The sequence below is a fragment of the Pangasianodon hypophthalmus genome, chromosome 4 (assembly GCF_027358585.1).
Source record: "Pangasianodon hypophthalmus isolate fPanHyp1 chromosome 4, fPanHyp1.pri, whole genome shotgun sequence".
Taxonomy (NCBI): Eukaryota; Metazoa; Chordata; class Actinopteri; order Siluriformes; family Pangasiidae; genus Pangasianodon; species Pangasianodon hypophthalmus.
Genome location: NC_069713.1, coordinates 4,149,256 through 4,293,434, shown reverse-complemented (window position 1 = coordinate 4,293,434; position 144,179 = coordinate 4,149,256). Strand labels below are relative to the sequence as shown.

The following is a 144,179-nucleotide window of genomic DNA, read 5'->3' as shown; positions in this document are numbered from 1 at the left end:
AACAGGAACAATGGTAGAGAATTTTTAATGCTGGGACATTTAATGTATTTATTAAAAAAACAAAATCAGCAAATAATATTTGAAATCTTAATAAATCTTAATCTCAATAACTTGTCACATTAACAATCTGCATCCAAGTATCTGAGGTCATAAGCTGCAATATTCCTCCAGATCAGCGAGTCAGTTCCGTCACAGTCTCCATTAAAAAGTCGGTGATGTGTTCTGCATAGCATTAATCATAAACTTATCACACATTCGAACAGATGCCTCATGCTGATGATAGAAGAAGCTGAAGAAAGTAACCTCTAGAGTTTAAAGATCTACTCTAAAAAAGCAGCTAGAGTTCAGTGAGGTTTTGGCAGGAGACTGATAATGACTTATGTTTATGTTTATGAGTTATGACTGATGTATTACAAGGCTAAAGATCATTGGGATGGTTTTGTTCTCTGCTACTGCAGGTGCTGATGCTGAAGCTGGTGTTAGTGATGTGATTTATGCTAATCTTGAACTAAAACCAATGAAAAATGAAAACAGAATAAAAGGTAAAGCAAAATGAAGACATTTTATTTTGTGTCATAGATCACCTGCACCCTACTCTTATTTTACATAAATAATAAAACACACTGTTGTGCTGTTATAGGAAAATAATCAATGATAGTGTGGTGTGATGAAGCAGAGTTACTGCTTCAGAGTTCCTACCCTGAAGGTGATTATTTTCCTATTACAGCACATCCCAAAGTGTTTTACCACAGCAACTTCCCTTTTTAATTCATTACAGAAAGACACATCATACTTTTCATTCATTTATTGTTGTGAGATTTCTGCAAAAGTTAGTTCCTTTTATCACTTGTGTTTCATCACGTATAAACAGTCGTTCCTTTATCAGCTTCTCTTTTTTCTCTTAAAGTGATAAAGCTTAGAGTCCTCTGTCTTGAAGACTTTCCCATGTCAGAAAATTTCCTGACTGTTACACAGCACTCACACTGGAGACTCCTTCCTAAATGTTAAATAAACTTCTAACAGAAAAATCCATATTAACACTTACATTTTTTTTTTGTTAAACAACATCCCTTAATCTGTTTATTCACATAATCTATCACTTTATTTATGTAATCTGTTACTTTATTTGTGTAATCTGTTACTATAGAAGTGATATCATATTAGAACAATTGGCATTAATATAAACGTGTGATTTGCAGCTGCACTACTGTCAGAGCTGCTGTTGTAGAAAATTAATCAACACCTTCTGACCAATCAGAATCCAGAATTCAACACTGCTGTGGCCTAATGTATTTTACTTGTGAATTATTTAATATCCAGATCATTTTCTATTTAATACTTTCGATGATTTGTAATTTTTCAGGAGATTAATTCAGGATATCTTGATTCCCACTAGAAAAGGCCAGTGTTTTAAAGGTGCATTGGGGTGAACTTGGCATCTAGCAGTTACAGTATCCATGTACACAAAACCTCACCTCACAGAATCTGAAAGAGTTCATCCATGTTAGATTGGTAGCTGTCTAGATAACTTTCCATCATCTCATTCTACTTGGACAGTTATGACATAGTTAGCTATGAACATGCAAAATACTGACACGTCAAATAACTAACTGATTTCTTGCTTTGGTAACTGATTCAAAAAGTTAATTAGTTTGTAACATCAGTGATAGCAATGTGAGGAGAAATGTATTTCTAAACATATTTATTGCAATCACTTTCTTTCTCTCTGCAGTGAGCCGTGTGTCTGTGTCCACTGATGAAGCTACAGTTCTCAAACAGATCGCTGGAAAACTGTGAATTGTGATTGTCTTCTGTTTTTCCTAAAATGCTCAGAGTAGTAAAGTCTGCTCATCCCCTTCCTGTACCCAAGGAACATCACTTATTATTTTTTAATGCTTTTTACTGCTTTTCCTTTTCTACTTATTCTGTACACTTATTATTAAGGGAAGAAATATACAAGTAAAAGAAAAATAAAAAAAAAACACTGTATGGACAAAAGTATTGGGACACCTGACCATTATACCAACAGGGATTTTAATGACATCGCATTCTAAATACATTAATATAGAGTTGGTCCCCCCTTTGCAGCTCTAACAGCTTCCACTCTTCTGGGCAGGCTTTCCACAAGATTTGCGTGTTTCTGTGGGAATTTTTGCCCATTCATCCAGTAGAGCATTTGTGAGATCAGGCACTGCTTTTGGACCAGAAGGCCTGGCTCGCAATGTATTCCAGTTCATCCCAAAGGTGTTGATTGGCATTGTGGTCAGGGTTCTTTGCAGGCCAGTCAAGTTCTTCCACACCAAACTCATCCAATCATGTCTTTATGGACCTTGCTTTGTGCACTGGGGCACAGTCACACTGGAATAGAAAAGGGCTTTCCTCAAACTGTTCCCACAAAGTTGGAAGCATAGCATTGTCCAAAATGTCTTGTTATGCTGAAGCATTAACATTTCCCTTCACTGGAAGTAAGGGGCCTAGCCCAACCCTGAAAAACAGCCCCATACCATTATCCCTCCTGCACCAAACTTTACAGTTGGCACAATGTAGTCAGGCAGGTAATGTTCTCCTGGCATCCACCAAACCCAGACTCACCCATAAGACAAACAGAGAAGCGTGATTCTTCACTCCACAGAGCATATTTCCACTATACATATTACTATTACTCATATGCTAATTCCATTGAACATACATTAATACAAATAATTTAATATGCATATGGTTCATTATACTTATTTTTATTTTACTAATATACTTGCACTTCAGTGCTTTTGGTTGTTTTTCGGTTGGATACGAACACTTGGTATCTGGTACTGCACACACCAAAGAAGAAGAAACATGAGTGAAGTATGTAAGTCTGTCACTGCTTTCTTACAAAAAGTGAGTTATTCTTGTTGATGTACAAATTTCACTGATGAAATAATGAATTAACATGAAAGTACAGTTGGCTGGGGTGAACATTTATATTTTTGGTTCTGCAACGTGCTGTCCTGGATCATTGCTGCCGTCATCTGATCTGTTGATCCACACACACACACACACACACACACACACACACACACACACACACACCTTTTAAATAATGTTGTTTTTGAAAATTTTCTCTTTATAATTTACATTTTTCTAAACATTTTCTATGCCTTTACACATGACCTGATGCTTTGGTAGTCATCTCACCACATTCAATAGAGGAGGCTTACGTTAGAGAACTCGTTTTGTACTTCAGCAATGTTTAGATAAAATATGAATAAAGATGTACAACTCTGAATGAAATGTAGGTTATCCTTGCCATATATACAAATAATATTTTCCTTAAAACATATATATTTTATATCTTTTCATTCTGTTTGTTGTTAATTTTAGACAGGTTAAGCAGTGATGTTGATGGTAGTCAAAAATCAGCAGCTTTCCACAGGTAGTCTACATTTAAAGCCAAGTTATTAGTAAATATGTTTGTGTGGAATTACAGTGTTCAGTTGGGTGTTTTATAAATGAACAGTGTCATAAACAGAGCTGTGGTGTTTTTTCTACTGTGATAAAAGCAGTAAGTGTCTTCTGAGCTGCAGTCACTTACTGCTTTTATCACTGGAGAATCAACACTACAGCTCTGTTTATGGCCCTGTTCACTGTTCAATTCCATATTTGGACAAAATCTATTCATGCATACCAAATGTACATCTGAACCAACATGATAGATGACAAGGACAAGGTCCACTGTCTTCCAAAGTTTAGCTCCAACCCTAATCAAACACACCTGAACAAACTAACCAAGGTCTTCAGGATTACTAGAAAATTACAGGCAGGTAAGTTTGGAGGTTGGAGCTAAACTCTGCAGATTTGAAGAACCCTGTGATAGTTTCATTGTTATCACTATAGACTTCATTGAGAAGCATAAGCTATTGTATGTCAATCAAAAACACAATTACTGTAAAATATTGTTCATTTTTTTATTTGTTATAATTATTACATCTGTTCATTTCTCAAAATGTATGAATAAAGTAGGCTTTTCCCCAAAGTTCTACTCGCCCTTTTTCTGTAACCAGTGGAATTTCAAACTAAAAAAATTGTATAGCAGAATGCTATTATAGAGGACTTATTTCTGTGAAAATTTCCTGTTTGTATCTGGTCCCCCACCAGTGATATTCAACTTGAAAGTGAGGAGAATTAAAAAAAAAATTGCACTTTCTCCCCCCAATAAAAAAATAAATAAATAAGAGAAGTCTCAAACCTGAAATGTTCTGCATGCACACTATAATTACCTAGGTACCCCCAAAAATTAAGACTGGGACTCGAACATCTCCCATTATAAATTGACCCTAAAAGATTACAATTGGACTGAAGTTCTAAGTTCTAAGAATTTGCAAAATGTTTATATGTGTACATATACCTTGTAAAGTGCTCTAGAGATCAGTTTTGGTTCCAAGGAGCTAGCAGCATCCTGAGACAAGATACTGAGGTTTCTGTAAAGAGCTGTATAACCAAAATTTGTTGTGTGCCATGACACAAAGATGGCCTTGTTAAACTAAGTTAAAAAAAAATATAAAAAAAAAACACTGGTGGTTTAGTAATGCCAATACATAGAGGTAATCACTCAAAAAAACTCAGGAAAATTAAAAATGGTCAAGTAACCTGCATTGGACCAGTTGAGATGGAATGAAGCAATGGCCAGTTTGGGTGAGCCTGTGCCCACTCTAGACTCAGATTCCTTTTCTTGGCTGACAGGAGTGATCTTCAGCTGCTGTGGCCCATCTGCCTCAAGGTTCAACATATTGTGTGTTCTGAGATGTGTTTCTGCTCAAAGAGTGGCTATTTGAGAGATTCTGCATTTGACTTAGATCATAACTTGTAATTTCAAACCTCTGACCGGAAAAAACAATAGAAAACGCCCCCTCAACTCGAAATTCCTACTTGTGAACTCAGGGTAGTCTTCTCAATTAATAAAGTGTTCTCTTAAATGCAGAAACTCGATCCTGCAGTATTATTCAGTGTAAGTAGAGGATCTCAGTGCAGTAAAGTTCAGGAGTAAATGAGGAATCAAATAGAAATGTTGTTGCTCTTACTGCATGTCTACACACTGGTACACTGATGTACAGGACTAACATAACACTGAAAATGTCCAAAACACATCACTGGAAATTAACATTACAGCAGTGGCAGTGATTCAGAATGAAAAGCTACTAACTGCATTTCTTCCCAGTCCTGGCAGAGGGATTAAGATAGTCAGGATTAGAGGTTTGTAAATCAAGCTTGTATCTAAAGCATTGTTGTATATGAGCACTAACACAGTCTACACAATTGGGGATAATTTTTGGTAGGTGTCTGCAGTCAGGAACATCACACACTTCTTCCAACGGAAAATTGTAGCAGAAAAATAGTTTCATGCATATTTTACTGTATAAATAAACATTTATTCCCTTTTGTTACTTCAAGAGGCCGCGCTACACCTCCAGCAGCCAGCAGAGGGCAGCAGTGGAGCACAGTGAGAGCAGCCATTAAGGAGAACTCAGTTACCCAGAATTCTCCAGGCTGATTAACCTGCCAGGCAGGATACTTAAGGCCAGTCTTTGAGACAGCCCTTTGTCACACCTTTGTAGAGGAGTGACTGGTATTGTATTGTCAGGGCTTTATCTGAGGTAAGGGAAGGAAAGGAAAGAAAGGAAAATGAGAATTTAAAAGAATTAGAAAAGAAAGAAAGCAGAGGAAAGAAGTGACTAGAGAGATTGCACCAATCACACCCCAACCCTTCCCTTACCCTTTATTTCACCAATATATAAACCCTGCTTGCCCAGTTATTTATAAGCAAGCAGGGGTTTTCACTCTGCAATTGGGTCCACACTGAACCGTCCTGTAACAGTTACCATATCATTTGTGTATGAGATTTTAAAACTCGGGTCTCTTGTAAAGAACAGCTGGCTGTTAGATGTCATAAGCTTGTGTTATGAAGGCAACTGAAGTGATATTCAGTGAGAAAACTCTCTCTGGACTCAACTAAAGCTCCACATGCTCCATCCCCAACTCAGCTCCTGCTCCTCTGCACTTACATTTATCATGTCAGCAGTAACAAAAATGAATTCAGTAACATAGCTTCATACTGACAGTTACTGACAAAGTGTCACGAGTCCCTTTTGGACCCCTTCCTTAGACAGTGTGTGCTATAGCGGGCATTACACACAATGTGCTTTTTATGTGCTTTTACTTTGCTGTGCAGATTACACACATGGATTATAACTAGAAACACAAAAATATTACATTCAAACCTTATTGTGCAATCTAGGCCCTTTTTATTCCTTGTTCACCATTAGGCATGCACACTGTAAATCAGCAGCAGAAAAAAAGAAAACATTTACCACACATTATTTATTTAGATGCAATTTTGGAAAAAAAAAAAAAAAATAGCCAGATCCATAAATATTTGGACATTGACCAAGTTGTGTGATGCTGTGAGTAAAATTTCTCTGTGTGTCTTCAGCAACATGGACAGTTGAAGACTGGAAAAAGAGCAGGTGATTTTTTTTAAATCTTCAGCTGTCCTGTGTCGGTGAGTCTGTGCCCATGATAGCCTCAGATTGCTGTTGTTGGCTGAGAGGAGTGGAACCTGATGTGGTCTTCTGCTGTTGTAGCCCATTGTGACGGCGGACCGACAGCCCGCGCACGTAAAACATCAAACGCTCCTCGCGCGACTGACGGCGTGCTGCTGAAAAGTCAGCGTCCTTTCAGCACCGCGTTTGTGTTGGACAGCCGGAGTGCGCGTGGCTGTGGGGCGGAGCGACCTAACTCAGCACGGCTGGCGGCCAATGAGTGGCGCGGCTCCTCTTCACCCTCCCGGAGAAGACGAGGAGCTATAAAAGGAGCTCGCGGCCACTGTAGTGAGGGAGAAGGAAGGGAAAATGATTATATTATTATTCTCTGTTTTTGTGTATTTCTTAGATACAGACGCAGATGTAAACGAAAGTGAGGAAGACGAGTTTCTGTCGCTTGATGACTTCTCCGCTGCTTCAGCCGGTCTGTTGTATTCTTACAGACTCACGTCTCACACTGTTTTCCTCTACCGTAAGTTTCACTTTCACTTTTAAGGATAATAAAGAGCACATGTCCCCACCCCCGCAATTACTGCCTCTGTGTGTGTGTGTGTGTGTGTGTGTGTGCGCGTGTGCGCGTGCAGCCTTCTACGGTCCCGCAGTGTCACACCCATCCACATAAGGTTCGATATTTTGTGCTTGTTGAGATGCTTTTCTGCTCACCACAGTTGTAAAGAGTGCTTATTTGAGTTACTAGATCCTTCATAGCAGCTCGAACCAATCTGGCCATTTTCCTCTGACCTCTTATCAACAGAACTGCTGCTTACTCAGTGGTTTTTGTTTTTCTCACCATTCTGTGTAAACTCTAGAGACTGTTGTGTGTGAAATTCCCAGGAGATCAGCAGTTTCTGAAATACTCAAACCAGCCCTTCTGGTACCAATATCCATGCCATGATCAAAGTCACAGAGATCCCACTTTTTCTTCATTCTGCTGTTTGATGTGAACATTAACTGAAGCTCTTGACCTGTAGCTGCATGATTCTTTTGCATTGTGCTGCTGCCACATGATTGGCTGATTAGATACCTGCATGAATGTGCAGTTTTACAGGTGTTCCTAATAAAATAGACAGTGAGTGTATGTAGCTGTTTCGCCTCCAGATAAGTGAGATAACTCAGAGATTATCGCTATTGTGTTCATTAGTAAATGCAACTTAAACACACTAGCTAGCTAGCTAGCTAGCTAAGGGTGGAAAATGTAGCGAGTCATTAACTGCTTACCTTGATCTGGAATATACCATTAATAGACAGTTCAGATTCACTGTCACTCATGCATTTCAGCACCTACACAATGTTCATAGTGACAACAGGAACACTACTGTTCATTAATGACGACACATGCGAAAAGTCTCTGTACCTACCTGCAATTAATAATGTAAATAAAATGAACATTAGCATTTAATATGAAGAATACATTAATTTTCATCTCTCACCTCACACAAGGACAAATTTTAATTTCATTAAATAACTTGATGTTTAACAAAACTGTTAAATATCATCTCCATAGCACACTGCATTTTTAACTCAATAACAGAAAAGCCTCTCGTTATGGAGTTAGATGTCATTTTAAAAGATTAAAACTTGAATGAGATAATTCAAAACGCAGGTGCGTACAGACTGTTCTCAATGTACATGAGCAGACTGAACAGTGATAAGATATATTTTAATCAGTTCTGTTTAAATCTATTACAGTGTGGATGAAGTCAGGATTAAAATTATACTGCAGTTACCACTAGAGGGAGTCAAAGGCATTTTAGTTTCACTTTTCAATCACTGGCCACCACATGTTGAGCTACTGCAGCCTTCCTGTCAGCTATAACCAGTCTGGCCATTCTCCTCTGACCTCTCTCATCAACAAGCTGTTTCTTTCTGTCTTTTTGTTTGTGTAATCTATATAGACTGTTGTGTGAGAAAATCCCAGGAGATTTCTGAAATTCAATTTACTGCATGAGGTTGTGAATTGTGCTGCTGCCACATGATTGGCTGATTGGATAATTGTATGAATGAGCAGGTGTAAAAGTGTTCCTAATAAAGTGGACAATGAGAATATAATGTACATTTAGATATTTTGCCTATTTGCAGCCCTGTTACTCAGTGTGTTATTCTTTAATACAAATGATTTTAATCCTAGTAAAGTGAAACATTATAGGTTTTACAGTGTGAGTCTTAAAACATTTTTAATGTAAAAAAAGGGAACAGGAGCAACCACATCTGTGTCAACTAAAATGTAGAAGTGACACATACATTCTCACTCTCACTCTCTCTCTCTCTCTCTGTGACACAGGAAGCTTCTGTGCCTGTGACCACTAAAATAGAAGCATGCATTCACCCCATGCCACAATCCCCCCCTTAAAAGCGAAAACAGGAAATGTAAAAGTGACATATAGGCACACTCTTTCTCTCTCTCTCTCTCCCTTCCTCTCTCTCTCTCTCTCTCTCTCTCTCACTCTGTCTCTGTCTGTGAGAGAACACAGGAAGTGGTAAAGCTTTAACACACACCTCTGCTCTGTCAGTCAGTCAGTCAGTCATTAGAGAGACAGGATGGAGCTCAGTCCACTCCCTGTGATGCTCTGTGAGTAAATGTTCTATTTGTGTCTTCATTAGCGTGAGTGGTGGGGTATAAAGTTGTTCATCTGCAGTCTGAATGTCCTGAGTGATGAGCTTATTGTGTGATTAGGACATTGTGTGTACTTCAGCATGACTGCTCAGGTGGATCAGTGTATCCATATCTGTTAGGAGAAGGGTTTAGTTTGATGTGTAACTACTCTCAGTAACTACAGTTCAACAGGTAAGAGTACAAGTAGAGCAAGTTTAAAACACAGGGTTTAAATAATCTAATGAGTGTAAACGAGTCTGTATTGTTGGAATCTGTAGCTGATCTTCTGTGTCCTGCTGTCATCTGCTGCTCAGTGACAACCTCTCATGATCATCTGATCTGCTAAAAGAAAATGACTGGATGGTGTTTGTACTTTCACCAGTGGAAGTCATAGTTGTGACTAACTGAAATGTCTTTAGCTGCTGTGGTGAGACTCTGGTGGTCTTTCCTGAGCACAGAAAGGTTTTAACAAAAACACATTAGCATTAACTAGACTTACTGAGAAAATGCCTTATAACGTAACCTAATCTCAGTACAGCAAGTTCACTCTAATACCAAACTAATATACAGCGTTTTTTTGTTTGTTTCTTTGTTTTTTTATAATCACTAATCATTGTTTACCGGTCTGTGTTAAAAATAAGAGCAATAATTTTGCAGTAACAAACACTTCTCATTAGTCCTGTACACACACAGAGCAGTGACAGTGTTAGAGGCCTGAGAGCAGAGACCAGGTCACGGATGTGGTTTATTTTCTATTTTAAGGTGGTGGTGCAAATTCAGCAGTAAAGAATGGGAGGAGGTGTGAAGGTAGATGTGTGAAAGCAGTAACTAACACTTAACTTTTTAACTGTTGATGTGGTGGGCAAATTTAACTCCACTGACACTCACTGAGCTCTTTTAAAGCCAAAAGTTGGCCAAGCTGAAAATCACCATTTGAAGCCAGAGTCTCCACAGCAGGGCCAGTTGGAGACAAAATGACTATTCAGAGTGATAAGATTTCTGAACATACCCTCACTGGCCACTTTATTAGGAACACTATACTACTACTGGAACACTATACTATTGCTATACTATTACTATACCATGCACCACACCCCCACTCCCTTACCAAAGTTGTTGTAAAAAATCCTTTGACACTCTGGTCCGTGCTCACATGATTGCATCATATAATTGCTGCAGATTTTTTCAGCTGCACGTTCATGCTGAGAAATTCCCATTCTACCACATCCCAAAGGTGCTTAATGGGATTTAGATCTGGTAACGGAGAAGGCCACCGAAGTCCGCTGAACTTATTGTCTTATTCATGGGACAAGTTTGATGTGACTTCTGCTTTGTGATATGGTGCATTATAATGCTGGAAACTTTACAGCGATTTAACTTCATCAAAATAAAAGACATGAGCAGAATAAAAGGTGATGAGAGGTATTTAAACAGTTCAGTTTAAATCTATTACAATGTGGACAAGGTCAGGATTAAAAATCTTCTGCAGTTACCAGTAGAGGGAGTCAAAATCATTGTAGATTCACCTTTCAACTGCAGGCTGCCACCAGTCTGGCCACACTTCTCTGCCCTCTCTTTCCACACTGCAGAAAATGTCATGCATGACAATCACGATAAAATACAAGTTATATCTTTCCATCCTCTCTCTCTCCCTCTCTCACTCAATTTCTCTGTAAGAACACTACAGTGTTGGTTTTATTTCCCAGAGCTAAGATTATCACACTTCCATAATATCTGCTGCACATTTCATCAAATCACTCCACAAGCTCCACTTCCCAGAACACACCTTGACCTAAAATCATGGCCGGCCTGGACTACACATCCCAGAATCCACTACTATTAACCTGATCCCAATCACTTTTGATCACACGCACGTGTTCCCCACCTCTCTCTCTCTCTCTCTCTCTCTCTCTCTCACTTTTAAAGAGACTTTCACTCACAAAGACGTGGCAAAGTAAATGCTCAGTTTGTTTAGTGCATCTGAATTTTCCAAGCCTGTTTTTGACCTTGAGCTTGCCTAATGTTTTTGGATTTGTCTGGCTCTCATTAAAAGAACATCTCAGATTTCTGTTCCATGACAGTTGCTTTGTGCAATAAAGTGAAATAAATTGAAACAAACACCTTAATGAGCAGAACAGTGACTGTTCTATAAGTTATTGCAGTTTTTGTTTATTAAGAGAGTTTAAAATGGATTTCTTACAGATGGTAGTTTAGATTTCCTGAATAAGATTTAATCTTGTGGGTTCGGTCTGTCTAAAATGTGCTGTTTTAATTAATAGACTGAATATTATCCATATTTACGTAGTGTTTTTTTTTCTGTTTTCTTTTTAGTGCTCAATTCACTTAAACCAGTGGCCCCTGCTCAAGGTGATTTATATATGGTTTATACTTTATATTGTGTGCATATATGATTTGTTTTGAGGCTGATAAGTTTGTGCACTATTTGTCAGTATGTTACTAGTTTATTAATGCAGATTTTATAGCTCTAAACAAAGGAAATTTGTTGTTGTACCATCTCATGTGTAGATTCACTTTGTGCTCTTGGTAAATTCACCCACACTGTGTGGCTCTTCATTTACTGTTTCCTTTTTTACAAGAACTACTTTCACGTAAGATAAATAGTGTTATAATATAAGAAAAGGATGATCAACAAAAGTTTAGATGTGAATAAATAGTTTTAAAATTAAATAGTTTTACGTTGCTTAAATGTCTTAACATATTAATTATAAAACAGCACAAGTTTAATAACAGCAGTACTTGGGAACAACTGACATAAATAGTGCTAAATAAAATGTTCCATGATGCCCCTGATTTCTTAATAGTACGTAGCGTAGCGTATTTCACTCAGCACCACAAATGAACCACTGACTCCAGGCACTCACACACACCCTCAGATCAACGGTCTGTCAGCTGAGGGATACATGAGAGGAAAATTAATCCCTGTTCCCCATTAACACAATAATCTGCATCTCAAATATGGTTAAATACATACAATTTATGGTCAAAATAAAAACTACACACATTTGATGCATGTTTGTTTCACAGACTAACACTTTCACAGAGTCAATCCACCAAAATTATATGTATAAACTTACATTAACTCTAAATTGGCGCGCAGGCGGTAACATCAAACACACACTGTTCACTAATAAAACTCTAAATATCCGCTTTGCTATTAACTGAAAAGTACATACTTGAACTCATTCCAGCTTTATAACACTTCTGTATTTAGTCATATTTTCGCTCAATGTAACACATTTTTACTCGATATCACGGAGAGATGGAAAAAAACATACCTGACTCTCTCTAGTCACATGCTGAACTGAGAGAGCCTGATGCAACTGGGCGACTAGGAATGAGGTCACACAAAGGTCAAACTTTAATTACATATTTTTTCTCTTCTGTATCATGTAAAGAAAATAAAGAATCTGCATTATATATATATATGTGTGTGTGTGTGTGTATGTGTGGGTATGTAATATATATATATATATATATATATATATATATATATATATATATATATATATATACATACAAAATGAAATACAACTAAAATTTGCAGGAATAGCCATACAGAACTCACAACACTACAGCAGGTTACACATATCAGTATCAACAAAAAACATGTTCTCATACTCAGTCTAAAAAACTATATTAGGAGTGTACACTAGTTACTAGTTACATTATATTAGTAGAGTAAGGTTTATTAACAATAGAATGTTTTACAGGGAGTCCTAAAGTCGTGGTGTCCATAAAGCCTGATACACATGTGTTCATTGGAGAGCGTGTTACTCTCAGATGTGATGTAGAGAGAGGAGGAAGCAGTCACTGGACATACAGCTGGTATAAAAATAATAACAGACTCACAGGACATACAATGCAGGAGTTCATAATCCAGTCTGTTGGATACTCTGACAGTGGTGACTACACCTGCACAAGACAACACGTGAGTAACTTTCAGAGCTCAGTGATCAGTGATGCTGTTACACTGACTGTATCAGGTGAGTCTGTGGGTGTTTATTTCTTATTTAATATGATAACATTATTTTTAGGGTTCAGATTTTGAGCTGTCAGTAACTGATTCCCTGTTTGTTTAATGCTGACTTTCACTTCCCTGTCTAGTAGACACCGATTTCTTTCACAGGAATCATCATCATGTGTTTTGCAGTAGCATTTGGGTTTTATATTAAGTTTGCAGTAGAATTGTGGTGAGTCAGTCTGATTAATAGTACACAGTGATCATTAAGAAAGAAGGCAGTAAATCTCACCTTGTGTTGGCTCTGCCATTATCTGATTTATTAGAAGATCATTTGAGGCATTGCAATTATAAGGTTTTATCTGAGAATTCTGTAATTTTGAGAGATTTTGATTATCAGCATCATCCACATCAGTCTCTGTCTCATCACCTGAGGTAGAAGTCACTCACAGCATTTAAATACAAGCCTCATTATCTTCTCTTCACTTGACTGATGTCTGTTCACACTAACACCGCTGGGGAAATAATCCCTGATTCACTTCTGTTCTGTTGACTATATTTCTAGTTATTAATGTCTTTGTTTTAGGTCATTTAAATATTTTATAACTTTGTCTGCTGTCTTCTGTACAAAATGTGTAAACACTCCTCCCTGTTTTAATGATGATGTGATGTCACAGGAGAATCGCAGATATATTTGACTATCTGACTGCATCATATATCAGGCAGTCTGAATACAAACTGAATTAATTAGACTCATGTCTGTTTCTATGTAACTAAATTAAAAGTTTCTATACAGCTAAAATTTTTTATCTGAGCCTTAGTCAAATACATTTAGCTAGAGAGGTTTGGAACATGTTTGGATGTTACCAGAAGCCAACTGTAGCAATGTCTAATGAATTTTTCCAGACTGCCTCACATATATTCAATAAAGTCCATATTAAAAAATAGACAAAAGTGATTGAACCTTATAATTTCAAGTACTTATATAGACATGCATACAAAACATGTTTCTTCTTCACTAAAAAGACAAACTGATGTTACTTTCATTGTTGGACTGAAATGAAAACGATAATTAATGTTTCTCAACTAGATGATTACGTTTAGCTACAGAATGCCTGTAGATATTTTGGAAAAAAGTCCTGAGTCATGGCTTTACTACAGGAAGTCATGCTCTTGATTTTTATGAAAATGCAGATATGTTCAGATGGAGGTGCAGGATTTGTGCAGGATCCATAAAATAACAAATAATCTAAAATAATCAAATACAGAGTTTTACGCTTCAATCCAATCATGAATTTTGTTACATAGAAAATATACTGAATAGCAGCCGTGTAAGAAAACATACAATTATAACATCTTGTATCAAATGTTAAATCTAAATCTTTGTCTTAGACACAAAGCATATGTTAAAGCACAGTGAATCTAATGCTTATGTTGTAAAGTGAAAAGCAGCTCTGACACCTTCATCATTTCATACCAACAGGAAACCCCAAACCGACTGTGAGAGTGAATCCTCAGAGCTCCGTCTACACTGGAGACACCATCACTCTGAGCTGTGAGCTGCAGCAGTCGACTGGATGGGAGTTTCTCTGGTACAAAAATTATCAGCTGTTACAGCTTCTGAACAGTGAACAAGCACACACACAAGTGACAGTCGATAATGCAAGAGAAATAGTGTACAAGTGTCAGGCATGCAGGAGAAGCTACTTCTACTACTACAACTACTACAGCAACGGCTACTACTACACAGAGCTCAGTGATTCTGTGAGGATTACAGTGAGAGGTATGTCATGATTTTTTCCCGTTTTCACGACAGGTTTGTTAGAAGGAGAAAGAAAAAATATTGCTTAACTATTGTAATTCCTTGTTATTCCAGAATGTTTAAAATAATCTTGAAACATGTTTTAAAGGTATTTTTCATTTGTGGCTGCTGAGATCCAATGCAAAAGTTTAAAAACATCTTATTTAACAAAGAAAAATAAGAAAAGAGGTAAAGCTATAACTTTAAGTTTTCCATCATGGAAAAGTCTTCAGGACAGAGGAGTTTATGATTTGCTGTTTCCCTGTAACATGACAAGCTGCAATTTTTTATTCATTAAAAAAGTGAGAAAAATGCGAAGCTGGTGAGGAAATGACTGTTTATAGCTGTTATAATGTAAGTGAGAACAGGAACTAACTTGTTTTGCAGACATTCCACAACTATAAATGTAACTATAAATGGATGAAAAGTACAATGTGTCATTCATTAATAAATTAAAAATTGTAATCATTGGTAAATTGCTGTGCTTTAAAAGGAATAAATCACATGAGGACACGCTGTTATAGGAAAATAATCTGTACTTTGGGGTGGAAACAGTAATTCACTTTATACCACGACCACATCATTCAGTGTTTTTCTATAAAATTGTGAGACAGAGTGTTTTATTACTTTTTTAAACTTTGCTAAAAGAAGGAAAATTACACAGTGTACAGTACGTCTGAAACCAGAAGTCTCCAATGTGTGAGAAATGTAAGAAATTATCTTCACTTCCTTACAGTCTAAACTCAACATACTATATTGAATAGAATAATAAGTAGTTACAAATACTATTTATGGAAATATGTTGTAAATACTGATAACATGGTTACATGTGTGTAACTAAACAACTGAACTCCACAAACTGTTGTAAAGTCATTAGGCTTAAGCACAAATTTACTGTAATTAAAAAAGTACACAAAACCTGCCCCATGCTGTAATCTTAATTATACATTTTCATTTCAGTTAAACTTTGAAAATGTGTGTAAATTATTGTGGGTGTGAGTCACACTGAAACTGTTTTACTAATGAAGACTGTGTTTTTGTGGGAAAAAATATATTTCTAAATATGAATAGTAAAGATCACTGTAATTTAGACATACAGATAAACTCATTTAACTACACATTATTAATGTTTTATCCAAAGTTACTTTTTGTAACTATTACTCAGTCCTTAGTTGGAACAGTTTAACTGGATCTAGATGTGAATCAGAGTTTTCAGATTTCAGAGTTAATATTAACAGATCTCGCAGTTTATTAAAGATAAAAAAGTATATTTGTAAATTAGCTGAGAGTTGATAAAAGCAAAGTGTTGCCTTCATTATTCCACTATTCCCATATTATCATTATACACCCATGATGATAAATTGACAGTTTAGATGCTCTATTATTTTTCTACAGCAAGACCTAAGCCAGATGCATCCATAAATCCTGATAAACAGGTGTTCAGTGGAGACGCCGTCACTCTGAGATGTGACATACAGGATGAAGGTGTCTCTAGCTGGCAGTACAGCTGGTATAAAGATGCTTCACACAGTCCTGTCAGTAGTGAACAGGTGTACAGGATCAGTGGTGTTGAAGTGACCCACACAGGTAAATACACCTGTAGGGGAGAAGAGAGAAGAGGCTCACGCTCCTCACACCTCAGTGATGCTGTTACACTGACTGTATCAGGTGAGTGTGTGAGGGTTTATAGGGACACGTCAAAATGTACAATTAGACTTTCATTCAAAAGCTTCTTACTGTGTATTAAATAAATCTACAAATGAATCATTTTGTATTTCCTGTGTAACAGAGAGACCATGGGCAGTACTGAGTGTATCTCCACAGAGCTGGCTGACTGAAGGAGACTCAGTGACTCTAAGCTGTGAGGTTACAGACTCCTCTACAGACTGGACATTCAGCTGGTACACAACTGTTCCCTACAGAGACGGCTTAACTCAAGTAAAACATAATCGTGGCTATATCATGTATGTGGAGCTCCTCTCAGACAGCAGCAGAGGATCTGGAGGCTCCTACACTCTCAGTCCTGCTGCTCTTCATCACACAGGAGTTTATATGTGCAGAGGAGAGAGAGGAGAACCAGCCTTTCACACACAGTACAGCAATCCACAGCCACTATGGATCACTGGTGAGGAAAATTAACTGTTGTGTTGAAGTGTAGAAATAAAAGTGTGAATGTAAGATCAGATTAATGCAACATTTATTTATTAATATGTATAAGGCAGTTAAAGAGCCCTAAGTGCTGGTAGAGGCTTATTGTCACAATTTCCCTTGTGTTCCTCTGTATTTTGTGATGTTTCTGCCCCTTGTCATTGGGTAATTTTTCTGGGTAACATACAGGACTGAGGAGATGGTTGAGGATCTATGTGCAGGAAGATTTTATTTTAAAAGCCAGAATGGTAGAGCAGGTAAACATTACGGATGTAACCAAGTACAAATACATTATTCAGAGTGAACAGAAAACGTGTTCTAAACAGATACAGATACGAGTAGCAGGTGCACAGATGTCATTTTTTTTTTTCAATCTTAGAAAGCTTGCCAAAAAGGGAAGAACATGCCCACATCAGGTTTAAATCCAAATACAGATATGGCTATTTAGAGCAAAAACAGATGCAGGTACAGATGATGTCATTATGTTACACTGTTAGTAAACACAATGCAAATAACAGTGTTGTAAAGCAGGCAAGAGTCAAACACGCTGAAGCACCGTACAAGAAATCAGAGAACAAATCCAAAAGACTAATCAAAAGACAAGGCAAAGAGTCTAAACAGGGCAATGACAATCACAAACTAAACACTGCTCTGTACTTGCACAAACCCTGGGATTGGCAAAACTTTACGTCATGTATAAGACCATGTGCTGGCCTAATATACTCTACAATGAGGAAGTGCCCTTGTAGGTGGTGTGATAGAGCTAGACTAATACTCAGGTGACAGTGACATCTGGTGGTGAAGAGGCGTAATGTCCCCCGCTGATGTGATTCCTTGATTGTGTGCACCTGTTCCTCACTGTAAAACATTTACTGTAATATTTACAGTAAATCACTGGTAGTAAAGAACAAATGGCAGTAAATAACCGTAAACATATTTACTGTAAAGTATTCTAATATCTTTACAGATAATTCCTGTTATTATTCCTGTATGTTTCCAGTAATATACTGTAAATTCTGGAAGCAAAATACTTGTAAATATATTTTAGTATAAAATAAAACATAATCCAGTACATTGGCTCATTAGTCTCCTCAATCTTGTACAAGTTACAGCAATTTACTTGGGTTCTGTCACATTATATTACATGATTGCTGTTCTTTTTTTTTAATTAAAATTTCTCTTTTCTGTGTTTAAGGTGAATCTCCTCCAGTCTCTCTGATCATCAATCCCAGCAGAACTCAACACTTTACTAATGACTCTCTCTCACTCAGCTGTGAGGACCAGAGTAACTCTACTGGATGGACAGTGAGACGATACACACACAGTGAGAGAGTGTTAGATTGTTCACGGTGGGGATCAGTTACAGGATCTACATGTAAAATCAGCTTCCCTTCCACATCACACACTGGAGTTTACTGGTGTGAGTCTGAATCTGGAGAAAACAGTAATCCTGTCAACATCACAGTGCATGGTGAGTCTTCATGTAGTGTGTTTACTGTTAAAGGAAAAGGGAAATGATTTACAGAATATTCAGAGCTCTGATATTGTTCCGGAAGAAAAAAGATAACTATTTTTTTTCCCTCAGTACATTACCTGTACATTTCTATAATTCTGAGTATGGAGACATGTATGCTAGTAGTAGAACTTTTATTTATATTGTCTACACAAACATCGTAGTGTGTGGATTTCCTTGTTTGTGATTTTCTGTGTTCTAGATGGTGATGTGATCCTGGAGAGTCCTGTCCATCCTGTGTGTGAGGGACATCTTCTGACTCTACACTGTTTATATCGCAACACAAATTCTTCAAACCTCCGAGCTGATTTCTATGAAGATGGAGCAGTTCTACAGACACAGACTACAGGAGATATGATCATCTATAACCTCTCAAAGTCAGATGAAGGTTTCTACCACTGTAAACACCCAGAGAGAGGAGAGTCACTGAAAAGCTGGCTCTCAGTCAGACGTGAGAAATCATTTAAATATTCATCTAAATACAACTGTGACTTGAACTCTGTAGCTTTACATAATGTAATCTATAGTCCTTAATTTATGTAACTCTGTGTACAATATCCTATGTTATGCTTGTGCACACAAGTGTAAAAGAATTTATTTGTACATAGATTGAGCTAAAACTTACAAACACCTCCGCATTAATAAAGTGTTATTATAATGATTATTTTATTCAGCATCAGGTCCATCATGTGTAGAACCGTCGGGTCCATCATGTGTAGAAGCTCCATTCTCAGTGCTCATGCTGATCAGTAGTGTAGTGACGGCCTCTCCGTATCTGCTGGTGACCATCATTCTGCTGGTCAAATGTTACAGAGCTCGAGGTAAGAACTCTTTCACTACGTTTCACATAATGAGCACAATAACTTTACTTAATGCAAGAAAAACATTTTCACCTTAGAAGAAGTAGTAAGTATGTGATTCACTATTCTCATTTTAAAAGCAAAAATCCACACTTGAGTGTTAAAGCACTTGTTCTAAAATGCACTTACAGTAAGATTTAAATGTAAGTAGGATATGATATAAAACACAACATCTGTTTCTGTTGAGGTCTGAGGGTGAATTTACATGTGACAGACACTTCAAGTGGAGTTACATTTTAACTTCACTAATAATGTACATTATTAAGTAAAAATACTAAAAATAGTGCAGAAATGTATTTCATAAGTAGATGTGCTGACTTATCCATCATAGTAACAGGCGTTAGATAATCTGTATAATTTAGGTTTTAAAAGGAAGAGGTAGCATTTTAATAACACAAAAGGACGTTAATAAATTGTTTGTAATAATTGATAAAGAATCTCTGACCTACATTTTGCAGTTACTGAAGATGACTGAATGAATGATCTTCATTTTCTAACACATCTTTTCCTGAAGCTCTGTCACTTGTCACTTCACTGTCATTCATAAGCCTTAAAACAAACACCCTTTAAACTGTGTTTAGGATGAGATCAAATGCAGGTTTGTTGCTTTTCTGCCATAAACACCTGGAATAAACTTTGAAATGAAACAAATGACACTTTAATTTCTTTAACAGCTCACACTGATGAAGAGAGAATTGAGAATGCAGTCATAGAGGAGTCAGCGAAGTTCATTTAACAAAAGAGGATGCATTTACTGTAAAAATAATTTCATAATTTCTTGTTTTTTAGGACTTTGTGAGGATTTTAAATAATACCGATTTTTCATTTTAATGTCATGCTGTTATTTGCTCAGCATCTTATAGACGCCCTCATTGTTCTGACTGGATTTGTTTAACTAAAGCCTACAAACCTCCTCATGAGGTGAAAGTTACCATTCGTGTAGTTTCTAATAACACTTATATCCTGCTAATGCAAAACAGAGTAAAAATGAACAAATATTCTTTAAAAATATTTATTGGTCAAGAGAAGTTTTTGATGCATTGTCTGAGGGTTGAGCTGTGCTTCTGCAAAATAACACCTGGCATGTGGGAAATAAATGTGTCTGCTATTGGAGTGAGTTTAATCCCAACATGGTGACCTACACATTAAAACCTCAAAACTTTTGATCTAACTGTAATGAGGTTTAAGCAAGCACAGTAATCTGTGCAAAATGGTTGCATTAAGTCCAGAAAATATAGAATGATACTCTACTCTGTCAGTTGCTGGACCTCTGTTAACACAATCGTTGTTTTCAAAGTGTGGGGCGCGTCCCCTGAGGGAGTGCACAGGTACTGCAGGGGGGGCACCGGATATCAAAAAAAAAAAAAAAAAAAAAAAAAAAAAAACACAGCCAACAGACGTAGCATGGAAGATGGATCGGTTTGTGAAAGGGAAGAGAAAAGCCGTAGATGAGGTCACACAGACATCCCAGTCAGGTGCTGGTCATGTGGTCATTGATAAGCTAAATGCAGAAAATATTATGAGGCATATCTTACTCTCGGCTTCACTGTTAATGTGGTTGGTGAGGAGGAGAGACCTATGTGTGTCCTATGTCTTAAAAATTAAGACGATACGTCCTAATTATGTTCAAAAGCCTCTGTTTTAAAAGAAAACCTGATCAATATTGTGGGCAGCATAGGCATTTTGTAAAAGCCACTTCAGCAACAACTTCTGGCTTCGTACATAATTGTGTATCGCGTTGCACAATGCAAGAAATCACACACGACTGCAGAAGAGTTGATTCTTCCTGCTGCCATAGATATGGTGTCAGTTATGCTTGATGAGGCGAGTGTCACGAAATTAAAGACTATCCCCGTGTCTAATGACACCATATCAAGACTAATTTTTGATAATGCAAATGACTTGGAGGAACAGTTTATTGAGAAAATAAAAGGGAAAAGCTTTGTGCTTCAAGTTAACGAGGCCACTGACAGTACCAAGGACAGTTTGTTAACAGCGTATGTGTGTTTCATGCACTATGTGCACCTGATCTTGTTCTGTTCAATGATTGAACGGCAACACAATTGTAATTTCAAAAATGTTAAAATTTGTAATTTCAGTTAAAAAATTATTCAATTTTCGTGACTTTTAGTGAAATTAATTGGAGGGGGGATTATAGGTTTAAAGGGGGGCAGGACCAAAAAAGTTTGAGAAGCACTGGTATATGGTATAAACTGCATTATTTCAGAATGAAAATGTGCAGTGTAATATTTTCCAGTGTAGGCTGTATTTTCTGTATAGATGACTACAGTCAGAGTGTTTGGTGAAAAGCCAATATCAGCATTTTTAGCATTTTGTATTTTTATACAATGATGTACTGGAGATAAAACATTTATTGAGCCAATATAATAATAAAAATAATAAAAAAATGTAACCAAGACAATGTTAACTTTATTTCTCATGCTTTTAATTTATATTTTAAACCCCCTTCTGCTGCTATATTGTTGTCTTTTCATTGTCTTATATTGTCTCTTGTCTCCTGCTGTAACACTGGAAATTCCCACATGGGAATAATAAAGTGTTCTCTTAAAAGCAGAAACTCGATCCTGCAGTATTATTCAGTGTAAGTAGAGGATCTCAGTGCAGTAAAGTTCAGGAGTAAATGAAGAATCAAACAGAAGTGTTATTACTCTTACTGCATGTCTACACACTGGTACACTGATATACAGGACTAACATAACACCGAAAAATGTCCAAAACACAACACAGGAAATTAACATTACAGCAGTGGCAGTGATTCAGACAATCAGAAGCTACTTATAAAGTGAAATACAAGGTTTCACTGTTAAACCCTGCTAGATAACTTCCTCATAAGTGCATTTCTTCCCAGTCCTGGCAGAGGGATTAAGATAGTCAGGATTAGAGGTTTGTAAATCAAGCTTGTATCTAAATCATTGTTGTATATGAGCACTAACACAGTCTACACAACTGAGGTGTCTGAAGTGAGGAACATCACACACTTCTTCCAAGGGAAAATTGTAGCAGAAAAATAGTTTCATGCATATTTTACTGTATAAATAAACATTTATTCCCTTTTGTTACTGTAAGAGGCTGCGCTACACCACCAGCAGCCAGCAGAGGGCAGCAGTGGAGCACAGTGAGAGCAGCCATTCAGGAGACCTCAGTTACCCAGAATTCTCCAGGCTGATTAACCTGGATTAACTGCACCTGCCAGGCAGGATACTTAAGGCCAGGCTTTGACATAATCTTTTGTCACGCCTTTGTAGAGGAGTGACTGGTATTGTATGTCAGAGCTTTATCAGAGGTAAGGTTAAAAGAATAAAAGAAAAGGAAAATGAGAATTTCAGCAAATCAGAAAAGAAAGAAAGCAGAGGAAAGAAGTGACTAGAGAGACTGCACCAATCACACCCCAACCCTTTCCCTTAACCTTTATTTCACCAATATATAAACTCTGCTTGCCCAGTTATTTATAAACAAGCAGGGGTTTTCACTCTGCAATTGGGTCCACACTGAACCGTCCTGTAACAGTTACCATATCATTTGTGTATGAGATTTTAAATCTCAGGTCTCTTGTAAAGAACAGCTGGCTGTTAGATGTCATAAGCTTGTGTTATGAAGGCAACTGAAGTGATATTCAGAAAGAAAACTCGCTCTGGACTCAACTAAAGCTCCACATGCTCCATCCCCAACTCAGCTCCTGCTCCTCTGCGCTTACATTTATCATGTCAGCAGTAACAAAAATGAATTCAGTAACATAGCTTCATACTGACAGTTACTGACAAAGTGTCACGAGTCCCTTTTGGACCCCTTCCTTAGACAGTGTGTGCTATAGCGGGCATTACAGACAGTGTGCTTTTTATGTGCTTTTGCTTTGCTGTGTAGATTACACACATGGATTATAACTAGAAACAAAAATATTACATTCAAACCTTATTGTGCAATCTAGGCCCTTTTTATTCCTTGTTCACCATTAGGCATGCACACTGTAAATCAGCAGCAGAAAAAATAAAACATTTACCATACATTATTTATTTAGATGCAATTTTGGGGAAAGAAGAAAAAAAAACAGCCAGATCCATAAATATTTGGACATTGACCAATTTGTGTGATGCTGTGAGTAAAATTTCTCTGTGTGTCTTCAGCAACATGGACAGTTGAAAACTGGAAAAAGAGCAGGTGATTTTTTTTAAATCTTCAGCTGTCCTGTGTCGGTGAGTCTGTGCCCATGATAGCCTCAGATTGCTGTTGTTGGCTGAGAGGAGTGGAACCTGATGTGGTCTTCTGCTGTTGTAGCCCAGCGTCCTTTCAGCACCGCGTTTGTGTTGGACAGCCGGAGTGCGCGTGGCTGTGGGGCGGAGCGACCTAACTCAGCACGGCTGGCGGCCAATGAGTGGCGCGGCTCCTCTTCACCCTCCCGGAGAAGACGAGGAGCTATAAAAGGAGCTCGCGGCCACTCTAGCGCTGGAAACGTAAGTGAAAAATCATTACCTCAATAATCTTTGTTTCTGTGTGTTCACTTCCCACATTGTCCTCCTAAACGCAGATACAAATGTTAGCCAAAGCGAGAAAGTCTGAGCCGATTTAATGTATTCTCACAGTTTCACTTCCCCCATCCTCTTCCTGCACCGTAAGTTTCACTTTCACTTTTAAGGATAATAAAGAGCATGAGAACACTCTCCGCACTTACTGCCTCTGGGTGTGTGTGTGTGTGTGTGTGTGTGTGCAGCCTTCTACGGTCCCGCAGTGTCACACCCATCCACATAAGGTTCGATATTTTGTGCTTGTTGAGATGCTTTTCTGCTCACCACAGTTGTAAAGAGTGCTTATTTGAGTTACTAGATCCTTCATAGCAGCTCGAACAAATCAGGCCATTTTCCTCTGACCTCTAATCAACAGAACTGCTGCTTACTCAGTGGTTTTTGTTTTTCTCACCATTCTGTGTAAACTCTAGAGACTGTTGTGTGTGAAATTCCCAGGAGATCAGCAGTTTCTGAAATACTCAAACCAGCCCTTCTGGTACCAATATCCATGCCATGATCAAAGTCACAGAGATCCCACTTTTTCTTCATCCTGCTGTTTGATGTGAACATTAACTGAAGCTCTTGACCTGTAGCTGCATGATTCTTTTGCATTGTGCTGCTGCCACATGATTGGCTGATTAGATACCTGCATGAATGTGTTTATCGCTATTGTGTTCATTAACAAATGCAACTTAACACACTAGCTAGCTAGCTAAGGGTGGAAAATGTAAATAACTTGATGTTTATCAAAACCGTGTTAAATATCATCTCGATAACACACTGCATTTTTTACTCTATAATGGGAAAAGCCTCTGGTTATGGAGTTAGATGTCATTTTAAAAGATTAAAACTTGAATGAGAGAATTCAAAATACAGGTGTGTACAGACTGTTCTCAATGTACATGATAAGATATAATGTACGGTGATAAGATATATTTTAATCAGTTCTGTTTAAATCTATAACAATGTGGAGAAGGTCAGGATTAAAATTATACTGCAGTTACCACTAGAGGGAGTCAAAGGCATTTTAGTTTCACTTTTCAATCACTGGCCACCACATGTTGAGTTACTGCAGCCTTCCTGTCAGCTCCAACCAGTCTGGCCATTCTCCTCTGACCTCTCTCATCAGCAAGCTGTTTCTTTTTGTCTTTTTGTTTGTGTAATCTATATAGACTGTTGTGTGTGAAAATTCCAGGAGATTTCTGAAATTCAACTTGCTGCATGAGGTTATGAATTGTGCTGCTGCCACATGATTGGCTGATTGGATAATTGCATGAATGAGCAGATGTATAGGTGTTCCTAATAAAGTGGACACTGAGAATATAACGTATCTATAGATATTTTGCCTATTTGCAGCCCTGTTACTCAGTGTGTTATTTTTTAATACAAATGATTTTAATCCTAGTAAAGTGAAACATTATAGGTTTTACAGTGTGAGTCTTAAAACAGTCTTAATGTGAAAAAAAGGGGAACAGGAGCAACCACATCTGTTTTATACATTAAAATGTATAAGTGACAAATACATACATCCTCTCTCTCTCTCTCTCTCTCTCTCTCTCTCTCTGTGAGAGAACACAGGAAGTGGTAAGGCTTTAACACACATCTCTGCTCTGTCAGTCAGTCAGTCATTAGAGAGACAGGATGGAGCTGAGTCCACTCCCTGTGAGTAAATGTTCTCTTTGTGTCTTCATTAGAGTGAGTGGTGGGGTATAAAGTTGTTCATCTGCAGTCTGAATGTCCTGAGTGATGAGCTTATTGTGTGATTAGGACATTGTGTGTACTTCAGCATGACTGCTCAGGTGGATCAGTGTATCCATATCTGTTATGAGAAGGGTTTAGTTTGATGTGTAACTACTCTCAGTAACTATGATAGTTCAACAGGTAAGAGTACAAGTAGAGCAAGTTTAAAACACAGGGTTTAAATAATCTAATGAGTGTAAACGAGTCTGTATTGTTGGACTCTGTACCTGATCTTCTGTGTCCTGCTGTCATCTGCTGCTCAGTGACAACCTCTGTGATGAGCTTCTGGTGGTCTTTCCTGTGAATAGTATTAAAAAAAACAAGTTAGTATTAACTAGACCTACTGAGAAACTAGACCTACTGCCTTGTAATCTACATTTCTATCTTTGTTACTATTATGGTCTGTGCAGGGAAATATCTCGGGACAGCAAGTTCAATCTAATACACACTAATAACAAACTAATGTACAGCACTTCTTTTTTTTAAAATAATCACTAATCATTATTTACCTTTTTTCCTCAAAAATAAGAGCAATAACTGTGCAGAAACACACACTTCTCATTAGTCCTGTACACACACAGAGCAGTGACAGTGTTAGAGGCCTGAGAGCAGAGACCAGTTTGTGGATGTGGTTTATTTTCTATGTTAATGTAGTGGTGCAAAGTCAGCAGTGAAGAAGGGGAGGAGGTGTGAAGGTGAACGTGTGAAAGCAGTAACTAACACTTAACTTTTTAACTGTTGATATGGTGGGCAAATTTAACTCCACTGACACTCACTGAGCTCTTTTAAAGCCAAAAGTTGACCAAGCTGAAAATCACCATTTGAAGCCAGAGTCTCCACAGCAGGGGCAGTTTGTAACAAATGACTATTCAGAGTGATAAGATTTCTGAACATACCCTCACTGGCCACTTTATTAGGAACACTATACTACTATTATTGGATCACTCTTCTATTACTATTACTGGGTATATTATTACTACATTATTACTATAATAGGATTACAAATGTACTGCAGTTACAGTAGCGTGCATCAAAGACATTTTAGTTTCTCTTTTCAACTGCAGGCTGCCACCAATCTGGCCACACTTCTCTGCCCTCTCTTTCCACACTGCAGAAAATGTCATGCATGAAAAATCACACTAAACTAGAAGTTACACATATCCATCCCCTCCAGCTTTAAAACACAGGGTTTAAATAATCTAGCGAGTGTAAACGCGTCTGTATTGTTGGAATCTATAGCTGATCTTCTGTGTCCTGCTGTCATCTGCTGCTCAGTGACAACCTCTCATGATCATGTGATCTGCTAAAAGAAAATGACTGAATGGTCTCTGTACTTTCACCAGTGGAAGTTATGGTTGTGATAAACCAAAATGTCTTTAGCTGCTCTGTGTCACATAATGAAGGCATAGAGGGAGGCAAGTGCAGATTCAAGTTTAATAAAGACGAAAACAAAAAACAAAACAAGAACTAAGAACTCGCGGAAAAATACAAGTACGAAGAAACATAACCATGAGACATGAAAGCATAACGAGACAAAGAAAGACAAATGTGAGAAAAAAGTGCTGTGCCAAACAGGATTTAAATACCAGCGCTAATTAAGCAAAAACATGAATCAAGTGTAACCAGTCATGTGACATGATCATGTGCAGTGCCCTAGCTCATGGGAATTGTAGTCTAATGCTAGTTTCAGCATATCCATGACAGAATCCCCATAATGCGCAGCTCCTGGAGGATGAAAAAAGTTCAGGTGGAGGTCCTGGACACCCAGACCAGATGTTGCTTAGCTGATCAAAGTTATTTTGAGCACTACCACTCATGGGGCCGGAAGGAAGTGTGATGTTCTCCCTCTGGTACAGAGGTGAGGAGGTCTCCTCCGCACAGCTGAGGGGTGGTGCAATGTCCCAGGACGAGCATGATCGTGGAGCGTCAGCCACTGCTCAGCCAGTGGGGGGAGCTACATTCTCTGTGAGACCAGAGGAGGGAATCAAAGTTCTCCGCAAGGCCAGGAGGGAGCGACGTTCTCTGCGAGGACAAGGAGGGGAGTGACATTCTCCGCGAGGCCTGGGGGGAGGGGGCGGGCGATGTCCTCATCTGAGTATGGAGGCGGAACGACGTCCTCAGCAGAGGAGGATGGTGGAGCAACATCCTCAGCCAAGCAAGGGAGCAGGGCGATGTCCTCAGTTGGGCAGGCAGACTGAGCAAGTCAAGTCAAGTGGAGTTTATTGTCATTTCAACCATATACAGCCAGTTAGAACATAGTGAAACAAAACAATGTTTCTCCAGGACCAAGGTGATACATAAGACAAACACAGAACAACACAGAACTGCAAGAGACTACATAAATTTATACATAAAGTGCACAAGTGCAAGCATGTGCAGACAGCACAAGACAGTACAATGACTACTGGGATAGACAATGGACACAGTAAGTCGCTAGTGCAGCGCTGACCAGTACGCAGTTCTGTTTAAAAGTCAATCCAGTGAGAATAATGCAAAGAGTACAATATAAGTTGCTGAAATAGTGTAAACATAAGAAGTAGCAGTCTATGTACAGTATAATAAATATCGTAGCAGCATAATGTAACATCCGAGCAACGTCCGAAGTGGGGCAGGGAGGGTGGGAGATGGTTTTGATTGAGTCAGGAATCCCCAGTTCGAAAAAATGTTCTGAAGGGGCGTATGGCGTTGAGCCATTCCTGAGTGGCCTTTACCCTCGTACCTTTCCCCTGGTGCTCGCACAGCAGACGGGTCCTCTCCAAGAACTCTTCCTGAACAGTGAAAAAAATCCACTGCATCGATTTGTAGGTCTTGTGTTGTCTTGTAATGAAGGCTTAGACAGATCAAATGCAAATTCACATTTAATAAAAACAAAAACAAAGCACAAAACAAAGAAACATAACCATGAGACATGAAAGCATGACAAGACAAAGAAAGACAAACACAAGACAAAAGTGCTGTGCTAAACATGACTTAAATACCAGTGCTAATTAACCAAAAATGTGAATCAGATGCAACCAGTCATGTGATGTGATAATGTGCAGTGCCGTGGCTGATGGGAATCGTAGTCTAATGCTAGTTCTGGCATTTTCATGACACTGTGGTGAGCCTCTGGTGGTCTTTTCTGTGCACCGAAAGGTTTCAAAAAACCATGTTAACATTAACTAGACTGAGAAAAGGACTAATAACCTACATTTCCATTTTTAGTAGTATTATGGTCTGTGCAGGGAAACATTTCAGTACATTAAGTTCACTCTAATACATATTAATACCAAACTAATGCCCATGGCTGTTTTTTTTAAATAATGAGTAATCATTATTTACCTTTATTGTCAAAAACAAGAGCAGAAATTGTGCAGAAACAAACACTTCTCATTAGTCCTGTACGCACACAGAGAAGTGACAGTGTTAGAGGCCTGAGAGCAGAGGCCAGGTCGCGGATATGGTTTATTTTCTATTTTAATGTAGTGGTGCAAATTCAGCAGTGAAGAAGGGGAGGAGGTGTGAAGGTGAACGTGTGAAAGCAGTAACTAACACTTAACTTTTTAACTGTTGATATGGTGGGCAAATTTAACTCCACTGACACTCAATGAGCTCTTTTAAAGCCAAAAGTTGGCCAAGCTGAAATTATTTAGGAAATTTCTCCTTCGTGGTCCTGGCTTCAGATGGACAGGACTGTACCAAAAGAGGAGAGAAATGGGGGAGGGGAACCACTTCTAAATGAGAAAATGGACCAAATAAATCTTACCCCAACAAGAGTGTACAGAACTTTAATAAAATTAAATGCTTTACACAAAATAGCCTGGTCAGTGAACAAATGAAAAGGTACGATAAATAAATCTCTGCCTCTTTTAAATTCTATTAAGTGAAAGTTCACTGCTTTAACATCATCAAAATAAAACAGATGTATACAGACTGTTCTCAGTGTACACTAGCAGACTGAAAAGTGATAAGAGTATACACTTTACATATGAAGATACATATGTCCATCCTCCCTCTCTCTCTCTCTCTCTCTCTCTCTCTCTCTCTCTCTCTGTCTGTCTGTAAGAACACAGGAAGTGGTAAGGCTTTAACACACTCCTCTGCACTGTCAGTCAGTCAGTCATTAGAGTGACAGGATGGAGCTCAGTCCACTCCCTGTGATGCTTTGTGAGTAAATGTTCTCTTTGTGTCTTCATTAGAGTGAGTGGTGGGGTATAAAGTTGTTCATCTGCAGTCTGAATGTCCTGAGTGATGAGCTTATTGTGTGATTAGGACATTGTGTGTACTTCAGCATGACTGCTCAGGTGGATCAGTGTATCCATATCTGTTATGAGAAGAGTTTAAAACACAGGGATTAATTAATCTAATGAGTGTAAACGAGTCTGTATTGTTGGAATCTGTAGCTGATCTTCTGTGTCCTGCTGTCATCTGCTGCTCAGAGACAACCTCTCATGATCATTTGATCTGCTAAGAAAATGACTGGATGGTGTTTGTACTTTCACTAATGGAAGTCATGGTTGTGACAAACTGAAATGTCTTTAGCTGCTGTGGTGAGACTCTGGTGGTCTTTTCTGAGCACAGAAAGGTTTTAACAAAACCATGTTAGCATTAACTAGACTTACTGAGAAAATGCCTTATAACCTACATTTCCATTTTTGTTACTATTATGATCTGTGCAGAGAAACATCTCAGTACAGCAAGTTCACTCTAATACACACTGATAACAAACTAATGCACAGCGCTTTTTTAAAAAATAATCACTAATCATTACTTACTGACCTGTGTTAAAAATAAGAGCAATAACTGTGCAGAAACAAACACTTCTCATTAGTCCTGTACACACACAGAGCAGTGACAGTGTTAGAGGCCTGAGAGCAGAGACCAGGTCGCGGACGTGGTTTATTTTCTATTTAATATTGTGGTGCAAATTCAGCAGTGAAGAAGGGGAGGAGGTCTGAATTTGGACATGTGTAAGCAGTACTTAACTTTTAAAATTTTAAATGTTGATGTGGTGGGCAAATTTAACTCCACTGACACTCATTGAGCTCTTTTAAAGCCAAAAGTTGGCCAAGCTGAAAATCACAGTTTGAAGCCAGAGTCTCCACAGCAGGGCCAGTTGGAGACAAAATGACTATTCAGAGTGATAAGATTTCTGAACATACCCTCACTGACCACTTTATTAGGAATAATATACTTTTACTGGAACACTCTTCTAATACTTTTACTGAGTATATTATACCATTGCTATACTATTACTATACCATCCCCCACCCCATTTCGAGAGGTGTTGGAAGCGGTATATAAACAGTTCTGTTTAAATCTATTACAATGTGGATAAGGTCAGGATTTAAAATGTTCTGCAGTTACCAGTAGACTGTGTCAAAGTCATTTTATAATAATAATATCTGCTGCGTATTTGGTTACTCTGTGCAGTAAAGTGAAACTAACACCTTAATCAGCAGAACAGTGACCTTTGTATAAGTTACTTTGGTTTTTATTTATTTATTATTAAGAAAGCTTAAAATGTACTACTTACAGATGGTTGTTTAGATTTCCTGAATAAGATTTAATCTTAATCCCATATTTATATCTTTTTCTGCTTCTGTTTCCTTTTAGTGGTGATTTCACTCATACCAGTGGCCCATGCTCAAGGTGAATTATGTATAATTTATCCTTTATATTGTGTGCATATTTGATTTGTTTTGGGGCTAAGAAGTTTGTGCACTCTTTGTCAGTTTGTTCCTAGTTTATTAATGCAGTTTTTATAGTTCTAAACAAAGAACGTAACATTAATTCAGTTATTTTCATTCTTTGTTCTTGTACCATTTCTTGGTAAATTCACCCACACTGTGTGGCTCTTCATTTACTGTTTCCCTTTTTACAAGAACTACTTCCACTTAAGATAAATAGTGTTATAATATAAGAGGAGGATGACCAACAAAGGATTTGATGTGAACAAATAGTTTTATGCTTAAATAGTTTAATGCTCAGACTAACCAATATCTGTGAAACTGCTCCGGGACTTATAGAAGTAGAGTCTTGAACTGACTTGGGCTTATGATGCATATTTGAATGCTTTCCAGCATTCTGCCTCTTGCTTCTGCGTGGTGCAGCAACAGGAAGATCTACCACGCTAGGAGCTACATACAACATCTCCTCAGTTTCCAAGGACCTAGATATACCATTGACATTGTCAGAATCTACAGATTCTTTACTCAGTTCAACCTCAGTCATTGAGCCTAGGTCTTGTGGACAGGCAGATCTAGTGCCTGTGCCCAGAATTGCATTCCTATCAGACCTCTCTTCCAACAAAACGACACCCTCATCTGAATCCTCTGGCTCTACTTCACCAGAGGGTATGGATTTTTCCTCTGAGGTTTTGTGCATTCTCTTGGGTGCAGGAGTAGGAGGATTCACACAAAGTCTCATGTGAACCCTGTTAACCCAATACACTTGGCAGTCTTTTGTTCAGAATACTCCTTCGCTCTGGCATGCGCATCACTTAGACTTTGTTTGTGGACTTCTAACCAGTCAACCTTTGGTCCACTGAACCACATCCTGGTGCATACCCACCCAAAAGCATCTGTCCCTCAACAAGTGCAAGGTACGTTCAAATTCCTTGATGACCCACGGAATTATGTACACACTACAGAACTGTCTTCTTTAAGCAGGATGCTAACAAGAGCTGATAGAATTCCCTGTTTCTGACAGTCTCAATCACACGATACAGTAAACCCTTGTGCTTCCGAATACTGCTTTAATAGGGACTGAACAGGGTTTGGCAGAGCTTTCCGTTCCTTGCCAGATGATCTTCTCTTTTGTTTCCACAACCCACCAAAGACACGAAGCACAGGATCTTCTTGTTGAAAGGTACGTAGCTCATCATTTGAATATCTTGGAAAAACAGGTGTGTTCCCCTGACTCAGTTCACTATGGTCACTAGATTCAGACTCCAAAGCCAGTATTTGCCTCATTTTACAAATGTGCAGCCCAGCAGTGACCAGTGCTGGGTCCAGGGCTGTACCACGGTTAATTACATTGCAGATTGGCACAAACCCATCATACTCCGCATCCTCTGAGGCAGGCTCAGGCTCCCCTGAAAATGGCTGCCTAGAGAGTGCATCAGCTACTACATTTCGATACCCTGGACAGTACTGGACATGAAAATCAAAAACAGAAAACTGTGACATCCATCTCTGCTCTACTGCCACAAACCTGGCGGTTTGCAAATGGTACAATGGATTATTGTCAGTTATCACAGTAAACTGGGAACCCAACAAATACCCTTTGAACTTTCCAGTGATTGCCACTTGAGGGCAAGAAGCTCAAGTTTCATGCTGCTATAGTTCCTATCATTCTTTTTCTCTTAGCCGTCTAATTGCAAATGCAATCACATGCTTCATGTCTCTTTGTTGCTGATGTAAAACAACATCTAGCCCCAGGCTGTTGGCATCCATATCTACAATAAAAGGTTTTGTGAAATTTTGCAAAACATAATATAGGCACACTTGTGAGTTTATCTTTGAGTGTGTCAAAACAACTTGACAGTCTTCAGTCCAGAGACATTGCAGCAAGTCATTTGCACTGCTAGGACACCCGGCATTTAGACATGAATTTACCACATCATGCAGCGGGCCGGCTATTTTGGAAAACCCTTGAATAAATCGCCTATAGTACCCACAAAACACAAGGAACGATCGCAAATCCTTCAGATGAGTGGGAACTGGCCACTGTTCTACAACAGCTACTTTTTTAGGGTCTGTGCCGATACCCTTCACCAAGTGTGGGAACAACTACTAGACCTCCTGGCATTGGAGTATTAAAGGGCTCTAACAACATAGTTCGTCCAGTCCCGATGCCTCTATTAAACCCTTTTGCCATGACAGTCACCACTGACCCAGCAGGTATGCGCTCTGACCATTTCCTAGCTACACACGCAACCTGTTTCTTGTCAATATTACATGTCTGTGACCTCTGGAAAACATCCCTCCAATAAGAATCCAATTTTCCCTTTAATGAGGTATCAAATTCTGCATGGACCAGCTGCCAACACGGACTGATTATGTTCATGCCTATGATACATGGCACCATTTTATCCAGGCTAGAAATGTCTTTAACAACTAGGAACACACAATCCAGCATCCTGATTTCCATTGCCTCAACCTCCAGCTCTAGGTAGCCCAGATAGGGTATGTCAAGTCCATTGGCAGCAGTGAGCTTCAGCCAACCAGCTGTAGAGATCATATTGTCATCTTCACCACACAGTTACGGTAAAACTGTTCAGTTATTGTGCTCACCTGACTACCAGTGTCCAACAGACGTGGGGTAGCGACACCACAAACTGTAAGCTCAACCACAGGACAGGTACCAACAGCACGTTGCATCAACTTGTCACAAGATGGTGGTGCACTTTTTGAGTCAGTATGTCTTCCCCAAATCACTCGACTCACAACGACTTGGGGCTCCCTCTTCCCCTGAGAGTCAGAGGGTACTAGCCTGGCTGCTTTAGTGCCTTGCTTCTGAGGACAATTCTTTGCCACATATCCAGCAGTCTGACACCTGAGACATATGGGTAGCCTTTCTTCAGTGAATTTTGGCTGGGACTTAGGCCTAACAGTATTTACCCCTGTGCTACCACTCCATGCAGCAAGATTCCTCACTGCTTGGGTTAGCTCACTAATTTCTCTGCCTTGCTTGGCTACCAACTTAAGGACATCCTGTAAGGTGACATCTTTTTGGTTCTGTGCCTGGAGAGCAGAACAATGTGCTAAGCTACTACTACATTGTTACTTAACTGCTTTCATTCTTGCTGTGGACTCCTCCAGACACCACAGCTGAGCTTCATCCCGCACATCAACCATAGTACACTTAGGGTGGTCTCGTACAAATTTACAAAGTTCCCTCTTAAGGGCGGTATCCCAGACCCCCTGTATGAACTGATCCCTTAATGCCACCCTCTTATCAGCTACAGCATCCGGGGAACATTTCAGAACCAAACTGAGAGCCTGTGCCAGGGAATGGGAAAATTCTCTTATGCTTTCCCCATCTAGTTGTTTGTGACTATAGAAACTATGTAGAAGCTGAGGTATACTACACTTGTCTCTAAATGCTTCCCTGAAGGATGTAAACAGGTCCCTAACCCCATCATCAGTAGTACTGTGCAGACGTACCTCTTCCAGGGCTGCCCCCTTTAACAGAGACATGATGAAATCATGTTGGTCTTGTTTCAGACTGATGCCTAGCACACAGCACTCGTTCGACTTCCTCTATCAAATAATCAACAGATCTGCCATCTCTCTCAATTTCACCACTATATGGCGAGATGTGCCTTTCTCTAGGGACATAAACATAAGACCTCTGATTCAGTGCAGAAATGGCTGCCATCGCTTCATTATGTCTACTTTACAACTCGCTAATATGTGTTTACAAATTACTTTCAGTATGATCTCATCTGGTTCTGACATGGTGGGAACTCAAGTCCTTAAAAGTCTTTGTAGAAACTCTGAAAAGGGTGACGCTTGATGTCCTTTCAAACTGATGTAATGGTTACCATCCAGTCTCTTCTAGTCTCGTTGCTGGTGAAATCTAGCCAGGGCTCTGCGATGATCCACGATGATACACAGCTTTCCCACACAGCACCAAGTCTTCTCTCTGATTCACGTGAACTTCCAGGAGGCTCTTCACCACTACCGTATTATTTTACCCCTTTTTCTTGCACACACAAAAGGAATAACTGAACCTTCCTTTACTCACTCTGAATACCCCACTAATGGTACCAAAATTTGTGGCTGCTGGGAAAATACACACAGGACCGACAAAGACTATTTGGGGTTGTTTTGTTCCTATTTATTAATCAAGATAGTATTCCTATGAAAGGAAGGTCGGTAAAATAAAATACAGAATCAAAATGTACTCTGCTTGGCTAAACATGATCTGACTAAATAAATAAAAGAAAAGATGGTCACAGAATTTAAAGCTATCTTAATGGTGTGCAGTTTTGTTTTTTTTTAAAGAAAACTCAACTGCAAAAACAAGAGAATCAGGAGAAAACAAGTAAATAATACGGAATCGGGGAGGAAATAATACGGCAGTCACCCAATTATATTACATAGAAAATATACTGAATACCAGCTGTGTAAGAAAATATACTATTGTAATCTTTTATCAAATGTTAAATATAAATGTTTGTTTTAGACACAAAGCATATGTTAAAGCACAGTGAATCTACTGTTTATGTTGTAAAGTGAAAAGCAGCTCTGACACCTTCATCATTTCATACCAACAGCAAAACCCAAACCGACTGTGAGAGTGAATCCTCAGAGCTCCGTCTACACTGGAGACACCATCACTCTGAGCTGTGAGCTGCAGCAGTCGACTGGATGGGAGTTTCTCTGGTACAAATATAATCCTACGTTACAGATTCTGAGCAGTGAACAAGCACACACACTTAATGTGACAGTCGATAATGCAGGAGAAACAGTGTACCAGTGTCGCGCACACAGGAGAAACTATGATTACTACACAGAGCTCAGTGATCCTGTCAGGATTACAGCGAGAGGTATGTCATGATTTTTTCCCCCCTTTTCATCAATAGCTTTTCAGAAGGAGTAAGAAAAAATAATGCTTAATTTCTGCAATTCCTTGTAATTCCAGAATGTAAAGAATAATCTTAAAGTACATATGTTTTAAAAGTACTTGTCATTTGCGGCTGGTGAGATCCAATGCAAAAGTTTAAAAACATGTTGAAGTGACTTGTGGCCAAGTATGGTGACCCATACTAGGAATTTGTGCTCTGCATTTAACCCATCCAAGTGCACACACACAGTAGTGAACACACACACACCGTGAACACACACCTGGAGCAGTGGGCAGCCTTTTTCGCTGCAGCGCCCGGGGAGCAGTTTGGGGGTTCGGTGCCTTGCTCAAGGGTCTCACCTCAGTCGTGGTATTGAGGGTGGGAGAGAGCGCTGGTCATTCACTCCCCCCACCTACAATCCCTGCCGGACGCGAGACTCGAGTTATTTAACAAAGAAAAATTAAAAAAAGAAGGAAAAGCTTTACATTTAAGTTTAACACCACATCATTCAGTATTTTTCTATAACAGTCTGAGACAGAGTGTTTTATTATTTACTAAAACTTTGTTAAAAGAAGGAAAAAATACAGTACCTCTGAAACCAGAAGTCTCCAATTTGTGAGAAATGTAAGAGATTATCTTCACTTCTTCACAGTCTAAACTCAACATACTATATGGAATAGAATAATAAGTAGTTACAAATACTATATATGAAAATATCTCGTAAATACTGATAACATGGTTGCATGTGTGTAACTAAACACCTTATTCCACAAACTATTGTAAAGTCATAAGGGTTAAGCACAAATTTACTGTAATTAAAAACATAAAATAGTACACAAACCTGCCCCATGCTGTAATCTTAATTACAATTTTCCATTTCAGTTAACCTTTGAAAATTTGTACAAATTATTGTGTGTGTGAGTCACACTGAAACTGTTTTACTAATGAAGACTGGGTTTTTGTGGGGAAAATTTCATAAATATGAGTAGAAAATGTGCCTATGCAATTTAGACATATAGTTACACTCATCTAACTACACATTATTAGTATTTTATCCCTAGTTAATATTAACTAACTATTACCCACTCCTTAGGTGGTCTTTTGTAGTTAAACAGGGCTGTGTAAAATTGTAAAAGTTTATTTATTTATTTATTTTGCACAATGCTGTTCTGCTTGCTTCTACCAGTGACAGAATCACAAATGAAGAAGTGCAATGATGATCGTCAGTCCCATAAAGACTACAGGCTAGACTGTCCAGTACAGTTTAACTGGATCTAGATGTGGTGTTTTTACATTAAAACAAAACATTTCAGAGTTAATAGTAACAGATCTAAAAAAAAAAAACAGTTTATTTGTAAATTAGCTGATAAAAGCAAACTGTTGCATTCACTATTCTACTATTCTGATATCATCATTATATATCCATGACGACAAAATCATCATGACAGTTTAGATGCTCTATTATTTTTCTACAGCAAGACCTAAACCAGTGGCATCCATAAATCCTGATAATCAGGTGTTCAGTGGAGACGCCGTCACTCTGACATGTAACATACAGGATGAAAGTGTCTCTAGCTGGCAGTACAGCTGGTATAAAGATGATTCACACAGTCCTGTCAGTAGTGAACAGGTGTACAGGAACAGTGGTGTTGAAGTGACCCACACAGGTAAATACACCTGTAGAGGAGCAGAGAGAGGAGGCTCACGCTCCTCACACTTCAGTGATGCTGTTACACTGACTGTATCAGGTGAGTGTGTGAGGTTTTTTGGGGACACATGAAAATGTACAGTTAGACATTCAGGAAAAGCTTCTTACTGTGTATTAAATAAATCTGGAAAAAATATACTCTGTATTTCCTGCGTAACAGAGAGACCACAGGCAGTACTGAGTGTATCTCCACAGAGCTGGCTGACTGAAGGAGACTCAGTGACACTAAGCTGTGAGGTTACAGACTCCTCTACAGACTGGACATTCAGCTGGTACACAACTGTTCCCTACAGAGACAGCTTAACTCAAATAAAAAATAATCGTGGCTATATCATGTATGTGGAGCTCCTCTCAGACAGCAGCAGAGGATCTGGAGGCAACTACACTCTCAGTCCTGCTGCTCTGAATCACACAGGAGTTTATATGTGCAGAGGAGAGAGAGGAGAACCAGCCGTTCATACACAGTACAGCAATCCACAGCCACTATGGATCACTGGTGAGGAAAATAATCTGTTGAGTTGAAGTGTAGTATAGAAAAGTGTGAATGTAAGATCAGATTAATGCAGCATTTATTTATTAATATGTATAAGGCAGTTAAAGAGCCCTAAGTGGTAGAGGCTTATTGTCACAATTTTCCTTGTGTTCCTCTGTATTTTGTGATGTCTCTGCCCCTGGTCATTGGGTAATTTTTCTGGGTAACATACAGGACTCAGGAGATGGTTGAGGATGTATGTGCAAGAGGATTTTATTTTAAAAGCCAGAAAGGTAGAGCAGGTAAACATTACGGATGTAACTAAGTACAAATACGTTATTCAGAGTGAACAGAAAATGTGTTCTAAACAGATACAGATGCGAATAGGAGGTGCACTATTGAGGGTTTGTTTGTTTGTTTGTTTGTTTGTTTGTTTTTAGAAAGTTTTCCAAAAAGGCAAGAATATGCCCACATCTTGTTTAAATCCAAATACATATACAGATATGGCTATTTAGAGTTAAAAACAGATGCAGGTACAGACAGGAACTGACCTGTAGGTGGTGTGATAGAGCTTGACTAATACTCAGGCGACAGTGACATCTGGTGGTGAGGAGGCGTAATGTCCCCCGCTGATTGTGTGCACCTGTTCCTCACTGTAAAACATTTACTGTAATATTTACAGTAATTTACTGGTAGCAAATAGCAGTAAATAACTAAAATATATTTACTGTAAAGTATTCTAATACCTTCACAGATGATTCTTGTTATGTTTATTGTATATTTCCAGTAATATACTGTAAATTGTGCAAGTAAAATACTTGGACATATATTTGAAGTGAAGTGAAGTGAAGTGACGTGTAGCCAAGTATGGTGACCCATACTCAGAATTTGTGCTCTACATTTAACCCATCCAAGTGCACACACAGTAGTGAACACACAGCTGGAGCAGTGGGCAGCCTTTTTTGGCTGCCCCCGGGGAGCCTGGGGTTCGGTGCCATTAGGCTACAACTGCCCCATTTATAGTACAAAATTTAAAAAAAAATCAATTTACTTGTGTTCTTCCTTATTATATCGCACAATTCCTCTTTAATTTTTATTTATGTGGCTTTTTTCTGTGTTTAAGGTGAATCTCCTCCAGTATCTCTGATCATCAATCCCAGCAGAACTCAACACTTTACTAAAGACTCTCTCTCACTGAGCTGTGAGGACCAGAGAAACTCTACTGGATGGACAGTGAGACGATACACACACAGTGAGGGAGTGTTAGATTGTTCACGGTGGGGATCAGTTACAGGATCTACATGTAAAATCAGCTTCCTCTCCACATCCCACACTGGAGTTTACTGGTGTGAGTCTGAATCTGGAGAAAACAGTAATCCTGTCAACATCACAGTGCATGGTGAGTCTTCATGTAGTGTGTTTATTGGGAAAGGAAAGGGGAAATGTTTAATCACAGAATATTCAGAACTCTGAGTTTGTAAATGGGGACAACAGCAATTTTTTTTTCTTAGTACATTACCTGTAATTTCTGTAATTCTGAGTATGGATATGTGTATGCTAGTAATAAATAATGGTTTTATTAGTACCAGTAAATGAGCATGGAATCAAATCAATATTCCATATTCATATATATCTGTACTGCTGTATCCATAATTCAGTTGATTTTTTTTTCTCATGAGCTAGTGTAGGCAGTTTTCTGCAGACTTAAATGAAATACCTGCAGACTCCACAGGTTTAGAGGGTTTTAAGTTATTTACAGATAAAAGCTGGCTCTCAGTCAGAAGTGAGAAACCTTGGAAGGATTTCTCTTTATTTGATTCTCTTTTTAATAACACAGTTTATATGTACAGTGTTTAAATGCTTAAATTCTGCTCTCTTTCTCTCCTCAGTCTCAGGTTCTAGATCCGGTGGTGTAACAGTAGGAGTGGCTGTGGGTTTGGGAATTTTGTTCATCGCTTTACTGATCGTAATGATCCTGCTGTGGTCCTACAAAAGAAAAAAAGGTCTGATAACTGCTTTAGCTATATTATGTAGAATATACTCAGAGATTCTAAAAAACAAAGCAAATTTTGATGTATCACGTAATTGTGGAAAAATAACTAAAGGTTACTTGAATAACTAAGTGTTAAGTGTGAAATATTCCAAACAAGTCATTATTATGGTCTGAGATATCGTCCTGATTACAGTGTAAGAAACAGTTTAAATACAATGTAGATTATAAAATAAATAAAAAGTACCTGCACATACTAAATATAGATATACTAAATGTAATGTGGTAATTAATACATATTCATATTATTCATTAATATTATTATATTATAAACCCAAAACCTGTTGTAAAGTCATATTTCCAGCTAAATAAATCTATTTCCGAAATTATGGTGAAAGATGTTATGAAGGTTAACAACTAATTCAGTGTAAAAAAATATATGTATTTAATTTAAAGATTTTTACTTTTTTTCAGTTAATATTTTTTCAAATTCTCACAAATTATTCTGGGTGTGAGATCTGTCATACTGAACCCGGTTTAATAATGGAATCTGAAATCATTAGGTTTAGGTCAGTAGCTGAAAACTCTGTCAGGACACACACCACTTCAGGCTGGTCAGACACTGTCTCAATGACTTTATTTCTATATTTATTAGAAGAATAGAAACTTCCATCCTTCTTTGAAATTCATTGTAAAATTATCATCTCTTTAATACACAGCATGAACAGCTTTTAATAAATTCAGTTGCTTTATTTGTTTGAAATCTATTTTGTAATCTACAGTAGCATTTATAACAAATTCAGAAATCTTCATTCTGTTTTCTCTGGAAAGTGAACATATTTATGATACTGTGGATCAGGCAGATACGAGTGGAACAGGTAGCTTTATTTCCTCTTTCATTAGGAGACTTAACTATAGATTAACTCTATACAGTAAAGTACAGAAGTGTTCAGTGTTCAGGTGAAGCTGCAGCTGAGTGTGAAGCCACTTATGCACAGGTCACGAAGAAAAAGAAGACAAACAGGAACAATGGTAGAGAATTTTTAATGCTGGGACATTTAATGTATTTATTAAAAAGCAAATAATATTTGAAATCTTAAACATATTCAACAATTTGTCACATTAACTATCTGCATCCAAGTATCTGAGGTCATAAGCTGCAATATTCCTCCAGATCAGACGAGTCAGTTCCATCACAGTCTCCATTAAAAAGCCAGTGATTTGTTCTGCATAGCATTAATCATAAAGTTATCATACATTGAAAAGATGCCTCATGCTGAATGATAAAGGAAGCTGAAGAAAATAAACTCTAGAGTTTAAAAATCTACTTTAAAAAAAGAGCTAGAATTCAGTGAGGTTTTGGCAGGAGACTGATAATGACTTATGTTTATGTTTATGAGTTATGACTTATGACTGATGTATTACAAGGCTAAAGATTATTGGGATGGTTTTGTTCTCTGCTACTGCAGGTGCTGATGCTGAAGCTGGTGTTAGTGATGCAATTTATGCTAATCTTGAACTAAAACCAATGAAAAAATGAAAAGAGAATAAAAGGTAAAGCAAAATGAAGAAATTTTATTTTGTGTCATAGATCACCTGCACCCTACTCTTGTTTTACATAAATAATAAAACACACTGTTGTGCTGTTATAGGAAAATAATCAATGACAGTGTGGTTTGATGAAGCAGAGTTACTGCTTCAGAGTTCCTACCCTGAAGGTGATTATTTTCCTATTACAGCACATCCCAAAGTGTTTTACCACAGCAACTTGCCTATTTAATTCATTACAGAATGACATGTCATACTTTTCATCCGTTTATTGTTGTGAGATTTCTGCAAATGTTAGTTCCTTTTATCACTTGTGTTTCATCACGTGTAAACAGTCGTTCCTTTATCAGCTTCTCTTTTTCTCTTAAAGTGTTAAAGCTTAGAGTCCTCTGTCTTGAAGACTTTCCCATGTCAGAAAATTTCCTGTTACACAGCACTGACACTGGAGACTCCTTCCATAAATATTAAATAAACTTCTTACAGAAAAATCCACATAAACAATTACATTTTTTTTGTTAAACAACATCCCTTAATCTGTTTATTCACATAATCTATCACTTTATTTATGTAATCTGTTACTTTATTTGTGTAATCTGTTACTATAGAAGTGATATCATATTAGAACAATTGGCATTAATATAAACGTGTGATTTGCAGCTGCACTACTGTCAGAGCTGCTGTTATAGAAAATTAATCAACACCTTCTTACCAATCAGAATCCAGAATCCAACACTGCTGTGGCCTAATGTATTTTACTTGTGTATGATTTAATATCCAGATCATTTTCTATTTAATACTTTCGATGATTTGTAATTTTTCAGGAGATTAATTCAGGATATCTTGATTCCCACTAGAAAAGGCCAGTGTTTTAAAGGTGCATTGGCTAGAACTTGGCATCTAGCAGTTACAGTATCCATGTACACAAAACCCCGCCTCACAGAATCTGAAAGAGTTCATCCATGTTAGATTGGTAGCTGTCTAGATAACTTTCCATCATCTCATTCTACTTGGACAGTTATGACATAGTTAGCTATGAACATGTAAAATACTGACATGCCAAATAACTAACTGATTTCTTGCTTTGGTCACTGATTCAAAAAGTTAATTAGTTTGTAACATCAGTGATAGCAATGTGAGGAGAAATGTATTTATAAAGATATTTATTGCAATCTCTTTCTCTCTCTCTGCAGTGAGCTGTGTGTCTGTGTCCACTGATGAAGCTACAGTTATCAAACAGATCGCTGGGAAACTGTGATTTGTGTTTGTCTTCAGTTTTTCCTAAAACGCTCAGAGTAGTAAAGTCTGCTCATCCCCTTCCTGTACCCAAGAAACATTACTTCATCACCTGAAATGACTTTGTTTGTGGCTTAAACAGGTTTTTTTTTGTGCATGCATGAGGTGCAATACAAAGAGGAGGCTTACGTTAGAGAACTCGTTTTGTACTTCGGTAGTGTTTAGATAAAATATGAATAAAGATGTACAACTCTGAATGAAATGTAGGTTATTCTTGCCATATAAACAAATAAAACTTTCTTTAAAACATATGTATTTAATGATTTTCCATTCTGTTTGTTAATTTTAGACAGGTTAAGCAGTGATGTTGATGGCAGTCAGGCAAAACAGCAGATTTTCACAGATAGTCTACATTTAAAACCAAGTTATTTGTAAATATGTTTGTGTGGAATAACAGTGTTCAGTTGGGTGTTTTATAAATGAACAGTGTCATAAACAGAGCTGTGGTGTATTTTCTACTGTTATAAACGCAGTAAGTGTCTTCTGAGCTGCAGTCACTTACTGCTTTTATCACAGGAGAAACAACACCTCAGCTCTGTTTATGGCACTGTTCACTGTTCAATACCATATTTGGACAAAATCTATTCATTCATACCAAATGTACATCTGAACCAGCATGATAGATCAGGCCGGTTCTTCACATCTGGTCCTCGAGGTCCACTGTCCTGCAGAGTTTAGCTCCAACCATAATCAAACACACCTGAACAAGCTAACCAAGGTCTTCAGGATTACTAGAAAATTATAGGCAGGTAAGTTTTGAGGTTGCAGCTAAACTGTTGCACAGTCTGGCTGTGAGGGCCCGAATGCTTTGGTACCGCAGAAGGGTGAAGAGTTTATGTGAGGGGTGCGTGGGGTCATCCACAGTGCTAGTGGCTTTGTGGATGCAGCGTTTTGTGTAAGTGACTGTGATGGAGGGAACATACACCACGATGATCTTCTCAGCTGTCCTCACTATCCGCTGCAGGGTCTTGCGATCCGAGACGGTGCAATTCCTAAACCAGGCAGTGATGCAGCTGCTCAGGATGCTCTCGATAGTTCCTCTGTAGAAATGGTGAGGATGGGGGGTGGTAGATGGGCTTTCCTAAGTCTTCACAGGAAGTAGAGACGCTGCTGGGCTTTCTTTATTATGGAGTTGGTGTTGAGGGACCAGGTGAGGTCCTCCACCAGGTGAACACCAAGAAATTTGGTCCTCCTGACGATCTCCATGGAGGAGCCGCCAATGTTCAGTGGAGAGTGGTCACTCTGTGCTCTCCTGAAGTCAACAACCATCTCTTTAGATTTGTCCATGTTCAGAGACAGGTTGTTGGCTCTGCACCAGTCTGTTAGCCGCCACACTTCCTCTCTGTATGCTGACTCATCGCTCTTGCTGATGAGACCCACCACGGTCATGTCATCGGCAAACTTGATGATGTGATTCGAGCTATGCATTGCTACACATTCTTGAGTCGGCAGAGTGAACAGCAGTGGACTGAGCACACAGCCCCGGGGGGCCCCAGTGCTCAGTGTGGTGGTGTTGGAGGTGCTGTTACAGATCTGGACTGACTGTGGTCTCCCAGTCAAGAAGTCCAGGATCCAGTTGCAGAGGGAGGTGTTCAGCAGGTTCAGCTTGTGGTTGAGCAGGTTCAACTCCAGGTTCGGGTGTCCAGCAGGTTCAGCTTTTTAATCAGGTGCTGAGGAATGATTGTGTTGAATGCTGAACTGAAGTCTATGAACAGCATTCGAACATATGTGTCTTTTTGTCCTGGTGGGTGAGGGCTAGATGGAGTGTGGTGGTGATGGCGTCATCCATTGATTGTTTGGGACGGTATGCGAATTGCAGGGGATCCAGTGAGGGGGGCAGCAGGGTCTTGATGTGCCTCATGAGGAGCCACTTGAAGCACTTCATGATGATGCGTGTGAGTGCCACGGGAGGGTAGTCATTGATGCAGGACACTGGAGACTTCTTCGGCATGGGGACGATGGTGGTGGCCTTGAAGCACGTTGGAAGGCATTGTTGAAATCTCCGGCAACAATAAACAGTCCGTCAGGGTGTGAATTCTGCAGTTCACTAATAGCCCCATACAGGTCACAGAGTGCCTCCTTAGCGTTACCACTGGGGGGAATGTATATTCCGATTATAAGGACAGTGGTGAATTCCCTTGGTAAATAAAATGGTCTGCTTCTAACAGTCACAAACTCCACCAGCGATGAGCAATAGCTAGAAACTACTACCGAGTTTGTGCGCTATTCTGTGTTGATGTAAACACACAAGCCACCGCCGCGAGCCTTACCACACAGAGCTGTGTTTCTGTCGGTGCGAAACGAGGCTAGCCCATCTAGCTGAATGGCGGCGTCCGGAACTCTGTCCCTGAGCCATGTCTCAGTGAAAACAAAGACGCAGCAGTCTCTAAACTCATGCTCGTAATTTGCTGGAGTTGGATGTAGTCCAATTTATTGTCCAGGGAGCAGACATTGGAGAGCAGGATGGACGGCAGTGCCGGCAGGCAAGGGTTTGTTTTTAGCCTAGCACAGACTCCGGCCCTGTTTCCGCACTTCTGCTTTCTCACACACCGCTTACGGTGTCCCCTCCCCTGGCCACCGGCATCAGGCTGGGGGCTGGAGGTCTGGTCCCCGCAGCAAGACGAGATCGCATAGCAGATCATCGTGCAGGTCAGTTGTTGCCTGACTTTTGTAGCTTATTAGTGTCTGGTGATGGTATACACAAACACCGATCACTCCGATGTCCAGGTGCCATTGAAAAGTCAGGCTAAAAACAAAAATATCACCATTTTAGATCCGGGCGGCCGCTGCGTGCTACTGCCACACCGCCATCTTGGATGTATATTTGAGAGATTCTATCGATCATAAATTGTAATTTCCAACCTCTGACCAGGAAAAGCCATAGAAAACACCCCATCAACTTGAAATTACTACTTTTGAACCCGTGGTAGTCTTGTGAAATAATAAAGTGTTGTCTTAAAAGCAGAAACTCGATCCTGCAGTATTATTCAGTGTAAGTAGAGGATCTCACTGCAGTAAAGTTTAGGAGTAAATGAAGAATCAAACTGAAGTGTTATTACTCTTACTGCATGTCTACACACTGGTACACTGATGTACAGGACTAACATAACACTGAAAATGTCTAAAACACAAACACAAGAAATTAACATTACAGCAGTGACAGTGATTCACACAATCAAAAGATACTTATAAAGTGAATTACAAGGTTTCACTCTAAATTCCTGCTAAATAACTTCCTTATAAGTGCATTTCTTCCCAGTCCTGGCAGAGGGATTAAGATAGTCAGGATTAGAAGTTTGTAAATCAAGCTTGTATCTAAATCATTGTTGTATATGAGCACTAACACAGTCTACACAACTGGGGAGACTTTTTGGTAGGTGTCTGCAGTGAGGAACATCACACACTTCTTCCAAGGGAAAATTGTAGCAGAAAAATAGTTTTATGCATATTTTACTGTATAAATAAACATTTATTCCCTTTTATTACTGTAAGAGGCTGCGCTACACCACCAGCAGCCAACAGAGGGCAGCAGTGGAGCACAGTGAGAGCAGCCATTCAGAAGAACTCAGTTACCCAGAATTCTCCAGGCTGATTAACCTGGATTAACTGCACCTGCCAGGCAGGATATTAAGGCCAGCCTTTGACATAGTCCTTTGTCACACCTTTGCAGAGGAGTGACCAGTATAGCATGTCAGTGCTTTACTTAAAGTAAGATTAAAAGGGTAAAATAAAAATAAGAATTTAAAAGAATTTTAAAAAAGAAAGAAAGCAGAGGAAAGAAGTGACTAGAGAGATTGCACCAATCATGCCCCAAACCCTGCCCTTAACCTTTATTTCACCAATATATAAACCCTGCTTGCCCAGTTATTTATAAACAAGCAGGGGTTTTCACTCTGCAATTGGGTCCACACTGAACTGTCCTGTAACAGTTACCATATCATTTGTGTATGAGATTTTAAAACTCGGGTCTCTTGTAAAGAACAGCTGGCTGTTAGATGTCATAAGCTTGTGTTATGAAGGCAACTGTAGTGATATTCAGTGAGAAAACTCGCTCTGGACTCAACTAAAGCTCGACATGCTCCACCCCCAACTCAGCTCCTGCTCCTCTGCACTTACATTTATCATGTCAGCAGTAACAAAAATGAATTCAGTAACATAGCTTCATACTGACAGTTACTGACAAAGTGTCACGAGTCCCTTTTGGACCCCTTCCTTAGACAGTGTGTGCTATAGCGGGCATTACAGACAATGTGCTTTTTATGTGCTTTTGCTTTGCTGTGCAGATTACACACATGGATTATAACTAGAAGCACAAAAATATTACATTCAAACCTTATTGTGCAATCTAGGCCCTTTTTATTCCTTGTTCACCATTAGGCATGCACACTGTAAATCAGCAGCAGAAAAAAGAAAACATTTATCATACATTATTTATTTAGATGCAATTTTGGGGAAAGAAAAAAAAACAGCGAGATCCATAAATATTTGGAAATTGACCAAGTTGTGTGATGCTGTGAGTAAAATTTCTCTGTGTGTCTTCAGCAACATGGACAGTTGAAGACTGGAAAAAGACCAGGTGATTTTTTTTAAATCTTCAGCTGTCCTGTGTCGGTGAGTCTGTGCCCATGATAGCCTCAGATTGCTGTTGTTGGCTGAGAGGAGTGGAACCTGATGTGGTCTTCTGCTGTTGTAGCCCATTGTGACGGCGGACCGACAGCCCGCGCACGTAAAACATCAAACGCTCCTCGCGCGACTGACGGCGTGCTGCTGAAGTTCACTGCCTACACCGAGTCTCACTTTCCACACTCTTCTCCTGCACCATAAGTTTCACTTTCACTTTTAAGGATAATAAAGAGCACTAAGTTTATGAAATACTCAAACCAGCCCTTCTGGTACCAATATCCATGCCATGATCAAAGTCACAGAGATCCCACTTTTTCTTCATTCTGCTGTTTGATGTGAACATTAACTGAAGCTCTTGACCTGTAGCTGCATGATTCTTTTGCATTGTGCTGCTGCCACATGATTGGCTGATTAGATACCTGCATGAATGTGTAGTTTTACAGGTGTTCCTAATAAAATAGACAGTCAGTGTATGTAGCTGTTTCACCTCCACCTCATAGATTAAAATATTATAAAGTGACCATTTTCACTGAGCCCTGAACATGTCCTGATTGATGCTAACACTAGCTATAACTAGTTTATCATTATTGTGTTCATTAGCAAATGCAACTTAAACACACTAGCTAGCTAGCTAAGGCCAGAAAATGTAGCAAGCTATTAACTGCTTACCTTAATCTGGAATATACCATTAATAGTCAGTTCAGATTCACAGTCACTCATGCATTTCAGCACCTACACAATGTTCATAGTGACAACGGGAACACTACTGTTCATTACAGGATATGACGACACGTGCAAAAAGTCACTGTACCTACCTGTAATTAATAATATAAATAAAATGAGCATTAGCATTTAATATAAAGAATACATTAATTTTCATTTCTCACATGACACAAGGACAAATTTTAATTTTCATGAAATCACTTGATGTTTAACAAAACTATATTTATCACCTCCGTAACACACTGCATTTTTTACTCTATAATGGGAAAAGCCTCTGGTTATGGAGTTAGATGTCATTTTAAAAGATTAAAACTTGAATGAGAGAATTCAAAATACAGGTGTGTACAGACTGTTCTCAATGTACATGAGCAGACGGAACTGTGATAAGATATATTTTAATCAGTTGTGTTTAAATCTATTACAGTGTGGAGAAGGTCAGGATTAAAATTATACTGCAGTTGCCACTAGAGGGAGTCAAAGGCATTTTAGTTTCACTTTTCAATCACTGGCCACCACATGCTGAGTTACTGCAGCCTTCCTGTCAGCTCCAACCAGTCTGGCCATTCTCCTCTGACCTCTCTCATCAACAAGCTGTTTCTTTCTCTCTTTTTGTTTGTATAATCTATATAGACTGTTGTGTGAGAGAAGATTTCAGGAGATTTCTGAAATACAAGTTACTGAATGAGGTTATGAATTATGGTGTATAGGTGTTCCTAATAAAGTGGACAGTGAGAATATAATGTACATTTAGATATTTTGCCTATTTGCAGCACTGTCACTCAGTGTGTTATTCTTTAATACAAATGATTTTAATCCTAGTAAAGTGAAATATTATAGGTTTTACAGTGTGAGTCTTAATGTGAACAGTCTTAATGTCTTAATGTGAAAAAAGGGAACAGGAGCGACCACATCCGTGTCAACTAAAAAGAAGAAGTGACATATGTACATTCTTTCTCTCTCTCTCTCTCTTTCTCTTTCTCTCTCGCTCTCTCTCTCTCTGTAAGTACACAGGAAGTTGCCGTGTCTGTGTTCACTAAAATAGAAGCTTGCATCCACCACATGCCACAAACCCCCCATGAGAGAACACAGGAAGTGGAAAGACTTTAACACACACCTCTGCTCTGTCAGTCAGTCAGTCATTAGAGAGACAGGATGGAGCTGAGTCCACTCCCTGTGATGCTCTGTGAGTAAATGTTCTCTTTGTGTCTTCATTAGAGTGAGCGGTGGGGTATAAAGTTGTTCATCTGCAGTCTGAATGTCCTGAGTGATGAGCTTATTGTGTGATTAGGACATTGTGTGTATTTCTGCATGACTGCTCAGGTGGATCAGTGTATCCATATCTGTTAAGGAAGGGTTTAGTTTGATGTGTAACTACTCTCAGTAACTATGATAGTTCAACAGGTAAGAGTACAAGTAGAGCAAGTTTAAAACACAGGGTTTAAATAATCTAATGAGTGTAAACGAGTCACACAGCACAGCACTTTTTTAAAAATAAACTCTACTCATTAATTACCTGTCTGTGTATATAAGATATATATAACAAATGTACAGTGCTTTAAAAAAATCACTAATAATTATTTATCTGTCTGTGCTAAAAAATTAGAGCAATAATTGTGCAGAAACAAACACTTCTCATTAGTCCTGTACACACACAGAGCAGTGAGAGTGTTAGAGGCCTGAGAACAGAGACCAGGTCACGGATGTGGTTTATTTTCTATTTTAGTGTAGTTTTGCAAATTCAGCCATGAAGAAGGGGAGGAGGTGTGAAGGGGAACATGTGAAAGCAGTAACTAACACTTGACTGTTTAACTGTTGATATGGTGGGCAAATTTAACTCCAATGACACTCATGGAGCTCTTTTAAAGCCAAAAGTTGGCTAAGATGAAGATCACCATTTGAAGCCAGAGTCTTCACAGCAGGGCCAATTGGAGACAAAATGACTATTCAGAGTGATAAGACTTCTGAACATACCCTAACTGACCACTTTATTAGGAACACTATTCTATTACTATACTACTACTGTACTACACCCCCCCCCCCCCCCCCCCCCCCATCCCCTTACGAGAAGTGTTGGAAGAGGTATTTCAACAGTTCTGGTTAAATCTATTACAATGTGGATAAGGTCAGGATTTAAAATGTACTGCAGTTACCAGTAGCGTCAAAGTCATTGTAGTTTCACTTTACATCTGCAGGCTGCCACCCGTCTGGTCACACTTCTCTGCCCTCTCTTTCCACACTGCAGAAAATGTCATATATGAAAACTGCACTAAAATATAAATTACATATGTTCATCCTCCCTCTCTCTCTCTCTCTCTCTCTCTTTAAGAACCTTACAGTGTGAGAGTCCATTGGTTTTATGTTCCAGAGATAAGATTATCACACTTCAATAATAATATCTGCTGCATATTTGGTTACTTGTGCAATAAAATTAAATAAAGTGAAACAAACACCTTAATGAGCAGAATAGTGACCTTTGTATAAGTTACTGTAGTTTCTGTTTATTTATTAAGAGAGATTAAAATGTATTTCTTACAGATGGTAGTTTAGATTTCGTGAATAAGATTTTAATCGTGTGGGTTCGTTGTGCCTAAAATGTGATGTTTTCATTAATAGACTGAATATTTTCTATATTCATGTTTCTGTTTCCTTTTTTAGTGCTGATTTCGCTTATACCAGTGGCTGAGGCTCAAGGTGATTTATATATAACTTATCCTTTATATTGTGTGCATATTTGATTTGTTTTTGTTAGGGTTTTGCTGGGAATCGAACGCGGGTCACCAGCGTAGTAATCCAGCAAACCCCCACTAGGCCACCAGGGGAATGACTCAAGTGCAGAGGAGTGAGGCGAGAGTAGAGTAAAGGAAACAGTTTATTAATTAAGATCCAAAATCCAAGGCAAAAAATAACAAAAGTATAATCCAAACACTCAGAAGATACAAGGGAAAAAAATTTTAAAAAAAATCCAAAAGTGCACAGTCCAAGAAACCAAAAATCAGAAAAGAAGAGGCAAAGATCCAACAACGGCAAATTGAAAGTCCAAAAAGTTCACAAGAAAGTAAAGTACCAAAACAACACAAAGACATAGGTAAAGAACACAGACCAGCGCTTACTAGTCTTAAACATCACAGCACAAAGACTCCGCAAATAGAGGCCAAACTGAGGGGGTATAAATACACAAACAAATCAAGGGGGCAAACTGAAAACAGGTGTAAGTAATGAGGACTAGGCGGGGCACAAGGCACATGGAAAAACAAAAGCACATGGCTGTCAAAACAAAACACAAAACACAGAAGCAATAGCGGCCTCTAGAGGCCAAGATAGTCCAAGTCCTAACAGTTTTGGGGCTGAGAAGTTTGTGCACAATTTGTCAATTTATTCCTAGTTTACTATTGCAGGTTTTATAGCTCTAAACAAAAGATGTGACATCAAGTTATTTTCGTTCTTTGTTTTCGTACCATCTCATGTGTAGATTCACTTTGTGATCTTGGTAAATTCACCCACACTGTGTGGCTGTTGATTTACGGTTTCCCTTCACAAGAATTACTTTCACTTAAGATAAACAGTGCTTTAATATAAGAAAAGAATGACCAACAAAAGTTTTGTTGTGAATAAATAGTTTTATGCTGCTTAACATATTAATTATAAAACAGCACAAGTTTAATGACAGCAGCACATGGGAACAACTGACATAAATAGTGCTAAATAAAATGGTCCATGATGCCCCTGACTTCTTAATAGTAAGTAGGTTACACATATCAGTATCAACAAATAACAAAAACATGTACTCATACTCAATCTAAAAAATTATATTAGTAGTGTACACTTGAGAATTACTTTATGTAAGGTTTATTAACAACATAATGTTTTATAGGGAGTCCTAAAGCTGTCGTGTCCATAAGGCCTGATACACATGTGTTCATTGGAGAGCGTGTTACTCTCAGATGTGACGTACAGAAAGGAGGAAGCACTCACTGGACATACAGATGGTATAAAAATAATAACAGACTCACAGACAACACAATGCAGGAGTTCATAATCCAGTCTGTTAGATACTCTGACAGTGGTGATTACACCTGCAAAAGACAACACTGGAGTTTATTTCAGAGGTCAGAGGTCAGTGATGCTGTTACACTGACTGTATCAGGTGAGTCTGTGGGTGTTTATTTCTTATTTAATATGATAACATTATTTTTAGGGTTCAGATTTTGAGCTGTTAGTAACTGAGTCCCTGTTTGTTTAATGCTGACTTTCACTTCCCTGTCTAGTAGACACCGATTTCTTTCACAGGAATCATCATCATGTCTTTTGCAGTAGCATTTGGGTTGTATATTAAGTTTGCAGTAGAATTGTGGTGAGTCAGTCTGATTAATAGTACACAGTGAACATTAAGAAAGAAGGCAGTAAATCCTCACCTTGTGTTGGCTCTGCCATTATCTGATTTATTAGAAGATCATTTGAGGCATTGGAATTATAAGGTTTTATCTGAGAATTCTATAATTTTGAGAGATTTTGATTATCAGCATCATCCACATCAGTCTCTGTCTCATCACCTGAGGTAGAAGTGACTCACAGCATTTAAATACGAGTCTCATTATCTTCTCTTCACTTGACTGATGTCTGTTCACACTAACACCACTGGGGAAATAATCCCTGATTCACTTCTGTTCTGTTGACTATATTTCTAGTTATTAATGTCTTTGTATGAGTACATTTAAATATTGTATAACTTTGTCTGCTGTCGTCTGTACAAAATACGTAAACACTCCTCGCTGTTTTAATGATGTTGTGATGGCACAGGAGCATCGCAGACATTTTGACAGCCACTATCTGATTACAAACTGTTTCTATGTAACTATCCACAATTTATTTATTTATTTATTTATTTATTTATCAGATCCTTAGAAAAACACACTTAGCTATAGAGGTTATTTTTTATTTTTCATCATGTTTGGATGTTACCAGAATCCAGCTGTAGAAACGTCTAATGAATTTTTCCAGACTACCTCACATATATTCAGTAAATTACATATTTATAAGATTACTTCATTTTTTTAAAAGACAAACCTCAGATTGAGCCAATTAATTTCGAGTAATTATATAGACATGCACACAAAACTGATGTATTCTTCACTAAAAAGCCAGGCTGATCCTACTTTCATGGTTGGACTGAACTGAAAATGAATGATTCTCAGCTAGAAGATTATGTTTAGCTACAGAATCACTGTAGATATTTTGGAAAAAAGTCTTCAGTCGTGGCTTTACTATAGGAAGTCATGCTGTTGCTAATTTTTAAGAAAATGCAGGATCCATGAAGTTCCATAAAATAACAATCTAAAATCATCAAATACAGAGTTTTACACTTTAATCCAATCATGAATTTTGTTACATAGAAAATATACTGAATAGCAGCCGTATAAGAAAACATACAATTATAACATCTTGTATCAAATATTAAATCTAAATCTTTGTCTTAGACACAAAGCATATGTTAAAGCACAGTGAATCTACTGCTTATGTTGTGAAGTGAAAAGTAGCTCTGACACCTTCATCATTTCATACCAACAGCAAAACCCAAACCGACTGTGAGAGTGAATCCTCAGAGCTCCGTCTACACTGGAGACACCATCACTCTGAGCTGTGAGCTGCAGCAGTCGACTGGATGGGAGTTTCTCTGGTACAAAAATAATCAGCACTTACACTTACTACAGTGAACAAGCACACACACTTAATGTGACAGTCGATAATGCAGGAGAAACAGTGTACCAGTGTCGCGCACACAAGAGAGACTACTACTACTACTACTACGACTACTACTACACAGAGTTCAGTGATCCTGTCAAGATTACAATGAGAGGTATGTCATGATTTTTTCCCCTTTTCACCACAGGTTTTTTAGAAGGAGTAAGAAAATATTGCTTAATTATTATAATTCCTTGTTATTCCAGTATGTTCAAAATAATCTTGAAATACATTTGTTCTAAAAATATTTGTCGTTTGGGGCTGCTGAGATCCAATGCAAAAGTTTAAAAACATGCTATTTATCAAAGAAAAATGAAGAAGAGATAAACCTGTAACTTTAATTTTTCCAACATGGGAGGAAAAAAAAAGAGTTTTTTTGTGGGAATAATTCTATTTATGAATATGACTAGTATGTGACTATGCAATTTAGACATATAGTTCTCTTAAACTCATCCAACTACACATTATTAGTATTTAATCCATAGTTAATATTTGTAACTATTACTCACTCCTTAGGTGATCTTTTATAGTTAAACAGTGATGTGTAAATTTGTAAAAGTAGTTCTGTAGGAAACTGCTGACGAATCATTTTGGAAATTAGACAGAACATCAGATCATGGTCACCACTTATTGTGGGTGTTTTTTTTTTTTTAATTCAAGAGTTAATATTAACAGATCTCATAGTTTATTAAAAAAAAACAGTTTATTTGTAAAGTAGCTGATTGAGTTGATAAAAGCAAACTGTTGCTTCCACTATTCCTATATCATCATTATATATCCATGACGACAAATTCATCATGACAGTTTAGATGCTCTATTATTTTTCTACAGCAAGACCTAAACCAGTGGCATCCATAAATCCTGATAAACAGGTGTTCAGTGGAGACGCCGTCACTCTGAGATGTGACATACAGGATGAAAGTGTCTCTAGCTGGCAGTACAGCTGGTATAAAGATGCTTCACACAGTCGTGTCAGTAGTGAACAGGTGTACAGGATCAGTGGGGTTGAAGTGACCCACACAGGTAACTACACCTGTAGAGGAGCAGAGAGAAGAGGCTCACGCTCCTCACACTTCAGTGATGCTGTTACACTGACTGTATCAGGTGAGCGTGTGAGGGTTTTTTGGGGACACATCAAAATGTGCAATTAGACTTTCATGGAAAGCTTCTTACTGTGTATTAAATAAATCTAGAAAAAAAAATACTTTGTATTTCCTGTGTAACAGAGAGACCACGGGCAGCACTGAGTGTATCTCCACAGAGCTGGCTGACTGAAGGAAACTCAGTGACTCTAAGCTGTGAGGTTACAGACTCCTCTACAGACTGGACATTCAGCTGGTACACAACTGTTCCCTACAGAGACGGCTTAACTCAAATAAAAAATAATCGTGGCTATATCATGTATGTGGAGCTCCTCTCAGACAGCAGCAGAGGATCTGGAGGCAACTACACTCTCAGTCCTGCTGCTCTGAATCACACAGGAGTTTATATGTGCAGAGGAGAGAGAGGAGAACCAGCCGTTCACACACAGTACAGCAATCCACAGCCACTATGGATCACTGGTGAGGAAAATTAACTGTTGAGTTGAAGTGTAGTATAGAAAAGTGTGAATGTAAGATCAGATTAATGCAGCATTTATTTATTAATATGTATAAGGCAGTTAAAGAGCCCTAAGTGGTAGAGGCTTATTGTCATGATTTCCCTTGTGTTCCTCTGTATTTTGTGATGTCTCTGCCCCTTGTCATTGGGTAACTTTTCTGGGTAACATACAGGACTCACGAGATGGTTGAGGATCTATGTGCAGGAGGATTTTAAGGGCCAGAAAGGTACAGCAGGTAAACATTACGGATGTAACCAAGTACAAATACATTATTAAGAGTGAAGAGAAAACATGTTCTAAACAGATACAGATACGAATAGGAGGTTTGTTGCTTGTCTGCTTGTTTTTTTAGAAAGCTTTCCAAAAGGTTTAAATCCAATTACAGTTACAGATATGGCTATTTAGAGCTAAAAACAGATGCAGGTACAGATGATACCATTATGTTACACTGTTAGTAAACACAATGCAGGCAAGAGTCAAACACACTGAAGCACCGTACAAGAAATCAGAGGACAAATCCAAAAGACTAATCAAAAGACAAGGCAAAGAGTCTAAAGAGGGCAATGGCAATCACAAACTAAACATGGCTCTGAACTTGCACAAACCATGGGATTGGCAAGACTTTACATCATGTATAAGACCATGTGCTGATTTTCTGTGTTTAAGGTGAATCTTCTCCAGTCTCTCTGATCATCAATCCCAGCAGAACTCAACACTTTACTAATTACTCTCTCTCACTGAGCTGTGAGGACCAGAGTAACTCTACTGGATGGACAGTGAGACGATACACACACAGTGAGGGAGTGTTAGATTGTTCACGGTGGGGATCAGTTACAGGATCTACATGTAAAATCAGCTTCCCCTCCACATCCCACACTGGAGTTTACTGGTGTGAGTCTGAATCTGGAGAAAACAGTAATCCTGTCAACATCACAGTGCATGGTGAGTCTTCATGTAGTGTGTTTATTGTTAAAGGAAAAGGGAAATGATTTACAGAATATTCAGAGCTCTGATATTGTTCTGGAAGAAAAAAGATAACTATTTTTTTTTCCTCTCAGTACATTACCTGTACATTTCTATAATTCTGAGTATGGATATGTGTATGCTAGTAGTAGATACTAGTTTTACTAGTAGCAGTAAATGAGCATGGAATCAAATCAGTATTGGATATTCATATATATCTGTACTGATGCATACATAATTCAGTTGAACGTTTTCTCATGAGCTAGTGAATGAAGTTTTCTGCAGACTTTTAATTAAATACCTGCGGACTCCACAGATTTAGAGGGTTTTATGTTATATACAGATAAATTAGAGAACTTTTATTTATATTATATGCACACACATAATAGTGTGTGGATTTCCTTGTTTGTGATTTTCTGTGTTCTAGATGGTGATGTGATCCTGGAGAGTCCTGTCCATCCTGTGACTGAGGGACATCCTCTGACTCTACACTGTTTATATCACAACACAAATTCCTCAAACCTTCGAGCTGATTTCTATAAAGATGGAGCAGTTCTCCAGACACAGACTACAGGAGAGATGATCATCCGAACTGTCTCAAAGTCAGATGAAGGTTTCTACCACTGTAAACACCCAGAGAGAGGAGAGTCACTGAAAAGCTGGCTCTCAGTCAGACGTGAGAAACCTTGTGAGAATTTCTTTTTATTTGATTCTCTTTTTAATAACACAGTTTATATGCACAGTGTTTAAATGCTTAAATTCTGCTCTCTTTCTCTCCTCAGTCTCAGGTTCTAGATCTGGTGGTGGAACAGTAGGAGTGGCTGTGGGTTTGGGATTTTTGTTCATCGCTTTACTGATCTTAATGATCCTGCTGTGGTCCTACAAAAGAAAAAAAGGTCTGATAACTGCTTCAGCTATGTTATGTAGAATATAATCAGGATTTCTAAAGAATAAAACAAATTTTAATGTATCACATAATTGTGGAAAAATAACTAAAGGTTACTTGATGAATAAATAACTAAAAGTGTTGAAAAGATCTTGTTTGCAATATTTCACACTTAAGTCATTATTATGATCTGAGATATTGTCCTGATTACAGTGTAAGAAACAGTTTAAATACAGTGTAGATAATAAAATATGTGAAAAGTACTTGCACATACTAAATATATATATACTAACTGTAATGTGGTTATTAATACATATTCATATTATTCATTAATATTATTATATTATAAACCCAAAACCTGTTGTAAAGTAATTAAATCTATTAAATCTAACTAAATCTATTTCAGAAAATATGGTGAAAGATGTGATGAAGGTTAAGAACTAATTCACAGAAAATATATGTATTTAATTTAAAGTCTTTGACTTTTTTTCAGTTAATATTTTTATCAAATTCTCACAAATTATTCTGGGTGTGAGATCTGTCATACTGAACTCAGTTTAATAATGGAAATCATTCGGTTTAGTTGTAAATATAACTTTACTACAGGTTGTGCAGTTCAGACGTGTAGTTACACTCATCTAACCTACATATTGTTATTAGAATTACATCCATAATTAATAATTGTACCTATTCCTACTGTATTGTAGTCTCTCTGGTTATATTGCTGTAATCAGTTCTGTGTAAAATAAAATGTTTCTGTAACTATTTACACCCTGTTCAGATGTAGAATCTGTTTCCCTCTACAGAAAAGCAGCAGAAAACCAATCAGACATCAGAGCAGAATCAGAGCCGGTCAGGAGCTGAAGACTCTCAGTCAGGATACACAACACTTCAGGCTGGTCAGACACTGTCTCAATCACTTTATTTCTATATTTATTAGAAGAATAGAAACTCACATCTTTCTTTGAAATTCATTGTAAAATTATCATCTCTTTAATACACAACATGAACAGCTTTTAATAAATTGACTTGTTTTATTTGTTTGAAATCCATTTTGTAATCTACAGTAGCATTTATGACAAATTCAGTAAAAAGTGAACACATTTATGATACTGTGGATCAGGCATATATGAGTGGAACAGGTAGCTTTATTTCCTCTTGCATTAGGAGACTTAACTATAGATTAACTCTATACAGTAAAGTACAGAAGTGTCTTGTAGTGATTAACACACTGCACTGTGTTCAGGTGAAGCTGCAGCTGAGAATGAAGCCACTTACGCACAGGTCATGAAGAAAAAGAAGACAAACAGGATCAATGGTAGAGTATTTTTAATACATTTCATGGATTATTTATTAAAACTAAAATGAGCAAAAAACACTTGAAATCTTCAGCACATTCAATCATTTATTACATTAACAATCTGCATCCAAGCATCTGAGTTCATAAGCTACAATTTTCCTCCAGATCAGACGAGTCAGTTCCATCACAGTCTCCATTAAAAAGCCAGTGATTTGTTCTGCATAGCATTAATCATAAAGTTATCATACATTGAAAAGATGCCTCATGCTGAATGATAAAGGAAGCTGAAGAAAATAAACTCTAGAGTTTAAAAATCTACTTTTAAAAAGCAGCTAGAGTTCAGTGAGGTTTTGGCAGGAGACTGATAATGACTTATGTTTATGTTTATGAGTTATGACTGATGTATTACAAGGCTAAAGATCATTGGGATGGTTTTGTTCTCTGCTACTGCAGGTGCTGATGCTGAACCCAATGTTAGTGATGTGACTTATGCTGAGCTTGAACTAAAACCAATGAAAAATGAAAAGAGAATAAAAGGTAGGAGCAATATGAAGAAATTTTATTTTGTGTCATAGATCACTTGCACCCTACTCTTGTTTTATGTAATGAATAAAACACTCTGTTGTGCTGTTATAGGAAAATATTCAGTGACAGTGTGGTGTGATGAAGCAGAGTTACTGCTTCAGAGTTCTTACCCTGAAGGTGATTATTTTCCTATTACAGCACATCCCAAAGTGTTTTACCACAGCAACTTCCCTATTTAATTCATTACAGAATGACACATCATATCTTTCATCCATTTTTTGTGGGATTTCTGCAAATGTTAGTTCCTTTTACCACTTGCGTTTCATCACGTATAAACAATCGTTCCTTTACCAGCTTCTCTTTTTTCTCTTAAAGTGATAAAGCTTAGACTCCTCTGTCTTTAAGACTTTCCCATGTCAGAAAATTTCCTGACTGTTACACGGCACTGACACTGGAGACTCCTTCCATAAATGTTAAATAAACTTCTTAAGAAAAGTCCATAATAACAATTACATGTTTCTTTTTTTGTTAAATAACAACAAATCCCATAATCTGTTTATTTACATAATCTGACTTTATTTACGTAATCTGTTACTATAGAAACGATAACATATTAAAACAATGCCATTAATGTAAACGTGTTATTTGCAGCTGCACTACTGTCAGAGCTGCTGTTATAGAAAATTAATCAACACCTTCTGACCAATCACAATCCAGAATTCAACACTGCTGTAGTCTAATGTATTTTACTTGTGTATGATTTAATATCCAGATCATTTTCTATTTAATACTTTTGATGAGTTGTAATTTTTCAGGAGATTAATTCAGGATATCTTGACTCCCTCTAGAAAAGGCCAGTGTGGGTGATGATACTGTCTACTCAGAGGTGAAGCACAACATGGAGGTAAGACTCATGACATTTACAGTATAAATCTTAAAAGACAAACCAAACACCATGAAGTAAGAAATAGTTTTAAAGGTGCATTGGGTAGAACTTGGCATCTAGCAGTTACGGTATCCATGTACACAAAACCCCGCCTCACAGAATCTGAAAGAGTTCATCCATGTTAGATTGGTAGCTGTCTAGATAACTTTCCATCATCTCATTCTACTTGGACAGTTATGACATAGTTAGCTATGAACATGCAAAATACTGACATGCCAAATAACTGATTTCTTGCTTTGGTAACTGATTCAATTAAGTTGATTCAACTTATTCAATTCAATTAAGTTAATTAGTTTGTAACATCAATGGAAGCAGTATGAGGAGAAATATATTTATAAATGTATTTATTGCAATCTCTTTCTTTCTCTCTGCAGTGAGCCGTGTGTCTGTGTCCACTGATGAAGCTACAGTTATCAAACAGATCGCTGGAAAACTGTGATTTGTGTTTGTCTTCAGTTTTTCCTAAAACGCTCAGAAAGGAAAGTCTGCTCATCCCCTTCCTCTACGTAGGAACATTACTTATTTTTTTCTTCTTTTTACTGCTTTTCTTTTTCTACTTATTCTGTGCACTTATTATTAAGGTCACAAATACAATTATTTTTATATACAGGTGGTTCATTTGCATATTTTGACACATTAAAAAAGAAATTCATAATACGACTAATTTTTTTAATGCACTCCCCCCCCCGCCGACCACACACACACACACACACACACACACACACACACACACACACACACCTTTGATATACATGTTGTTTTTTGAAAATTTTCTCTTTATAGTTTACAATTTTCTAAAAAAAGATTTTATTGTTCATACGTATTTGTGCCTTTACAAATAACCTGGTGCTTTGTAAATCGTCTCACCACGTTCTGAAATGTCACCTGAAATGACTTGTTTGTGGCTTAAACAGTGTTTTATGCATGCACGAGGTGCAAGACAAAGAGGAGGCTTACCTTAGACAACTCGTTTTGTATTTCAGCAATGTTTAGATAAAATATGAATAAAGATGTACAACCCTGAATGAAATGTAGGTTATTCTTGCCATATAAACAAATAAAACTTTCTTTAAAACATGTATTTTATGTCTTTCCATTCTGTTTGTTAATTTTAGACAGGTTAAGCAGTGAGGTTGATGACAGTCAGACAAAACAGCAGCTTTCCACAGGTAGTCTACATTTAAAACCAGGTTATTAGTAAATATGTTTGTGTGGAATTACAGTGTTCATTTGGGTGTTTTATAAATGAACAGTGTCATAAACAGAGCTGTGGTGTTTTTTCTACTGTGATAAAAGTGTCTTCTGATCTGTAGTCACTTACTGCTTTTATCACAGGAGAAACAACACCTCAGCTCTGTTTATGGCCCTGTTGACTGTTCAATTCCATATATGGATAAAATCTTTTCATGCATACCAAATGTACATCTGAACCAGCATGATAGATCAGGCCGGTTCTTCAAATCTGGCCCTCAAGGTCCACTGTCCTGCAGAGTTTAGCTCCAACCCTAATCAAACACACCTGAACAAGCTAACCAAGGTCTTCAGGATTACTAGAAAATTACAGGCAGGTAAGTTTGGAGGTTGGAGCTAAACTCTGCAGATTTGAAGAACCCTGTGATAGATCATGCTTCACTGTTGCCAATATAGACCTCATTGACAAGCATATGCTATTGTATGTCAATCAAAAGCACAATGACTGTAAAATATTGTTCATTTCTATTATGTGTTATACTTATATTACATCTGTTCATTTCTCAAAATGCATGAATAAAGTAAGCTTTTCCCCAAAGTTTTACTCTGCCTTGTTCTGTAACCAGTGGAATTTCAACAAAAATTATACAGCAGACTGCTGCTATAGAGGACTTATTTCTGTTGGTATCTGGTCCCCCACCAGTGATATTCAACTTGAAAAAATATTGCACTTTCTCACCCCCATAAAAAAAATAAATAAATAAGAGAAGTCTCAAACCGGAGATGTTCTGCATGCAGACTATAATTACCTAGATACCACCGAAAAATTAAGACTGAGACTCGAACGCCTCCCATTATAAATTGACCCTAAAAGATTTAGAACTTCAGTCCAATTGTAATGCTAAAGATTGTGAGCAATCTTTGAGGAAGTCTGTGAGGAAGTCTAAGGAACAAGAATTTGCAAAATGTTTATATGTGTACATATACCTTGTAAAGTGCTATAGAGATCAGTTTTGGTTCCAAGGAGCTAGGACCATCCTGAGACAAAATATTGAGGTTTCTGTAAAGAGCTGTATAACCAAAATTTATTGTGTGCCATGACACAAAGATGGCGGTCATAGTTAAACTAAGTAAAATAAAAAAATAAATAAATAAATAAATAACACTGGTGGTTTTGCAATGCCAACACATAGAGGTAATCACTCAAAAAAAAAACTCAGGAAAATTAAAAATGGTCAAGTAACCTGCATTGGACCAGTTGAGATGGAATGGCCAGTTTGGGTGAGCCTGTGCCCGCTCTAGACTCAGATTCCTTTTCTTGGCTGACAGGAGTGATCTTCAGCTGCTGTGGCCCATCTGCCTCAAGGTTCAACATCTTGTGTGTTCTGAGATGCTTTTCTGCTCAAAGAGTGGCTATTTGTGTCAGAGTTTTGGTCCTTTTTTTGTCTTTTTGTTGTGTTACGTTTTCCCCACTAGATGTCGCTCAGCCTTAGTTCTTTGTTGTAATTGGATTCATTGCTTTCCCCTGTGTCTTGTTCCCGTTCTGTGTATTTAAGCCATCCCTTTTGCCTTTGTTCCCCGCTTGGTTATTGTTCTTTCCTAAGCCCCTGTCGTCGTTATAGTTGCGTCTCTCGAGTTAAATTCCTTCTGTGTTTTTTCCTAGCACTCTTGCCTTGTTTTTTTGTCTTTTTTGCTCATTTTTTTTCTCTATTTTAGTTTTGGCTTTTTTTCGGTTTTCCTGCCCGTCTTCGTTTATTGTTATTCATTGCCTTCTCGGATTCCCGTTTTTTCCCTTGAGTCATTTCCTTGTTTTTTTTTACTTAATAAATAGATTCTTGTGCACTACTTCAGCGTTTGCTTCGCGGGTTTACTACCTCCCTGTGGCTCAACGGTATAACGTCCGTTTCTCACGCCGGAGACTGGCTCTCCGGTCGTGACAATTTGAGAGATTTTATAGAGATTTTATGTAATTTCCAGCCTCTGACTAGGAAAAGCCATAGAAAACACCCCATCAACTCGAAATTCCTACATTTGAACTCGGGGTAGTCTTCTCAAATAATGACGTGTTCTCTTAAAAGCAGAAACTCGATCCTGCAGTATTATTCAGTGTAAGTAGAGGATCTCAGTGCTGTAAAGTTCAGGAGTAAATGAGGAAACAAACAGAAGTGTTATTACTCTTACTGCATGTCTACACACTGGTACACTGATGTACAGGACTAACATAACACTGAAAATGTCTAAAACACAACACAAGAAATTAACATTACAGCAGTGGCAGTGATTCAGACAATCAAAAGCTACTTATAAAGTGAAATACAAGGTTTCACTGTTAAACCCTGCTAGATAACTTCCTCATAAGTGCATTTCTTCCCAGTCCTGGCAGAGGGATTAAACAGTCAGGATTAGAAGTTTGTAAATCAAGCTTGTATCTAAATCATCATTGTATATGAGCACTAACACAGTCTACACAATTGGGGAGAATTTTTGGTAGGTGTCTGCAGTCAGGAACATCAGAAAAATAGTCAGAAAAATAATTTCATGCATATTTTACTGTATAAATAAACATGTATTCCCTTTTGTTACTGTAAGAGGCCATGCTACACCTCCAGCAGCCAGCAGAGGGCAGCAGTGGAGCACAGTGAAAGCAGCCATTCAGGAGAACTCAGTTACCTGGATCCAGTAACCTGGATTAACTGCACCTGCCAGGTAGGATACTTAAGACCAGCCTTTGACACAGCCCTTTGTCACACCTTCATAGAGGAGTGCCTGGTATTGTATTGTCAGGGCTTTATCTGAGGTAAGGGTAAAAGAGTAAAAGAAAAGGAAAATGAGAATTTAAAAGAATTAGAAAAAAAAGAAAGCAGAGGAAAGTTATTTATAAGCAAGCAGGGGTTTTCACTATGCAATTGGGTCCACACTGAACCGTCCTGTAACAGTTACCATATCATTTGTGTATGAGAATTTAAAAATAAATAACTGGGCAAGGAGGGTTTATATTTTGGTGAAATAAAGGTTAAGGGCAGGGTTTGGGGTGTGATTGGTGCAATCTCTCTAGTCAGTTCTTTCCTCTGCTTTCTTTCTTTTCTAATTCGATTGTGCGTTGCTTCTGCGGCTCGCCACACTCACGTCAGGAACGAAGACACTGCTTGGCCTGCACTGCTCACTCATCCCTCTCACCTTCCACCTCCCGACTTCACCTGTACTTAAAATAAAGAGCACGTTTCCCCCACACTCTGACTCCATCCATCTGTGCACAATAGGCTGCGTGCAGAGGGGGAGCCTCGTCTTCCTCGCTAATGTCGCATCTGGAAAAAATAGAGAGCGCTTTTAGAAAGCATGTAAGCTTTTCCTACCTCTTCCTGAGCGTGCTCGCTTGCTCCTTTTATATCCCATCTTCTCTGTGAGGGTAGACTGCCGCTGTGGCCTTGATTAGCAACACACATGTTGAGTTACTGCAGCCTTCCTGTCAGCTCCAACCAGTCTGGCCATTCTCCTCTGACCTCTCTCATCAACAAGCTGTTTCTTTCTGTCTTTTTGTTTGTGCAATCTATATAGACTGTTGTGTGTGAAAATCCCAGGAGATTTCTGAAATTCAAGTTACTGTGTGGGGTTATGAATTATGCTGCTGCCACATGATTGGCTGATTGGATAATTGCATGAATGAGCAGGTGCATAGGTGTTCCTAATAAAGTGGACAGCCCTGTTATTCAGTGTGTTATTCTTTAATACAAATGATTTTAATCCTAGTAAAGTGAAACATTATATGTTTTACACTGTGAGTCTTAAAACAGTCTTAATGTGGGGGAAAAAAAGGGAACAGGAGCGACCACATCTGTGTCAACTAAAATGTAATAGTGACATACACTATATTACCAAAAGTATTCGGTCACTTGCCTTGACTCACATATGAACTTAAGTGCCATCCCATTCCTAGCCCATAGGGTTCAATATGATGTCGGTCCACCTTTTGCAGCTATTACAGCTTCAACTCTTCTGGGAAGGCTGTCCACAAGGTTGAGGAGTGTGTTTATAGGAATTTTTGACCATTCTTCCAAAAGCGCATTGGTGAGGTCACACACTGATGTTGGTCGAGAAGGCCTGGCTCTCAGTCTCTGCTCTAATTCATCCCAAAGGTGTTCTATCGGGTTCAGGTCAGGACTCTGTGCAGGCCAGTCAAGTTCATCCACACCAGACTCTGTCATCCATGTCTTTATGGACCTTGCTTTGTGCACTGGTGCACAGTCATGTTGGAAGAGGAAGGGGCCCGCTCCAAACTGTTCCCACAAGGTTGGGAGCATGGAATTGTCCAAAATGTTTTGGTATCCTGAAGCATTCAAAGTTCCTTTCACTGGAACTAAGGGGCCAAGCCCAACTCCTGAAAAACAACCCCACACCATAATTCCTCCTCCGCCAAATTTCACACTCGGCACAATGCAGTCCGAAATGTACAATTCTCCTGGCAACCTCCAAACCCAGACTCGTCCATCAGATTGCCAGATGGAAAAGCGTGATTCATCACTCCAGAGAACGCGTCTCCACTGCTCTAGAGTCCAGTGGCGGAGTGCTTTACACCACTGCATCCGACGCTTTGCATTGCACTTGGTGATGTGTGGCTTGGATGCAGCTGCTCGGCCATGGAAACCCATTCCATGAAGCTCTCTGCGTACTGTACTTGGGCTAATCTGAAGGTCACATGAAGTTTGGAGCTCTGTAGCAATTGACTGTGAAGAAAGTCGACGACCTCTTTGCACTATGCGCTTCAGCATCCGCTGACCCCTCTCCGTCAGTTTACGTGGCCTACCACTTCGTGGCTGAGTTGCTGTTGTTCCCAAACTCTTCCATTTTGTTATGATAAAGCTGACAGTTGACTGTGGAATATTTAGGAGCGAGGAAATTTCACGACTGGATTTGTTGCACAGGTGGCATCCTATGACAGTTCCATGCTGGAATTCACTGAGCTCCTGAGAGCGGCCCATTCTTTCACAAATGTTTGTAAAAACAGTCTACATGCCTAAGTGCTTGATTTTATACACCTGTGGCCAGGCCAAGTGATTAGGACACCTGATTCTAATCATTTGGATGGGTGACCGAATACTTTTGGTAATATAGTGTATATGTACATTCTCCCTTTCTCCCTTTCTCTCTGTCTCTCTCTCTCTCTCTCTCCCTCTCTCTGTCTGTAAGAACACAGGAAGTTGCAGTGTCTGTGACCACTAAAATAGAAGCATGCATGCACCCATGCCACAAACACCCCCCCCCCTTTCCCCATGAGAGAACACAGGAAGTGGTAAGGCTTTAACACACACCTCTGCTCTGTCAGTCAGTCAGTCATTAGAGAGACAGGATGGAGCTCAGTCCACTCCCTGTGATGCTCTGTGAGTAAATGTTCTCTTTGTGTCTTCATTAGAGTGAGTGGTGGGGTATAAAGTTGTTCATCTGCAGTCTGAATGTCCTGAGTGATGAGCTTATTGTGTGATTAGGACATTGTGTGTACTTCAGCATGACTGCTCAGGTGGATCAGTGTATCCATATCTGTTATGAGAAGGATTTAGTTTGATGTGCAACTACTCTCAGTAACTATGATAGCTCATTGGTAGCTCAGGAGTTATGACGTTGCACTACTGATCAGAAGTTCCAGCACTGCCAAGCTGCCACTGCTGGGTCCTTGAACAAGGCCCTTAACCCTCAATTGCTCAGTTGTATAAATGAGATAAATGTAGGTTGCTCTGGATAACGGCGTCTGCCAAATGCCGTAAATGTAATGTATTTATTGTTGGAATCTGTAGCTGATCTTCTGTGTCCTGCTGTCATCTGCTGCTCACTGACAACCTCTCATGATCATCTGATCTGCTAAGGGAAATGACTGGATGGTGTTTGTACTTTCACCAATGGAAGTCAAGGTTGAGACTAACTGAAATGTCTTTAGCTGATGTGTTGAGACTCTGGTGGTCTTTCCTGAGCACAGAAAGGTTTTAACAAAACCATGTTATCATTAACTACACTTACTGAGAAAATGCCTTATAACTTATATTTCCATTTTTGTTACTATTATGATCTGTTCAGAGAAACAGTCCAGTACAGCAAGTGTATAGTCTATAAGTCTAATACACACTGATACCAAACTAATGCACAGTACTTCTTTTTTTTTTAAATAATCACTAATCATTTGTTAGCTATCTGTGTTTAAAATAAGAGCAATAACTGTGCAGAAACAAACACTTCTCATTAGTCCTGAGACTAACACACAGAGCAGTGACAGTGTTAGAGGCCTGAGGGCAGAGGCCTGAGAGCAGAGACCAGGTCACGGATGTGGTTTATTTTCTATTTTAAGGTGGTGGTGCAAATTCAGCAGTAAAGAAGGGGAGGAGGTGTGAAGGTGGACATGTGAAAGCAGTAACTAACACTTAACTTTTTTACCTGTTGATATGGTGGACAAATTTAACTCCACTGACACTCACTGAGCTCTTTTAAAGCCAAAAGTTGACCAAGTTGAAAATCACCATTTGAAGCCAGAGGCCCCACTCACAGCATGAAGAGGATGGAAGGAACCGGCACTCAAAGCCGCCTTCCGCCAAGGCTTAAACCAGGAAGTGCTCACAGAACTGGCCTGCCGAGATCACAAGATGTCCTCCAATTCCCTCATTGATTTAGATATCCATCCGGATCAACTCATCTGCAATCGCCAAGTGCATAAGTGAGTCCAGATCCTGAAACTGACTGCTCTGAGCCTATGCAGCTGGGTCAGCCCAGGTTAAGCACCACAGAGTGTGAGAAACAGAGCAAGGAAAGCTAAAGCTAGTGGCTTAACCCCACCCCCCGACCCTATGACTGTTCCATAGAGCTCCTACCAGGCACCATTCCACAGTACAATCAAATCTATCCTCTCTATCCCCTCTCCTTAGCTGAACAACAGGCAATGGAGGATTATGTCCAAGAGGCATTACAACAGTGGTACATTTGTCTCTCCACCTCTTTTGCATCTGCAGCATTCTTCTTAGTGGAGAAGAACGGATGAGGCCATGCACTGATTATCATGGACTCCACCAGATCAATATCCATATCAATATCTCCTCTCTCTTGTCCCATCTGCCTTGGAACAACTTCATTCAGCTAAGATATTCATCAAGCTTGATTTACGCAGTGCCTACAACCTCGGTTGCACCAGAGAGGGCAGTGAGTGGAAGATGGTCTTTAGCACCACCTCTGGCCACTTCGAGTACTGGCTCGTGCCATATGGGCTCAATCGTGCCCCCTCGGTCTTCCAGTGCCTCATAAACGGTGTCTTAATGGATATGCTTGAACTCATGGCGCAAAGATGGGAAGTTGGAGTACCTCATCGAGTGGGAGACCTACGGATCAGACAAGCAATGCTGCATTCTGGCACAGAATGTTCTTGACCCCTGATCTGCCAAAAATTCCTCACCAAGCATCCCGAGCAACCACGTCCACACCCAAGAGGTAGGCCTAGAAAGAGGTTGGCTTCCAGAGTGAGCTCTTGTGGAGGGAGGGTTCACATCATTGCTGGAATCAACCAGAAGCTCCACTTCCCAGAACACACTGCAGCCTACAAACATGAACCACAATCCACAGCACAATACTGCACCAACACATTCACAGTCACCTGTTCTACCTGTCCAAAGTGAAAGTAAAGTGAAACAAACACCTTAATGAGAATAGTGACCTTTGTATAAGTTACCGTAGTTTTTATTTATTGTTATTAAGAGAGCTTGAAATGTATTTCTTACAGATGGTAGTTTAGATTTCCTGAATAAGATTTAATCTTGTGGGTTCATTGTGTCTAAAATGTGCTGTTTTCATTAATACACTGTATATTTTCTCATATTTATGTCATGTTCTGTTTCTGTATCCTTTTTAGTGCTGATTTCACTTATACCAGTGGCCCATGCTCAAGGTGATTTATATATAGTTTATCCTGTATGTTGTGTGCGTATTTGATTTGTTTTGGTGCTGAGAAGTTTTCGCACAATTTGTCAATTTTTTTCCTAGTTTATTAATGCAGTTTTATAGCTCTAAACAAAGAATGCAACATTAACTCAGTTATTTTTATTCTTTGTTCTCGTACCATCTCGTGTAGATTTACTTTGTTTCCCTTTTTACAAGAATTACTTTCACTTAAGATAAATAGTGTTATAATATATGAAAATATATGAGATGACAAACAAAAGTTTAGATGTGAATAAATAGTTTTTTGCTTACATAGTTTTATACTGCTTAAATGCCTTAACATATTAATTATAAAACAGCACAAGTTTAATGACAGCAGCACATGAGAACAACTGACATAAATAGTGCTAAATAACTTTCACTTCCCTGTCTAGTAGACACCGATTTCTTTCACAGGAATCATCATCATGTGTTTTGCAGTAGCATTTGGGTTTTATATTAAGTTTGCAGTAGAATTGTGGTGAGTCAGTCTGATTAATAGTACACAGTGAACATTAAGAAAGAAGGCAGTAAATCTCACCTTGTGTTGACTCTGCCATTATCTGATTTATTAGAAGATCATTTGAGGCATTGGAATTATAAAATTTTATCTGAGAATTCTGTAATTTTGAGATATTATGATTATCAGCATCATCCACATCAGTCTCTGTCTCATCACCTGAGGTAGAAGTCACTCACAGCATTTAAATACAAGCCTCATTATCTTCTCTTCACTTGACTGATGTCTGTTCACACTAACACCGCTGGGGAAATAATCCCTGATTCATTTCTGTTCTGTTGACTATATTTCTAGTTATTAAAGTCTTTGTATTAGTTCATTTAAATATTTTATAACTTTGTCTGCTGTCTTCTGTTCAAAATGTGTAAACACTCCTCCCTGTTTTAATGATGATGTGATGGCACAGGAGCATCGCAGACATTTTGACAGCCACTATCTGATTACAAATTGAACTGATTAGACTTCTGACTGTTTATATGTAACTATCCAAAGTTTTTATCAAATCCTTAGAAAAGCACACTTAGCTAGAAAGGTTTTAGATGTCTTTAGACATACTGGCTTCATTTCCTGCTGGGTTTGATTAAGTGGCTCGTTACCCTACACGATCCTTGCAGACAGACTCCAAGACAAGACAGCCCCATGCTGTAATCTTAATTATAATTTTCATTTCAGTTAACCTTTGAAAATTTGTACAAATTATTGTGTGTGTCAGTCATACTGAAAATGTTTTAATAATGAAGACTGAGTTTTTGTGGGAAAAAATATATTTCTAAATATGAATAGTAAAGATCACTGTAATTTAGACATATAGATAAACTCATCTAACTACACATTATTAGTGTTTTGTCCATAGTTACTTTTTGTAACTATTACTCAGTCCTTAGTTGGAAAAGTTTAACTGGATCTAGATGTGAATCAGAGTTTTCAGATTTCAGAGTTAATATTAACAGATCTCGCAGTTTATTAAAGATAAAAAAAAGTATATTTGTAAATTAGCTGAGAGTTGATAAAAGCAAAGTGTTGCCTTCATTATTCCACTATTGATGATACCCATGATGATAAATTGACAGTTTAGATGATCTATTATTTTTCTACAGTAAGACCTAAACCAGTGGCATCCATAAATCCTGATAAACAGGTGTTCAGTGGAGACGCCGTCACTCTGAGATGTGACATACAGGATGAAGGTGTCTCTAGCTGGCAGTACAGCTGGTATAAAGATGCTTCACACAGTCCTGTCAGTAGTGAACAGGTGTACAGGATCAGTGGTGTTGAAGTGACCCACGCAGGTAAATACACCTGTAGAGGAGCAGAGAGAAGAGGCTCACGCTCCTCACACTTCAGTGATGCTGTTACACTGACTGTATCAGGTGAGTGTGTGAGGGTTTTTAAGGACACATGAAAATGTGCAATTATTCATTCATGAAAAGCTTCTTACTGTGTATTAAATAAATCTATAAATGAATCATTTTGTATTTCCTGTGTAACAGAGAGACCACGGGCAGCACTGAGTGTATCTCCACAGAGCTGGCTGACTGAAGGAGACTCAGTGACTCTAAGCTGTGAGGTTACAGACTCCTCTACAGACTGGACATTCAGCTGGTACACAACTGTTCCCTACAGAGACGGCTTAACTCAAATAAAACATAATCGTGGCTATAGCATGTATGTGGAGCTCCTCTCAGACAGCAGCAGAGGATCTGGAGGCTCCTACACTCTCAGTCCTGCTGCTCTGAATCACACAGGAGTTTATATGTGCAGAGGAGAGAGAGGAGAACCAGCCTTTCACACACAGTACAGCAATCCACAGCCACTATGGATCACTGGTGAGGAAAATTAACTGTTGTGTTGAAGTGTAGAAATAAAAGTGTGAATGTAAGATCAGATTAATGCAGCATTTATTTATTAATATGTATAAGGCAGTTAAAGAGCCCTAAGTGCTGGTAGAGGCTTATTGTCACAATTTCCCTTGTGTTCCTCTGTATTTTGTGATGTCTCTGCTTTATCATTGGGTAACTTTTCTGGGTAACATACAGGACTCAGGAGATGGTTGAGGATCTATGTGCAGGAGGATTTTATTTTAAAAGCCAGAAAGGTAGAGCAGGTAAACATTACGGATGAAACCAAGTACAAATACATTATTCAGAGTGAACAGAAAACGTGTTCTAAACAGATACAGATACGAGTAGGAGGTGCACAGATGTCATTTTTTTTTCCAATCTTAGAAAGCTTGCCAAAAAGGGAAGAACATGCCCACATCAGGTTTAAATCCAAATACAGATATGGCTATTTAGAGCAAAAACAGATGCAGGTACAGATGATGTCATTATGTTACACTGTTAGTAAACACAATGCAAATAACAGTGTTGTAAAGCAGGCAAGAGTCAAACACGCTGAAGCCCCGTACAAGAAACCAGAGGACAAATCCAAAAGACTAATCAAAAGAAAAGACAAAGAGTCTAAACAGGGCAATGACACTCAGAAATTAAACATGGCTCTGAACTGGCACAAACTCTGGGATTGGCAAGACTTTACATCATGTATAAGACCATGTGCTGGCCTAATATACTCTACAATGAGTAAGTGATCTGGAGGTGGTGTGATAGAGCTAGACTAATACTCAGGCGACAGTGACATCTGGTGGTGAGGAGGCATAATGTCCCCCGCTGATGTGATTCCCTGACTGTCTGCACCTGTTCCTCACTGTAAAACATTTACTGTAATATTTACAGTAAATCACTGGTAGTAAAGAACAAAAGGAAGTAAATAACTGTAAAATATATTCATGTTTCCAGTAATATACTGTAAATTCTGGAAGCATAATACTTGTTTATATATATTTATAGTATAAAATAAAACATAATCCAGTACATTGGCTCATTTGGCTGCTCTAATTGCCTAATCATTTACAATATAAACTTGTAAAATATTAAAACAGTATGTTGCTTTAAATTAAATACTGTAGATTTACAGCAATTTACTTGTGTTCTGTGTCATTATATTGCATGATTCCTCTTTAATTTTTATTTAAATGGCTCTTTTCTGTGTTTAAGGTGAATCTCCTCCAGTCTCTCTGATCATCAATCCCAGCAGAACTCAACACTTTACTAAAGACTCTCTCTCACTGAGCTGTGAGGACCAGAGTAACTCTACTGGATGGACAGTGAGACGATACACACACAGTGAGGGAGTGTTAGATTGTTTATGGTGGGGATTAGTTACAGGATCTACATGCAAAATCAGCTTCCTCTCCACATCCCACACTGGAGTTTACTGGTGTGAGTCTGAATCAGGAGAAAACAGTAATCCTGTCAACATCACAGTGCATGGTGAGTCTTCAGATAATAGTTTTACTAGTACCAGTAAATGAGCATTTAATCGATACCTGCTGCCAGTTTTTGTACTAATTCAGACTCCACAGCTTAAGTAGTTTTTTAAGTCATATACAGATAACTTAGAAAACGGTTTTTAGATTATCTACACATATTATCTGGATTTCCTAGATGGAGTCATATTAAATTGTAAATGTGATTTTCTCTGTACTAGATGGTGATGTGATCCTGGAGAGTCCTGTCCATCCTGTGACTGAGGGACCTCCTCTGACTCTACGCTGTTTATATCGCAACACAAATTCCTCAAACCTCCGAGCTGATTTCTGTAAAGATGGATCAGTTCTCCAGACACAGACTACAGGAGAGATGATCATCCAAACTGTCACAAAGTCAGATGAAGGTTTCTACCACTGCAAACACCCAGAGAGAGGAGAGTCACTGAAAAGCTGGCTCTCAGTCAGACATGAGAAACCTTGTGAGAATTTCTTTTTATTTGATTATCTTTTTAATAACAGTTTATATGCACAGTGTTTAAATGCTTAAATTCTGCTCTCTTTCTCTCCTCAGTCTCAGGTTCTAGATCCGGTGGTGGAACAGTAGGAGTGGCTGTGGGTTTGGGATTTTTGTTCCTCGCTTTACTGATCTTAATGATCCTGCTGTGGTCCTACAAAAGAAAAAAAGGTCTGATAACTGCTTTAGCTATGTTATGTAGAATATAATCAGAACTTCTAAAGAATTAACCAATTTTGGATGTATCACATTACTGTGGAAAAATAACTAAAGGTTACTTGAAGAATGAATAAAAGTGTTGAAAGGATCTTGTTTGGAATATTTCACACTTAAGTCATTATTATGGTCTGAGATATCGTCCTGATTACAGTGTAAAAAACAGACTAAATACAGTGTAGATTATAAAATATATAAAAAGGTACTTGCACATATGAAATATAGAAATACTAACTGTAATGTAGTAGATATGATATTATTATTATTATTATTATTATTATTATTATTATCATTATAAACTCAAAACCTGTTGTAAAGTCATATTTAAAGCTAAATAAAACAATTTCATAAAGTATGGTAGAAGAGGTGATGAAGGTTAAGAACTAATTCACTGAAAAGAAAATATATGTATATTTAATTTAAACACATTTAAAGTTTTTTTTCCAGTTAATTTTACAAATTCTCACAAATTATTCTGGGTGTGAGATCTGTCATACTGAACTCAGTTTAATAATGGAATCTGAGTTTTTGTGAAATCATTAGGTTTAGTTGTAAATATAACTTTACTACAGGTTGTGCAGTTCAGACGTGTAGTTACACTCATCTAACTACATATTGTTATTAGAATTATATCCATAATTAATAATTGTACCTATTCCTACTGTATTGTAGTCTCTCTGGTTATATTGCTGTAATCAGTTCTGTATAAAATAAAATGTTTCTGTAATTATTTACACCCTGTTCAGATGTAGAATCTGTCTCCCTCTACAGAAAAGCAGCAGAAAACCAATCAGACATCAGAGCAGAATCAGAGCAGGTCAGGAGCTGAAGACTATCAGTCAGGATACACACCACTTCAGGCTGGTCAGACACTGTGTCAATCACTTTATTTCTACATTTATTAGAAGAATAGAAACTCACGTCTTTCTTTGAAATTCATTGTAAAATTATCATCTCTTTAATACACAACATGAACAGCTTTTAATAAATTCAGTTGTTTTATTTGTTTGAAATTTATTTTGTAATCTACAGTAGCATTTATAACAAATTCAGAAATTGTAAATCTGTTTTCTCTAGGAAGTGAACACATTTATGCCACTGTGGATCAGGCAGATATGAGTAGAACAGGTAGCTTTATTTCCTCTTGCATTAGGAGACTTAACTATAGATTAACTCTATAGAGTAAAGTACAGAAGTGTCTTGTAGTGATTAACACACTGCACTGTGTTCAGGTGAAGCTGCAGCAGAGAGAGAAGCCACTTACGCACAGGTCATGAAGAAAAAGAAGAGAAACAGGAACAATGGTAGAGAATTTTTAATGCTGGGACATTTCATGTATTTATTAAAAAACAAAATCAGCAAATAATATTTGAAATCTTAATAAATCTTAATCTCAATAATTTGTCACATTAACAGTCTGCATCCAAGTATCTGAGGTCATAAGCTGTAATTTTCCTCGAGATCCGCGAGTCAGTTCCATCAGAGTCTCCATTAAAAAGTCAAAGATCTACGCTAAAAAAATGAGCTAGAGTTCAGTGAGGTTTTGGCAGGAGACTGATAATGACTTATGTGTATGTTTATGAGTTATGACTGATGTATTACAAGGCTAAAGATTATTGGGATGGTTTTGTTCTCTGCTACTGCAGGTGCTGATGCTGAAGCTGGTCTTAGTGATGCGATTTATGCTAATCTTGAAATAAAACCAATGAAAAAAGCAAAGAGAATAAAAGGTAGAGCAAAATGAAGACATTTTATTTTGTGTCATAGATCACCTGCACCCTACTCTTGTTTTATGTAATGAATAAAACACTCTGTTGTGCTGTTATAGGAAAATAATCAATGACAGTGTGGTGTGATGAAGCAGAGTTACTGCTTCAGAGTTCCTACCCTGAAGGTGATTATTTTCCTATTACAGCACATCCCAAAGTGTTTTACCACAGCAACTTCCCTATTTAATTCATTACAGAAAGACACGTCATACTTTTCATCCATTTATTGTTGTGAGATTTCTGCAAAAGTTAGTTCCTTGTGTTTCATCATGTATAAACAGGTGTTCCTTTATCAGCTTCTCTTTTTTCTCTTAAAGTGATAAAGCTTAGAGTCCTCTGTCTTGAAGACTTTTCCATGTCAGAAAATTTCCTGACTGTTACACAGCACTCACACTGGAGACTCCTTCCATAAATGTTAAATAAACTTCTTACAGAAAAGTCCATAATAACAATTACATGTTTCTTTTTTTGTTAAATAACAACAAATCCCATAATCTGTTTATACATAATCTGTCACTTTGTTTTCGTAATCTTTTACTATAGATACAATAACGTATTAGAACAATTGACATTAATATAAACGTGTGATTTGCAGCTGCACTACTGTCAGAGCTGCTGTTATAGAAAATTAATCAACACCTTCTGACCAATCACAATCCAGAATTCAACACTGCTGTGGTCTAATGTATTTTACTTGTGTATGATTTAATATCCAGATCATTTTCTATTAAATAATTTTGATGAGTTATAATTTTTCAGGAGATTAATTCAGGATATCTTGACTCCCTCTAGAAAAGGCCAGTGTGGGTGATGATACTGTCTACTCATAACTGAAGCACAACACGGAGGTAAGACTCATGACATTTACAGTATAAATCTTAAAAGACAAACCAAACGCCATGAAGTAAGAAATAGTTTTAAAGGTGCATTGGGTAGAACTTCTAGCAGTCTAGCATCTAGCAGTTACAGTATCCATGTACACAAAACCCCACCTCACAGAATCTGAAAGAGTTCATCCATGTTAGATTGGTAGCTGTCTAGATAACTTTCCATCATCTCATTCTACTTGCACAGTTATGACAATAGGGCCTTTTGCACCGGTTTAGTTCCAGAACTAAATTTACAGTACTAAAGTACTGGGCGATTTTGCGCGAACTATTTCTCAGTACCGTTTAAAGGGTTGCATTCGCACCAACAGTGGGCACTAGGAAGTGATGTAAGCCAGTCGACAGTGATGTCATTTGTGCGCGGCATTCAACAACGAAAACAAAGAAGAACAACGTAAACAACCGGAGGATGGAGGATGCTGTGATCGGAGCTGTGTTTTTGTTGTGTCTCGCGTCCATCTAGCGCTGTTCTCCATACTTGCGAAATAAGTTGACACTACAGTATGTTTATACGGCGTTTTAAATCATGGCAGGTGAGGGCGTTTTCGCACACGTTTGGCAAATCAACGTCTACTTACGTCACAGATAGTACCAGTTGTGCTGGTTAGACCCTGCTCCATAGTAGGAGCTAATTTGTTCCGGACGTGCGAAAAAGCCAAAAAGTGGGTAGTTCCACATTTAGGTTCGGGTACTATGAAAAGGTTCCCACGGTGCGAAAGGCCCTATAATTAGCTATGAACATGCAAAATACTGACATGCCAAATAACTAACTGATTTCTTGCTGCGGTCACTGATTCAAAAAGTTAATTAGTTTGTAACATCAGTGATAGCAATGTGAGGAGAAATCTATTTATAAACATATTTATTGCAATCACTTTCTTTCTCTCTGTAGTGAGCCGTGTGTCTGTGTCCACTGATGAAGTTACAGTTATCAAACAGATCGCTGGAAAACTGTGATTTGTGTTTGTCTTCTGTTTTTCCTAAAACGCTCAGAGTAGTAAAGTCTGCTCATCCCCTTCCTGTACCCAAGAAACATTTCTTATTATTTTTTAATTCTTTTTACTGCTTTTCCTTTTCTACTTATTCTGTACACTTATTATTAAGGGAAGAAATATAATTAATTTTATATACATGTGGCTCATTTGCACATTTTGACACATTTAAAAAGAAATTTTTAATACGATTACTTTTATTAATTTTTAATATGATTACTTTTATTAATGCACTTTTAACTGGATACATATACAAGTAAAATAAAAAAAAAAAACACTGTATGGACAAAAGTATTAGGACACCTGACACTTACACCAACAGGGACTTTAATGACATCACATTCTAAATACATTAATATGGTCCCCTCTTTGCAGCTCTTACAGCTTCCACTCTTCTGGGCAGGCTTTCCACAAGATTTTGGAGTGTTTCTGTGGGAATTTTTGCCCATTCATCCAGTACAGCAGTTGTGAGGTCAGGCACTGATTTTGGACGAGAAGGCCTGGCTCGCAATGTATTCAAGTTCATCCCAAAGGTGTTGATTGGCATTGAGATCAGGGCTCTCTGAGTCCAGTGGTGGCGTGCTTTACACCACTCCACCCGAAGCTTGGCATTATACTTGGTGACGTGAAGCTTACATGCAGCTGCTCGGCCATGGAAACCCTTTTCATGAAGCTCCAGCCGCACAGATTTTGCACTGATATTAATGCCAGTGGAAGTTTGGAAAACTTCAACTATGGAATCAGCAGAGCACTGGCGACTTTTATGCACCATGCACCTCAGCACTCGGTGACCCCGCTCTGTGACTTTACGTGGTCTTCTGCTTCATGGCTGATTTGCTGATGTTCCTACACGTTTCCACTTTCCAATGATACCACTTACAGTTGACCGTGGAATCTCTAGCAAGGATGAAATTTCACAAACTGACTTATTGCAAAGGTGGCATCCTATCACAGTACCACGCTTGAATTCACTGAGCTCTTCAGAACGACTGTTTGTAAATGCAGACTGCATGGCTATGTGCTTGATTTTATACACCTGTGGCAATGGGTCTGAATGAAACACCTGAATTCAATAATTAAGAGGTGTTTCCCAATACCTTTGTCCATATAGTGTATGTATTTTAGGGTACAAAAATATCTGTATAAAATTACAAAAATGATATCTCCCATTTTTAAAGCATTATTTAAGGTAGACATGATGCTATAAAATACTTATTTTTCTGTTACTCATATACTTGCACTTTTGGTTTTCGGTTGGATACGAACACTTGGTGTCTGGTACTGCACACACCAAAGAAGAAGAAACATGAGTGAAGTATGTAAGTCTGTCACTGTTTTCTTACACAAAGTGAGTTATTCTTGTTGAAACTTCACTGATGAAAGAATGAATTAACATGAAAGTAAAGTTGCCTGGGGTGAATATTTATATTTTTGGTTCTGCAGCATGCTGTCCTGGATCATTGCTGCGGTCATCTGATCTGTTGATCCACACGCACACACACACACACACACACCTTTTAAATAATGTTGTTTTTGAAAATTTTCTCTTTATAATTTACATTTTCTAACCATTTTCTATGCCTTTACACATGACCTGATGCTTTGTTAGTCATCTCACCACATTCAATAATGTCACCTGAAATGACTTTGTTTGTGGCTTAAACAGTGTTCTATGCATGCACGAGGTACAAGACAAAGAGGAGGCTTACGTTAGAGAACTCATTCTGTACTTCAGCACAGTTTAGATAAAATATGAATAAAGATGTACAGCTCTGAATGAAATGTAGGTTATCCTTGTGATATATACAAATAATACTTTCCTTAAAACATATATATTTTATATCTTTTCATTCTGTTTGTTGTTAATTTTAGACAGGTTAAGCAGTGATGTTGATGGTAGTCAAAAATCAGCAGCTTTCCACAGGTAGTCTACATTTAAAACCATGCTTTTTCTACTGTGATAAAAGCAGTAAGTGTCTTCTGAGTTGTAGTCACTTACTGCTTTTATCACTGGAGAAACAACACTACAGCTCTGTCTATGGCCCTGTTCACTGTTCAATTCCATATTTGGACAAAATCTATTCATGCATACCAAATGTACATCTGAACCAACATGATAGATCAGGCCGGTTCTTAAAATCTGGCCCTCGAGGTCCTGCAGAGTTTAGCTCCAACCATAATCAAACACACCTGAATAAGCTAACTAAGGTCTTCAGGATTACTAGAAAATTACAGGCAGGTAAATTTGGAGGTTGGAGCTAAACTCTGCAGATTTGAAGAACCCTGTGATAGATCATGCTTCACTGTTGCCAATATAGACCTCATTGACTAGCATATGCTATTGTATGTCAATCAAAAACACAATTACTGTAAAATATTTTTTATTAGTTATAATTATTACATCTGTTCATTTCTCAAAATGCATGAATAAAGTAGGCTTTTCCCCAAAGTTCTACTCTGCCTTGTTCTGTAACCAGTGGAATTTCAAACTAAAAAAATTGTATAGCAGAATACTATTATAGAGGACTTATTTCTGTGAAAATTTCCTGTTGGTATCCGGTCCCCCACCAGTGATATTCAACCTGAAAGTGAGGGAATTTTTAAAAAATTGCACTTTCTCACCTCCATAAAAAAAAATAATAAATAATTAAGAGAAGTCTCAAACCTGAGATGTTCTGCATGCACACTATAATTACCTAGGTACCCCCAAAATTAAGACTGGGACTCGAACATCTCCCATTTTAAATTGACCCTAAAAGATTACAATTGGACTGAAGTTCTAAGTTCTAAGAATTTGCAAAATGTTTATATGTGTACATATACCTTGTAAAGTGCTCTAGAGATCAGTTTTGGTTCCAAGGAGCTAGCAGCATCCTGAGACAAGATATTGAGGTTTCTGTAAAGAGCTGTATAACCAAAATTTGTTGTGTGCCATGACACAAAGATGGCTGTCATAATTGAACTAAATTTAAAAAAAAACTAAAGAAAAAAAAAAAAAAACACTGGTGGTTTAGTAATGCCAGTACATAGAGGTAATCACTCAAAAAACTCAGGAAAATTAAAAATGATCAAGTAACCTGCATTGGACCAGTTGAGATGGAATGAAGCAATGGCCAGTTTGGGTGAGCCTGTGCCCACTCTAGACTCAGATTCCTTTTCTTGGCTGACAGGAGTGATCTTCAGCTGCTGTGGACCATCTGCCTCAAGGTTCAACATATTGTGTGTTCTGAGATGCTTTTCTGCTCAAAGAGTGGCTATTTGAGAGATTCTGCATTTGACTATAGATCATAACTTGTAATTTCCAACCTCTGACCAGAAAAAGCCATAGAAAACGCCCCCTCAACTCGAAATTCCTACTTGTGATCTCAGGGTAGTCTTCTCAAATAATAAAGTGTTCTCTTAAAAGCAGAAACTCGATCCTGCAGTATTATTCAGTGTAAGTAGAGGATCTCACTGCAGTAAAGTTCAGGAGTAAATGAGGAATCAAATAGAAATGTTATTACTCTTACTGCATGTCTACACACTGGTACACTGATGTACAGGACTAACACAACACTGAAAATGTCCAAAACACAACACAGGAAATTAACATTACAGCAGTGGCAGTGATTCAGACAATCAGAAGCTACTAAGTGCATTTCTTCTCAGTCCTGGCAGAGGGATTCAGATAGTCAGGATTAGAGGTTTGTAAATCAAGATTGTATTTAAATCATTGTTATATATGAGCACAAACACAGTCTACACAATTGGGGAGAATTTTTGGTAGGTGTCTGCAGTGAGGAACATCACACACTTCTTCCAAGGGAAAATTGTAGCAGAAAAATAGTTTCATGCATATTTTACTGTATAAATAAACATTTATTCCCTTTTGTTACTGTAAGAGGCTGCGCTACACCACCAGCAGCCAGCAGAGGGTAGCGGTGGAGCACAGTGAGAGCAGCCATTCAGGAGAACTCAGTTACCCAGAATTCTCCAGGCTGATTAACCTGGATTAACTGCACCTGCCAGGCAGGATACTTAAGGCCAGTCTTTGACACAGCCCTTTGTCACACCTTTGTAAAGGAGTGACTGGTATTGTATATCAGGGCTTTATCTGAGGTAAGGGTAAAAGAGTAAAAGAAAAGGAAAATGAGAATTTAAACAAATTAGAAAAGAAATATAGCAGAAGAAAGAAGTGACTAGAGAGATTGCACCAGTCACGCCCCAAACCTTTCCCTTAACCTTTATTTCACCAATATATAAACTCTGCTTGCCCAGTTATTTATAAGCAAGCAGGGGTTTTCACTCTGCAATTGGGTCCACACTGAACCGTCCTGTAACAGTTACCATATCATTTGTGTATGAGATTTTTAAAACTCAGGTCTCTTGTAAAGAACAGCTGGCTGTTAGATGTCATAAGCTTGTGTTATGAAGGCAACTGAAGTGATATTCAGTGAGAAAACTCGCTCTGGACTCAACTAAAGCTCGACATGCTCCATCCCCAACTCAGCTCCTGCTCCTCAGCGCTTACATTTATCATGTCAGCAGTAACAAAAATGAATTCAGTAACATAGCTTCATACTGACAGTTATTGACAAAGTGTCACGAGTCCCTTTTGGACCCCTTCCTTAGACAGTGTGTGCTATAGCGGCCATTACAGTGTGCTTTTTATGTGCTTTTGCTTTGCTGAGCAGATTACACACATGGATTATAACTAGAAACAAAAATATTACATTCAAACCTTATTGTGCAATCTAGGCCCTTTTTATTCCTTGTTCACCATTAGGCATGCACACTGTAAATCAGCAGCAGAAAAAAGAAAACATTTACCATACATTATTTATTTAGATGCAATTTTGGGGAAAGAAAAAAAAACAGTGAGATCCATAAATATTTGGACATTGACCAAGTTGTGTGATGCTGTGAGTAAAATTTCTCTGGGTGTCTTCAGCAACATGGACAGTTGAAGACTGGAAAAAGACCAGGTGATTTTTTTAAATCTTCAGCTGTCCTGTGTCGGTGAGTCTGTGCCCATGATAGCCTCAGATTGCTGTTGTTGGCTGAGAGGAGTGGAACCTGATGTGGTCTTCTGCTGTTGTAGCCCAGCGTCCTTTCAGCACCGCGTTTGTGTTGGACAGCCGGAGTGCGCGTGGCTGTGGGGCGGAGCGACCTAACTCAGCACGGCTGGCGGCCAATGAGTGGCGCGGCTCCTCTTCACCCTCCCGGAGAAGACGAGGAGCTATAAAAGGAGCTCGCGGCCACTCTAGCGGAGGAGAAATAAATGGAAAAGTGGAAATCATTATATTAATATTTTCTGTTTTTGTGTATTTCTTAGATACAGACGCAGACGTAAACGGAAGTGAGGAAGACTAGTTTCTGTCGCTTCACGACTTCTTCGCTGCTTCAGCCGGTCTGTTGTATTCTCACACTCTTTTCCTCCACCGTAAGTTTCACTTTCACTTTCAAGGATAATAAAGAGCACGTGCCCCCACCCCCGCAATTACTGCCTGTTTGTGCGTGCGCGTGCAGCCTTCTACGGTCCCGCAGTGTCACACCCATCCACATAAGGTTCGATATTTTGTGCATATTGAGATGCTTTTCTGCTCACCACAGTTGTAAAGAGTGCTTATTTGAGTTACTAGATCCTTCATAGCAGCTCGAACCAATCTGGCCATTTTCCTCTGACCTCTTATCAACAGAACTGCTGCTTACTCAGTGGTTTTTGTTTTTCTCACCATTCTGTGTAAACTCTAGAGACTGTTGTGTGTGAAATTCCCAGGAGATCAGCAGTTTCTGAAATACTCAAACCAGCCCTTCTGGTACCAATATCCATGCCATGATCAAAGTCACAGAGATCCCACTTTTCTTCATTCTGCTGTTTGATGTGAACATTAACTGAAGCTCTTGACCTGTAGCTGCATGATTCTTTTGCATTGTGCTGCTGCCACATGATTGGCTGATTAGATACCTGCATGAATGTGCAGTTTTACAGGTGTTCCTAATAAAATAGACAGTGAGTGTATGTAGCTGTTTCTCCTCCAGATAAGTGAGATAACTCATACATTAAAATATTATAAAGTCACCATTTTCACTGAGCCCTGAACATGTCCTGATTGATGCCAACACTAGCTATAACTAGTTTATCACTATTGTGTTCATTAGCAAATGCAACTTAAACACACTAGCTAGCTAGCTAAGGGTGGAAAATGTAGCGAGTCATTAAGTGCTTACCTTAATCTGGAATATACCATTAATAGACAGTTCAGATTCACAGTCACTCATGCATTTCAGCACCTAAACAATGTTCATAGTGACAACAGGAACACTACTGTTCATTACAGGATATGATGACACATGCGAAAAGTCTCTGTACCTACCTGCAATTAATAATGTAAATAAAATGAGCATTAGCATTTAATATAAAGAATACATTAATTTTCATCTCTCACCTCACACAAGGACAAATTTTAATTTCATTAAATAACTTGATGTTTAACAAAACTCTGTTAAATATCATCTCCATAACACACTGCATTTTTAACTCTATAATGGGAAAAGCCACTGGTTACCGAGTTAGATGTCATTTTAAAAGATTAAAACTTGAATGAGAGAATTCAAAATACAGGTGTGTACAGACTGTTCTCAATGTACATGAGCAGACTGAACGGTGATAAGATATATTTTAATCAGTTCTGTTTAAATCTATAACAGTGTGGATGAGGTCAGGATTAAAATTATACTGCAGTTACCACTAGAGGGAATCAAAGGCATTTTAGTTTCACTTTTCAATCACTGGCCACCACATGTTGAGCTACTGCAGCCTTCCTGTCAGCTCCAACCAGTCTGGCCATTCTCCTCTGACCTCTCTTATCAACAAGCTGTTTCTTTCTGTCTTTTTGTTTGTGTAATCTATATAGACTGTTGTGTGTGAAAATCCCAGGACATTTCTGAAATACAAGTTACTGCATGAGGTTATGAATTATGGTGTACAGGTGTTCCTTATAAAGTGGACAGTGAGAATATAATGTACATTTAGATATTTTGCCTATTTGCAGCCCTGTTACTCAGTGTGTTATTCTTTAATACAAATGATTTTAATCCTAGTAAAGTGAAACATTATAGGTTTTACAGTGTGAGTCTTAAAGTCTTAATGTGAAAAAAGGGAATAAGAGCAACCACATCCGTGTCAACTAAAAAGAAGAAGTGACATATGTACATTCTTTCTCTCTCTCTCTCTCTCTCTCTTTCTCTTTCTCTCTCTCTCTCTCTCTCTCTCTCTGTAAGTACACAGGAAGTTGCCGTTGTCTGTGTTCACTAAAATAGAAGCTTGCATCCACCACATGCCACAAACCCCCCATGAGAGAACACAGGAAGTGGAAAGACTTTAACACACACCTCTGCTCTGTCAGTCAGTCAGTCATTAGAGAGACAGGATGGAGCTCAGTCCACTCCCTGTGATGCTCTGTGAGTAAATGTTCTCTTTGTGTCTTCATTAGAGTGAGTGGTGGGGTATAAAGTTGTTCATCTGCAGTCTGAATGTCCTGAGTGATGAGCTTATTGTGTGATTAGGACATTGTGTGTATTTCTGCATGACTGCTCAGGTGGATCAGTGTATCTATATCTGTTAAGGGACGGGTTTAGTTTGATGCGTAACTACTCTCAGTAACTATGATAGTTCAACAGGGAAGAGTACAAGTAGAGCAAGTTTAAAACACAGGGTTTAAATAATCTAATGAGTGTAAACGAGTCACACAGCACAGCACTGTTTTTTAAATAAACTCTACTCATTAATTACCTGTCTGTGTATATAGGATATATATATAACAAATGCACAGTGCTTTAAAAAAAATCACTAATAATTATTTATCTGTCTGTGCTAAAAAATTAGAGCAATAATTGTGCAGAAACAAACACTTCTCATTAGTCCTGTACACACACAGAGCAGTGAGAGTGTTAGAGGCCTGAGAACAGAGACCAGGTCGCGGATGTGGTTTATTTTCTATTTTAGTGTAGTTTTGCAAATTCAGCCATGAAGAAGGGGAGGAGGTGTGAAGGGGAACATGTGAAAGCAGTAACTAACACTTGACTGTTTAACTGTTGATGTGGTGGGCAAATTTAACTCCACTGACACTCACTAAGCTCTTTTAAAGCCAAAAGTTGGCTAAGATGAAAATCACCATTTGAAGCCAGAGTCTCCACAGCAGGGCCAGTTGGATGACTATTCAGAGTGATACTATTCAAATGACTATTCAGAGTGATAAGACTTCTAAACATACCCTAACTGACCACTTTATTAGGAACACTATTCTATTACTATACTACTCCCCCATCCCCCATCCCCCCACCCCCTTACGAGAAGTGTTGGAAGAGATTTTTCAACCGTTCTGGTTAAATCTATTACAATGTGGATAAGGTCAGGATTTAAAATTTATTGCAGTTACCAGTAGCGTCAAAGTCATTGTAGTTTCACTTTACATCTGCAGGCTGCCACCCGTCTGGTCACACTTCTCTGCCCTCTCTTTCCACACTGCAGAAAATGTCATATATGAAAACTGCACTAAAATATAAATTACATATGTTCATCCTCCCTCTCTCTCTCTCTCTCTCTCTCTCTCTCTCTCTCTGTCTCTCCCTCTCTTTCTCTCTCTCTTTAAGAACCTTACAGTGTGAAAGTCCATTGGTTTTATGTTCCAGAGCTAAGATTATCACACTTCAATAATAATATCTGCTGCATATTTGGTTACTTTGTGCAATAAAATTAAATAAAGTGAAACAAACAACTTAATGAGCAGAATAGTGACCTTTGTATAAGTTACTGTAGTTCCCCTTCAGGAACTCGAGCTGCGTCACGAAACGCTATGGGAACGCCCCCGCGTGACCGCGCTCTGAATCACGTGTCTAATCCGTCCAATGGATGGGCGAGACGTCACGGGCGGGGTGACGTAGCGACCCAGAAGCATAAAAGCCCGATCGGCGAGCCCTGCGTTAGCTTCCTGTTTTCAGCAAGTGCTCTATGTTGATTGTTTGTCTATTTTCCGTCTGGTTTGTGTTTTATCGGCGGCATGCCTAAAGCCAAGGATAAGACAAAGGGCGAGAGCGGGCAGGCTGTGTGTTCCTCCCTGTCCGCGATATATTACGGGCTGGGATACACACAGTCTGTGCGTTGCCTGTTTGGGAGCGGAGCATGTTCAGTCGGCTCTCGAGGGAGCCGGCTGCGCACATTGCGAGCGTTTACCGCTGCACATTCTCCGCTCCCGCTGGGCTCTCTTTGAGGAGGGAGCCCTCACTAGCGTGCCTCGCGGTGCCGGCCCCGCTTCTGCCGAGGCAGAGCGGCGGTTGCGCTCGTGGGGCTCGCAGATGGACCTGGCGGAGGGAATGGAGACGGGCCCGTCCCTTTCTCCTTCCTCACCCTCCAGGTCCACTGTCCCCTCCCTGGGCTCGGAAGCACGCTCTGTGGTTTCTTCCCCCCGGGGAGCGGACTCGGCGCTCCACCTATCGTCCTCCGAGGAGGTCGATGTGGAGAGCGTCGACCCTGAGCCGCAGTCTCCTCAATACGGGGAGCTGCTCGAGGTGGTTACGCGGGCAGTCGCTAAGCTTAGCATTGACTGGCCCGCTGAGTCATGGCCTGAGCCTCAGGGCTCTAGACTGGATGAGCGCTTTTTACGCAGTAGGCCGCCACCTCCGCCCCGGAGCCTGCCCTTTTTTCCGGACCTCCACACTGAGGTGTCGAGGTCCTGGAATAGGCCGTTTTCAGCCGGGTTGTTCAGCCCCACTTCTTCCCATTACGCTAATGTGGCGGGGCTGGACTACTCCGGTTACAGGGCGATGCCCAGGGTTGAACAGACGCTAGCCAGCTATCTGTCCCCTGCTGCTGCATCGTCCCTGAAGGCTCCGGCGTTGCCTACCAAGCCGCTGCGGACCACCTCAGTGCTGGTAGGCAAGGCGTACACGGCAGCAGGTCAGGCCGGTGCGTGTCTGCACACCATGGCGGTGTTACAGGCGTACCAGGCCGACCTGCTTAAAGAGCTGGACGAGCAGGGGGAGAGTACGTCTGAGCAGGTAGCTGAGCTCAGGCAGGCCGTTGATCTGGTCCTCCGCGCCACCAAGGAGACCGCCCGTGCACCGCGGCGTTCTAGCGGTTCCTCCCCCGTCGCTCTCTAGCTCGTGGGGCTGCTGGGTGGGGGCAGCCCCCTCCGTGTACGGCCCCCTCCTACAGGGAGGCCCAAAAGCACCGGCCCGGCCCTTCGGGCACTAAGGCGGATCTGAGGACCGTCCTCATGTCCAGAAGGGCCGCGGCTAAGAAGCCCTGATGGTTTTGGCCCAGGGCTTCCGAGGGCGGGCCCCTCTGGGGCGACGCGGAGTACACCTCATCTTACGGTGCCCGGGTCCCCCCAGTGCCCTCAGGAGGTCGATCTGCCAACCCTGCCACCTATGGTGCTTCAGGGCGCAGCGGTCTCCGGCGAGCGCCTCTCCCAGTTCTCGCCCGGCAACGTAGCGGGTCTGGGAGGCTCGCGGCCTCTCCTGAGGCCTTCGCAGCGGTTAGCTCATTTCCCCCATGTCGGTTCGCCACCTCAGGGCACCCAGCTAACCGCTTCTATTACACCTGAGGTCAGTCTCGAGAGACTGATTCCCTTAGTGAGCTTTCTGGCAGCGTGGAAACTTCTGCCAAATGTGTCTCATTGGGTCCTGCGTACTGTAGAAAGAGGCTACCGAATTCAGTTCGGCTCGCCTCCACCTCGTTTTTCTGGGGTTCTTCCCACTGTGGTGGGTCCTGAGCAGGCTCTGGTATTGGAGCAGGAAGTACGTACTCTCCTGAGGAAGGAGGCCATCGAGGTGGTCCCTCCTCACGACAGAGAGTCAGGGTTCTACAGCCGGTACTTCATTGTTCCCAAGAAGGGGGGAGGGCTGCGTCCCATTTTGGACTTGCGGCAATTGAACCTCTCAGTCGCTTGACTGAAGTTCAGGATGCTTACGGTCACTCAGGTCGTGTCTCAGATCAGGTCCGAGAACTGGTTCGTCACGATCGACCTAAAAGATGCATTTCCACATCTCCATCCTTCCCCCGCACAGGAAGTTCCTGAGGTTCGCTTTCGGGGGCAAAGCTTACCAGTATCGGGTTCTTCCCTTCGGCCTAGCACTCTCACCCCGCACCTTCACGAAGTGCGTGGATGCTGCCCTGGCTCCTATGCGACTACAGGGCATCCGCATACTGAACTATATCGACGACTGGTTGATTTTAGCTCATTCAGAGCAGATGGCGGCTCGGCATCGAGATGCCGTTCTCGCCCATATGAACTGGGGTTAAGACTAAACGCCGAGAAAAGCGTGCTTTCTCCAGCTCAGAGAACCGCATATCTAGGCGTCGTGTGGGATTCGACCACGATGCAGGCACGTTTGTCTCCTGCTCGGATCGAGTCGGTCCTCACAGCGGTCGCGAGAGCGAAAGTAGGCCGGTCGCTCACTGTAAAGCAGTTTCAGAGACTGCTGGGCCTATTGGCAGCTGCGTCCAACATGATACCGTTTGGCCTGCTGCACATGAGACCCCTACAGTGGTGGCTCAAGACCAGGGGGTTTTTCCAAAACAGAGGAAACCCGCTCCGCATGATCAAGGTCACGCGGCGATGCCGCCGTGCCTTAGCTGTGTGGAGAGAACCTGGGTTCCTGTCTCAGGGCCGGGCCCTGGGAGCTCCTGGTTGCCGCGTAGTGCTAGCGACGGATGCGTCCCTCACCGGATGGGGAGCGGTCATGAGTGGCCGTCCTGCCCGTGGTCTGTGGAGCGGCCGCCATCTCACTTGGCACATTAACCGCCTGGAGATGCTGGCCGTGTTTCTAGCTCTGAAACACTTTCTCCCAGACCTAAGAGGCCGCCATGTGTTGGTGGTCTCTTACATCAACCGCCAGGGAGGTCTGCGTTCGCGCCCCCTTTACAGGCTGGCGCTCCAGATCCTTGTGTGGTCCCAAGGGAACCTCCTCTCATTGAGAGCGGCCTACATCCCTGGTCATCTCAACGTGGGAGCGGACGCCCTGTCGAGGCAGGGGCCGGTGCCCGGGGAATGGAGACTCCACCCCGAGGTGGTGGAGCTCATATGGCGTATGTTCGGCAGAGCCCAGGTGGATCTGTTTGCGACGCAGGAGACGTCGCACTGTCCCCTTTGGTTCTCTCTGACTCATCCAGCTCCTCTTGGACTGGATGCCATGGTACAGCCGTGGCCGAGGCTGCGTCTGTACGCCTTCCCTCCGGTCGCTCTGCTCCCGGGAGTTCTGGAGAGAGTGCGCCGGGACGGATTTCGTCTACTGTTAGTAGCCCCATTCTGGCCGGGCCGAGTATGGTTCTCGGACCTGATTTCCCTCCTAGACGGCTCCCCATGGGAGATTCCGATCAGGAGGGATCTCCTCTCACAGGCGGGGGGCCATCTTCACCCCCGCCCGGAGATGTGGAAGCTGTGGGTGTGGCCTCTGAGGGGGCACAACTCCGCGCTTCCGGTCTCTCAACCGAGGTTGTGGAGACCATCCTCCAGTCCAGAGCTCCCTCTACGAGGAAACTGTACACCCTGAAGTGGAAACTTTTCACTTCCTGGTGCGGAGACCGCCGGCTTGACCCTGTTCACTGCCCAGTTGGTACAGTGCTGGAGTTCTTGCAGGCCCGCCTCTCCGCGGGGCTGACCCACTCCACCCTGAAGGTGTACGTAGCGGCTATTGTGGCCTGCCACGCCCCTCTCGATGGCCAGTCAGTGGGCAGGCACCCCTGGGTGACACGTTTCCTCCGCGGTGCGCTGAGGATCAGACCTCCAGCTCGATCTCGGGTCCCCTCGTGGGACCTGGCCGTGGTTTTAGAGGCTCTCTGCAAACCCCACTTCGAGCCCATAGAGGAGATTTCGGACCGTCTTCTGACGTTGAAAACTGCCTTTCTCTTGGCAATTTCCTCTCTTTGGAGAGTGGGGGATCTTCAGGCCCTCTCGGTGGCCCCTTCCTATTTAGACTTTGCGCCTGGTTTGGCCAAAGCATTCTTGTACCCCCGAGCGGGGTACGTACCGAAAGTCCCCTCCTTGGCACCACGGCCGGTCGTGCTGCAGGCTTTCTGTCCTCCTCCCTTCAGGGAGCCCGACCATCGGAAGCTCAATTGTACGTGTCCTCTGGTCTCCCCAGTCCCCTGGGGGTCAAGGCTCACTCTACCCGAGCGGTGGCGGCCTCTAAGGCCTTTCTGGCAGGTGTGTCCTTACAGGACATCTGCAACGCAGCGGGATGGTCCACGCCCCTGACCTTTGCCAGGTTTTATGACCTAGATACCCGAGCCACACCCGGCTCCTCTGTCCTTGTGCCTTAGGCTTGCCTCCTCCTGGAGGCAGGGACTTGTAAGTCTGGCGGCGTGTGTATACTTGTTCCCATAGCGTTTCGTGACGCAGCTCGAGTTCCTGAAGGGGAACATCTCCAGGTTACGTATGTAACCATGGTTCCCCGAGGGAACGAGACGCTGCGTCTCGGTGCCACACTTCCGGCGTCCCTGCGGCGCTTGCTTCATTTTCCAGTAAGCTAACGCGGGGCTCGCCGCTCGGGCTTTTATGCTTCCGGGTCGCTACGTCTCGCCCATCCATTGGACGGATTAGACACGTGATTCAGAGCGCGGTCACGCGGGGGCGTTCCCATAGCGTTTCGTGACGCAGCGTCTCGTTCCCTCGGGGAACCATGGTTACATACGTAACCTGGAGACGTTTTTGTTTATTTATTATTAAGAGGGATTAAAATGTATTTCTTACAGATGGTAGTTTAGATTCCCTGAATAAGATTTAATCTTGTGGGTTCGGTGTGCCTAAAATGTGCTGTTTTCATTAATAGACTGAATATTTTCTATATTCATGTGATGTTCTGTTTCTGTTTCCTTTTTTAGTGCTGATTTCACTTATACCAGTGGCCCATGCTCAAGGTGATTTATATATAATTTATTCTGTATATTGTGTGCATATTTGATTTATTTTGGGGCTGAGAAGTTTGTGCAAAATTTGTCAATTTCTTCCTAGTTTACTAATGCAGGTTTTATAGCTCTAAATAAAAGATGTGACATTAACTCAGTTATTTTCGGTCTTTGTTTTTCGTACCATCTCATGTGTAGATTCACTTTGTGATCTTGGTAAATTCACCCACACTGTGTGGCTCTTGATTTACGGTTTCCCTTTTCACAAGAATTACTTTCACTTAAGATAAATAGTGCTTTAATATAAGAAAAGAATGACCAACAAAAGTTTTGATGTGAATAAATAGTTTTATGCTGCTTAACATATTAATTATAAAACAGCACAAGTTTAATGACAGCAGCACATGGGAGCAACTGACATAAATAGTGCTAAATAAAATTGTCCATGATGCCCCTGATTTATTAATAGTATGTAGGTTACACATATCAGTATCAACAAGTAACAAAAAACATGTACTCATACTCAATCTAAAAAATTATATTAGTAGTGTACACTTGGGAATTACTTTATGTAAGGTTTATTAACAAAAGAATGTTTTACAGGGAGTCCTAAAGTCGTGGTGTCCATAAAGCCTGATACACATGTGTTCATTGGAGAGAATGTTACTCTCAGATGTGACATACAGAGAGGAGGAAGCACTCAGCGGACATACAGCTGGTATAAAAATAATAACACACTCACAGACAACACAATGCAGGAGTTCATAATCCGGTCTGTTACTGACTCTGACAGTGGTGTCTACACCTGCAGAGGACAGAGCAGTTTCTTTCAGAGGTCAGAGATCAGCGATGCTGTTACACTGACTGTATCAGGTGAGTCTGTGGGTGTTTATTTCTTATTTAATATGATGACATTATTTTTAGGGTTCAGATTTTGAGCTGTCAGTAACTGAGTCCCTGTTTATTTAATGTTGACTTTCACTTCCCTGTCTAGTAGACACCAATTTCTTTCACAGGAATCATCATCATGTGTTTTGCAGTAGCATTTGGGTTTTATATTAAGTTTGCAGTAGAATTGTGGTGAGTCAGTCTGATTAATAGTACACAGTGAACATTAAGAAAGAAGGCAGTAAATCTCACCTTGTGTTGGCTCTGCCATTATCTGATTTATTAGAAGATCATTTAAGGAATTGGAATTCTAAGGTTTTATCTGAGCATTCCGTAATTTTGAGAGATTTTGATTATCAGCATCATCCACATCAGTCTCCGTCTCATCACCTGAGGTAGAAGTCACTCACAGCATTTAAATACGAGCCTCATTATCTTCTCTTCACTTGACTGATGTCTGTTCACACTAACACCGCTGGGGAAATAATCCCTGATTCACTTCTGTTCTGTTGACTATATTTCTAGTTATTAATGTCTTTGTATTAGGTCATTTAAATATTTTATAACTTTGTCTGCTGTCTTCTGTTCAAAATGTGTAAACACTCCTCCCTGTTTTAATGATGATGTGATGGCACATGAGCATCGCAGACATTTTGACAGCCACTATCTGATTACAAACTGAATTGATTAGACTTCTGTCTGTTTATATGTAACTATCCAAAGTTTTTATCAAATCCTTAGAGAAGCACACTTAACTCGAGAGGTTTTAGATGTCTGACATACTCGACATACTGACTGCACTTCCTGCTGTGTTTGGTTAAGTAGCTCATTGCCCAACATGATCCTTGCAGACAGACTCCAAGACAAGGTTAGAAAGTAAGCTAAATTAAAAAAAAAGTCATTTCAGTAAAATATATTTATGGAAAAAAAGGTTTCTTGAATTAGAAGTGTCATAGTACTAGCAGAAAAAACTATTTTGGTCAAAACTTGACTTTTGATCATGATTGGCTTCCTGAATTCAGTTGTAGCGACATCCAGACTGCCTCACATATGTACAGTAACTAGCATATTTATAACATTTAAAAAAAAGACAAAAGATTGAACCATATAATTTCAAGTACTTGAATTGAAATTTGTAGTGACAATGTAAAGGGAGATAATAAAATAATGAACTCTCAACTGTGTGTCCTCTCTTACAAGTGCAAAAATGATGCTCTGATAAAGATTGTTTTTACTTAACCCGAAATCTTCCCCTTAACACACAAACACATTTTCTTTCAAGATTCATTTAGGTATAGAGTTACTCTAAAGGGTAATTAAGGAAGTTTTTATATTTACCTGTTTAACTGTTTACACCTGCATACAAAACACATTTCATCTTCACTGAAATCCAGGCTGATCCTACTTTCATGGTTGGACTGCAGGAAGTCATGCTTTTGCTATTTTTTTTAGAAAATGCAGACATATTCAGATTGTGGTGCAGGATTTTACAGGATCTATAAAATAACAATCTAAAATAAGCAAATACAGTGTTTTACACTTCAGACTAATCATAAATTTTGTTACTGTGGCCGCTGGGAAAATACACACAGGACCGACTAAGACTATTTGGGGTTGTTTTATTCCTATTTATTAGTCAAGATATTATTCCTATGAAAGGAAGATCGGTGAAATAAAATACAGAACCAAAATGTCCTCTGCTTGGCTAAACATGGTCTGACTAAATAAATAAAAGAAAAGACACTTATGGTCACATAATTTAAATGAATCTTAATGGTGTGCAGTTTAAAAAAAAAAGAAAGAAAGAAAACTCAACTGCAAAAACAAGAGAGAATCATGCAGGAGAAAACAAGGAAATAATGCGGAATCAGGGGGAAATAATACGGCAGTGGCAATTCTAAAAGAAAACACATACACCTTAGAATTCCACTGACAATTATTCTGGCATACATTCAAACTAAAATACACTTTGAATGTCAGTGTGAAATCTATTCACTTCTGAAGCATGCGTTAAACACCTAGGGTTAGGGTTAGGGTTAGGCCAATCACACCACGAGAACTCGCTTCGCTCTCAGGTGCTCACAGGTTAGCTTGGCTCACAGTGCTAACTCTCACAACGCCACGATGTCCTTCGTCAGTATCCAAATCACTGAAAATCTCTATACCGCTACACACACAGCCTATTGCCCTCGTGACTTCCTAATCACCCGCTCACTTGCGTTGCTTCATTTGCATACGAGATGATGTCATCAGTTGACTCTTAAAAGCCCCATTCTCTACAGATATGAGTATTCATACATTACAAGGATTAATGCCTTTAACCATCACCCCGTTACATTACATAGAAAATATACTGAAAACCAGCTGTGTAAGAAAACATACAATTGTAACATATTTTATCAAATGTTAAATATAAAGGTTTGTTTTAAACACAAAACATATGTTAAAGCACAGTGAATCTACTGCTTATGTTGTAAAGTGAAAAGCAGCTCTGACACCTTCATCATTTCATACCAACAGTAAAACCCAAACCGACTGCGAGAGTGAATACTCAGAGCTCCGTCTACACTGGAGACACCATCACTCTGAGCTGTGAGCTGCAGCAGTCGACTGGATGGAAGTTTCTCTGGTACAAAAATAATCAGCTGTTACAGCTTCTGAAGAGTGAACAAGCACACACACTTAATGTGACAGCCAATAATGCAGGAGAAACAGTGTACCAGTGTCGCGCACGCAGGAGAAACTACTACACAATGTTCAGTGATCCTGTCAGGATTACAGCGAGAGGTATGTCATGATTTTTTCCCCTTTTCACTACAGTTTCATTAGAAGGAGTAAGAAAAAATATTTGTCAGAGAAGTTTATGATTTGCTGTTTCCCTGTAACATGACAAGCTCCTTTTTTTTATTCCTTAAAAAAAGTGAAAAAAATACGCAGAACAATTGGCATGAACCGGCCTTGAGCAATAATACTCAGAGGGACCAGTTAAGACAGGGTGAAACCCGCAGGAGGCAGGAGCCAGCCTAGGAGCCAGCCTAGGATAATCATTCCCAAATAATCCCATGTCGTCTCAGCACCTTTCAGAAAGGGCCAAGAACACACTAGGAATACGCCTGTCATAAACAGGTGTGTGCCCCTAGGTAGAAAGGATCCGAGCCTGTAAGGCCAGAACATCCAGGCTATAAAAGCCGCCGCACAAATGTCTGCCATGGACACCCCGCTAGACCATGCCCAAGACAAGGCTATGCCCCGAGTGGAGTGGGCTCTAACTCCTATGGGGCTATGGAGGCCCAGGGAGGAGTATGCTAGCGCAATAGCGTCAACTAGCCATCGAGAAATTCTCTGCTTTGTGACCGGAGACCCTTTGGTGCGGCCGCCAAAGCACACAAAGAGTTGTTCCGACTGCCTGAATGGAGCGGAATGCTCGATGTAAATTCTCAGTGCCCTGACAGGGCAGAGAAGGCTCAACTCTGGGTCTTCCTCCAGACTGTCCTGCTATAGGAGCATGAGAAGCTGCTATAGCTGCCACATAGACCTTGAGCGTGGAAGGGGAGTGGCCCTTGTCCAACAGCTCTTGTAGGAAGGACAATATCACTGATATGTCGCAGGAAATAGAATCTTCGCCGCGGGTTGCACACCAGGCAGTGAAGACCGACCATTTAAGGGCATAGAGGCGTCTCGTGGATGGGGCTCTAGCCTGTGATATAGTATTTTGGACACTTTCGGGGAGATCTACTGATTCCCGTCGAGAGCGCAAAGATGTAATGCCCACAACTCGGGTTGGGGGTGCCAAATTGTCCTGTTCGCCTGAGGGAGAAGATCCTGCCTCAGGGGAATGGGCCACGGGGCTGCTGTAAGCAGCTGAGATAGCTCTGAGAACCAAAGTTGGTTTCTCCAGAGCAGGGCCACTAGGAGGACTCTGCGTTTGTGATCCCTGATTTGTCTGATTACCTGAGGGATCAGAGTGATCGGGGGGAAAGCATACAGGAGAAGGTTGGGCCAATCGTGGGCCAAATGCATCCTCGCTCTTTGAAAAATATATTGGGCAATGAGAGTTGTCTTTTGTTGACCTCTGCCTTGCCAAAGACCTTCCAAACTGAACCGTCTGCGGGTGGAGCATCCACTCCTCCGAGGGGACGTTGCTCCGAGATAGCATATCTGCTCCTTGGTTCAGCACGCCAGGGACATGTGCTGCCCTCAACGACCACAGATTGAGATGTGCCGTGAGGAGATCTGACACTCGTAAGTGGAAGAGGAAGTATGCTCTCTGTCTGAAAATGTTTGTGTTTTATTGTTCTTGCTATAACAGCGGCTGCTTTTGCGGGTGCTTTCAGAACGGGCCCAGTATCCACAACAGCATTTACAAACACATTGCCACCAGCACCCGGAACAGAACGGGGTGCTTGGGGGCATAACAGAGATCATTTCGGGGGTGGTCCGGCGACAGCTAGACTTTGCCCCTTCCTCTTCCTGTCCAGTAAATCAGGACGATGTCCGAGGCGCAGGATCCAGTGTCAACTTGGGCCGGGGTCCTTGGCGTCTCAAAAATGAGTGGCATCTGGCTGAGCGGGAGCGCTGCGGAAGCTCAGGCTGTCGAGTAGGCTGAGCGGGCGCAGGCGCAGATCTAGCCGGCTGCTGCATTGTGGCGGGTTTAGGGCAATTGGTGGCACTCTCAGAGCTTGAACGTTTCGGCAAGAATTCTGCGCAGCAGTAAAGCACTCAGCAAACCCTTTGATGGCGGGTCCGAACAGCCCCGTGGGAGAAACTAGAGAATCGAGGAAAGGAACTTTGTCCGCCTCTTTGATCTCCGTCAGGTTTAGCCACAAGTGGCGCTCCAACACCACTAAATTGGCCATTGACCTCCCGATGGCCCGATGGCCTGATGGCCTGAGCCGTCGCCCTCGTAGCTCAAAGGGCTAGGTCCGTCGCACTGCGCGGCTCCTTGAAGGCCGCAGGATCGGGCCCCGACTCGTCCATAACTTGGAGAAGTTTCGCCTAAAAAACCTGGAGCACGGCCATTGAGTGCAGAGCTGAGGCTGCCTGCCCAGCGGAAGAGTAAGCTTGTCCAGCAAGGGCAGACATTGTTCTGCACAGTTTCAAGGGGTGTGTGACATTCGCTCTCCATCCAATGGCAGTGGGCGGGCAGAAGTGTGCGGCCACTGCCTCATCCAGTGGAGGTAGCCTCTCATAGCCCTTTTCGTCCGCCCCGTCGACCATGGAGAACGCGGATGAAACGGACGTGCGAAGGCGAGCCAAATAAGGGGCGCGCCACGACTTAGTGAGCTCATCATGGACCTCTGGAAAAAAAGGCACGGCTCACTGACGAGGAGCCTGACGGCACCCCGGCAGGAACCACCCATCCAGACGGCTCCGAGTGGGCTCCTCCGGCATGGACCACTCTAAACCCAGCACTGCCACCGCTTTAGAGAGAACGCGGAAGTGCTCGGCATCCGTACTCGTCTTGGTGACGCTGTAATCTATAGACGGCAAAGGGGCGGGGTCGAAGGGAGAGCCCGAAATATCCTCCGCATCTAACGTTGCTAAAGATATGCTGTCATCTAGCGGGTCGTCCTCTATCGCGCCAAACTAAACCATGTCGCTCGCATCAGCTGAGGGATGCTGGCACTCAAAGAAGACGGGGGCGAATCCTCTCTGCAAGGCGAGAGTGACGCACGCGGGGTCTGAGCCAGCGTGAGCTCGCTCACAGCCGGGCGCCACTCTTCTCTACCCCGCCGTTTTTTACTCGCTGGTCCCTGGGAGGAAGAAAACGGGGGGGCGCGAGAAGCGGCATTGCTTTCTTTTCAGAGCGTGCAGAGAGGAGAGACTCATGCTCACACAATGCAAGCATTCCATGTCCGTCAGAGCGGCTTCCGCATGGGGACGACCCAGGCAGGAAACGCACTCTGAGTGGCCGTCATCAGTGTGCAGGGCGGAGCTGCATGAGCTGCAATGACGGCGCGGATTTATATCAACGCCGCTTGCTCTTTTAGAGAAAAAAGCTCTTTTAGAGAAAAAAGGCTCTTTTAGCTCTCTTTGATCTTTTAGCTCTTTTCGCTCTTTTAGATCTTTTTTAGCTCACCGGATGGCGGCAGGGGACGAGCTGGTATCGGCGCCGGACGCTGAACGGCGGCTCCAAGCTCGGCAGGAACAGCGGGACGGCGCCGGCGAGTAGCTCTTGTCCGCAGCGAGGCGTGTCAACGGCAAGCGGCTTCAGTCTCGTAGCTCAGCGTAGAGATTGCTCTTCGTCGCTGAAGGAGAATTGATCTGAGATCCTATGGCACAATGCCCGATTATATAGCCAGATGGCTCCTCCCATTCTGGCGGGCTTCCTTGCCATAGATGCGTGCAGTTCCGCTGCCGAGCCATTGGTTCGCTTTATTGCACTGCACGAACCAATGGCCGTGCAGTTTCACTGCGTGATTGTAAAGGCTTCAGTCATCGGAGAAAAAGGAGTTTTCCCCATAGCGTCTAGCGAGGCAGTACGAGTGTAGTATCGAAAGGGAACATGGTTACATGTGTGTAACTAAACACCTGAACTCCACAAACTGTTGTAAAGTGATAAGGGTTAAGCACAAATTTACTGTAATTAAAAACATAAAATAGGACACAAAACCAACCCCATGCTGTAATCTTCATTACAATTTTCCATTTCAGCTTGCCTCTGAAAATTTGTACAAATTATTGTGGGTGTGAGTCACACTGAAACTGTTTTACTAATGAAGACTGGGTTTTTGTAGGAAAAACTATATTTATGATTATGAATACTAAAGATGGCTGCAATTCAGACATATAGTTACACTCATCTAACTACACATTATTAGTGTTTTATCAATAGTTAATATTTGTAACTATTACTCACTCCTTAGTTGATCTTTTGTAGTTAAACAGGGCTGTGTAAAATTGAAAGTTTTATTTATCTATTTATTTATTTATTTATTCATTCATTTATTTATTTATTTATTTAGCACAACCCTGTTCTGCTTGCTTCTACCAGTGACAGAATCACAAATGTAAAATTGCAATGATGATCATCAGTCCCATAAAGACTACAGACTACACTGTCCTGTACAGTTTAACTGGATTTACATGTGATGTTTACTTTAAAAAAATTTTTTTTTTAATTACAAAAAAATTTCCTCAATATTAACAAAATCATTAATATTGAGGAAATGTGCAATTACTCATTCATGAAAAACCTCGTACTGTGTATTAAATTAATTTAGAAAAATTTGTTTTGTATTTCCTGTGTAACAGAGAGACCACGGGCAGTACTGAGTGTATCTCCACAGAGCTGGCTGACTGAAGGAGACTCAGTGACTCTAAGCTGTGAGGTTACAGACTCCTCTACAGACTGGACATTCAGCTGGTACACAACTGTTCCCTACAGAGATGGCTTAACTCAAATAAAAAATAATCGTGGCTATAGCATGTATGTGGAGCTCCTCTCAGACAGCAGCAGAGGATCTGGAGGCAACTACACTCTCAGTCCTGCTGCTCTGAATCACACAGGAGTTTATATGTGCAGAGGAGAGAGAGGAGAACCAGCCGTTCACACACAGTACACCAATCCACAGCCACTATGGATCACTGGTGAGGAAAAATAACTGTTGTGTTGAAGTGTAGAATAGAAAAGTGTGGATGTAAGATCAGATTAATGCAACATTTATTTATTAGTTAAAGAGCTCTAAGTGCTGGTAGAGGCTTATTGTCATGATTTCCCTTGTGTTTCCCTGTATTTTGTGATGTCTCTGCCCCTTGTCATTGGGTAACTTTTCTGGGTAACATACAGGACTCAGGAGATGGTTGAGGATCTATGTGCAGGAGGATTTTATTTTAAAAGCCAGAAAGGTAGAGCAGGTAAACATTACAGATATAACCAAGTACAAATACATTATTCAGAAAATGTGTTCTAAACAGATACAGATTTGAATAGGAGGTGCACTATTCAGGGTTTGTTTGTTTGTTTGTTTGTTTTTAGAAAGCTTTCCAAAAAGGCAAGAATATGCCCACATCTTGTTTAAATCCAAATCCAAATACAAATATGGCTATTTAGAGCTAAAAACAGATGCAGGTACAGATGATGTCATTATGTTACACTGTTAATAAACGCAATGCAGATAACAGAGGTGTAAAGCAGGCAAGAGTCAAACACGCTGAAGCACCGTACAAGAAATCAGAGGACAAATCCAAAAGACTAATCAAATGACAAGGTAGAGAGTCTAAACAGGGCAATGGCAATCACAAACTAAACACTGCTCTGTACTTGCACAAACGCTGGAACTGGCAAGACTTTACATCATGTATAAGACCATGTGCTGGCCTAATATACTCTACAATGAGGAAGTGACCTGTAGGTGGTGTGATAGAGCTAGACTAATACTCAGGCGACAGTGACATCTGGTGGTGAGGAGGCGTAATGTCCCCTGGTGATGTGATTCCCTGATTGTGTGCACCTGTTCCTCACTGTAAAACATTTACTGTAATATTTACAGTAATTTACTAGCAAATCACAAATCGCAAATGACAGGAAATAACCATAAACATATTTACTGTAAAGTATTCTAATATCTTTATAGATAATTCCTGTTATGTTTATTGTATATTTCCAGTAATATACTGTAAATTTTGCAAGTTAAATACTTGCTCAAGGACCCAACCATAGCAGCTTAGCAATGCTGGGATTTGAACAGACGACCTTCTGATCTGTAACTTAAAGCCTGAAACACTTTAAACTCAAGCTTGATACAAGGAGAAATTTTATAATCTTACCCCTGGCAAAAAGATATCCCACTATGCAATGAATTTTCTGGTATTTTACTGTAAACCTGTGAAATAATAAAACAGTATTTTGCTGTAAAATAAATAATGTACATTTACAGCAATTTCCTTGTGTTCTTCCTCATTATATCACACAATTTCTCTTTAATTTTTATTTACATGGCTTTCTTCTTTGTTTAAGGTGAATCTCCTCCAGTCTCTCTGATCATCAATCCCAGCAGAACTCAACACTTTGCTCATGACTCTCTCTCACTGAGCTGTGAGGACCAGAGAAACTCTACTGGATGGACAGTGAGACGATACACACACAGTGAGGGAATGTTAGATTGTTCACGGTGGGGATCAGTTACAGGATCTACATGTAAAATCAGCTTCCTCTCCACATCCTACACTGGAGTTTACTGGTGTGAGTCTGAATCTGGAGAAAACAGTAATCCTGTCAACATCACAGTGCATGGTGAGTCTTCATGTAGTGTGTTTATTGTTAAAGGAAAAGGGAAATGGTTTATAGAATATTCTGAGTATGGATACGTGTATGCTAGTAGTAGATGGTAGTTTTACTAGTAGCAGTAAATGAGCATGGAATCAAATCAGTATTGGATATTCATATATATCTGTACTGATGCATCCATAATTCAGTTGAACGTTTTCTCATGAGCTAGTGAATTAAATACCTGCAGACTCCACAGATTTATAGGGTTTTAAGTCATATACAGATAAATTAGAGAACTTTTATATATCATCTACACACAAATAATAGTGTGTAGATTTCCTTGTTTGTGATTTTCTGTGTTCTAGATGGTGATGTGATCCTGGAGAGTCCTGTCCATCCTGTGACTGAGGGACATCCTCTGACTCTACGCTGTTTATATCGCAGCACAAATTCCTCAAACCTCCGAGCTGATTTCTATAAAGATGGATCAGTTCTCCAGACACAGACTACAGGAGAGATGATCATCCGAACTGTCTCAAAGTCAGATGAAGGTTTCTACCACTGTAAACACCCAGAGAGAGGAGAGTCACTGAAAAGCTGGTTCTCAGTCAGAGGTGAGAAACCTTGTGAGAATTTCTTTTTATTTGCTTCTCTTTTTAATAACACAGTTTATATGCACAGTGTTTAAATACTTAAATTCTGCTCTCTTTCTCTCCTCAGTCTCAGGTTCTAGATCCGGTGGTGTAACAGTAGGAGTGGCTGTGGGTTTGGGATTTTTGTTCATCGCTTTACTGATCTTAATGATCCTGCTGTGGTCCTACAAAAGAAAAAAAGGTCTGATAACTGCTTTAGCTATATTATGTAGAATATACTCAGCGTTTCTAAAAAATAAAGCAAATTTTGATGTATCACGTAATTGTGGAAAAATAACTAAAGGTTACTTGAATAACCAAAAGTGTTGTTTGGAATATTTCACACTTAAGTCATCATTATGGTCTGAGATATCGTCCTGATTACAGTGTAAGAAACAGTTTAAATACAATGTAGATTATAAAATAAATAAAAAGCACCTGCACATACTAAATATAGATATACTAACTGTAATGTTGTAATTAATACGTATTCATTTTATTCATTAATATTATTATATTATAAACCAAAAACCTTTTGTAAAGTCATATTTTCAGCTAAAAAAATCTATTTCAGAAAATATGGTGAAAGATGTGATGAAGGTTAACGACTAATTCACTGTAAAGAAAATGTATGTATTTAATTTTTTTTTACTTTTTTTTAGTTAATATTTTTTCAAATTCTCACAAATTATTCTGGGTGTGAGATCTGTCATACTGAACCCGTTTTAATAATGGAATCTGAGTTTTTGTGAAATCATTAGGTTTAGTTGTAAATATAACTTTACTACAGGTTTTGCAGTTCAGACGTGTAGTTACACTCATCTAACTACATATTGTTATTAGAATTATATCCATAATTAATAATTGTACCTATTCCTACTGTATTGTAGTCTCTCTGGTTATATTGCTGTAATCAGGGCTGTATAAAATAAAATGTTTCTGTAACTATTTACACCCTGTTCAGATGTAGAATCTGTCTCCCTCTACAGAAAAGCAGAAGAAAATCAATCAGACATCAGAGCAGAATCAGAGCCGGTCAGGAGCTGAAGACTATCAGTCAGGACACACACCACTTCAGGCTGGTCAGACACTGTCTCAATCACTTTATTTCTACATTTATTAGAAGAATAGAAACTCACATCTTTCTTTGAAATTCATTGTAAAATTATCATCTCTTTAATACACAGCATGAACAGCTTTTAATAAATTCAGTTGTTTTATTTGTTTGAAATCTATTTTGTAATCTACAGTAGCATTTATAACAAATTCAGAACTCTTTATTATGTTTTCTCCAGAAAGTGAACATATTTATGGTACTGTGGATCAGGCAGATACGAGTGGAACAGGTAGCTTTATTTCCTCTTGCATTAGGAGACTTAACTATAGATTAACTCTATACAGTAAAGTACAGAAGTGTTCAGTGTTCAGGTGAAGCTGCAGCTGAGAGTGAAGCCACTTATGCACAGGTCACGAAGAAAAAGAAGACAAACAGGAACAATGGTAGAGAATTTTTAATGCTGGGACATTTCATGTATTTATTAAAAAAACAAAATCAGCAAATAATATTTGAAATCTTAATAAATCTTAATCTCAATAACTTGTCACATTAACAATCTGCATCCAAGTATCTGAGGTCATAAGCTGCAATATTCCTCCAGATCAGCGAGTCAGTTCCGTCACAGTCTCCATTAAAAAGTCAGTGATGTGTTCTGCATAGCATTAATCATAAACTTATCACACATTCGAACAGATGCCTCATGCTGATGATAGAAGAAGCTGAAGAAAGTAACCTCTAGAGTTTAAAGATCTACTCTAAAAAAGCAGCTAGAGTTCAGTGAGGTTTTGGCAGGAGACTGATAATGACTTATGTTTATGTTTATGAGTTATGACTGATGTATTACAAGGCTAAAGATCATTGGGATGGTTTTGTTCTCTGCTACTGCAGGTGCTGATGCTGAACCCGGTGTTAGTGATGTGACTTATGCTAATCTTGAACTAAAACCAATGAAAAATGAAAACAGAATAAAAGGTAAAGCAAAATGAAGACATTTTATTTTGTGTCATAGTTCACCTGCACCCTACTCTTATTTTACGTAATGAATAAAACACACTGTTGTGCTGTTATAGGAAAATAATCAATGACAGTGTGGTGTGATGAAGCAGAGTTACTGCTTCAGAGTTCCTACCCTGGAGGTGATTATTTTCCTATTACAGCACATCCCAAAGTGTTTTACCACAGCAACTTGCCTCTTTAATTCATTACAGAAAGACACATCATACTTTTCATCCATTTATTGTTGTGAGATTTCTGCAAAAGTTAGTTCCTTTTATCACTTGTGTTTCATCACGTATAAACAGTCGTTCCTTTATCAGCTTCTCTTTTTTCTCTTAAAGTGATAAGCTTAGAGTCCTCTGTCTTGAAGACTTTCCCATGTCAGAAAATTTCCTGACTGTTACACAGCACTCACACTGGAGACTCCTTCCTAAATGTTAAATAAACTTCTAACAGAAAAATCCATATTAACACTTACATTTTTTTTTTGTTAAACAACATCCCTTAATCTGTTTATTCACATAATCTATCACTTTATTTATGTAATCTGTTACTTTATTTGTGTAATCTGTTATTATAGAAGTGATATCATATTAGAACAATTGGCATTAATATAAACGTGTGATTTGCAGCTGCACTACTGTCAGAGCTGCTGTTGTAGAAAATTAATCAACACCTTCTGACCAATCAGAATCCAGAATTCAACACTGCTGTGGCCTAATGTATTTTACTTGTGAATGATTTAATATCCAGATCATTTTCTATTTAATACTTTCGATGATTTGTAATTTTTCAGGAGATTAATTCAGGATATCTTGATTCCCACTCGAAAAGGCCAGTGTTTTAAAGGTGCATTGGGGTGAACTTGGCATCTAGCAGTTACAGTATCCATGTACACAAAACCCCGCCTCACAGAATCTGAAAGAGTTCATCCATGTTAGATTGGTAGCTGTCTAGATAACTTTCCATCATCTCATTCTACTTGGACAGTTATGACATAGTTAGCTATGAACATGCAAAATACTGACACGTCAAATAACTAACTGATTTCTTGCTTTGGTAACTGATTCAAAAAGTTAATTAGTTTGTAACATCAGTGATAGCAATGTGAGGAGAAATGTATTTCTAAACATATTTATTGCAATCACTTTCTTTCTCTCTGCAGTGAGCCGTGTGTCTGTGTCCACTGATGAAGCTACAGTTCTCAAACAGATCGCTGGAAAACTGCGAATTGTGATTGTCTTCTGTTTTTCCTAAAATGCTCAGAGTAGTAAAGTCTGCTCATCCCCTTCCTGTACCCAAGGAACATCACTTATTATTTTTTAATGCTTTTTACTGCTTTTCCTTTTCTACTTATTCTGTACACTTATTATTAAGTATTGGGACACCTGACCATTATACCAACAGGGATTTTAATGACATCGCATTCTAAATACATTAATATAGAGTTGGTCCCCCCTTTGCAGCTCTAACAGCTTCCACTCTTCTGGGCAGGCTTTCCACAAGATTTGCGTGTTTCTGTGGGAATTTTTGCCCATTCATCCAGTAGAGCATTTGTGAGATCAGGCACTGCTTTTGGACCAGAAGGCCTGGCTCGCAATGTATTCCAGTTCATCCCAAAGGTGTTGATTGGCATTGTGGTCAGGGTTCTTTGCAGGCCAGTCAAGTTCTTCCACACCAAACTCATCGAATCATGTCTTTATGGACCTTGCTTTGTGCACTGGGGCACAGTCACACTGGAATAGAAAAGGGCTTTCCTCAAACTGTTCCCACAAAGTTGGAAGCATAGCATTGTCCAAAATGTCTTGTTATGCTGAAGCATTAACATTTCCCTTCACTGGAAGTAAAGGGCCTAGCCCAACCCTGAAAAACAGCCCCATACCATTATCCCTCCTGCACCAAACTTTACAGTTGGCACAATGTAGTCAGGCAGGTAATGTTCTCCTGGCATCCACCAAACCCAGACTCGCCCATAAGACAAACAGAGAAGCGTGATTCTTCACTCCACAGAGCATATTTCCACTATACATATTACTATTACTCATATGCTAATTCCATTGAACATACATTAATACAAATAATTTAATATACATATGGTTCATTATACTTATTTTTATTTTACTCATATACTTGCACTTCAGTGCTTTTGGTTGTTTTTCGGTTGGATACGAACACTTGGTATCTGGTACTGCACACACCAAAGAAGAAGAAACATGAGTGAAGTATGTAAGTCTGTCACTGGTTTCTTACACAAAGTGAGTTATTCTTGTTGATGTACAAATTTCACTGATGAAATAATGAATTAACATGAAAGTACAGTTGGCTGGGGTGAACATTTATATTTTTGGTTCTGCAACGTGCTGTCCTGGATCATTGCTGCCGTCATCTGATCTGTTGATCCACACACACACACACACACACACACACACACACACACACACACCTTTTAAATAATGTTGTTTTTGAAAATTTTCTCTTTATAATTTACATTTTTCTAAACATTTTCTATGCCTTTACACATGACCTGATGCTTTGGTAGTCATCTCACCACATTCAATAGAGGAGGCTTACAATAGAGAACTCGTTTTGTACTTCAGCAATGTTTAGATAAAATATGAATAAAGATGTACAACTCTGAATGAAATGTAGGTTATCCTTGCCATATATACAAATAATATTTTCCTTAAAACATATATATTTTATATCTTTTCATTCTGTTTGTTGTTAATTTTAGACAGGTTAAGCAGTGATGTTGATGGTAGTCAAAAATCAGCAGCTTTCCACAGGTAGTCTACATTTAAAGCCAAGTTATTAGTAAATATGTTTGTGTGGAATTACAGTGTACAATTGGGTGTTTTATAAATGAACAGTGTCATAAACAGAGCTGTGGTGTTTTTTCTACTGTGATAAAAGCAGTAAGTGTCTTCTGAGCTGCAGTCACTTACTGCTTTTATCACTGGAGAATCAACACTACAGCTCTGTTTATGGCCCTGTTCACTGTTCAATTCCATATTTGGACAAAATCTATTCATGCATACCAAATGTACATCTGAACCAACATGATAGATGACAAGGACAAGGTCCACTGTCTTCCAAAGTTTAGCTCCAACCCTAATCAAACACACCTGAACAAACTAACCAAGGTCTTCAGGATTACTAGAAAATTACAGGCAGGTAAGTTTGGAGGTTGGAGCTAAACTCTGCAGATTTGAAGAACCCTGTGATAGTTTCATTGTTATCACTATAGACTTCATTGAGAAGCATAAGCTATTGTATGTCAATCAAAAACACAATTACTGTAAAATATTGTTCATTTTTTTATTTGTTATAATTATTACATCTGTTCATTTCTCAAAATGTATGAATAAAGTAGGTTTTTCCCCAAAGTTCTACTCGCCCTTTTTCTGTAACCAGTGGAATTTCAAACTAAAAAAATTGTATAGCAGAATGCTATTATAGAGGACTTATTTCTGTGAAAATTTCCTGTTGGTATCCGGTCCCCCACCAGTGATATTCAACTTGAAAGTGAGGAGAATTAAAAAAAAAATTGCACTTTCTCCCCCCAATAAAAAAATAAATAAATAAGAGAAGTCTCAAACCTGAGATGTTCTGCATGCACACTATAATTACCTAGGTACCCCCAAAAATTAAGACTGGGACTCGAACATTGGGACTGGGACTCCCATTATAAATTGACCCTAAAAGATTACAATTGGACTGAAGTTCTAAGTTCTAAGAATTTGCAAAATGTTTATATGTGTACATATACCTTGTAAAGTGCTCTAGAGATCAGTTTTGGTTCCAAGGAGCTAGCAGCATCCTGAGACAAGATACTGAGGTTTCTGTAAAGAGCTGTATAACCAAAATTTGTTGTGTGCCATGACACAAAGATGGCCTTGTTAAACTAAGTTAAAAAAAAATATAAAAAAAAAACACTGGTGGTTTAGTAATGCCAATACATAGAGGTAATCACTCAAAAAAACTCAGGAAAATTAAAAATGGTCAAGTAACCTGCATTGGACGAGTTGAGATGGAATGAAGCAATGGCCAGTTTGGGTGAGCCTGTGCCCACTCTAGACTCAGATTCCTTTTCTTGGCTGACAGGAGTGATCTTCAGCTGCTGTGGCCCATCTGCCTCAAGGTTCAACATCTTGTGTGTTCTGAGATGTGTTTCTGCTCAAAGAGTGGCTATTTGAGAGATTCTGCATTTGACTTAGATCATAACTTGTAATTTCAAACCTCTGACCGGAAAAAACAATAGAAAACGCCCCCTCAACTCGAAATTCCTACTTGTGAACTCAGGGTAGTCTTCTCAATTAATAAAGTGTTCTCTTAAATGCAGAAACTCGATCCTGCAGTATTATTCAGTGTAAGTAGAGGATCTCAGTGCAGTAAAGTTCAGGAGTAAATGAGGAATCAAATAGAAATGTTGTTGCTCCTACTGCATGTCTACACACTGGTACACTGATGTACAGGACTAACATAACACTGAAAATGTCCAAAACACATCACTGGAAATTAACATTACAGCAGTGGCAGTGATTCAGAATGAAAAGCTACTAAGTGCATTTCTTCCCAGTCCTGGCAGAGGGATTAAGATAGTCAGGATTAGAGGTTTGTAAATCAAGCTTGTATCTAAAGCATTGTTGTATATGAGCACTAACACAGTCTACACAATTGGGGAGAATTTTTGGTAGGTGTCTGCAGTCAGGAACATCACACAGTTCTTCCAACGGAAAATTGTAGCAGAAAAATAGTTTCATGCATATTTTACTGTATAAATAAACATTTATTCCCTTTTGTTACTTCAAGAGGCCGCGCTACACCTCCAGCAGCCAGCAGAGGGCAGCAGTGGAGCACAGTGAGAGCAGCCATTAAGGAGAACTCAGTTACCCAGAATTCTCCAGGCTGATTAACCTGCCAGGCAGGATACTTAAGGCCAGTCTTTGAGACAGCCCTTTGTCACACCTTTGTAGAGGAGTGACTGGTATTGTATTGTCAGGGCTTTATCTGAGGTAAGGGAAGGAAAGGAAAGAAAGGAAAATGAGAATTTAAAAGAATTAGAAAAGAAAGAAAGCAGAGGAAAGAAGTGACTAGAGAGATTGCACCAATCACACCCCAACCCTTCCCTTACCCTTTATTTCACCAATATATAAACCCTGCTTGCCCAGTTATTTATAAGCAAGCAGGGGTTTTCACTCTGCAATTGGGTCCACACTGAACCGTCCTGTAACAGTTACCATATCATTTGTGTATGAGATTTTAAAACTCGGGTCTCTTGTAAAGAACAGCTGGCTATTAGATGTCATAAGCTTGTGTTATGAAGGCAACTGAAGTGATATTCAGTGAGAAAACTCTCTCTGGACTCAACTAAAGCTCCACATGCTCCATCCCCAACTCAGCTCCTGCTCCTCTGCACTTACATTTATCATGTCAGCAGTAACAAAAATGAATTCAGTAACATAGCTTCATACTGACAGTTACTGACAAAGTGTCACGAGTCCCTTTTGGACCCCTTCCTTAGACAGTGTGTGCTATAGCGGGCATTACACACAATGTGCTTTTTATGTGCTTTTACTTTGCTGTGCAGATTACACACATGGATTATAACTAGAAACACAAAAATATTACATTCAAACCTTATTGTGCAATCTAGGCCCTTTTTATTCCTTGTTCACCATTAGGCATGCACACTGTAAATCAGCAGCAGAAAAAAAGAAAACATTTACCACACATTATTTATTTAGATGCAATTTTGGAAAAAAAAAAAAAAAATAGCCAGATCCATAAATATTTGGACATTGACCAAGTTGTGTAATGCTGTGAGTAAAATTTCTCTGTGTGTCTTCAGCAACATGGACAGTTGAAGACTGGAAAAAGAGCAGGTGATTTTTTTTAAATCTTCAGCTGTCCTGTGTCGGTGAGTCTGTGCCCATGATAGCCTCAGATTGCTGTTGTTGGCTGAGAGGAGTGGAACCTGATGTGGTCTTCTGCTGTTGTAGCCCATTGTGACGGCGGACCGACAGCCCGCGCACGTAAAACATCAAACGCTCCTCGCGCGACTGACGGCGTGCTGCTGAAAAGTCAGCGTCCTTTCAGCACCGCGTTTGTGTTGGACAGCCGGAGTGCGCGTGGCTGTGGGGCGGAGCGACCTAACTCAGCACGGCTGGCGGCCAATGAGAAGACGAGGAGCTATAAAAGGAGCTCGCGGCCACTGTAGTGAGGGAGAAGGAAGGGAAAATGATTATATTATTATTCTCTGTTTTTGTGTATTTCTTAGATACAGACGCAGATGTAAACGAAAGTGAGGAAGACGAGTTTCTGTCGCTTGATGACTTCTCCGCTGCTTCAGCCGGTCTGTTGTATTCTTACAGACTCACGTCTCACACTGTTTTCCTCTACCGTAAGTTTCACTTTCACTTTTAAGGATAATAAAGAGCACATGTCCCCACCCCCGCAATTACTGCCTCTGTGTGTGTGTGTGTGTGTGTGCGCGTGTGCGCGTGCAGCCTTCTACGGTCCCGCAGTGTCACACCCATCCACATAAGGTTCGATATTTTGTGCATGTTGAGATGCTTTTCTGCTCACCACAGTTGTAAAGAGTGCTTATTTGAGTTACTAGATCCTTCATAGCAGCTCGAACCAATCTGGCCATTTTCCTCTGACCTCTTATCAACAGAACTGCTGCTTACTCAGTGGTTTTTGTTTTTCTCACCATTCTGTGTAAACTCTAGAGACTGTTGTGTGTGAAATTCCCAGGAGATCAGCAGTTTCTGAAATACTCAGACCAGCCCTTCTGGTACCAATATCCATGCCATGATCAAAGTCACAGAGATCCCACTTTTTCTTCATTCTGCTGTTTGATGTGAACATTAACTGAAGCTCTTGACCTGTAGCTGCATGATTCTTTTGCATTGTGCTGCTGCCACATGATTGGCTGATTAGATACCTGCATGAATGTGCAGTTTTACAGGTGTTCCTAATAAAATAGACAGTGAGTGTATGTAGCTGTTTCGCCTCCAGATAAGTGAGATAACTCAGAGATTATCGCTATTGTGTTCATTAGTAAATGCAACTTAAACACACTAGCTAGCTAGCTAGCTAGCTAAGGGTGGAAAATGTAGCGAGTCATTAACTGCTTACCTTGATCTGGAATATACCATTAATAGACAGTTCAGATTCACTGTCACTCATGCATTTCAGCACCTACACAATGTTCATAGTGACAACAGGAACACTACTGTTCATTAATGACGACACATGCGAAAAGTCTCTGTACCTACCTGCAATTAATAATGTAAATAAAATGAGCATTAGCATTTAATATGAAGAATACATTAATTTTCATCTCTCACCTCACACAAGGACAAATTTTAATTTCATTAAATAACTTGATGTTTAACAAAACTGTTAAATATCATCTCCATAGCACACTGCATTTTTAACTCAATAACAGAAAAGCCTCTCGTTATGGAGTTAGATGTCATTTTAAAAGATTAAAACTTGAATGAGATAATTCAAAACGCAGGTGCGTACAGACTGTTCTCAATGTACATGAGCAGACTGAACAGTGATAAGATATATTTTAATCAGTTCTGTTTAAATCTATTACAGTGTGGATGAAGTCAGGATTAAAATTATACTGCAGTTACCACTAGAGGGAGTCAAAGGCATTTTAGTTTCACTTTTCAATCACTGGCCACCACATGTTGAGCTACTGCAGCCTTCCTGTCAGCTATAACCAGTCTGGCCATTCTCCTCTGACCTCTCTCATCAACAAGCTGTTTCTTTCTGTCTTTTTGTTTGTGTAATCTATATAGACTGTTGTGTGAGAAAATCCCAGGAGATTTCTGAAATACAATTTACTGCATGAGGTTGTGAATTGTGCTGCTGCCACATGATTGGCTGATTGGATAATTGTATGAATGAGCAGGTGTAAAAGTGTTCCTAATAAAGTGGACAATGAGAATATAATGTACATTTAGATATTTTGCCTATTTGCAGCCCTGTTACTCAGTGTGTTATTCTTTAATACAAATGATTTTAATCCTAGTAAAGTGAAACATTATAGGTTTTACAGTGTGAGTCTTAAAACATTTTTAATGTAAAAAAAGGGAACAGGAGCAACCACATCTGTGTCAACTAAAATGTAGAAGTGACACATACATTCTCACTCTCACTCTCTCACTCTCACTCTCTCTCTCTCTCTCTGTGACACAGGAAGCTTCTGTGCCTGTGACCACTAAAATAGAAGCATGCATTCACCCCATGCCACAATCCCCCCCTTAAAAGCGAAAACAGGAAATGTAAAAGTGACATATAGGCACACTCTTTCTCTCTCTCTCTCTCCCTTCCTCTCTCTCTCTCTCTCTCTCTCTCTCACTCTGTCTCTGTCTGTGAGAGAACACAGGAAGTGGTAAGGCTTTAACACACACCTCTGCTCTGTCAGTCAGTCAGTCAGTCATTAGAGAGACAGGATGGAGCTCAGTCCACTCCCTGTGATGCTCTGTGAGTAAATGTTCTCTTTGTGTCTTCATTAGAGTGAGTGGTGGGGTATAAAGTTGTTCATCTGCAGTCTGAATGTCCTGAGTGATGAGCTTATTGTGTGATTAGGACATTGTGTGTACTTCAGCATGACTGCTCAGGTGGATCAGTGTATCCATATCTGTTAGGAGAAGGGTTTAGTTTGATGTGTAACTACTCTCAGTAACTACAGTTCAACAGGTAAGAGTACAAGTAGAGCAAGTTTAAAACACAGGGTTTAAATAATCTAATGAGTGTAAACGAGTCTGTATTGTTGGAATCTGTAGCTGATCTTCTGTGTCCTGCTGTCATCTGCTGCTCAGTGACAACCTCTCATGATCATCTGATCTGCTAAAAGAAAATGACTGGATGGTGTTTGTACTTTCACCAGTGGAAGTCATAGTTGTGACTAACTGAAATGTCTTTAGCTGCTGTGGTGAGACTCTGGTGGTCTTTCCTGAGCACAGAAAGGTTTTAACAAAAACACATTAGCATTAACTAGACTTACTGAGAAAATGCCTTATAACGTAACCTAATCTCAGTACAGCAAGTTCACTCTAATACCAAACTAATATACAGCATTTTTTTATAATCACTAATCATTGTTTACCGGTTTGTGTTAAAAATAAGAGCAATAACTTTGCAGTAACAAACACTTCTCATTAGTCCTGTACACACACAGAGCAGTGACAGTGTTAGAGGCCTGAGAGCAGAGACCAGGTCACGGATGTGGTTTATTTTCTATTTTAAGGTGGTGGTGCAAATTCAGCAGTAAAGAATGGGAGGAGGTGTGAAGGTAGATGTGTGAAAGCAGTAACTAACACTTAACTTTTTAACTGTTGATATGGTGGACAAATTTAACTCCACTGACACTCACTGAGCTGTTTTAAAGCCAAAAGTTGGCCAAGCTGAAAATCACCATTTGAAGCCAGAGTCTCCACAGTAGGGCCAGTTGGAGACAAAATGACTATTCAGAGTGATAAGATTTCTGAACATACCCTCACTGGCCACTTTATTAGGAACACTATACTACTACTGGAACACTATACTATTGCTATACTATTACTATACCATGCACCACACCCCCACTCCCTTACCAAAGTTGTTGTAAAAAATCCTTTGACACTCTGGTCTGTGCTCACATGATTGCATCATATAATTGCTGCAGATTTTTTCAGCTGCACGTTCATGCTGAGAAATTCCCATTCTACCACATCCCAAAGGTGCTTAATGGGATTTAGATCTGGTAACTGAGAAGGCCACCGAAGTCCGCTGAACTTATTGTCTTATTCATGGGACGAGTTTGATGTGACTTCTGCTTTGTGATATGGTGCATTATAATGCTGGAAACTTTAGAGCGATTTAACTTCATCAAAATAAAAGACATGAGCAGAATAAAAGGGGATGAGAGGTATTTAAACAGTTCAGTTTAAATCTATTACAATGTGGACAAGGTCAGGATTAAAAATCTTCTGCAGTTACCAGTAGAGGGAGTCAAAATCATTGTAGATTCACCTTTCAACTGCAGGCTGCCACCAGTCTGGCCACACTTCTCTGCCTCTCTTTCCACACTGCAGAAAATGTCATGCATGACAATCACAATAAAATACAAGTTATATCTTTCCATCCTCTCTCTCCCTCTCTCACTCAATTTCTCTGTAAGAACACTACAGTGTTGGTTTTATTTCCCAGAGCTAAGATTATCACACTTCCGTAATATCTGCTGCATATTTCGTCAAATCTCTCCACAAGCTCCACTTCCCAGAACACACCTTGACCTAAAATCATGGCCGGCCTGGACTACACATGCCAGAATCCACTACTATTAACCTGATCCCAATGACTTTTGATCACACGCACGTGTTCCCCACCTCTCTCTCTCTCTCTCTTTCTCTCTCTCTCTCACTTTTAAAGAGACTTTCACTCACAAAGACGTGGCAAAGTAAATGCTCAGTTTGTTTAGTGCATCTGAATTTTCCAAGCCTGTTTTTGACCTTGAGCTTGCCTAATGTTTTTGGATTTGTCTGGCTCTCATTAAAAGAACATCTCAGATTTCTGTTCCATGACAGTTGCTTTGTGCAATAAAGTGAAATAAATTGAAACAAACACTTAATGAGCAGAACAGTGACTGTTCTATAAGTTATTGCAGTTTTTATTTATTAAGAGAGCTTAAAATGGATTTCTTACAGATGGTAGTTTAGATTTCCTGAATAAGATTTAATCTTGTGGGTTCGGTCTGTCGAAAATGTGCTGTTTTCATTAATAGACTCAATATTATCCATATTTACGTAGTGTTTTTTTTATGTCTTCTTTCAGTGCTCAATTCACTTATACCAGTGGCCCATGCTCAAGGTGATTTCTATATAATTTATCCTTTATATTGTGTGCATATTTGATTTGTTTTGGGGCTGAAAAGTTTGTGCACAATTTGTCAATTTGTTACTAGATTATTAATGCAGTTTTTATAGCTCTAAACAAAGAACGTAACATTAACTCAGTTATTTCCATTCTTTGTTCTCGTACCATCTCATGTGTAGATTCACTTTGTGCTCTTGGTAAATTCACCTACACTGTGTGGCTCTTCATTTACTGTTTCCCTTTTTACAAGAATTACTTTCACTTAAGATAAATAGTGTTATAATATAAGAAAAGAATGATCAACAAAAGTTTAGATGTGAATAAATAGTTTTAAGCTTAAATAGTTTTACGCTGCTTAAATGTCTTAACATATATTATAATATAGCACAAGTTTAATAACAGCAGCACATGGGAACAACTGACATAAATAGTGCAAAATAAAATGTTCCATGATGCCCCTGATTTCTTAATAGTACGTAGCGTAGCGGATTTCACTCAGCACCACAAATGAACCACTGACTCCAGGCTCTTTGGTGGACTATGTCTGCAGTTCATTAAAACACAGGACAAGGGACACTCACACACACCTTCAGATCAATTGTCTGTCAGCTGAGGGATACATGAGAGGAAAATTAATCCCTGTTCCCCATTAACACAATAATCTGCGTTTCAAATATTATACATTATATACATTATACATTATATTAGTAGAGTAAGGTTTATTAACAACAGAATGTTTTACAGGGAGTCCTAAAGTCGTGCTGTCCATAAAGCCTGATACACATGTGTTCATTGGAGAGCGTGTTACTCTCAGATGTGACGTACAGGGAGGAGGAAGCACTCAGCGGACATACAGCTGGTATAAAAATAATTACAGATTCACAGGAAGTACAATGCAGGAGTTCATAATCCAGTCTGTTAGATACTCTGACAGTGGTGATTACACCTGCACAAGACAACACGTGAGTAACTTTCAGAGCTCAGTGATCAGCGATGCTGTTACACTGACTGTATCAGGTGAGTCTGTGGGTGTTTATTTCTTATTTAATATGATAACATTATTTTTAGGGTTCAGATTTTGAGCTGTCAGTAACTGAGTCTCTGTTTGTTTAATGTTGACTTTCACTTCCCTGTCTAGTAGACACCGATTTCTTTCACAGGAATCATCATCATGTGTTTTGCAGTAGCATTTGGGTTTTATATTAAGTTTGCAGTAGAATTGTGGTGAGTCAGTCTGATTAATAGTACACAGTGAACATTAAGAAAGAAGGCAGTAAATCTCACCTTGTGTTGGCTCTGCCATTATCTGATTTATTAGAAAATCATTTGAGGCCTTGGAATTATAAGGGTTTATCAGAGAATTCTGTAATTTTGAGAGATTTTGATTATCAGCATCATCCACATCAGTCTCTGTCTCATCACCTGAGGTAGAAGTCACTCACAGCATTTAAATACGAGCCTCATTATCTTCTCTTCACTTGACTGATGTCTGTTCACACTAACACCGCTGGGGAAATAATCCCTGATTCACTTCTGTTCTGTTGACTATATTTCTAGTTATTAATGTCTTTGTATTAGGTCATTTAAATATTTTATAACTTTGTCTGCTGTCTTCTGTACAAAATGTGTAAGCACTCCTCCCTGTTTTAATGATGATGTGATGGCACAAGAGCATCGCAGATATATTTGACTATCTCACAGCATCATATATCAGACAGTCTGATTACAAACTGAATTAATTAGACTCATGTCTGTTTCTATGTAACTAAATTAAAAGTTTCTATACAGCAAAAAAATTTTATCTGAGCCTTAGTGAAACACACTTAGCTAGAGAGGTGATTTTTTGATTTTAATCATGTTTGGATGTTACCAGAAGTCAACTGTAGCAACGTCTAATGAATTTTTCCAGACTGCCTCACATATATTCAATAAAGTCCATATTAAAAAATAGACAAAAGTGATTGAACCTTATAATTTCAAGTACTTATATAGACATGCATACAAAACATGTTTCTTCTTCACTAAAAAGACAAGCTGATCTTACTTTCATGGATGGACTTAAATGAAAATGACAATTAATGTTTGTCAGCTAGATGATTACGTTTAGCTACAGAATGCCTGTAGATTTTTTGGAAAAAAGTCCTCAGACATGGCTTTACTACAGGAAGTCATGCTCTTGATTTTTATGAAAATGCAGATATATTCAGATGATGGTGCAGGATTTGTGCAGGATCCATAAAATAACAAATAATCTAAAATAATCAAATACAGAGTTTTACGCTTCAATCCAATCATGAATTTTGTTACATAGAAAATATACTGAATAGCAGCCGTGTAAGAAAACATACAATTGTAACATCTTGTATCAAATGTTAAAACTAAATCTTTGTCTTAGACACAAAGAATATGTTAAAGCACAGTGAATCTACTGCTTATGTTGTAAAGAGAAAAGCAGCTCTGACACCTTCATCATTTCATACCAACAGCAAAACCCAAACTGACTGTGAGAGTGAATCCTCAGAGCTCCGTCTACAGTGGAGACACCATCACTCTGAGCTGTGAGCTGCAGCAGTCGACTGGATGGGAGTTTCTCTGGTACAAAAATAATCAGCAGTTACAGCTTATGAAGAGTGAACAAGCACACACACTTAAAGTGACAGTTGATAATGCAGGAGAAACAGTGTACCAGTGTCAGGCACACAGGAGAAAATACTTCTACTACTACAACTACTACAACTACAACAACGGCTACTACTACACAATTCTCAGTGATTCTGTCAGGATTACAGTGAGAGGTATGTCATGATTTTTTTCCCCCTTTTCACAACAGGTTTGTTAGAAGGAGTGTAATTCCTTGTTATTCCACAATGTTTACAATAATCTTGAAACATGTTTTAAAGATATTTGTCATTTGTGGCTGCTGAGATCCAATGCAAAAGTTTAAAAACATGTTATTTAACAAAGAAAAATAAGAAAAGAGGTAAAGCTATAACTTTAAGTTTTCCATCATGGAAAAGTCTTCAGTACAGAGGAGTTTATGATTTGCTGTTTCCCTGTAACATGACAAGCTGCAATTTTTTATTCATTAAAAAAGTGAGAAAAATGCGAGGCTGGTGAGGAAATGACTGTTTATAGCTGCTGTAATGTAAGTGAGAACAGGAACTAACTTGTTTTGCAGACATTCCACAACAATAAATGTAACTATAAATGAATGAAAAGTACAATGTGTCATTCATTAATAAATTAAAAATTGTAATCATTGGCAAATTGCTGTGGTTTAAAAGGAATAAATCACATGAGGACACGCTGTTATAGGAAAATAATCTGTACTTTGGGGTGGAAACAGTAACTCACTTTATACCACGACCACATCATTCAGTGTTTTTCTATAAAATTGTGAGACAGAGTGTTTATTACTTATTTAAACTTTGTTAAAAGAAGGAAAAAATGCACAGTATACAGTACGTCTGAAACCAGAAGTCTCCAATGTGTGAGAAATGTAAGAAATTATCTTCACTTCCTTGCAGTCTAAACTCAACATACTATATTGAATAGAATAATAAGTAGTTACAAATACTATATATGGAAATATCTTGTAAATACTGATAACATGGTTACATGTGTGTAACTAAACACCTGAACTCCACAAACTGTTGTAAAGTCATTAGGGTTAACTACAAATTTACTGTAATTAAAAAAGTACACAAAACCTGCCCCATGCTGTAATCTTAATTACAATTTTCCATTTCAGTTAAACTTTGAAAATGTGTACAAATTATTGTGTGTGTGAGTCACACTGAAACTGTTTTACTAATGAAGACTGTGTTTTTGTGGGAAAAAATATCTTTCTAAGTATGAATAGTAAAGATCACTGTAATTTAGACATATAGATAAACTCATCTAACTACACATTATTAATGTTTTATCCAAAGTTACTTTTTGTAACTATTACTCAGTCCTTAGTTGGAACAGTTTAACTGGATCTAGATGTGAATTTTCAGATTTTTCAGATATTAACAGATCTCGCAGTTTATTAAAGATAAAAAAAAGTATATTTGTAAATTAGCTGAGAGTTGATAAATGCAAAGTGTTGCCTTCATTATTCCACTATTGATGATACCCATGATGATAAATTGACAGTTTAGATGCTCTATTATTTTTGTACAGCAAGACCTAAACCAGTGGCATCCATAAATCCTGATAAACAGGTGTTCAGTGGAGACGCCGTAACTCTGAGATGTGACATACAGGATGAAAGTGTCTCTAGCTGGCAGTACAGCTGGTATAAAGATGCTTCACACAGTCGTGTCAGTAGTGAACAGGTGTACAGGATCAGTGGTGTTGAAGTGACCCACACAGGTAACTACACCTGTAGAGGAGCAGAGAGAAGAGGCTCACGCTCCTCACACTTCAGTGATGCTGTTACACTGACTGTATCAGGTGAATGTGTGAGGGTTTATAGGGACACATCAAAATGTGCAATTAGACTTTCATTCAAAAGCTTCTTACTGTGTATTAAATAAATCTACAAATGAATCGTTTTGTATTTCCTGTGTAACAGAGAGACCACGGGCAGTACTGAGTGTATCTCCACAGAGCTGGCTGACTGAAGGAGACTCAGTGACTCTAAGCTGTGAGGTTACAGACTCCTCTACAGACTGGACATTCAGCTGGTACACAACTGTTCCCTACAGAGAAGGCTTAACTCAAATAAAAAATAATCGTGGCTATATCATGTATGTGGAGCTCCTCTCAGACAGCAGCAGAGGATCTGGAGGCTCCTACACTCTCAGTCCTGCTGCTCTGAATCACACAGGAGTTTATATGTGCAGAGGAGAGAGAGGAGAACCAGCCGTTCACACACAGTACAGCAATCCACAGCCACTATGGATCACTGGTGAGGAAAATTAACTGTTGTGTTGAAGTGTAGAATACAAAAGTGTGAATGTAAGATCAGATTAATGCAACATTTAGTTATTAATATGTATAAGGCAGTTAAAGAGCCCTAAGTGCTGGTAGAGGCTTATTGTCACAATTTCCCTTGTGTTTCTCTGTATTTTGTGATGTCTCTGCCCCTTGTCATTGGGTAAGTTTTCTGGTTAACATACAGGACTCAGGAGATGGTTGAGGATCTATGTGCAGGAGGATTTTATTTTAAAAGCCACAAAGGTAGAGCAGATAAACATTACGGCTGTAACCAAGTACAAATACAAAAACGTGTTCTAAACAGATACAGATATGAATAGGAGGTGCACTATTTAGGTTTTTTTTTTTTTTTAATCTTAGAAAGCTTGCCAAAAAGGCAGGAACATGCCCACATCAGGTTTAAATCTAAAGCTAAAAATAGATGCAGGTACAGATGATGTCATAATGTTACACTGTTAGTAAACACAATGCAGATAACAGAGGTGTAAAGCAGGCAAGAGTTAAACACACTGAAGCCCCGTACAAGAAACCAGAGGACAAATCCAAAAAACTAATCAAAAGACAAGGCAAAGAGTCTAAACAGGGCAATGACAATCACAAACTAAACATGGCTCTGAACTTGCACAAACCCTGGGATTGGCAAGATTTTACATCACGTATAAGACCATGTGCTGGCCTAATATACTCTACAATGAGGAAGTGACCTGGAGGTGGTGTGATAGAGCTAGACTAATACTCAGGTGACAGTGACATCTGGTGGTGAGGAGGCGTAATGTTCCCTGCTGATGTGATTCCCTGACTGTCTGCACCTGTTCCTCACTGTAAAACATTTACTGTAATATTTACAGTAAATCACTGGTAGTAAAGAACAAAAGGAAGTAAATAACTGTAAAATACATTCATGCTTCCAGTAATATACTGTAAATCCTGGAAGCATAATACTTGTTTATATATATTTATAGTATAAAATAAAACATAATCCAGTACATTGGCTCATTTGGCTGCTCTAATTGCCTAATCATTTACAATATAAACTTGTAAAATATTAAAACAGTATGTTGCTTTAAATTAAATACTGTAGATTTACAGCAATTTACTTGTGTTCTGTGTCATTATATTGCATGATTCCTCTTTAATTTTTATTTAAATGGCTTTTTCTGTGTTTAAGGTGAATCTCCTCCAGTCTCTCTGATCATCAATCCCAGCAGAACTCAACACTTTACTAAAGACTCTCTCTCACTGAGCTGTGAGGACCAGAGTAACTCTACTGGATGGACAGTGAGACGATACACACACAGTGAGGGAGTGTTAGATTGTTCATCAGTTACAGGATCTACATGTAAAATCAGCTTCCTCTCCACATCCCACACTGGAGTTTACTGGTGTGAGTCTGAATCTGGAGAAAACAGTAATCCTGTCAACATCACAGTGCATGGTGAGTCTTCAGATAATAGTTTTACTAGTACCAGTAAATGAGCATTTAATCGATACCTGCTGCCAGTTTTTGTACTGATGCTTCCCTAATTCAGACTCCACAGCTTAAGTGTTTTTTAAGTGATATACAGATAATTTAGAAAACAGTTTTTAGATTATCTACACATATTATCTGGATTTCTCGATGGAATCATGTTAAGCTGTAAATATGATTTTCTGTGTTCTAGATGGTGATGTGATCCTGGAGAGTCCTGTCCATCCTGTGACTCAGGGACATCCTCTGACTCTACGCTGTTTATATCGCAACACAAATTCCTCATACCTCCGAGCAGATTTCTGTAAAGATGGAGCAGTTCTCCAGACACAGACTACAGGAGAGATGATCATCCGAACTGTCTCAAAGTCAGATGAAGGTTTCTACCACTGTAAACACCCAGAGAGAGGAGAGTCACTGAAAAGCTGGCTCTCAGTCAGACGTGAGAAACCTTGTGAGAATTTCTTTTTATTTGATTATCTTTTTAATAACAGTTTATATACACAGTGTTTAAATGCTTAAATTTTGCTCTCTTTCTCTTCTCAGTCTCAGGTTCTAGATCCGGTGGTGGAACAGTAGGAGTGGCTGTGGGTTTGGGATTTTTGTTCTTCGCTTTACTGATCTTAATGATCCTGCTGTGGTCCTACAAAAGAAAAAAAGGTCTGATAACTGCTTCAGCTATGTTATATAGAATATAATCAGAACTTCTAAAGAATTAACCAATTTTGGATGTATCACATTACTGTGGAAAAATAACTAAAGGTTACTTGAAGAATAAATAACTAAAAGATATGAAAAGATCTTGTTTGGAATATTTCACACTTAAGTCATTATTATGGTCTGAGATATCGTCCTGATTACAGTGTAAGAAACAGTTTAAATACAATGTAGATTATAAAATATATTAAAAGGTACTTGCACATATTAAATATAGAAATACTAACTGTAATGTGGGAGATATTATTATTATTATTATTATTATTATTATAAAAAACCCAAAACCTGTTGTAAAGTCATATTTAGAGCTAAATAAAACAATTTCATAAAGTATGGTAGAAGAGGTGATGAAGGTTAAGAACTAATTCACTGAAAAGAAAATATATGTGTATTTAATTTAAATACATTTAATTATTTTTTTTTTTTCAGGTAATTTTACAAATTCTCACAAATTATTCTGGGTGTGAGATCTGTCATACTGAACTCAGTTTAATAATGGAATCTGAGTTTTTGTGAAATCATTAGGTTTAGTTGTAAATATAACTTTACTACAGGTTTTGCAGTTCAGACGTGTAGTTACACTCATCTAACTACATATTGTTATTAGAATTATATCCATAATTAATATTTGTATCTATTCCTACTGTATTGTAGTCTCTCTGGTTATATTGCTGTAATCAGGGCTGTATAAAATAAAATGTTTCTGTAATTATTGGCACCCTGTTCAGATGTAGAATCTGTCTCCCTCTACAGAAAAGCAGAAGAAAACCAATCAGACATCAGAGCAGAATCAGAGCCGGTCAGGAGCTGAAGACTCTCAGTCAGGATACACAACACTTCAGGCTGGTCAGACACTGTCTCAATCACTTTATTTCTATATTTATTAGAAGAATAGAAACTCACATCTTCAATTCATTGTAAAATTAGCACATCTTTCATACACATTATGAACAGTTTTTAATAAACTTAGTTGTTTTGCTTTATTTGTTTGACTTAACTATAGATTAACTCTATAGAGTAAAGTACAGAAGTGTCTTGTAGTGATTAACACACTGCACTGTGTTCAGGTGAAGCTGCAGCTGAGAGTGAAGCCGCTTACGCACAGGTCATGAAGAAAAAGAAGAGAAACAGGAACAATGGTAGAGATTTTTTTAATACGTTTCATGGATTATTTATTAAAACCAAAATCAGCAAATAACACTTGAAATCTTCAGCACATTCAATCATTTATTACATTAACAATCTGCATCCAAGCATCTGAGTACACAAGCTGAAATTTTCCTCCACATCAGACGAGTCAATTCCATCACAGGCTCCATTAAAAAGTCAAAGATCTACTCTAAAAACACAGCTAGACTTCAGTGAGGTTTTGGCAGGAGACTGTTAATGACTTATGTTTATGTTTATGAGTTATGACTGATGTATTACAAGGCTAAAGATCATTGGGATGGTTTTGTTCTCTGCTACTGCAGGTGCTGATGCTGAAGCTGGTGTTAGTGATGTGACTTATGCTGAGCTTGAACTAAAACCAATGAAAAATGAAAAGAGAATAAAAGGTAGGAGCAATATGAAGAAATTTTATTTTGTGTCATAGATCACTTGCACCCTACTCTTGTTTTATGTAATGAATAAAACACTCTGTTGTGCTGTTATAGGAAAATAATCAATGACAGTGTGGTGTGATGAAGCAGAGTTACTGCTTCAGAGTTCTTACCCTGAAGGTGATTATTTTCCTATTACAGCACATCCCAAAGTGTTTTACCACAGCAACTTGCTTCTTTAATTCATTACAGAAAGACACATCATTTGTGTCTTTTCATCCATTTATTATTGTGAGATTTCTGCAAATTCTATTTAATATTTTAGATGAGTTGTAATTTTTCGGGAGATTAATTCAGGATATCTTGACTCCCTCTAGAAAAGGCCAGTGTGGGTGATGATACTGTCTACTCAGAGGTGAAGCACAACATGGAGGTAAGACTCATGACATTTACAGTATAAATCTTAAAAGACAAACCAAACACCATGAAGTAAGAAATAGTTTTAAAGGTGCATTGGGTAGAACTTCTAGCAGTCTAGCATCTAGCAGTTACAGTATCCATGTACACAAAACCCCACCTCACAGAATCTGAAAGAGTTCATCCATGTTAGATTGGTAGCTGTCTAGATAACTTTCCATCATCTCATTCTACTTGGACAGTTATGACATAGTTAGCTATGAACATGCAAAATACTGACATGCCAAATAACTAACTGATTTCTTGCTGCGGTCACAGATTCAAAAAGTTAATTAGTTTGTAACATCAGTGATAGCAGTATGAGGAGAAATGTATTTATAAAGATATTTATTGCAATCTCTTTCTTTCTCTCTGCAGTGAGCCGTGTGTCTGTGTCCACTGATGAAGCTACAGTTATCAAACAGATCACTGGAAAACTGTGAATTGTGTTTGTCTTCAGTTTTTCCTAAATGTTCAGAAAGGAAAGTCTGCTCATCCCCTTCCTGTACGCAGGAACATTACTTATTTTTTTTCTTCTTTTAACTGCTTTTCTTTTCCTACTTATTCTATGCACTTATTATTAAGGGCACAAATATTATATTATAATATAATATTATATTATAAATTAATTTTATATACATGTGTCTCATTTGCATATTTTGACACAGTAAAAAGGAAATTCATAATGTGGCTAATTTTATTAATGCACTTTCAACTGGATACATATACAATTAAAAGAAAAAAAAGTACTTTAGGGTGAAAAAAATACTTGTTCAAAATTATAAAAATAGTTTCTTCCATTTTTAAAGTATTATTTAAGGTTAGACACAACACTCTAAAATACTTTTTTTTAAATTATTTTTACTTATTTTTTACTCATATGCTAATTCCATTGAACGTACATTAATACAAATAATTTAATATGCATGTGGATCATTATCCTTATTTTTCTTTTACTCATATACTTGCACTTCAGTGCTTTTGGTTGGTTTTTGGTTGGATACGAACACTTGGTATCTGATACTGCACACACCAAAGTAGAAGAAACATGAGTGAAATATGTAAGTCTGTCACTGTTTTCTTACACAAAGTGAGTTATTCTCGTTGATGTACAAAATTTCGCTGATGAAAGAATGAATTAACACGAAAGTAAAGTTGGCTGGGGTGAATATTTATATTTTTGGTTCTGTACCATGCTGTCCTGGATCATTGCTGTCGTCGTCTGATCTGTTGATCCACACACACACACCTTCTAAATAATGTTGTTTTTGAAAATTTTCTCTTTATAGTTTACATTTTTCTAACCATTTTTTATTGTTCATATTTATGCCTTTACAAATGACCTGATGCTTTGTTATAAATGACCTGATGCTTTGTTCAAAAATGTGACCTGAAATGACTTTGTTTGTGGCTTAAACAGTGTTTTATGCATGCACGAGGTGCAAGACAAAGAGGAGGCTTATCTTAGAGAACTTATTTTATACTTCAGCAATGTTTAGATAAAATATGAATAAAGATGTACAACTTTGAATGAAATGTAGGTTATTCTTGCCATATAAATAAATAAAACTTTCTGAAGAGCTTAAGTAGGGGAGAGATGATGAGGAAGGAAATGAAAGACAGGTGTGTGTGATTAGAATTCTGGCGAGGGAGTGTGACGATTTGTGTTTTGGTCTGGCGTGGCTGTGACACAATGCTAGTGGCTTTGTGGATGCAGCGTTTGGTGTAAGTGATTGTGATAGAGGGAACATACACACCGATGATCTTCTCAGCTGTCCTCACTATCCGCTGCAGGATCTTGCGATCCGAGATGGTGCAATTCCTAAACCAGGCAGTGATGCAGCTGCTCAGGATGCTCTTGATAGTCCCTCTGTAGAACATGGTGAGGATGGGGGGTGGGAGATGGGCTTTCCTAAGTCTTCGCAGGAAGTAGAGACGCTGCTGGGCTTTTTTTGTTATGGAGTTGGTGTTGAGGGACCAGGTGAGGTCCTCCACCAGGTGAACACCAAGAAATTTGGTCCTCTTGACGATCTCTGTGGAGGAGCCGCTGATGTTCAGCGGAGAGTTGTCACTCTGTGCTCTCCTGAAGTCAACAACCATTTCTTTAGATTTAGTCATTAGATTTGTTCAGAGACAGGCTGTCGGCTCTGCACCATCTGATAGCCGGCACACTTTCTCTCTGTATGCTGACTCATCGCTCTTGCTGATGAGACCCACCACAGTCATGTCATCGGCAAACTTGATGTGATTCGAGCTGTGCATTGCTACACATTCTTGAGTCGGCAGAGTGAACAGCAGTGGACTGAGGGCACAGCCCTGGGGGCCCCAGTGCTCAGTGTGGTGGTGTTGGAGATGCTGTTCCCGATCCGCCTGACTGTGGTCTCCCAGTCAAGATGTCCAGGATCCAGTTGCAGAGGGAGGTGTTCAGCAGGTTCAGCTTGTGGTTGAGCAGGTTCAGCTCCAGGTTTAGGTGTCCAGCAGGTTCAGCTTTCTAATCAGGTGCTGAGGAATGATTGTGTTGAATTGAAGTCGAACCAGTGAGGGGGGCAGCAGGGTCTTGATGTGCCTCATGAGGAGCCACTCGAAGCACTTCATGATGATGCGTGTGAGTGCCACAGGAGTGTAGTCATTGTGGCAGGACACTGGACACTTCTTCGGCATGGGGACGATGGTGTTGGCCTTGAAGCACGTTGGAATGCATGGTTGAAATCTCCGGCAACAATAAACAGTCTGTCAGGGTGTGACTTCTGCAGTTCACTAATAGCCCCATACAGTTCACAGAGCGCCTCCTTAGCATTAGTACTGGGGGAATGTATACTCCAATTATAAGGACAGTGGTGAATTCTCTTGGTAAATAAAATGGTCTGCATCTAACAGTCACAAATAGTAATAGCTAGAAATTACTTCCATGTTGATGTAAACACACAAGCCTCCACTGCGAGCCTGACTGCACAGAGCTGTGTTTCTGTCGGGGCAAAACGAGGCTAGCCCGTCTAGCCGAATGGCGGCATCCGGAACTCTGTCCCTGAGCCACGTCTCAGTGAAAACAAAGACGCAGCAGTCTCTAAACTCGTGCCACGTAATTTGCTGGAGTAGGATGTAGTCCAATTTATTGTCCAGGGAGCAGACATTGGAGAGCAGGATGGACGGGAGAGCCGGCCGGCTAGGGTTTGTTTTTAGCCTAGCACGGACTCCCGCCCTCATGCCGCTTACGGTATCCCCTCCCCCGGCTACCAGCATCAGGCTGGGGGCTGGAGGTCTGATCCCGGCAGCTAGACGAGATCACATAGCAGATCATCATGCAGATCAGTTGTTGCCTGATTTTTGTAGCTTATTAGTGTCTGGCGATGGTATACATGAACACCGATCGCTCTGATGTCCTGGTGCCGTTGAAAAGTCAGGCTAAAAACAAAAATAGCACCATTTTACATCCGGGCAGCTGCTGCGTGCTACTGCCACACTGCCATCTTGGATGTATATTTGAGAGATTCTATAGATCGTAAATTGTAATTTCCAACCTTTGACCAGGAAAAGCCATAGAAAAAACCCCATCAACTTGAAATTCCTACTTTTGAACCCGTGGTGATCTTCTCAAATAATAAAGTGTTCACTTAAAAGCAGAAACTCGATGCTGCAGTATAATTCTGTGTAAGAAGTGGATCTCACTGCAGTAAACTTCAGGAGTAAATGAGGAATCAAACTGAAGTGTTATTACTCTTACTGCATGCCTACACACTGGTACACTGATGTACAGGACTAACATAACACTGAAAAAGTCCAAAACACAAACACAGGAAATTAACATTACAGCAGTGGCAGTGATTCAAAAGTTACTTATAAGGTGAAATACAAGGTTTGACTGTTAAACCCTGCTAAATAACTTCCTCATAAGTGCATTTATTCCCAGCCCTGGCAGAGGGATTAAATACTCAGGATTAGAAGTTTGTAAATCAAGCTTATATCTAAATCATTGTTGTATGTGAGCACTAACACAGTCTACACAATACTGTATAAATAAACATTTATTCCCTTTTGTTACTGTAAGAGGCTGCGCTACACCTCCAGCAGCCAGTAGAGGGCAGTAGTGCCGCACAGTGAGAGCAGCCATTCAGGAGAACTCAGTTACCCAGAATTCTCCAGGCTGATTAACCTGGATTAACTGCACCTGCCAGGCAGGATACTTAAGGCCAGTCTTTGACACAGTCCTTTGTCACACCTTTGTAGAGGAGTGACCAGTATAGTATGTCAGTGCTTTACCTAAAGTAAAATTAAAAGGGTAAAAGAAAAAGAAAATAAGAATTTAAAAGAATTTTAAAAAAGAAATTGAGAAGAAAAGCAGAAAGAAAGCAGAGGAAAGAAGTGACTAGAGCGAGTGCACCAATCACACCAAACCCTGCCCTTAACCTTTATTTCACCAATATATAAACCCTGCTTGCCCAGTTATTTATAAGCAAGCAGGGGTTTTCACTCTGCAATTGGGTCCACACTGAACCGTCCTGTAACAGTTACCATATCATTTGTGTATGAGATTTCAATTCAATTCAATTTTATTTGTATAGCGCTTTTAACAATGGACATTGTTACAAAGCAGCTTTACAGAAATAAATGGATTCACAAAAATATATCGTAAATATTTGAATTTATCACTGTGAATTTATCCCTAATGAGCAAGCCAGTGGCGACGGTGGTAAGGAAAAACCCCCCGAGATGATATGAGGAAGAAACCTTGAGAGGAACCAGGCTCAAAAGGGAACCCATCCTCATCTGGGTGCAATGGATAGTGCGATTATAAATAAATCCCTTCTATTGTGTACTATATGGACAAATAGTGCAATTGTGCAACCAATAAATTCATCACAGTTTTTGCAAGAAGTCCGGCTGGTTAAAATCTATCCACTGTCCACTGATGGAGTCCTGAGTATGAAGCTGCTCGTGGCAACTGCAGCCCCAAAGCCACTACAGCAATCGCAGTCCCAAGCCATTACAGTACAGCTCCCCGTATGTGATCCCCAAGCCATCTCCACAGCCCCCAGGTGGCACCATCCCCAGCAATCCAAACAGTTCTTCAGGCAGTCCATATGGGGCCACCCCCAGCAGCAGAGAGCGAACTCAACCGATGAGAACTCCAACCAGAAGTAGGGCATCAGGATGGGTCAGGCAGCGAGGAGGAGCAGAACGGGTCAGGATCACTGGCATCACTGGCATCTCAGAAGTAGCATGTGTAGCTCGACAGAGTGAGGGAGAGAGAGAGAGATGGAGAGAAAGGAAGAGATTGTTAGGTGAGCTTTTGTCCTCTAATGGTTAAGCACGATGTACTTTGCATGCAGAGTGCAAGCAGGGACTCTGGCAAGACTAGCTATGACAGCATAACTAAAAGGGAGAACCAGAAGCTAACACAGACATAAGGGCACCCTGGGACATAAGGCAGCCAGCCACTCCACCGTCGACAAACCTGAGTGAACGTGTGAGAGTGGGGGGGGGGGCGACAGCATCCAAACTTCCCAGTTCACCACAACACTCTATGCCTGTGAACCCTCCAGACCTGCCCCTGTACCTAAGAAAACTATTCACAAAAGGCTTGACTAAACAAATATGTTTTCAGCCTAGACTTAAACACTGAGAAGGTGTCTGAGCCCCGAACTCTAAGTGGAAGGCTGTTCCATAACTGTGGGGCTTTGTAAGAGAAAGCTCTACCCCCAGCTGTAGCCCGCATTATTCGAGGTACCAACAAATAGCCTGCACCTTTTGATCTGAGCAGGTGTGACGGATCATAAAAGACCAAAAGTTCTTTTTATAATAAATAAATAAATATAAATAAATACTTTCAAAAGTATTTTATAATCAATACGAAATTTGATTGGGAGCCAATGCAGTGTGGATAAGATAGGGGTGATGTGGTCATATCTTCTGGTTCTAGTAAGGACTCTCGCTGCTGCATTCTGGACTAACTGGAGCTTGTTTATGCATCTACTGGAACATCCAGACAGTAAGGCATTACCATAATCCAACCTAGAGGTAACAAAAGCACGAACTAATTTTTCTGCATCGTGTAGTGACAATATATTTCTTATTTTAGCAATATTTCTGAGATGAAAGAAAGCAATCCTAGTTATATTATCTACATGAGCTTCAAAAGAAAGACTAGAGTCGATAATCACACCAAGCTGCATGTGGTCCTAGTACAAGTACTTCTGTCTTGTCAGAATTAAGTAAGAGAAAGTTAATAAGCATCCAGTTTCTAATGTCTTTTACACATTCCTCAACTTTATTAAGCTGGTGTCTGTCATCTGGCTTTGCTGAAACATACAACTGTGTGTCATCAGCGTAACAGTGGAAGCTAATACCATGCTTACGGATAATTTTGCCCAGAGGTAGCATATATAGAGAAAAGAGCAGCGGGCCTAAAACAGAGCCTTGCGGGACACCAAACTTTACCTTAGCATGAGAAGAGAAGTCACCATTTACGTTTACAAACTGATAACGATCAGTCAAATAAGACCTGAGCCAGGAAAGGGCTGTTCCCTTAATGCCTACTACATTTTCTAGTCTATCGAGGAGAATAGCATGATCAATGGTATCAAAAGCTGCACTAAGGTCAAGCAGCACCAGCAAGGAGACACAACCCTGATCAGAGGCCAGTAGTAAGTCATTTACAACTTTTACCAGTGCTGTCTCTGTGCTATGATGAGGCCTAAATCCTGACTGATACATTTCATGAATGTTATTCCTATGTAGGTATGAGCATAGCTGCTGTGCTACAACCTTTTCTAGGACCTTGGAAATAAAGGGGAGGTTTGATATTGGTCTATAGTTAGACAGCTGACAGGGGTCAAGGTCAGGTTTTTTAATCAGGGGCTTGATAACTGCTATTTTAAAAGATTTAGGTACATAGCCAATGCTAAGGGAAGAACTGATTATCTTTAAAAGAGGTTTGATTGTTTCAGGAATTATCTGTTTGAGGAAACAAGTAGGTAAAGGATCTAGCATACAGGTTGACGATTTTGATGATGAAATTAGTGAAATTAGTTCAGTCTCTTCAAGGGGAGTAAAGCGTTGTAGTTGTTTATCTAATATTATCATATTATCACCTACAGGATTAGTTATAGAACTGTCCGATTTTAAATTAATAGTCTGAATTTCTAGCCTGATATTTTCAATTTTACCATTGAAAAGATTCATGAAGTCATCGCTGCTATATAATGATTGTGTGCGTGTTTCTATTGTGGTCTTATTCCTAGTTAATTTTGCTACAGTATTAAATAAGAATCTATAATTATTTCTGTTATCTTCAATTAGGGTGGAGAGATACATTGATCTAGCAGCACTAAGAGCTTTCTTATAGCTCAAAAGGCTCTCCTTCCATGCTATTTGAAATACTACCGATTTAGTTTGACGCCATTTACGTTCTAGTTTTTGAGTGGTCTGTTTTAAAGTTCGTGTGTTCGCTATACCAGGGTGCTAGTTTTTTCTCCCTAATTATTTTTCTTTTAAGTGGAGCTACCTTATCTAGCGAGTTGCAGAACGTTGATTCTAAACATTCAGTTGCCTGGTCAAGTTCTTCGGGATCAGACGGTGATCCAATCATGGTTGATAAATCTGGGAGATTACTGATAAAACTCTGTGCAGTTGTTGACGTGAAAGTACGTTTGACATGGTGATGTGGCAAGGTGCATAAACTATGATTAATACACATTTTAAATGAGATGAGGTAATGATCTGAGATAGCTTCAGACGGTGGACATGAGACTATATTTTCTATATTTAATCCGAATGTTAGTATTAAATCGACAGTGTGACCACCACTATGGGTGGGTCCTATTACATTCTGATTAACCCCTACAGAATCAAGAATGGACACAACTGCTGTTCTCAGAGGGTCTTCTGGATTATCAAAATGAATATTAAAGTCTCCAACAATTAATGCCTTGTCTAAAGAAACAACCAGGTTAGAGATGAAATCCGCGAATTCACATAGGAATTCTGAATATGGCCCTGGGGGTCTGTAAATAATAATTACTGGAATCACCTGGGTAGACTTATTTTTAGTGGCTACGTATGTTATGAACTTAAAATGCGTTAAACTTATGACTAGGTTTTTGTGTGATGCCTAGATCATCATTATAGATGACTACAACGCCTCCTCCTTTGCCAGTTAGATGGGGCTGATGTATGTAACTGTACCTGGGAGGACTAGCTTCATTTAATGCTACAAAGTCGTTTGGTTTAATCCACGTTTCTGTTAAACACAGCACATCAAACTTCTGATCAGTAATGGTTTCATTAACAGGAAGCGATCTAATATTCAACAGTCCTAGCTTCAGATCAAGGGTGCTGGCTATGCATTCGGTTTGATTTAATTTTATGTTAATTAGGTTACTAAAATCTGTCTGAGTATGTCTATAATTTTGTTTAGCTCGGGGAACAGACACAGTCTCAATATGGTGGAACCTAAGTGACGACTCAGTGCAGCTAGCAGACGATCGGTTTAGCCTGCTTGTCTGTTCCCTGGCCTTCACCCTGGATTGTCACCGATTAACTAGGCCTGTTCTGAGACTATGTGCTATGCTGCAAGAAATGAGAGCAGCACCTTCCCGAGTGGAATGGACACCGTCCCGCCCTAACAGGCCAGCCTTGTCCTCAAAGATAGTCCAATTATCTATAAGATAGTAAAATTATCCACCTGGACATCCAGCAGTTCAGCGACCATAACCTGCTGTAAGCTACATCGCCACGCCGCATTGGGATGGGGCCAGAGCATATTACTGCATCGGACATCGCCTTCGCTAATTTACACACCTCTACCAAGTTACACTTAGTAACCTGAGACTGACGAAGGCATATATCATTAGCTCCTACATGAATAACTATCTTTGAGAACCTGTGCTTGCCTAAGACCCTACGATTACCTGCTATGTCCGGCACCCTGGCTCCCGGTATACACCTAACTAAAGCTGCTGGTGCCCCTAAAGGCCTAGCTAATTTCACGTGCCGCAAGATAGAGTCACCTATAACCAGAGCTCTTTCAGGTTTCTCAGCGGGTGCGTCACTGAGGAGAGCAAACCTGTTGGACACGTGAAGTGGAGAGGAGTGGTGCTCCCGTGGGTGAGCCTTAGCGTTAGCTTTGGCTTTGCGATTATGCCGCCGAGTCGTCACCCATTTGTCCCGCTGTGATTTGTCCCGGAGTTGGGGGTTTGCTAACTCCGCCTAAGGCATCCAGACTTTCCCCTACAGAAACTACACTGCTCTCACTCTCACTAGCTCTCTCTAGAGACTGGATGCGCACCTCTAATGTTGCAATCTTCTCCGTCAGAGAGCTAACTAACATACATTTATCACAAATAAAGCTATTGCTAACAATGGAGGAAGAGTGACTAAACATCCTGCACTCAACACACTGAACAAGCTGAATGTTAGACATGTTTAATGCACCTTAGTCGAAGATCCGTTGATATTATTTTAATCGGCGTGGATCCGGTGTGGATGGCCTCTGCTCGTTGTCTTGACAAAATACAAAAGCGCTCTTCAAGAGAAAGAAAAATGAAAATACGGTAGAAGAGAACGTGAAAAATACAACACATGAAAACGCAAAATTATTGATTTAAAAAAGAAAGAAACAGTATAGTTAAGACACTGACACAGGCAAGAAACTTCCAGCAAAACAATTCGAAAACAGATAGTGATGACCATTATTATTATTCTTGATTGCCTGCACCTGCCATGCAGGATACGTAAGGCCAGCCTTTCACATTGTCCTTTGTCACACCTTTGTAGAGGAGTGACCGGTATTGTAGTTCAAGATGTCCAAGAAGAAGTCCAAGTCCAAGAAGTCCAAGATGGTGGCACGGCAGTAGCACGCAGCGGCCACTCTGGATACAAAATGGTGCTATTTTTGTCTTTAGCCTGACTTTTAAGGGCACATCGACATCGGAGCTATCGGTGTTCGTGTATACCACCGCCAGACACTTCTAAATTTCAGAAACAACACTACAGCTATTCTGCTAGATGATCTGCTGGAGAAGCTACGCGATCTCGGCTTGCTCTGGGGACCAGGCCTCCAGCCCTCGGCGTCGCCTGATGCCGGTGGCCAGGGGAGGGGACGTCGCCAGTGGTGCGTGAGAAAGCAGAAGCGTGGCAAGAGGGCAGGCTAGGCTAAAAACAAACCCTAGCCGGTCGGCTCTCCCGTCCATCCTGCTCCCTGGACAATAAATTGTATTACATCCGACTCCAGCAAACTACGCGGCGTGAGTTTAGAGACCGCTGCATCTTTGTTTTCACAGAGACGTGGCTCAGCGACAGAGTTCCGGACGCCACTATTCAGCTAGATGGGCTAGCCTCGTTTCATGCCGACAGAAACACAGCTCTGTGCGGTAAGGCTCGCGGCAGTGGCTTGTGTGTTTACATCAACACGGAATGGTGCAAGAACTCAGTGCTAGTTTCTAGTTACTGCTCATCGCTGGTGGAGTTTGGGACTGTTAGATGCAGACCATTTTATTTACCACGGGAATTCACCACTGTCCTTATAATCGGTGTATACATTCCTCCCAGAGCTAATGCTAAGGAGGTGCTCTGTGAACTGTATGGGGCTATTAGCGAGCTGCAGAAATCAAACCCTGATGGACTGTTTATTGTTGCCAGAGATTTCAACCATGCAAATCTCAAGTCAGTGCTCCCTATATTCCATCAGCATGTGGACTTTGCCACGAGAGGGAAGAACGTGCTGGACCTTGTTTACACAAACATCCCTGGCTCATACCATGCAGAGCCCCACCCCCCACCTCGGCTACTCAGACCACATCTCTGTTATGCTAATCCCAGCATACAGACCGCTAGTCAGACGCTCCAAACCAGTTCTGAAGCAGGTGAAAACAGGAGCCATCTCTGCTCTTCAGGACTGTTTTGAACACACTGACTGGCACATGTTCGGGGAAGTGGCAACTGACAGCGACTTCACCAACTTGGAGGAATACGCGACATCAGTGACTAGCTATATCAGCTAGTGCATTGATGACTTCACTGTCTCCAAGACCATCACCACATGCTCTAACCAGAAGCCGTGGATGACTGCAGAGGTGCCTGCGCTACCGAGGACCCGAGACTCCGCCTTCAGAGCAGCGAGCCCTAAGAACAGCGAGGGCCAGACTGTCCCAGGCTATCAGAGAGGCAAAGCGCACACACGATCAGAGAATCCACAACCATTTTGAGGCCAGCAGAGACACGCAGGGCATGTGACAGGGCATCCAGGCCATCACCAACTACAGGACAACATCACCTGCCTGTGACAGTGATGCCTCTCTCCCTGAACAACTTCTACGCTCAGTTCGAGGCACAGAATGGCGTGACGGCGAGGAAGACCACCCCTTCTCCCAATGACCAGGTGCTAACCACGGCTGACGTGAGGAAGACTCTACACAGAGTCAACCTGCGGAAGGCTGCTGGACCAGACAACATTCTCGGCAGGGTGCTCAGAGGATGTGCAGACCAGCTGGCAGATGTTTTCACAGACGTCTTCAACACCTTCCTGAGCAGCACCGTTGTTCCAACGTGCTTCAAAGTCAAAGTCAACTTTATTGTCAATTCTGCCACATGTTCAGCACATACAGAGAACTGAAATTATGTTACTCTCAGACCCTAGGTGCATACAGATAACACACACACAAAAAAGGATGTAAAAATACAAATGGAAATGCAAATGGATACATATAAATAGAGTATAAATGTATCTACAAGGCACAACAGATAGAGTGCAAACAGTGCAAATGTAAAGTAAGTAGTGCAAAGAGCTTATCAGACTGTTAAAGTGACAAAGTTAAAGTGACAAAGTAAACAGTCAGAAAAGGGTAATTAACAGTCCAATGCTGTATGAGGTAGAGCATAGACTAATGCTGCACAGGTGACTGGTGCAGGTCCTGGGGAATGGGGGGGTGGAGGTGGGTTGGTGGTGTCAGAGGGTCAAAGTTTGGGAGAGAGTTGCGCTTCCTGACAGCCTGGTGGATGAAGCTGTCCTTCAGTCTACTGGTCCTGGCCTGAAGACTCCGCAGTCTTCTCCCTGATGGCAGCAGACTGAAGAAGCTGTGTGTCGGGTGGGTGGGATCACCCGCAATGCAAAGGGCTTTTCGGGTGAGACGGGTGCTGTAGATGTCTTGGAGGGAGGGGAGAGAGACACCAACAATCCTCTCAGCTGCTCTCACTATGTGTTGGAGGGTCTTTCGACAGGATGCGTTGCAGGCGCCATACCACACAGTGATGCAGCTCGTCAGAATGCTCTCGATGGTGCCTCTGTAAAAGGTGCACATGATGGGGGCCGGGGCTCTGGCTCGCTTCAGTTTGCGCAGGAAGTAGAGACGCTGCTGTGATTTCTTGACCAGTGATGCAGTGTTGTCAGTCCAGGAGAGGTTTTCTGTGATGTGCACACCCAGGAACTTAGTGCTGCTCACTCTTTCCACAGTCACACCATTGATAGTCAGAGGAGCATGCTGACTGTGTGCTCTCCTGAAGTCGACAACAATCTCCTTTGTCTTCTCCACATTCAGAGAGAGATTGTTGTCACCACCCGGCCAGGTGGCTCACCTTGCTCCTGTAGTCTGTCTCATCTTTGTTGCTAATGAGACGCACCACAGTCGTGTCGTCCGCAAACTTAATGAAGAGATTGGAGCTGTGTGATGGTGTGCAGTCATGGGTCAGCAGAGTGAAGAGAAGGGGGCTCAGCACACATCGTTCAGGGGCCCCTGTGTTCAATGTGATGGTGCTGGATGTGTTGCCGCTGACCCGTACTGCTTGAGGTCTCCCAGTCAGGAAGTCCAACAGCCAGTTGCACAGCGAGGTGTTGAGTCCCAGCTGGACCAATTTGTGAATGAGCTGTTGAGGGATGATAGTGTTAAATGCTGAACTGAAATCTATGAACAGCATTCTAACGTATGAGTCTTTTTTGTCCAGATGTGTGAGGGCTGAGTGGAGAGCAGTGGCGATGGCGTCATCGGTTGAGCGGTTGGACCAATATGCAAACTGAAAGGGGTCAAGGGAGGGGGGGAGGAAAGACTTGATGTGGTGCATGACTATTTGTTCAAAGCACTTCATTAGGATAGGAGTAAGTGCAACCGGACGGTAGTCATCGAAGCAGGAGGGTGACGACTTCTTCGGGACTGGAATGATGGTGGTGGCTTTGAAGCATGTGGGAACAACAGCCTGACTAAGTGAGATGTTAAATATGTCTGTGAAGACATCAGTGATTTCTGCTGCACAGTCTCTCAGTACACGACCAGGTATGTTGTCAGGACCCGGAGCTTTGCGTGCGTTGATCCTGCTGAGGGATCTCCTCACGCTGTGCGTGGACAATGTCATCACCTGGTTGCCAGGAGGAGGTGGAGTCTTCTGTGCAGTGGTGCTGTTTTGTGCCTCAAAGCGTGCAAAGAAGACGTTCAGCTCGTTCAGCAGGGAGACGGTGCTGTCACAGGTCTGCGGTGGGGGCTTGTAGTCCGTAATGGTCTGTATCCCTCGCCACGCTAAAACAATGAACTATCCTCCTGGAGTACTGTCTTTTAGCCTCTCTGATGCCTCAGGACAGGTTGGCCCTAGCTGTCCTCAGTCCCTCCTCATCTCCAGATCTGAAGGCAGCGTTACGAGCCTTCAGGAGTCTGTAGACTTCGCCTGTCAGCCACGGCTTCTGAATGGCTCGAACAGTGATGGTCTTGGTGACCGTTACATCTTCAATACACTTGGTGATGTAGGCAGTGACAGTCTCTGTGTACTCCTGGAGGTCAGTGGTGTTGTTGTATGTGGCAGCTTGCTTAAACATATTCCAGTCTGTGGTGCTGAAACAGTCTTGAAGAGCCTCTGAAGATCCCTCTGGCCACACCAGTATTTGTTTGCGAACTGGTTTGGCAACTTTAACAAGCAGTCTGTATGCAGGCATTAGCATGACAGTGATGTTGTCTGAGGCACCAAGGTGGGGGAGGGGAAGAGCCTTGTAAGCTCCACTCTGGGTGGTGTAAACAAAGTCCAGTATTTTGTTTCCCCTAGTTGGAAAGTCTATGTGTTGATATATTTTAGGAAACACACTCTTTAGGTCTGCATGGTTGAAATCCCCAGCCAAGATGAGAAATGCATCAGGGTGAGCTGTCTGCTGCTCATTGATGTGCTGGTATAGTTCATTCAGTGCCTCACTCCTGTTGTTGTTACTGGAGCTGGGAGGGATGTATACAGCAACGAGCAGTATGGCTGTATATTCCCTCGGTAGATAGAACGGACGGCACTTAATAATCATGAATTCCGCCAGGGGTGAACAGTGTCTACAGACCACAACAGCGTCACGGCACCAAGCATCATTGATGTAAGCACAAAGCCCGCCGCCGCAGGACTTACCTCCCTCGATGAGAACTCTGTCTGCACGATAGCATGTTAGCTGGTCGAGCTGAATGGCAGAGTCCAGGACGCTGTTGCTGAGCCATGTTTCCGTGAATACAAAAACACAACAGTCTCTTACAATCCTCTGAGTGGAGCGCAGTAAACGGATGTAGTCCGGTTTATTTTCCAAAGAGCGTACGTTGGCCAGTACGATGGTGGGGATCGCTGGCTTGTGTGGGTTAGCCGCTAGCCTAGCCCGGATACCTCCGTGCTTACCCCTCTTCTGCTTCCTCTCACGCCGCTTGTGGCGCATCCACTGTGGGTGAGATACAGGAGTGGGGGTCAGTGATGGAATAGACCTCCGGAGCAGACCGAGGTCACGCAGCTCTTCGGCGTGCGCAGAGTTTAACTCTAAAAATGAGGTTCTACCGACGTCGAGCAGAAACTCATGACTGTATACACGCTTAAAGACAGACAGACGTGACGAATACTTACAATAACACTGCGACTTACAAGATAAAAAACACGAAAACACCGTACTGTCGGGAGAGAGAGAAGCTGCAGCGTGTGCACGCGCCGCCATCTTGAAGGGGAGACAAGGCCACCACCATCGTTCCTCTGCCAAAGAAGTCTCCAGTGTCCTGCCTCAACGACTACCGTCCCATTGCACTTACACCCATCATCATGTAGTGCTTCGAGAGGCTTGTCATGAGGCACATCGAGACCCTGCTGCCCCCCTCACTGGACCCCCTGCAATTCGCTTACCGCCCCAACCGCTCAACAGATGAGGCCTTCACCATCACCCTCCATCTGGCCCTCACCCCCCTAGACAATAAAGACACATATGTTCGAATGCTGTTCATAGACTTCAGTTCAGCATTCAACACAATCATTCCTCAGCACCTGATTGGAAAGCTGAACCTGCTGGGCCTGAACACTGCAACTGGATCCTGGACTTCCTGACTGGGAGACCACAGTCAGGCGGATCGGGAACAGCACCTCCAACACCACCACACTGAGGCTAACAGACTGGTATAGAGCCAACAACCTGTCTCTGAACGTGGACAAAACTAAAGAGATGGTTGTTGACTTCAGAAGAGCACAGAGTGACAACTCTCCGCTGAACATCGGCAGCTCCTCCGTGGAGATCATCAAGAGCACCAAGTTTCTTAGTGTTCACCTATTGGAGAACCTCACCTGGTCGCTCAACACCAGCTCCATAACTAAGAAAGCCCAGCAGCACCTGTACTTTCTGAGAAGACTGAGGAAACCACATGTCCCACCCTCCATCCTTACCATGTTCTACAGAGGGACTATCGAGAGCATCCTGTGCAGCTCCATCACTGCCTGGTTTGGGAATTGCACCGTCTTGGACCGCACAACCCTTCAGCGGATAGTGAGGACAGCTGAGAAGATCATCGGGGTCTCTCTTCCCTCCATCACGGACATTTACACCTCACGCTGCATCCGCAAAGCCACCAGCATTGTGGATGACCCCACACACCCCTCTCACACATTCTTTACCCTCCTGCCATCTGGTAAACCGTACCGAAGGATTCGGGCCCTCACGACCAGACTGTGCAATAGTTTCTACCCCCATGCCATCAGACTCCTCAATACTCAGAAACTGGACTGAAGGAACACACACAGACACATACATATATACACACACAACTGAGCATCCTCCATCCTCTCTGCAATTTTTTTGCAAGTTTTTGAACATGTTTATTCTGCTACAATACTTATTATACGATACATAGGCTGCTACTCTTATGTTTACACTTATGTTTACGCTATTTCAGCTACTTGTACTGTACTCGTGTACTCTTTGCACTATTGTGACTAGGTTCACTTTTAAACAGAACTGTGTACTGGTCGGCACTGCACTGGGACTTACTATGCCCATTGTCTGTCCCAGTAGTCATTGTATTGTCTTGTGCTGTCTGCACATGTTTGCACTTGTGCACTTTATGTATAAATTATGTAGTCCCTTGTAGTTCTGTGTTGTTCTGTGTTTGTCTTATGTAGCACCTTGGTCCTGGAAAAACGTTGTTTTGTTTCATTATGTACTAACTGGCTGTATATGGTCGGAATGACAGTAAACTCCACTTGACTTGACTTGACACTCGACTTAACCAGGAGCTCGAGACAGGGCTGCGCATTCTGTTCTCCGAGGACCCATCATCCTGGTCTGTGAATTTGGTCTGGGTAGAATACGCAAACAACTCAAACAACTCAGCCGCCACGAGTATCTCGCCATTCCAAGCCGCCTACAGGTACCAGCCCCCACTCTTCACCATGCAGGAGTTGGAGGCATCTGTAACCTTGGCCCTGGCCTTCGTCAAGCGATGCCAACGGACCGGGCGAAGAGCCCGCCTCACACTCCAGAAGCTATGCCAAGTGGTTCAACCAAAGAGTGTGGCTATCCACCAGGGACGTGCCTCACAAGATGGCCTGCAGGAAACTGGATCCTCGATTCATGGGACCATCATCCATCCCACGTTCCATGTGTCCAAGATCAAGCCTGTCCAAGCCTGCTCATTGGCTCGTTTTGGGAGGAGCACTTCTTGCGGTGGCCATTTTGTACCTCCAGCACTATATAAGGCCTCAACCAGCATGTGCTCATCACCAGATGGTCTCCTCAGTTTACCTTGTGTACCCATGTAGCTATCCCCCTGTTTCCCGTGTTAGTCTTCCCGGTTTTGACCCTGGTTTTGACCCTTCTGTTAAGTCTGCCCTGCGTTATCGTTTGTCTGCCTATCAGTTTTTGGATTATTTGGAACTGTTGCACTTGGATTTCTGCCTGCTGCTTTGGATTTGTCTGCCTACGGAGATTAGCCCTGCTGCCGCTAGTGGGTCAGCCATTAGCTCATCTCCACCGCTACGGGACTCTGTAATCTGTTTCATACAGTTCGCGAGGATATTGAGTTCCCTGTTTGTGTAAACCGCTGTGCTCATTAAAGACTCTTAAAGTTGAATCTCTGTCCGCATTCTGCATTTGGGTCCGACTCCGGTTTTCTGACAGATTCTTTTGCATTGTGCTGCTGCCGCATGATTGGATGATTAGATAACTGTATGAATGTGCAAGTATACAAATGTTCCTAATAAAACACTAGCTATAACAAGTTTATCGCTATTGTATTCATTAGCAAATGCAACTTAAAGACACTAGCTTGCTAGCTAAGGGTGGAAAACGTAGTGAACAATTAACTCCTTACCTTAAGCCAGAATATACCATTAAAAAGCAGTTCAGATTCACTGTCACTCATGCATTTCAGCACCTAAACAACGTTCAAAGTGACAACAGGAACACTGTTGTTCATTACCAGATATGATGACGTGCGAAAAGTCTCTATACCTACATGCAAATAATAATGTAAATAAAATAAGCATTAGCATTTAATAAAAAGAATACATTAATTTTCATCTCTCTCATTACATTGTAGGTTTTACAGTGTGAGTCATAACACAGGCTTAATGTGAAAAGGGAACAGGACTGACCACAGCTGTGTCAACTAAAATGTAGAAGTGGCATATACATTATATACACTCTCTCTCTATATATCTCTGTGAGAACACAGGAAGTGGTAAGGCTTTAAAACACACCACAGCTCAATGAGTCATTAGAGAGACAGGATGGAGCTCAGTCCACTCCCTGTGATGCTCTGTGAGTAAATGTTCTCTTTGTGTCTTCATTAGAGTGAGTGGTGCAGTATAAAGTTCTTCATCTGCAGTCTGAATGTCTTGAGTAATGAGCTTATTGTGTGACTAGGATATTGTGTGTACTTCAGCATGACTGCTCAGGTGGATCAGTGTATCCATATCTGTTATGAGAAAAGTTTAGTTTGTTGTGTAACTACTCTCAGTAACTATGATAGTTCAACTGGTAAGAGTACAAGTAATCTGCTAAAAGAAAATGACTGGATGGTGTTTGTACTTTCACCAATGGAAGTCATGGTTGTGACTAACTGAAATGTCTTTAGCTGCTGTGGTGAGCCTCTGGTGGTGTTTCCTGAGGACAGAAAGGTTTTAACAAAACCATGTTATCATTAACTAGACTTACTGAGAAAATGCCTTATAACCTAACCTAATCTCAGTACAGCAGATTGACTCTAATAGACACTAATACCAAACTAATGCACAGCACTTTTTTCTAAATAATCACTAATCATTATTTACCTATCTTTTTCAAAAATAAGAGCAATAATTGTGCAGAAACAAACGCTTCCCATTAGTCCTGTACACACACAGAGCAGTGACGGTGTTATAGGCGTGAGAACAGAGACCAGTTTGTGGATGTGGTTTATTTTCTATTTTAATGTAGTGATGCAATTTCAGCTGTGAAGAAGGGGAGGAGGTGTGAAGGTGAACGTGTGAAAGCAGTAACTAACACTTAACTTTTTAACTGTTTAAATTTAAACAAATTTAAATCCACTGACACTCATTGAGCTCTTTTAAAGCCAAAAGTTGGCCAAGCTAAAAATCACCATTTGAGTCTCCACAGCAGGGCCAGTTGGAGACAAAATGACTATTCAGAGTGATAAGATTTCTGAACATACCTTCACTGACCACTTTATTAGGAACACATACTATTTATTAGGAACACATACTATTAGCTGGTATATTATACTATTACTATACTGCCATCGAGGTGCTCCCTGGAGCCACTCCTCCTCACTCAATCTGACTGAGCAGAAAGCTATGGATGATTACATTCTGGAGGCTCTTCAACAGGGGTATATCAGACCTTCTACAGCTCCTGCATCAGCTGTTTTTTCTTTGTGGAGTAAAACGGGGGGGACTCCAGCCCTGCATTGACTACAGAGCATTAAACCAGTGCACAGTTAAATAATGCTACCCACTTCCTTTGGTGCCTGCAGCCCTGGAACAACTTTGTTCAGCCCAGTATTTCACAAAATTGGATCTCTGGAGTGCATACAACTTGGTGCACATACACAAGGGAGATGAATGGAAGACCGCATTAAGCACCACCTCAGGCCACTATGAATACTGTGTTATGCCATATGGGCTCTCTAGCGCCCCCTCTTATTTCCAGTGTCTCATAAATGATGTTCTGTGAGATATGTTGGGTAAATTTGTCATTGATGACATTCTGGTATATCCACCCTCTCTAGAAACTCATATTCAACATGTCCCTCAAGTTCTCCAGCACCAGCTGTTTGTCAAGGGGGAAAAGTCTGCATTTCATCTAAACAC

The 144,179-nt window shown here is 40.0% G+C and overlaps 4 protein-coding genes across 4 annotated transcripts in view; all 4 read left to right on the top strand.

The window, feature by feature from the left end:
- The window catches only part of LOC128318109 (B-cell receptor CD22-like), a 34,548-nt gene extending 14,343 nt beyond the window's left edge, over positions 1–20,205 (top strand). The window contains exons 4-10 of the mRNA XM_053233255.1: positions 14,631–14,930; positions 16,344–16,616; positions 16,738–17,073; positions 18,292–18,567; positions 18,812–19,060; positions 19,323–19,430; positions 20,144–20,205. Coding sequence (XP_053089230.1) covers positions 14,631–14,930; positions 16,344–16,616; positions 16,738–17,073; positions 18,292–18,567; positions 18,812–19,060; positions 19,323–19,430; positions 20,144–20,205 — 1,604 coding nt within the window. The remainder of the gene's footprint in view (positions 1–14,630; positions 14,931–16,343; positions 16,617–16,737; positions 17,074–18,291; positions 18,568–18,811; positions 19,061–19,322; positions 19,431–20,143) is intronic.
- Positions 20,206–38,177: 17,972 nt separating this feature from the next.
- Positions 38,178–39,937, top strand: LOC128318108 (Fc receptor-like protein 3). The gene is made up of 2 exons (XM_053233248.1): positions 38,178–38,488; positions 39,588–39,937. Exons 1-2 carry the CDS (start codon positions 38,326–38,328, stop codon positions 39,935–39,937), a joined length of 513 nt encoding a protein of 170 aa, XP_053089223.1. The 5' UTR covers positions 38,178–38,325.
- An 11,524-nt stretch (positions 39,938–51,461) lies between these two features.
- On the top strand, positions 51,462–76,957 carry LOC113545588 (hemicentin-1-like). Its single transcript, XM_053233247.1, is given in 25 exon segments — positions 51,462–51,480; positions 52,513–52,785; positions 54,207–54,346; positions 54,348–54,495; positions 55,212–55,484; positions 55,607–55,942; positions 56,153–56,215; positions 57,371–57,619; positions 57,726–57,839; positions 58,636–58,728; positions 59,076–59,147; positions 59,583–59,666; positions 60,503–60,558; positions 64,381–64,497; positions 67,199–67,211; positions 71,353–71,625; positions 71,746–72,081; positions 73,309–73,584; positions 73,802–74,062; positions 74,161–74,268; positions 74,450–74,454; positions 75,093–75,177; positions 75,546–75,617; positions 75,975–76,043; positions 76,875–76,957. Coding segments are annotated over 25 exon segments (3,618 nt in total).
- Positions 76,958–83,019: 6,062 nt separating this feature from the next.
- Positions 83,020–125,982, top strand: LOC117597097 (Fc receptor-like protein 5). The gene is made up of 13 exons (XM_053233246.1): positions 83,020–83,299; positions 91,826–91,861; positions 92,453–92,722; positions 95,258–95,524; positions 99,992–100,327; positions 101,697–101,984; positions 102,314–102,562; positions 102,669–102,782; positions 103,570–103,662; positions 123,693–123,764; positions 124,098–124,181; positions 124,544–124,599; positions 125,001–125,982. Exons 1-13 carry the CDS (start codon positions 83,020–83,022, stop codon positions 125,001–125,003), a joined length of 2,148 nt encoding a protein of 715 aa, XP_053089221.1. The 3' UTR covers positions 125,004–125,982.
- Positions 125,983–144,179: the final 18,197 nt, after the last annotated feature.

Excerpts from the sequence above, each read along its gene's own strand:
- LOC128318108 (XM_053233248.1), top strand. The coding sequence starts at position 38,326 with ATGTATGTGGAGCTCCTCTCAGACAGCAGCAGAGGATCTGGAGGCAAC. Across the intron at positions 38,489-39,587 it reads ACAGCCACTATGGATCACTG|GTGAATCTCCTCCAGTATCT; the intron begins GTGAGGAAAATA and ends TCTGTGTTTAAG.
- LOC117597097 (XM_053233246.1), top strand. The coding sequence starts at position 83,020 with ATGTGGTCTTCTGCTGTTGTAGCCCAGCGTCCTTTCAGCACCGCGTTT. Across the intron at positions 91,862-92,452 it reads ACCAGTGGCCCATGCTCAAG|GGAGTCCTAAAGTCGTGGTG; the intron begins GTGATTTATATA and ends AATGTTTTACAG. Across the intron at positions 102,783-103,569 it reads GTCCTACAAAAGAAAAAAAG|AAAAGCAGAAGAAAATCAAT; the intron begins GTCTGATAACTG and ends CTCCCTCTACAG.